This window comes from Copadichromis virginalis, linkage group LG16 (assembly GCF_057382275.1).
Source record: "Copadichromis virginalis isolate Kocher_CV1m ecotype Utaka linkage group LG16, C_Virginalis_male_GT1.1, whole genome shotgun sequence".
Classification (NCBI taxonomy): domain Eukaryota; kingdom Metazoa; phylum Chordata; class Actinopteri; order Cichliformes; family Cichlidae; genus Copadichromis; species Copadichromis virginalis.
In genome coordinates, this window is record NC_140633.1 from 21,002,416 (window position 1) to 21,146,594 (window position 144,179).

At 41.4% G+C, this 144,179-nt stretch overlaps 3 protein-coding genes across 4 annotated transcripts; all 3 read right to left on the reverse strand.

Annotated features, from left to right (window-relative positions):
• Positions 1–13,597: 13,597 nt before the first annotated feature.
• Positions 13,598–105,978, reverse strand: myo16 (myosin XVI). 2 transcript variants are annotated; one of them, XR_014915459.1, is made up of 36 exons: positions 105,534–105,978; positions 99,145–99,414; positions 90,424–90,494; positions 88,374–88,517; positions 81,878–81,986; positions 79,731–79,855; positions 79,514–79,639; positions 75,992–76,067; positions 73,574–73,724; positions 73,308–73,458; positions 72,714–72,824; positions 70,084–70,149; positions 68,916–69,043; positions 66,443–66,548; positions 65,223–65,340; positions 64,615–64,762; positions 64,250–64,367; positions 61,002–61,119; positions 60,242–60,313; positions 58,864–59,005; positions 58,192–58,264; positions 52,812–52,964; positions 52,191–52,391; positions 50,661–50,736; positions 48,189–48,385; positions 47,143–47,223; positions 45,988–46,193; positions 32,432–32,534; positions 31,608–31,704; positions 31,239–31,512; positions 29,342–29,724; positions 28,013–29,242; positions 25,816–25,968; positions 24,779–24,864; positions 19,901–20,010; positions 16,939–17,003 (listed from the first exon to the last, which is right to left on the reverse strand). XR_014915459.1 is itself a non-coding variant. In XM_085433738.1 (35 exons), exons 1-35 carry the CDS (start codon positions 105,559–105,561, stop codon positions 16,857–16,859), a joined length of 5,838 nt encoding a protein of 1,945 aa, XP_085289864.1. In that variant the 5' UTR covers positions 105,562–105,978; the 3' UTR covers positions 13,598–16,856. The 2 variants fall into 2 exon arrangements, 1 of the variants encoding a protein (XP_085289864.1); XM_085433738.1 differs by lacking the exon at positions 19,901–20,010 and having other exon boundaries at positions 13,598–17,003.
• Positions 105,979–128,905: 22,927 nt separating this feature from the next.
• On the reverse strand, positions 128,906–132,082 carry tnfsf13b (TNF superfamily member 13b). Its single transcript, XM_085433740.1, has 6 exons — positions 131,400–132,082; positions 131,158–131,263; positions 130,559–130,615; positions 130,164–130,288; positions 129,735–129,885; positions 128,906–129,527 (listed from the first exon to the last, which is right to left on the reverse strand). Exons 1-6 carry the CDS (start codon positions 131,631–131,633, stop codon positions 129,415–129,417), a joined length of 786 nt encoding a protein of 261 aa, XP_085289866.1. The 5' UTR covers positions 131,634–132,082; the 3' UTR covers positions 128,906–129,414.
• Positions 132,083–132,315: 233 nt separating this feature from the next.
• abhd13 (abhydrolase domain containing 13) lies at positions 132,316–136,161 on the reverse strand. The gene has a single exon (XM_085433739.1). The coding sequence runs from the start codon at positions 136,159–136,161 to the stop codon at positions 135,106–135,108; it is 1,056 nt and encodes a 351-aa protein (XP_085289865.1). The 3' UTR covers positions 132,316–135,105.
• Between the last annotated feature and the right edge of the window lie 8,018 nt (positions 136,162–144,179).

A 144,179-nucleotide genomic window follows, 5' to 3' on the forward strand; every position in this document is an offset into this window, starting at 1 on the left:
AACATCGTGAATGCTTTCAAGGAAAGCCTGTGTTGACAGCTGGATGTAGGCCTCACATTTCAGTGCTGCTGCTCGAGCTGATTTCCACTCAGTACTTTGAAAGTGCATTATATATAACTGTACATTAAGGTAGAGAAAATCTAATAGGACCAAAGTTTAGACTAGCAGCCCAATAACAGGCAGGCAGTTATGCAAGTGCTGGCATGGCTGAAGCACAAAGCATCACAACAGCTGTAATGAAAACCAGAAACAGACAGAGAGAGAGAGAGTGAGAGAGAGTGAGGGAGTCAGCCAGTAAAAAGAAGCAAGCCTTCCATCACTACTCCAACCACAGGGAAGAGATTTCACTATCCCCTGGTTTACTCTTAACAGTAATGCGCTGTTTGTCTCCAAGTAGTTTTTCCCCCCACTTCTGCATTTCTTTAAGTCCCTATTTCAATCTGTTTCTCCCTGCATGTCTCTCTTGTCTCCCCCTTCTTCCTTGAGCATGATAGGTTGATAGGTTTTTCTCCCTTTGAGCGCTTGCAGAGCAACAACACATTCCTGTCCACATTCCAGCCTCAGGAAAAACAGTGTCCGGAACATAATAAAAGACCAAGCACGTCATTTGTTTTCAAACCCACTTGCACTCATTGGAACAAAACTGTGCTTAGGGCAGGATTGGGCAAATGTGTTTGTGCAAAACAGGCAGTGAAAGGGATGTGTTTGCGATTACAAGAAGCTGTCTGCGTGCGCGTTGTCTGTTTTCCTCTGTGGTAATGAGAATACGATGAGCTTATCCCTCCACTGACAATATATCACACAGATTTTTTTTCATCTAAACATTGGTACTTCATTTGTACTAAATGAAGTACCAATGTTTAGATGAAAAAAAATCGTGGCAGGTTTAAAGTCAATTTGCACTTTATCGGTTTTTGACTTCCATCATCCAACTTTAATTTCGTAATGCACCTTGAGTCACGTGTAAAGCCCCAGGTACACTATGACCTTGTATGGTCTACCTGTACTTTCAGTTATTAGCTGTACAAGCATGCGCACTGGACACCACACAAAGACGAACAGACACACACACACTCAGATATTTGGCTTTACACACAGTAATTACCATTGGGAAGCTGATAACAGGAATACTGGACATTTCGGCGCTGTGTGCACTTTTTGTGTTTGTTGCAGAGATGACCTTTCATATCTGCATGGGCATACACACTAAAACCTTGATAATTATCCATGCAAATAACAGTCTCTGACAGTGGTAGCAGGTTCAAGGTTAGGGCAGTTTTAATGTTTTGGCATACTGGCTGTAGTGTGTCCTTGATCAAAGAGCCTCTTGACCTAAAACAATATTGTGTTCACTTCCTCCAGTCTACTTCATTTTCCACAACCCTCTCAAAACTCTCCATTTCTGGCCAATCCATATCACCGCTGACCTTAACCTGCCTTCTATGTGTGCTGCCCCACCACTGCCAGTCCTATCAGCTCTTCAGGAAGCTAATAATCTCCCTCCTGTATCTTACACGTAATGTGGTGTCCAGCAGCAGTGCACACGTGTGAATAGTGCATGTGTCAATGCACATGTGTGTGCGTGACTGCGCGTGTGTGTGCAAGCCCAGTGCACACAATGATTATTCAGCCATAACGGAAGTCATAAAGACTTCCGCTGATTGCTATCAGGTCAGACAGAGGGAGTGGAGAGATCATACAGCCACAGGGTATATACGCAAAACTAGACCAGTGCTGCACAGACACCGAAACAAAGCTGAAGTCTGAGCGGTTAGGAGACTCCACGTGCCATTCATATTATTTGTAAATGTCCCAAGATGACAGTTATAAAATGCTAATAAAAAAACATGGCGTGATAGCTAGGTGGCTACATAATGGTATCATTAGTACACTGGCTTTAAGGTTTTTGTTGTTGTTAAAATACAACAGGTTAGTTGTATTTCCAGTTCGCACAAGCTTACATGGTAAAGTGGCTAAATTGCTATAAATAATTGAAAATAGATAAATAAATAAAATTAGCACAAAAAGTAAGGACATTTTTGTTTGGGTGAGTATTTCTTTGTTGTAACAATGCCAATAAATCTTTATACTGATGAAAAGTCTTTTTATTTATACTTAAATGGGGCCACATTTGTAAGGAAAATGCATTTGTTGGTTCAGTAGCAGAGTTGAACATGAGCTGCGCCCATCAAAACTTGTCAAATCTTCTCTGCTAATGCCAAACATTAACCCTGCTACAGATTTCAAAGCACGCTTAGCAGTCTTGTCCATTTGCAAATGACCTCAGAGAGATGTCGCACATAAGAAACATCAAAAGGCCAGAGTTTAACAACCCACTAATAAACCAGCAGTTCTTACAACCTGCTTTTATATGACCGCCATATTACACTACTGTGCTATTAGGACTTAAGGGACCAATAACTTGTCATTAATGTCCACAGTTTATCCTGTCTATTGACCTGGACCTCTATCATAAAAAAGGGGGAAGAGAAATCAGCCCCACCCATTTTCTCCACCTTTCAAAGCCAACTCGACTACCAAAACATAACCACGATGTTTCCTGAGGTGTCTCACAGACTCGCAAAGAGACCACATCCGATTAGAGGACATCAGAAAGCTAATTGTTGCTAGGCAGCATCACTTCTTTATTGTTATCGATAACGCCTCTTCCTTGGTTGCAAAAACTATCACTTATATGACTTAATAGTGAACAAGAATAAAAAGATGAAAGGAAAGAAATGAGTATTTGTGCTTTTTGTTTCATTCTGAGTCTGTTTCCTTCAACCATTGACCTTCTGGTTTTCTTGTAATGGTCTCGATGTCGCAATCCACACCTGGACAGGCGCCAAGCATGTCTGCAGACACCTGTGTCAGAGCTAGTGGGAAAAACAAGAGTGAAAAGAAGATCCCACCCCTACCCCACCCCCACTTACTCATGCTCACTCTTTCTCCCTCTCTGTTTATCAGGGTTTCTACCTCAACTTGAATGGGTCATGTGACTTCCTTCCTGTTGTTTTGACCCTGAGGTCATTCTCCCTAAGGGTCTGTGCCTCCCCCCGACTCCCCACCCCCACCTCTTACAACAGATGCCCCACCCCCGACCAGCACCACTCCTCTTGTGTATTAAACACAACCTGAAAACCCCAGCCTCTCTCTCCCTCTCTCTCCAGGACACACACACAAAACACAGGTATGAAATGGGGTAGGCTGAGGCAAGAGGCGGGCCCCTGCTGAATCTGATTGAACTTTAGTAGAACTTGATGACCGCGCTCTCCTCAAGCTGATCTTTCTGCCTGTGGATTGCAGCAGACTGTGGGGTGCTGGTCGTCTTGTTATGGCTAACTTCAAAAAAAGAGGACAGGTCCAGACACTGACTGAGCAATAGAGACTTCTATGAACATCAGTCACTCTCTTCCTTTTCACAAACTGAAGTTTATCATCAATTATCTGCCACTAAATGCAGGTCTTTGATGTCAGCATCAGTTGTCCAGTCCACCCATTATTTTTAGATGGTTTAGAAGTCATCAGAATGTAAAGTGCCCCCCAAATCCCGCTGGATGTTTGGTATGTGATCTCCTGAGTTATCAAAGGTCCTGCTATCTCATAGTATTCCCACAGCAGCAGCAGGCTTCTGTTCCTGTCTAAACACCATTCACAACACTTTGCAGATTCAGAGCAAGCGTCAGAGGGGCCACGGTGGATCAAGTATGCTGTCACAGTTGCAGATAAGACTGTGTGTTATCCAAAAAATTCTAAACAGGAGAGCATCCACTCATGGAATTTCCTATTGCATCTGGTGCCCTGTGGAGCTGTAACCTAACTTTGTTTTTCAGGTAAACTTTATTATTATTATTATTTTAAACAGAACGGGTAAAGGCAATAGATATTGTTAATTTTTTTACACATTACACTTTAAATATGCAGCAGGAGAGAAATTCACATCTGACAGCAGTCACTACTGACCACTTAAACCAGCACAGAGATGTTGTAATCATCTTTGGATCAAGGCATCACAGTGGGGAATGATTCCTGTTGGAAAGTCTCAGCTGACCAATCAGCATCCTTTGGAAAAAATCTAGAAATGTACAGCCAAAATCAAGTTCCCTTTAAGAAAAACAAAAAGTCTGCCAAAGAGTGTAGTAATGCAGAGAAGACAGAAATGCAGGGCACCAAGGCAGAAACAAGGTAAAGCAAAAATAGCAAGCCATTAACTGACTGATTTAAAAAGCCTCAAAAAAATAAGCAAATGCCACATAAATGGTAATGAAATATACCAACAGGAGATAGTCTGACAAGGACAAAGTGGGAGACAATTTATACACTGAGACAGGACTATTAATACACTGGGAAATTAAAGGACACGGGTGTTAACAATCAGGGAATCAGAGGAAGTAAAACAAACATAGGATATCAAAGAAAATTACGTTTAAAGTAAAACAAAAAGTTATCAAAAAACAAACACTAGACACACAGGCAGGACTCACACTCAAACGAGGGAACGGCACTAACAGAAAGATGAGGCAGAGGCAGGAGCAGACAGTGAAACACAGAACTACTGCCAATCAAAATTAAGACAAGCCACATACATTATGTAGCGATAAAACCATCACTAGAATGAGAATTATTATATGTGATACTATATAGCCTATTTGTGGAAAGTGAAGTAGGTGTAATGATAATTTTAGATGTTTGTATCCATTTGCTTTATTCTTTTGGGTCTTTTTCACAAGTAAGGATAATTGAGGAACAATGGGGACACTCACTTCAGCTATGTTCAGCACATGACTGTAACTGTAAAATGGTTTATATGTGTAACTGCCATCATATATAAACTTCTGTGTGCACGTCATTAGTGTCAGAGGCTGCAAGAACAGATCTCTCTGCACAATAAAAGCATGCTTAGCAAAGTTTATTCTTATTCCCAGATTTGTCTCTTGCTCCTGTTCACCTACAGGAGCATGGAGGTGAACTACAGGAGTTCACCTCCATAATCTCTCGATGAAAAGCATATCTTCACTTATCAAAAATGGTCCTGTCAAGAGCGGAGCAGTATTTCCCCTGACAGGGGAAAACTCTGTCTTGTTCTGTGTCTGCATGTGTTAAGGGCGAATGCTTCTATTTATGTAGTTCAGCCGACTGAGAGAAAGGCATCCTCTCTGTGCAGCTTTGACAGCTCTGGAGAGCACGGGGTGTTAAGCAGTCCAAATTAAACCCGCCTTCAGCTGCATAACGTTCTGTTCCCAGCCTGGGTACGATGAGCCCCAGGCACAGTGTCAGACGCAAGTTTGAGTTCTTCTCAACACCTCATCTGACCAGAGCAAGGTGACCTACTACTGTCATGTCAGCCAGTTGTGGAACAAGGAGAGATGGGAAAACTTTCTCTCTGTGAATGCAAAGGGTGTGTGTCTTATCACTTTTGATAGCAAAGCAGAGGGAGAGAACGAGTAATGTCAGAGACAGATGAGCTCTTTTATAAATGTGTTAAACTGTACAGTTCAGACCATAAGTATTTGGACAGACACACAGCTTATTCCAGTTTGTTCTTTTAGCTCATTCATTAAAACCCCAATATCTCATTTTTAATACATTAACATTAATAGAACATATGTCACATACTTAAAATGATGCTATGCTGAGCCTAAAAAGCAAAAATTAGGTAATTTTTTTATATGCAGCCCTTTGGACTATATCTATAAAAGCAGTAATTTTCAGGTTATGAACTATGTTATGCAATCCTGGAATAGTTTTATGCAACAAGACTGGATTTAGAAGGTCAGCTAAGAAATGCAACTTCCAGATTTGCCAAGGACCTTAGATAAGGAGGCACTTAAACCGTGTCCTGCTTGTGACATTTCATCTTGTGTCAAAGTTGCTTAATATTTCAATAACCTTTTTTTATTGGATTTGACTAGAAAGCCCATTAATGTCCGTTTCAGTCACAAACACATTAAAGTTATGGCTCTTTTTCCATTTCCTTCACGTGGCTTTAAAAGAAGTTCCCAGATGTGATCCTACATGGCTTACAGTTTCTTTAAGGAAACACAGGGGATTCTTTCATTTCAGTTGCTCTATACATGTAAAAAAAAAACCCAACAACAACAAAAAACAGAGATGCGTGCCTGTATTAGAAAAACTGTAACAAAAATGCATCTCCAACTCGTCCAACAAAACCTGAACAAATACATAAAACATATGCACACTGCATGTCACTACAGCCAATAAAGTAGAAAGGAAAGACTCCTGTCTTCATTAAGGTTTCTCGATGGTGTGCAGATTCGGTGAACTCAAAAGTGCTGCTGAAAACACTGAAGCAGTAACTAAGATGATGGAAAACCTAGCAACCCAGAGAGTGCTGTGATTATTATGCAGGCAGAACTCAATACACAATATACAAAGCAAGATAACACTTTCGAAAGGCAGACTCACACTTAGAGAACACCATGTGTACAAACATTTCTTCATTTGGGTACACAAACGGGTGTGTGTTTCTTTAATTAACCTCGCTGTTAGTGAGGTATGCGCCTTGTTAAACCCTTCTGTGTTATCAGCCAAATATCTGGCACTGTCTAGAAAAGAAAAAAGACATAGTAATGCTAATTTCCTTGCAAGTGAGCATGCACTACCAACTGTGATGTCTAACAGTTATTTTACTGTGCGTGTTTGAAAGTTTCACACATTATTTAAGCCGTCATCAGTGCAAATATTTCGGGAACTAAACCTCTTAAAGTAATGGAACTTAGTAATGGAACAGTAAGTATTAACTATTTGTGTGTGTGTGAACACATACACATGCATCTAATATAAAACAGCAAAACACAGCAAATCCCACATAAGTATTTAATCCCAATGCCTTTTTTTCCCCACCAATACCCTAGAGAGCAGGCATCACAATGTGACACAAATCAGATGACAGAGGATTTTGTCCAGCTTGTGTGTATGTGAGTGTCTCTGTGTGGTGTCCCCCACCTGCTTCTCACAGAGAACTCTTGTGCCATGCCTTCTGTATACTAATACACAGATCTAACAGAGAAACAGAGTGTTCTCATTAGAATATTTGGATCGTATGGGGAGGGGGTGAGACCTATCAAAGGGGAGGACTCGAACTGGGTTGGTGCCAGAAATCCCATCTGAGATGCAGAGTGAATGGATGGACGACTGAATGGTTAAAAAGAAAAATAAGCCTTATTTAGTTGCAGTTTAGTTTGCTTGCTGTAATGTATGCAAACATGTCTTGTGTGTGTTTAAATCTGGATGATTGCATTTGCAGATGTGTACTCAAGGTTGTTATCTACTAAATAGATTTGGCTGTTTTAAATTAACACTGTTATGTCATTTTTCATTCTTGTATTATTTAACAAAAGCAGAAATCTTCAAGTATAATGAGCAGTAGTGTGCAAAAGCCTCAAGTCACCCCTCATTTCTCTGTATTTTTCCCCCAGGCGCCAGACTTTGGTGAGCTTTTTTTTAAAGTGGTCTTGAGCAACAGTTTTACTTTGTACACTGGCTAATTTTTCATTATTTTTTGGTCCAGTGTTTGCACTTGACCATTTTTAGAGGAATGTTTTCTGTTTGTTTGTTCACTTAATGCTGAACTATGAATCACATCTTTATATAACTTTGGTATAAACAGGTTATCGCAATTTTTTTTTTAAATTTGTTTCCATTTTGTTAGTTGAAGCTATGAAAAATATTACAAATAATACAGTTTAACATGTCTGTGAAGGTTCTCAGTCATCCAGGTCATCGTAGTCAAAGGAGCTTGCAAAGAAAAGCGTCTGGACTTCATTAAGTTACTTGAAGACGTTTCACCTCTCATCCGAGAGGCTTCTTCAGTTCTAAGGTCAAATGGTGGACAGTCCCAGATATAAACCTAGTGGGAGTGTCCCCCACAGAGGGACAAAAGGACCCCTGATGATCCTCTAATCGCCTGAGCCAAGGTGTGAAACTGGGTGTGGGTCCCAATCAGCCAGAGTTTCGGGTGAGTTCATTGTGAAACCTGGCCCCACCTTATCATGCGAATTCCTGAGATCAGATGGCCCAGGATGTGAGTGGGCGTTAAGGCGTCTGGGAAGGGAGTGAAAGAAGCCATCTATGTCCACTGTGAGCGACCATCTTTGAACAGAGGCGGTGGTTTACGACACCAACTCTCTGCCATCTATAATCCAGTTTTGAGATCCCTTCCCAGGCGATGACAACGGGAAGGAGTGTGTTTGGAGGCATGATATTGCTCCTGAATTTCCGATACATAATCTCAACATATAAACACACATATTGGAGGTATTGCACACATGCAATACCTCCATGTACTGATGTGCACACATTCTTGTAATGTTTGCTTCTGTGCTTGCCATCTCCTTGTCTTCAGTTTTCTTGACAGATAATAAATGCAGATGACCTACAGGTGACTCAAAAGCAAATTAGGATGGACCGAGCTGCCCGTCATTGCACCACTCTGCATTTCTCCTTTCACCCTTAAAGACAAGCCAGCCATGCTAATTAAATCACTTTTACCTATTAAGTAGGGCAATTACGAGATTTAATTAGTTGGCAAATGGTTGATTAGATAGTTAACTAATAGTTGATTAAAAAGCGCTACAGCACTGTGTGGTTCTGATTGTCATTTGCATTTCGGGGGTGGTTAGTCAAGGGAGGCTGTAACTCAAGATCTTTTTAGGTAAATATGATCAAAAAGAAAATTTCAGGGTATTTCCTGCCCACATTTGTCATTGTGTCTCCCTCAGATGTTAAATATAAATGATGTGGGTTTTTCTCTTATCTGTCATTTTGCTGGTGACAGCAGAGACAAATGAAGGATGAAAGCTTGGCCACCACACAAAGGCGAGGTCCACGGAACAAATCGGAGAAGATGGTTTCTCTCTCGTTGGCTTAGCCTATTACATGTACCTAAGATTTTCATGCATAAATATCTCTTCTGAATTCAACAATGCATGTTTAGTCTTACCTCTATGTGTATGTATCCACTGATTAAATAGGCAGTCTCACAAAACCCCTTTTGGGTACACATGTGAGCTGGAGTTACAAGTGCATTTCCTTTGTTTCCACTCCACATAGTCATATAGACTATCTCATCAAGTGGTATGAGTTTACTTGTGGAAGTGGGTTTTTAATGTAAATTTAACATATAACAAACAGAGGCAAAGAAAGGGCCTTAGAAAAGTGACCTGAGGGAGACTGAAACAAGCATGGATAATCAATCTCTCCTTCCCATTGTGCATGCTACATACGGTAGTCCCCTATTTCCCACCACTCCCACACACTCTGTTGAGCAACCACTCAGTGCTTCCTGGGAACAATAACAATCTGGCATGAGATGATGCAAACATTTTATGCAAATACTGATTGCAAGCATCATTTATTTGTGTTGACTAATGGACAGGGTCCAGAATACTGTGAATGGGAACTTTGTTTTTGAGTTCAGCCAAGCACATACAAAACACAACTCTTGATATGCTCAAAAACAAACACAGCAAAGATCTAAAGTTTATTTATTCAGTCTTAGCGTTGCTTGGCTTGTACTTTTTTGTGGACATTTCCAGGACCTGCAAGTGAACAACAAGATGGAGTCACAGATAAGTTCCAAAAAGTTATCCGTTCGTTGCGTTTTGCTTTACATTCTGTCACGTGTTAGGATGTAAACGCTGTTTCTGGTGTTTAGTTGTTAAACTTGTGTCTCTGACGGAGAGGCAGTCAGCATCCTCATCGCATGATTGATATGTAACATGGACGAGACATGGAACCACATCAGATGACTTGTATTGGCCTTTAACACATTTTTTGCATATGAACATATGAAAAAGTGGTACGATCCAGTACATCCTGGCAGTGTGACAGTGAACCAGGATGTATTAGGACCAGGAACCTGTAACTAAAGTTGATTTTATCCATTATTATCTATTTATAGAGGACACTCTTTTGTATGAGCAGCTGTTTCACAAGCTCAAGTAACTCGGTGCAAAATCTAATACAGCATTTGCCTCATAAGATTTTCACTTGCTTTGCTGAACTTCGGTATTTCGTCAGGCAGACATTTTCCACTTTTGTCCGCATTTAACTGTATTTCTCTCACATACAGCTTGCATACAAACTAGCCAGTTTGGATATTGTACTTTTACCAAATTTTCCTAGATCCAAAGCTTGTTCTTTGATTCCTGTTGAGCAGTGGGATTTAGTAGAGGGTCAGTTGTCAAAATTAAATGTATTTTCTGTCGCTACTATACTTGAAAGTGTCAGATGGTTACCCTGGCCTCACCTCAGTCAGGTTCTTCGCTTGCTGTTGTTTTTAACAAGCCACAGAACTCAGACAAATACTACTATTGGGCATAGATGGATACAAATTGATCTTCAGGGTATCCTTTGGGGAATAATGAAGAGCAAAGTGAATAAGACAAAACAAAGGATAAATAAAGGCAAACTTGACCACATAGGGACCTAAATGGGAAACAAAGAAAAGGAGGCTTCTTTGATTCAGTGCTAGCTGGTGTACTGTCGAAGGGCTGTTCAGTCTAAATTGCCTCTGGGTCATTTATCCCCTCCTCCCATGTGATGGTGGATCTTTTCAACCCTGAAAAAATGACGGAATGGCCCTCGTGCCACTTATGGTGGAAGAGATAAATTAGAGAAGAGACCTCAGATGCTGGGGAGTAAGATTTAGATTGATGGTCAAACAGTGGATGAGAATACCTCCATTGCCCCTGTGTTAACTCTTAAAGTGGATTTTTTTATGAAAAGAAAGGAAGACAAAAAAAGTTGTTTTGCACATTATTGCTGAAATAGTCACAGAACATTAAAAGCTGAGGTTTCATGCATTCTTATTTTGTTATATTACAGAGCGTGTGAAATGAATAATAATGATTTTATTTATTAAAGGATAATTACAGCAAATGTTCTATAGTGAGTGTGCTTATAGCGTACCTCTTTTACTCATCATTTTAAAGCTTCTTTAGCAATATTAGCATCATAGAACTGTCTTGTGTTTTCTTTCAAAAGCAGAAGTTGGAGTGGTAATTACTATGTTACTAAATTATCAGCTAAGGGTACCTAGCTTGGTTAAAGCAAGCTGCACTAAAATACTGTATGGGGATAATACATACTTTCTAATTATTACTAAGTAACAGACTAATAAAAAACTGGAACACAACTTATCCAAAGTGAGGCACAAACTTCTTGGATGGCTTTACAACACAGCAAGATACAAAAAAAATCAGTCAGATAATCTATTAAAATGTTCCAAAAGACACCAACAGCACATATACAGTTCAGAACTTGAGTTTCAGGCATTTTTGCATTGGCTGTGTTTTTTTAACTTCTGAGGTTTTTCCTTGGAAGGTACTCAAGGAAGAAAAACAAATGCCTTAGGCAGAAACAGACTCACTGGAACTTGTCATCAAATGCTACTTGACCTCACATGTACAACGAGTCACTTCTAAGTGACTTATTTATGATTCACTTGTTATTAGAAATGCCTTTTCACTCTTCAGCATGTTTTGCACCCATATAATCAGTTAAAATGGTTCAGCCTGAATCATCCAAACACAAACTGTTTCCCAAACCTTCCAAATCTGATTGTAATTCAAAGTTGATATTTTATCCCCCACAAAGTGGCATCTACAAACATTTTCCGGTTTTTCTACAGGATCCTGCAGTGTGCAAGCAAAAGTTTGTTGAACTGCTAATATTTTTGGAGGAATATTCTAGCACGCATACATTATGCAAGTTTTATTAGGATAAATATTTACAGTTACCATTATCCTTGCGTGCATTAGAAGCAACTAAATGAGCAAATACAAATGAATGTGTGTTTTTCTAAGAGGTTAAGACTGTTCAGTATTCTGCTATTCTGATAAAGAAACACTTGATAAGATCTTCTGCATGACTAAAGAGCTTTGTGAGATTTGTAGGGCTACCATGTAAATATATGTTAAAATATATGTTAAATATAAAACCTCAAACCAATATCTAAAATTGTTTGTATTTGCGTTTGTATGTTTATACGATTGCTACAGAATGAACGAAAACCCCAATGCAGTTCTATTAACAACCAATAATCCAACTATAATAATCCAAAGTTATGCCAGTTTGTTTAACTGGGCAATATAAATTTAATGTGACTTGATGATGACGTTTCTAACTCCAGAGTACACAGTTGACACACCTGGCAGTGCGTGTGTTAGTGCCCTTTGATAGAAGCCGTCTACAGTGATACACACTAAGGCATCAACTTCAAACGCTGGCTCCCCCCCTCTGAGGTGAAGCTTTCCAGTGACGCTTGAGGCAAACACTTTTTTTGGTAGATTGGAAAACAAACAGACAACTGAATCCTGCTTGTCTTGACCTGATTACTAACTGAAAAACCACAGGTTAGTAAATAGCTAGAAGCACACCCTCTCATCATGGGAAATGTCACTTCAACCAAGCATTATGCTCAACACTGCATGTATTGCGCTCCTCTTGTCATAATGTGTGCTTCATGGAAATATTAAGACACATACACACATGCGCACACATAAAAAAAGCCCCACCAAAGTACATCACTGGAAACACTGGACAAATATTGGACTTTAATTACTAATCACTGTATTACGTTGTACTTATACTTCTTTACGGATTCATTGCTTTTATTTGCTTACTTAAGCAGCTACATTGCAGCATTGTGGTCATACATAAAAATGTTTAACTCACTAGAAAGTTTATAAAGTATCAGAACCATCTCAACTATGTTTCTGGTGCCTTTTGGAGCATTTTTACTGTCATCATTTGACAAATAATATGGCTTGCTATGGAATCCAAAAAGTCAAAGTAATTTTATTGGTGTGGTACTTGTCACCAGCTAGTGTCTGTGACACCCAGGACAGGAATTGGCAGGGGAGTGCGAGGGGATGGGAGGTTTCCAGCACAAAAAAACAATAAAATGAGAAATGACTATCACTTTTAATATCTGGTGATCCCTTGAGAGCAGAGAGGACATGTCAGGGGTCTGGGATGATCTGTATCCCATTCTGTTCACATTTTTCATTATGTCACCCCACCACTACTACTTTTTGAACTTGAAAACTACCCCTATTTAAATAAAAGAGAAATCAACAGGAATCATAGTCAAACGTGACTAAATTCCATAGAAAGTTGAATGCTGTAGCTTTTTATTTGAAATTGCAGTTATGCAGAGCATCTTGCAAGTGATGGAGTAATGGGCTGACAAGAGAGGAACTGTCTGGAGGCTTGCAGATGTGGGTTAAAAAAAAAAACAGGTTACACTTTGTAGCAAGCGGAAAAATCTTTTGTCAAAACAGACTTTTTATTTTTAGAAATATGCTTTATCTGAACTTTTATTTATTCTTTCCTGAAACTGATTTTGTGCCGATGCTCAAGTGACACGGCCGGCCAAATAATGCAAGTAGAAGGGGGATTTAAATCTGGCATCTTAAAACAGTTGTATTGCTGCATTTGATTGTGAGTGTTTGAAAAAAGGTCAATGCTAAAACTGAGGGTTCACAATTAGGTTTTACAAACAATGGGTAATGTCACAGTGGCTACTTAAATATAGACACACACACACACACACACACACACACACACAGACTCGCATTGACACAATTGTGCTTTATTGCTGTACAAGTACAGTACTTAAAAAATTGGGAACATAATAATTCTGAAATATCACAATCATTTTTTTCTTTCCACAAACACATATGTATGCAGATTAAAATATACTGTATGTCATGTACAAAAGAAAGATTACAATAAAAAAAAAAACAACAACAACAACAACAATATGAAAGGCAGTGCTGAAATATCATGTCTCTCTGGACAACTATAAGTGGACTGGAGACAATAGATGGCCATTGTACACTGGCAGTAGCACCAGAGAGGTGATCTCAGAGCAGAGGATTTATAGATTCCTGGCTAACGAATATGACTGGCAGTATTTTGGCTGCCGGAGCTTACTTCAGAGTGAGCGAATTCATCAAGATTTGTATGTGATGAAGTGGACATATTAGCAGATGGGTTTATGTGGATATGGATGGATGATGTGTTTAGCCGAGACAGTGGGGGACAGTGGAGTGATACACAGTGCAGAGGGAAGCAGTTCTTCACATTAGACAGCCTTTATCTTTTCTGCACGAGCATGTTATACGGGGAGGACACCCAACATGTGGTCATGCAAGGTAAAAACCACTGATATGCTTTAAAATACAATTTAAAAATGTCCTCATTTCATGACTTCCATAAACATAAGTATACACAAAACTGCACACGACCAACCATAACTCTGATTATACTGAAGGATAAATACCAAAGCTAGAAATTCTTTCAATGGCATTAGCAAGGTTGACGAGCTTAGTCTTGGTTCCTGTCTTTTGTTTGATCGCAGATGAAACACACAACTACTTGTGTGAAAATGTTTGATATATTTCTCCATTGCAGTGCTCATGCAGCCCCAAATCACAGTGCACAAGGTGTGATATATGGGGCAAATCAATACCTTATACTTGCTTGAAAAAAAATGAATTGCATACACAACTTCTGAAGACAATAATCACATTAAGCAGTTAGGTACACTGTTTTGATTCAGGCGCATGTTCCGGTAATAAGATACAAAGAGATTCAAAGATGTGCACAGGATGGTGGAATAAAAATTTTGCATTTGTACATTCAGCCAGTCAGACCAAAACACAACTGGGCAAGTTCGCCTTCAACGGGCTCTTGAATATTTGTGCACCTTCGCACGCCGACAACAACCGAAATCGATCCTGCGATGGCGCTGCTAATTTGCAATTCTGAACCAATTTAAATGCCTTGTGGGTGATCAGTGGGAATGAGAAATCTATTAGAGCTATTGATACTTGGAGGCTCTAACAATTCAGACTGGATCTTTAAAGATCGAACACCTTGTCTAGACACACCCAGCCCATTACAGAGGTCAACACAACACCACATAAACATTGTGCAATAAAACATCCATATACATTTAGAACATCTGCATTGCATCAGGGAGCAGAACAATGGGGTCGAAGGGGAATAAACAAATCATTAAATAGAGTATAAACGAATTTTCATAACCGTAGACAGTCGTTCTAAAAAAAAGAAAAAAAAGAAAAGATATTCACATCTTAAAATAGACCTCTTTCTCTCAGCATTGCATCTAACCCGAGACATTCTTCAATCTCAGTTTCACCATACACAGTATTATATACTCATCCTTGTCTTTCATCTTCAAGGTCAACCGCCGTGCTTTTCTTCTATAGTAAAAGCTAAAACATATGACACCATTCACTATTTACACTGTGGCTACCATGGAAACACCCGTAAAGCCGGTTTGATCCACTGGAGGAGGTGGGGTGGGTCAAGTAGGGGAAAGGGCAAGGGGGTCTGTTTGTTTTGGGTCAAGTACGGGAAAGGAAAAGAAGATGAGGACAGGACAGAGAAGGTAAAAAATAGGCGCCTGCGAGGACACAACAACGAAGTAGGGATCTGTACAATAATCAGGTTCATCTGTGCGTGAGGTCTCCTGAAAAACGCATTAACCTGTTCAGATGCTGATGAGACACGTTAAGAGTGTGAACAGTTTTATACCCATTTTAAACACTTTTTAATGTTTTTAGTCCACACAGGATCACCAGTGAACTGCAACAACAGCTATGATTTGGTCATTTGTCAGTCTGTACATACAGTATACAAGCATAAGGAGACTACCGTACGCATCAGTTTTAATAACTATACTTGTTAGTTTAGATATAGCTTTCACACATTGTATCACTTTGGCACAGAGTTTCATGTTCAGAACATGAACTAAATACCTATCGGCTAAAGCTTTTTTTTTTCTTTTCTTTTTTTAAAATCTCAGCTTTACCTTTATACATAAAGCCAAAGTATGCTCATTAGTTGGATCCCCGTCTCCTAGTAAAGGTAAGTGCAGTAGTTTAGGATTGGCCAGAGGGCTTTCTCACAGGCTGGTGGTAACAAGGGGGAAGAGAAGTGCACCTTGGGATAATACTGAGGTTACCCTGACCCCGGGCCCCTTGCTGCCAGGGCTGCAGTAGCACTTAGAGCCCACACATGAGACGCTAAATGAGAGCTGTGTACCTGAAAAAGGTCCCATGTCTAAGCCAGTAAAGTGTTGTTCAAAACTGAAGGTCTCCAGAGGCGTTGGTTGACTTGTAAACTTTCTGAGACTTTCTGAGGTGTGCACATATGAGAAAGCATCACATGGGAACATCACAGCACGTCAAGTATAATCAGCACCGGGTTTTAGAGTGGAGCTCATTTTAATGCAGCAGCTCATCTTATGAGGCCATACGATCCAAATCAGATGGCCATTCGGCATCTAAACCCCAGGTCAACTACTTTGCTTGTAAGCCTCCTATTGATCAGCGTCAGTCATTTCATCTTAGAAGAGCTGAAAATAAATAGACAAGTCAGTGTTTTTCTCTTTTTGATCATATATGTCATCACAGACTATCCCGCATCTATTCTTTTTCTGCTTTGCAGTCATTTTTCATGGATATCAGTTAGTATCAGTTAGCTGTCACATGGTGCTGAGTTTCTATCACATAAGTAAGGGAATCCCCCACAGTTGAGTGCAAAGGGAAAAAGTAGGACCTTCACCCCACGGACTAGGCTCATTCTTGGAGCTTCAGCTTAGTCAATGGGGACAGAGGTTAACAGATCAAAAACAAACAAAAAAAAGGGAAACGAATAAAATTGAAAAGCTCGTGGAAGTGTGGCTGAAGAAAGAGGGAGGAACTTCATAGCCAACGTATGTGACTTTATCAGAAAACCTCCATCATGGAGGGGCCTTCCTGTTGGTCCAGAGCAGTGTGGGGGGCAGGGGTAGGGACTTAGGTGGGCGTGGGGGGCAGGGGTGGGGACTTAGGTGGGCGGCGCTTCCAGTCACTCCGCCCCTCACACTGCAATCGCCGCCATCGCAGAAGCTCTCCAAGGGCGGCGCTCTCATCCCCGTTGGACAGACGTAGCCGCTGGAACACCTGGGGCACAGAAGGAAGAATACAAGGTTAGGAAAGGAGGCTAGGGTTTGCTGAGGAGATGCAGCACACTGAAAAATCCAAAAGATTAACGACAGGAAGTCCAATTGACAAGCCATGATCGGAGCGGAGGGGTGGGATGATAAACAGTGACTGCACAAGCATCATAAAAATAATAACATTAACAGGGCAAAAAAAACAACAACAACAGCCTGGTCATCCAAACCTGATTAGAAACTGGGAGGTAGGGGTGTTATGCTGGCAGCTGGTGGCCTAAGAAAAAAGAGCTCAAAGGTGAACGCTTTTAAGACAAAGATCCAAATATCCCACTGTTGTTTTGTTAATTTTAATAAATACTATGAAAACACTCTCTCTCTCTCTCTGTGATTTCAACTTTCCTTACCACCACTGCTGCACCCTAAACCTACTGCTTGCTACTGACGATGTAAAGCTTCAAAAACACCTTTAAGTGCTCCCACGGGCCCTATGAAACAACTATTAACAAAGTTGTTTCTCTTCACACCTATCAGTTTTTCCACTCTGCTGAAGTACGAGCAGTGAGCTAAATCAGCTCAGTAGTACCTATAATGTAACATTTTCCAAGTCAACTGCCAAACATGTCATGTGTTTAGTGAGGGAGTCATAGGCTATGCCACACACACACACAGACCGGGGAAAAAACATTGCACCGATTGGATACTCTGACAAACATACCTGCACATACCTACTATACATGCACACCCAAACGCTCAAACATACATTGAGATAGATTGCCTGCACTAGCACAATACTCAACAAGCTAATCCATAATTTACACCTCCCTGCCAGGCTATTCTTTGCACTGGCGCCAGCGAGGAACACCGGCTACTGGAACAGAAAATAAGTAGGAACACTGTGTCCCTCTGCAATGCATGACTGTACTGTTCATGGACACACACATACACAGAGACACACACACAGTAAACATCAGATACAGTTTTTTTCAAATTAATAACTGTGAAACATTTACGGTTTCTGGCCTTGATGTCTGAAATGTAAAACAGTTTAATGCTTGTCTTCAAAATGTCATCATGACATCGAGGCGAGATGACAAAGTTAAGTTTAGAAAATAAAATCGCTTTTTGACATTTCAAAGCTGTCTGATGGCGACTTTACTCCAGATAACAGCACTCTGAAATCTAAACCACACCCTTCTGTGTTGGGGGAAGTGGTGGGGGGATGGGTTTAGATCCATACCAACATGTGAATGGATTGTTATGGTAATAGCATGGTAATGTGGGATAGTAGTCATTCCAAACTGTCACTCACAGGAAGGATATCCCGAGGCCACAAAATATTCCAATAAGCTCAGAGCTTTTCCACATAAAACGCACACATTCCCAGGTGTAAACAGCTACTGCATGCACGCTACTGTGTATACACCCTCAGATACAGAAAACTAAAACACCGCGTTCTCTGATTGTTTGTACCCACAGCACTAGATATGACTTAGGATTTCACAGAATATAAATTGCATTTTTTATTATCTGACAAACAATAACACATGAAATTCCAAAAGAGTTTCTTTTATGTGTTAGTCAAAGCAGATAGAAAAAAAGAGAAAGGTCACTAAACAGCTAATATTTCTATAACTGGGTGGCCAAGGACAGGTCGATCAAAGAGAATAAAACAAGTAGAATAAAAGAAACTGCAGACAGGATGATATGTTGCTATCTCGGGATGACTTATGTGTGATGTTTTCCTTTGATATTCCCCTGAATAGTTCCTGTGGAGTCATGTAAGGATCTCTGTCTAGTCCGATACATTTTAAGAATAGGTGTCACATGTCACATGTTCCCGAGTAGCACATGTGACCACTCCTATTTCAAATGCCCTGCCAAGTCATTGTCTGAAGGGATAAACAAAAATATCAATCTTTGTACCATTCAATCATTTAGCAGTCTGTCAAGTCTTTATATAATTAGTCTAGACTGCTGCTCGCTATTCACGGCGAAGACCCAAACAAACCAGTCCATTCATTCTTAAATGAGCTGCCCATTCATCTTCCTTCATCCTTTCCTTTTTATTTATCCCAGTAGTTCTGAGAAACCTACATAAAAACGGTCTAGCACAGAGTTATTCCCACCTCACGATCGTGTATAAACTCACAGTGATGAAGGTGATCAAGAAAGCAAAACACTGGTGAACAGCGATGATGCAGTGATGCCAGAGAGAGTCTGAGGAAGGGTTAAAAGGGAATCGAGTGATGGATTCAGCAACGTAAAAATCCCAGCAGATGAAGAGCAATAAAAACTGCAGCTCGAGCTTGAGACTCTCAGGAAAAACACTGTATAGTGACTTTTTGTGCTGAGGAGGACAGCAACAAAAAGGAACAAGTGCAATTGCCTAAGGATTTCTCCACATGTGTGGGTATTCAGATCTATTTAACCTGTGAGCTGCAGTTTCCTTCCAGAAATGAGGGATAAAAAAAGAAGAGCGTAAATGTCATCGACTCAGGATTCCTCTGACTCCTGAGAGCCGAGATGATGTCCTGCAACAGCAGTGGTTTTCAAAAATGCTTCTCCAGTGACCCATATTTTCAGAAGATTTGATTTTTTATGACAACTGCCAGAAATTCTGATTAGAATTTTTACATCTTATTTTCAGCCATGAGTTCAGACTTCACATCCTGTGTAATATTAAACTAGAATTAATTTCAGGTAACCGCAGCCACCGATTTCCATAAAAGCTAAAACAATAAATTCCCTTCTTACTCCATAAACACATTTTTGCCATTTTAATTTTGACTCAGACAAACCTTCTGGAAGTTTTATGAATCATTACTGATTTGACTGCACACTGGATTGATGAAAAACACTGCGATTAAGGGCAGAGAGGGGCACGGCATGACGTACACTCACCACATCCCTACATGTGCACGAGGGCTCACAGCGAGCCCACCCCCTGTGCCCCCCTCGCTGTTTTAGAGGGCAGCCCCCGCACCGAATGGAGAAAAGTTGAGATGACCCCTCTGGAAAATATAGGAGGCAGTGAGAATAACAGCCAAGCTCATTAGATTCATAGAAAGAGAAAGAAAACAGGCATTTATGTACAAGACAACAGCCTAGTCCAAAGTAGATGGTTACATGTGCTTCACACTTTAAAATGCTGTAAGAAAGGAGCACTAAGCAATCACAAACAGGCTTCAGATACTCAATGCACAAGGTGAACTCATCCAATTCTGAATGGAGCGATAAAATATTTCATCAACCTGAGGATTGTCAAGTGGGTACACAGCGTGCCTTTACATCTCTAGTGAAGTTTACCTACGAATAGCGTGCGCTGAACTCTTCTGAGAGTGGAACAGAACGTCCTTTGCTTCTTTGTGCATTAAACACAGAACAACTCAAAAGAAAGAAGCCAAAAAGAAGCCAGTGTTAAGTTTTTGTGTGATATTGGATTTAAACCCTACTCTCTCAAGTGCAAAGTTTCTTTCTTCCTGTGCGGCTCTTCCTGCAAAAAGCAAAAGAAAAGCATCTGGAATTCTTTAAGTTCTTGAAGACATTTCATCTCTCATCCAAGAAGCTTCTTCAGTTCTAAGAGAGATAAACGCAACATAGAAGAGCCACCTTGACAGCACAAGACTCAGATGTACACCTGCATCTAAAGGACAAAGGTCACTCTTTCAAGGATGCCAGTGTTCACATTTTGGACAAAGACAGATGGTTTGAAAGAGGAATGAAAGCCATCTATGTCCACTGTGAATGATCATATTTGAACAGAGGCGGTGGCTTACGACACCAACTGTCTGCCATCTACAATCCAGTTTTGAGATCCCAACCCAGGAGCATTAACGCCCACTCACACCTTGGGTCAGTTGATCACAATAAGTCACATAATGTTCTGAGGCCATGTCCACACTAATACGTTTTTATTTGAAAAAGCATCTTTTTCTCTCCGCTTTGGCTTTCCGCTCACACTGAAACGGCGTTTTTGGTCAAGGAAAATTGAGCTTTTTGAAAACGCTCTCCAAAGCGGATACATTTGAAAACGGCGTTTTTGCGGCGCAGTGGAGACTGCATAAACTGAGACTTTTTAAAACGATGACGCATTTTAGTCATATGATGCAGTCATGTGACCAGTTAAACTGAGATGGCGGAGCGCATTATGCAGCAATTGTTTTGTTTGCTCTCAATTTTGACAGCCCTTTTAAAGATCAATATCAGTCTGTACATGGTCCAGATAGCTTTTCTTCAAATTCTTTAATTCTCACTCGCTTTTGCAACTTTGTACTTTTGTGTTACTCGCAGCAACAACTCCACCTCATTGTTAGTCCATTAAAAAAACTCGGTGCTTTTCCTCAACATTTTGCTGCAAAATTTCAAAGAGCCGGAAATGAGCAGGTCGAATCGTCTTACATTTCATGCATGCGCAATACAGGAATGTAAGCATTTTCAGTCATTCCAGTGTGGATTTTCAAATTTAGAAGAATTAGTCGACTTAGCATCATAATGGGTTCACCCAAAACCTTGGCTGATTGTGACGCACACTCGTTTTCACATCTTGGCTCGTGTGATTAGTGACCCTCGTAGGGACACTCCCTATAGGGCTTAAATCTGGGTCCCACCAATTGCTCTTAGAACTGAAGAAGCTTCTCAGATGGCACTTTTCTTTCCAAGCTTCTTAGGCTACGTTCACACTGCAGGTCTTAATGCTCAATTCCAATTTTTTGATCAAATCAGATTTTTTGTCTGCTTCTTCACACTACAAATAAAATGTGACAGCAAACGTGCTCTAGTGTGAACCCTCAAGGCGGCCAACATGCGCAAAAAGAAGACGTCACACACAACGCGCTCTGTTTAGACCCAGACCAAACAGTCTTGTTTGACTGATGGCCGTTAATATAAAGACTTGTTTCGGATTTTACGTTTCCCAATTTTGCTTTAAGTTATTTTGTTATTTACATATGGCCTAATAATGATCCTTATTGCTGTTTCAGAGAGGAGCGGTGCTTCAAAGGATAGTTGCAGATTTCTGTCAGAATCTGCAGATTATACAGTACAAATAAAATAGTCACGTTTCTCCAACGCTGTCTTCCCAACAGTTTCACTGGATGGCCAGGAATCGTTCACGATGTCTTCTCGGGTGCTGATAATTGGCGTCTGTCTTGTGTCAGTGACGTAAAAGACGGATTTAATGCGACCTGACCGTTCAAACAACTGTCGCTTTCTGAAACATCAGCTATGCATCGGATTCAGTACCACATACGAAAGTGACCCAGATCGGATTTGAAAATATCAGATTTGTGCCGTTCACACTGTCACACCATGATCGGATATGGGTCGCATAGGGTCAAAAAAGTCGGATTTGATGCGCTTTCGCCTGCAGTGTGAATGTAGCCTTAGACTACGATGACCTGGATGACTGAGAACCTTCACAGACATAACGAAAACTATAGGTATAGGTGTTGCTTGTTTTGGACTGATTTGATTTGTTGCCCTTTTTTTCTCTCATCTGCTATGTCACTTTTTTTCTGGAAGTTTAAATTGGTTTTATTTGTTATTTTGATAAGTTGCTTTATTTATTCAGTTGAGTTCTTTCCTGCTAACTTTGGTACAGGCCCCAAACTATGATGTGGGGGTTTTTTTTAAACATGTAAAATAAAACCAATTTTTCATCTGTGCTCCACCTGTGTGCATCATCTTAAAAGTTAAAATTAGACTTTCTATGACACACATTCATCAGTCAGTGGTAAGGCTCAGTTTTCAAAAGGTTCGTCTACAACCATACGGTAGTTAATGAGCTCAACATAATGAGATTCAGAGTATGTGCATTCATGTAAGCATATGAGTGCAAAAAACTAAACAAATATAAACCAAAAATATTTTATCCTGTAATTATACACCTGTCCTTGGAAGCACAAAAAGCTCACATCACAAGTGATGCATGCCACTGAAAGAGGCCACTTCCCTGTCCACTTAAAATGTCAACAAACCCAAACAGAAACCTTATACAGGGAGTGCAGAATTATTAGGCAAGTTGTATTTTTGAGGAATAATGTTATTATTGAACAACAACCATGTTCTCAATGAACCCAAAAAACTCATTAATATCAAAGCTGAATGTTTTTGGAAGTAGTTTTTAGTTTGTTTTTAGTTTTAGCTATTTTAGGGGGATATCTGTGTGTGCAGGTGACTATTACTGTGCATAATTATTAGGCAACTTAACAAAAAACAAATATATACCCATTTCAATTATTGATTTTTACCAGTGAAACCAATATAACATCTCCACATTCACAAATATACATTTCTGACATTCAAAAACAAAACAAAAACAAATCAGCGACCAATATAGCCACCTTTCTTTGCAAGGACACTCAAAAGCCTGCCATCCATGGATTCTGTCAGTGTTTTGATCTGTTCACCATCAACATTGCGTGCAGCAGCAACCACAGCCTCCCAGACACTGTTCAGAGAGGTGTACTGTTTTCCCTCCTTGTAAATCTCACATTTGATGATGGACCACAGGTTCTCAATGGGGTTCAGATCAGGTGAACAAGGTGGCCATGTCATTAGTTTTTCTTCTTTTATACCCTTTCTTGCCAGCCACGCTGTGGAGTACTTGGACGCGTGTGATGGAGCATTGTCCTGCATGAAAATCATGTTTTTCTTGAAGGATGCAGACTTCTTCCTGTACCACTGCTTGAAGAAGGTGTCTTCCAGAAACTGGCAGTAGGACTGGGAGTTGAGCTTGACTCCATCCTCAACCCGAAAAGGCCCCACAAGCTCATCTTTAATGATACCAGCCCAAACCAGTACTCCACCTCCACCTTGCTGGCGTCTGAGTCGGACTGGAGCTCTCTGCCCTTTACCAATCCAGCCACGGGCCCATCCATCTGGCCCATCAAGACTCACTCTCATTTCATCAGTCCATAAAACCTTAGAAAAACCAGTCTTGAGATATTTCTTGGCCCAGTCTTGACGTTTCAGCTTGTGTGTCTTGTTCAGTGGTGGTCGTCTTTCAGCCTTTCTTACCTTGGCCATGTCTCTGAGTATTGCACACCTTGTGCTTTTGGGCACTCCAGTGATGTTGCAGCTCTGAAATATGGCCAAACTGGTGGCAAGTGGCATCTTGGCAGCTGCACGCTTGACTTTTCTCAGTTCATGGGCAGTTATTTTGCGCCTTGGTTTTTCCACACGCTTCTTGCGACCCTGTTGACTATCTTGAATGAAACGCTTGATTGTTCGATGATCACGCTTCAGAAGCTTTGCAATTTTGAGACTGCTGCATCCCTCTGCAAGATATCTCACTATTTGTGACTTTTCTGAGCCTGTCAAGTCCTTCTTTTGACCCATTTTGCCAAAGGAAAGGACGTTGCCTAATAATTATGCACACCTGATATAGGGTGTTGATGTCATTAGACCACACCCCTTCTCATTACAGAGATGCACATCACCTAATATGCTTCATTGGTAGTAGGCTTTCGAGCCTATACAGCTTGGAGTAAGACAACATGCATGAAGAGGATGATGTGGACAAAATACTCATTTGCCTAATAATTCTGCACTCCCTGTATAGTCGTGCTCTAACTGTGTGTGTGTGTTTAACTGTATACATATATGCATCCCATGACAAGTTTTAAACACACCAAGGTCAGATGCACTTCCGTGTGTTACGTAAAGTGTTGGGGAGTAAGGTTGCAAAGAAAAAACTGCACCTGTTGCCATCTGTACATAGCTTCTGATGAAGGCACCAAAAGTGTGTCTGTGTGTTTAAGTGCCTGTCTTTGTGGTTACCTGAGTATGATGACTATCCATGTGTCTGTGCAAAGAGGGGGTGCTGGAGGAGTTTGACTTGCTGTGACTCTCATCCTCCAGCGACCCTGAACACAAAAAAAGAAGCGTTTCACAAACCACGGATATCTGTCTTCTCAAGTCTTTCCACACACAGGCAGGTAGAGTCTGAAGGACACACCGTTTTTCAAACACAAGCAATCTTAGAGAGGGCTAAGAAACTGTTTTCATGCAAAGAAAAATGTTAAGGCAAGAGTATGGTTTGGTTGCAAAACTCTCTGGGTATTTAAGAATAAAGTAACCACTCTCTGGTTCCAGTAAATCCTTCTCAGTTTCTCAGGTCACCTGATTATACCATTTAATTTCCCTCTCGTTATTTGTAACTCTAACTCCACTTACCAATCTTCCCAGCCTGCAACTACTTTTATTTCAGTCCACTCCACAATGAATTGAAGTGATTGTGCGGATCTGGCATTACAATGGCTAAAAGGAGAGTTTGCAGCTAAGACTGGCCTGGTGTATGACTTTGTCACTCCACAGGTAGAGCCGGTGGAACTGTATTTCTTATTTACAACCACATGGCATTTTAACTACTTTTTACTAACTGTAAACTATAAGTAGACTGACACCCATTAATCTCTAGATGCATAGTTACGTACCAACATGACAGTGGTGAAGCTGGCAGGGTCTTAATATATGATAACAGAGGTTGTAAAAACAAAACAAAAAAACTCAGTGTGTCTTTGCTTATCACCTGAAATGTCATGAAGGTGCCATGTCAGTTTTCCTTAATGTCACACTTGAAATTTGTCAAAAACACATTGTAACCTTGACATTCATAAAATATGGAGAACTTATTTGATTCAATCCAGGCACTGTATGTGCACAGCTTTGGATTTCAATTTTTGCCATGCTTAAAAACCACTAGCAAGTCCGCGCCAAGCTTTACCAAAGTAACCTTGAAGAATATAGCGGGTCATTGCTATTTAAAAATATCTTCCTAAGATTGTGAGTGTGAATGTGCAACATTGGGCTGTTACCGTTTGAGATCTGGTTCCCGTTCTCTACAGGGGCAGAGCTTTGTGAGTGGGGAGAGTGGTTGTTGGCGTTCTTGTCTTGTAGCTGGAGAGATGGTGAGGTGGGGGCAGAGCCACAGTCTTCCCTCCCTGGCAGATTGATATTAGAATTGAATCCTGGTGGGAATATAACAAGAGGAAATGCAACTGCATATCGGTGCATGTTACAAACGGTAATATCCATCATGCATAATATCATCAGAATACCCTCTCTTTATATATTTCATAATATCTGTCTGCCTTTCTCCCTTCTGCTGCTCCTTGGGGCTCAAATGCTACACACTGCATGAGTAAGTAACTGTGGGTGCATATGTGTGTGGCAGTGTGAATGAGAATTCATCAGCTGCTGTCCCACACAGAGAATATTTGCCTCCCGGTCCATCCATGGTCACAAGATGCCTAAATATAAAGTTACCAAACTGTACTATCCCATGGGATAGGTGAGTTTTTACAAGGGACACAAGGCCATGCAGTGAGACAGAGCCCATGCGCGTGTTCATGCTTATGAAAGATGAGTCATTCAGGCACAAAGACCATAATAAAAGCTAAATGAAATTGGAAATTTTGGATGGTGCTGCTGAGGTATGATGTGTCTCATGACTCTGATTTCCTAAAGCCTGCCAAGACCCCCTGCCCTCTTTCCCTTGCATTCCTGTGGTTTTCTCATTCCCTGAAGATGAGGAAAGGCGGGTGGAGAAAAGAGCGTCAGCTGCTCTGCACTTCATGTCCGGGATAGCAACTGCAACCCCTGGGCAGTCCCACAGCGTCAGGTATCACATTCAGTTATTTAACAGCCGATAGGGAACGGAAGTAGAGCGTTCTGTTAAGCCCACTGGCATCTCTCTACGCATGGATCTAAGAGGGCCGCCTTGCTTTGCCCACTCAAAATACACCAGTGCTTGGTTCCCTGTCACACACACCGTTTCCATGACGCCAGCACTTTTCCCGTACAGTTGCAGGTGCTGACGAGGGGTCAGACGCAAGATGTCATGTGATTCAAATGCGTAAGCATGTTCACTTGCCCTCATACCGTCTCTTATAAGGAGTTCAACTTTTTGCCCACTGAACTTATTGTATTTATAGAACTATGAGACAACAGCTTTGATCACAGCTCAGCTAGCTTCACAATCAGCCTCTAGCATGGTGTCTAGCTGATGCTTTCACCTGAATTCTCGAATATGCAAATAATAGTCCAGGACGTGCTGTTCAATGCTGCGAGGCAGTCTCGCTCCCTTCAGTAGAACCTGAGCGAGCTGTTAAATATTTCATAGCTATCCTCTTGGTTCTCCTGCTCATGTATTATTAACCCAGCCACAACTAATACACTTTGAGGAAACAGAGCCTCAGACAGTAGGGTGCGACAGTTTCTCAAGGTGGAATATCAGTGATAAGTTTACTTTTCACGCTCTCTCTGTCTGGGTTTGAAACCTTTGACCTAAGGGACCGGAGTTCATTTCATTCACTATGTGTGACAAATACTGTTTGTTCTTCTTTTGTAAAGGTCAGCTTTTTCATCACTACACACAGTTTCTATGTACTTTACATACGTGCAGAGCTATAGCACACAATAACAAAGCTAAAACATAATTACAGTGCAGTGTGATGCTAAGTGATTTACACAAGCTGGCTCATTACCTAACATATTAGAAGGCAGCTGCAGCAGCCAAAGGGCACTACACAGGAGGCTGTAACAAATGGGTTGCCTCAAGTAGGCCAAAGGGGGTTGCTGGTTACAACATCTGATCTAATGTAAGGGGTTTCCAAATGTAGGTCTGGATAACAGCGCATCTTACCTCTCTACTACTCGAAAACAAAACAAAATCTGTGACAGATTTATTGACAAAAGATATTGTTATTACCTATTTAAGCACGTAAAACTACTCCTGCTGTACAGAAGGTAATCAGATGGCATGCAATAAATCATCTGACCTAGGTCAGGATGGGATTTTGATCATAACCTCACAACTGTGGGCAGACAACAGCAAGAAACACACGTGCATTCAATGAATGAATGGGAAACTCTTTACAAAATGCAAAAAGGTTCGTATATTGGTGGTTTGGGAAGCAAATTAATACATATGCAATAATTAAAGGAAAAAGGGGGAAGTGCATGTACTTCATAATGTGTATGTACACGAGGAGTGTGTGTCTACTGACAGACCTCCATCTCTCATCTTGCGGCCAGACTTCCTCAGTAGGCTACGTCCAGAGCTGAACAGGGTGCTGAGTTCATCCAGGGGGCTGGTCAGGGGCCTGCCGTTGGCTGGGTTGAATAGCAGTGGAGACGAGGAGCACGAGTGAGCTCTTCGAGGCTCAGGACGAGACACCTTCACAGGGGAATAGGGAGGAGGCTTCCCCAGCGGCTCCCCGCCTGTTCTTTGTGAGGACGTTTTGGAGGAATCTGAGCTCCCGGTGACAGATGCTGCTCGTGTCAGAGCCAGGAAGTTGGCCTCAGGTGGGAAGGGGAAGTGTGAAGGAGGTCTATAGGGTGGAGGTGGGGCACTAGGAGGAGGAGGTGGAGGAGTGAGTGGAGGTGTGGACTTCTTCTCTGGCATTAGAACAGTGAGGCTTGGGGAGGAATCAGCCCTCTGGCGGGCGTACTGTGGGGACAGGGGGCTGTCTGGCCCAGTGGCATAATTGAGGTTTGTCTCAAACACCGGCAGCTTTTTTACTTCTAGGGGGGTTAGGGGTGACTCATCAGAAGCAGGAGAACAGGTGACAGGGGAGGGCGGAAATACAAGGAGTGGAGGGCGGTGGGGAAGCAAGTTGGGAAAAGGTGCAGGAATGTCACAGCTGCCATCTTTTCCATGCTGGCTTTTGGGAGCTCCACTGTTTGATGTGCTATGTGAGTGAGCAATGTCCAAAGCAGCAGTCACCCCCAATGCCAGTCGTTTAGTCTCTGCACTCTGAGGAGGGGATGTCCCCAATCCTAATAAGTTGAGTCCTAGAGCCTCCAATTTGGCTGGTTTGGTGACAGAGGCAGCAGCTCCACCATCTTCAGAAGGGTAATACTTCATCTCCTCGTAGACAGCTTCCGAGTCGGCTTGCTCTGGGCTATCAGGCGGCTCCTGGAGGCTTCGTGCCCGCTGCTGGGATCCCAACATCTCTATGTAAATGTCTTCTTCATCTTGGCCCTTGAACAGACTTAGTGCAACCCCTTGTGGAGCATCTATGGAGGCTGCTCTCTGCATCAAGCCTCCAAATCCCCCGCCACGTGAAAGCAGGGCCAACTTTACATCAGCTGGGCGTAGCTGATGGAGCTGGGGTGCTACAGCATTAATCTCCTCATATGAGCCAGTCAGCTTAGTGTTGGGGCTGCGCTTGGGTTTCGGGGGTGGTACCTTTCTCATAGTTGTGTAGTCATCACTATGGGGACGGGGTTTGGACAAGGCTAAGGAAGAAACAAAACAAAGAAAGCTAAATCAATATGTAACAGCAATGAGGCACCGCCATCTGTTATATCTTTGACAGTCCAGTAGAAATTATTTACCTGCTGGGTCTGTGGGGGATAGCTGGGATTTAGGAGGGCTTCCAGCTGGTGAAGCGTAGCCCTCTGGAGTGGAGCACTCTTTGGCGGCCATCGTCAGGCCTGCACTAACTGCTTCATAAGATGCACTCAGACGAGTATTGGGGTCCCTCTTTGGTTTAGGAGGAGGTTGCTTACGAGGAGAGGAAAGACCTCCCCCGCCTGCTCCGTCCTCATTGATATGGACAACTTGCTGCAAGGCTGGTTTGATGGGTGGATTGGCAGACGAATGGACCATGTTCTCAATGGCGAGCGGGGTGGGTACCGAGCTGGAGCGAAAGTGGCGAATGACTCGACTTCCGCCGTTGGCAGGGCCTTCATGCACTTTCGTGCTTTTCTCTGCCACTCTACAAATGGAAATAAGGAACAATGAATTTATGTTTAAAAGGCGACGAGTGAGTTTACTTTATAATTAATCAAACTCAATATACGCTTGCCTCAAATGTTACTTCAGAGGTTTAAGATAAATTGGGCAAAAGGAGGAAACAACCAAAGAGATTAAACCTAATGTCCTTGCTGTAATTTGATATCATCCAGTTTGATATTTCCTTGGCTAATCTGGGTGAGCCATCTGTTAGTTTCCTGATTGCAGGCAGGCATGCGGTCGGGGGTGAGAGGTGGGGGGTGAGCATTTGTGGAGGTACTCAGGAGAGGCATTTTGAAAATCTGCAGTGAGATTACAGTAGGGGAATCTGGGGGAATGTGTAGATGTAAGTACATTTTTATCTCCTCTACAGGACAAAGGTGAAACCTGTTATCAGCTGTTACATGCTCAAGGACACAGAGTTTATAGAAAACATGTGTCTTATATTATTTGTGATCTCTGGTCTCCTTTCACGTTTAAAAAGCACATTGAAATGTGCTTTTTTTAGGCATGTGTGACAACAACTCAAACCTAAATAAATGTAGAACAATTTGCTATTTTGTCAAAATGTTTTGTCCTGTCAGGATTTTAGCCACCAGTATTTATCAAAATGAAATAAAAGTATTTTTCCTCCAACAACAGCAGTAATCAATAGAAATGATATAGCACTGCTTTCTCTGCAGGCAAAAAAGAACTTATAGAAATAATGCACATATTTATGAAGCATACTGCAGAAAGCATAAGAATATAGTACCTGTACGTACTTACGACTTTAATAGTGCTGAAATACCAATCACACTTGAGTTATTATGAAGGCCCTTCATTTAGCGCCACCTCTAAAAAGCTTTTTATTGCTTTTTTACACTTTTTCCAAGAGAGTTATTTAATTTCCTCCAAGTGTAATATACTGGTATATTAGAATGAGGTGAGGTGGAGATAAGGATTGTATTCCATAGGAGCAACACAATACGAAAACAATCTGATAGCGCGAGTCATTATCTGACTATCCATCATGAACCTCACAATTAAAAGTCTGCAGCACACAGGTATACAGTGACATCATTAATCAGAAAGCACATGCTGTGCTGGCATGGCCACACACAAGCACGCAGATGAATAAACACACACAATTATGAAGGCAAATGATTCCTTCACACAGTCATAAATCCTGTAAATGACTACGATTGTTTTTCTCCGGGCTAAATGACGCTACAGTTACTACGAGGTCAGTGCCTCATAATATGAATCACATTATAGTGAGTAATGAAAGCTCTGTCTTAGTGAGAATATGGTCTTGATTGATCGCAGTGACTATAAAATGTCAGAAAATGGCTAAAGGTTACGAAGATGTGCACTGAGAAAATGAAAAAAGAAATATCCATATTTTAAATTAGTTCTAACCAGGAGAATAGCGGAACTCTATCCTTGATCAAGCAAAATATTTGCTTTCTGATCTAAATAAAAGGGCGTACGCTGTATTAGTGTCTGCTCATTTACCTCCTGATTGGCTGATCTTCCTCCTTCCCCACCGGCTCTGGTCTTTCGCCAAGGGGTGGACTACTGCCAAGGGTGTTGAGCAGGCTATTGCCATGGCAGCGCAGGCGGTCGTTTTCTCTTGCAATGTCGGAGGCATTTTGGATAACCAGCTGGTCGTAGGTTCGCAGTCCCATGTCTTCTGCCCCCTGCAGGAAGTGCTGCACACCGCACTCCTCTTTGTGTTGTAACGATAACCTGCGATTGACCCGCTGCCTGGCTAGCCAGCCGCGAACAACTGAGACATTGGGTGGAGATGAAGACACAGTCATCACAGGTGTCATGGCTCGAAAAGAAGATGGTGGTAGACGATATTGTTGTATTGAGTATTACCTTTCTGACAGGTGATGATCTTTTTATGTAGCTGGTGGCAGCGGTCGTTGAGCTGGTCTGCCTGCCAGTATCTCAGAAACACTTTACTGCTGCCCATCTACACAGACAACGAAACAAGAAATCTAATAAAACATACACATATATATCTATTTTTTTTTTCATCAGCTAAAAGGAGCACTTAGAGGACCCTGTGAAGCTGTTTTCTTTTGGAAATCTCAGAAGAGTGTGACCTGCTAGTTGAGCGATGGGAGACCGGTGATGTAGCAGTAATTTATGATAATCAGTGGGTGTGGAGTGTGGATAGGGTGTGGGTTTGCATGCTGATAATGCATTCACTTCCTGGACATAGAGAGCTTTTGAGAGGTGACAGAGGTCACGCTATACCAGGTGCAAGGAATTGTGAGGGTGACATACTTGCACAGATAGCCCCTATTCATTCCAGCACAAGCAACTTGTAGGAGTAATGTGCGTGTGTTTGTGTGAGCGTGTGTTTGTGTGTGAGTGACTGAGTGAGTGAGTAAGGCAGGGTTTTATCAAAAGTATCTGCGGGCTATTGTGGAGGAGTGTGTATGCATGTGTGACCTGTGGGGTCACACGCTCAGACACAACAGCAGTCTAGCAGACAGGAGAGAGGGGGGTTGGAGGGGTCCGTGCTGCTGTGTGCGTGCGTGTGTGTGTGTGTGTCGAATTCTGATGAGGTGGGACAGCTGGAACAAGTTGTCAGGATTCCATGGGATCTTTGAAACAGAGGGTCAGGGATTAAGTCATTTGGCAAATTTTTCATTATTGATGGAGACAGAAAAGGACACTGGACACAAACACACCTGCCATCCCTGGAGTTTTGATTGTTGCAGAACTGAGCGACATTTTTCCTCCGGAGACAGTTTCTTCTTGTCTCCCAGTGTTGGGACAACAAGGTCTTTATATCTGTAACACGACAAAGAAAAACACAAAACATCAGAGCTCCAGGGATAAACACGCTGAACCTAAAAACCCAGACAAGACATGGAGGCAGCCTATTTTGGAAACAATGGGTTCAAGGGTCATTAGGGTCATTCAGAAGACAAGCCAAACAGCATCTGTTCCTATTGGCAGTGTCCGTGGCAACCGTTGTTATGAATGGTCAGCTGGATGGAGTCAGTGGTTTGTTTATGCACTGGGTGGTGTGGAGAGAAGCAGAAAGTAAGAAAAGTGAATATAACTGTTAATGTGTAATAAGAGTAGACGTTTTTATATATTCTGAATTCTGAATACACACAGAAGAAAGAATGATTATGAATTATGGAGGAAATAAACTGACCACATAGAAAAATGTGACTGAACTGAAAACACAACATCCCTAAAGACAACCGTATGCTTTGTTGGTGTGAATATAAGTGTACAACAAATGTACTCAATAAGGTATGAAGATTTTTCTTGCTGTGATTGGTTCAGCTTAAACCTATAGTAAAGCCTTCAGCTTAATGGGAATTCAGTTTGACTTTTCCTTATTCCCTGCAGAGAAACTTAGGCTTGCAGTCTGCACTCTCATTGAGGAAAGACTGTTTTGTACAATAGGAAGTGCTTCCAGCTCTTTAACTGAAAAAAAAAATACAGAATTAAAAATTAAAGAAGCAATTTTTCCTGTGAATTAAGTATTTATCTATATATACACAGCTGATTGTTATACACTGGGGGACCGCACCGGTCCACACCCGATGCCATACCAATGTGAATGAGCTGTAAATATTCTAACTGCGCTGTTTATCTTCGACAGCTTACAGCATTACCATCTGTGACGGACAACTGGTTCACAAAGCTCATCCCAATATTTATAAAACTACGGGACAAGGTGCACGTGTCATTAACAGAATATATAACTGAAAGTATGTCATGTCATGAGGTGCATACAGTAAATACAATAGGCTTATTCTGTGCAGAAATTCTGACTTGACTAACATTACTGTGCAAAAGTCTTGAGTCATTTCTTTCCAAGGAGTCAGACTTTCCTCAAATTTTTTAACTGTTCTCGAGCAAGTACTCACGGTTGTTATCTATGTAACAGATTTTGCTCAAATACAGTATATTTAATTCAGGTGTTTTTTAAACTTTCTTACAAATTAACACCATTATGTGATTTTTCATTGTTGTATTGTTCAACAAAAACACAGTTTTTTCACGAGTATAAAATACACTATAAAATACTTCCTATGTTTTAAAGTTCTTTAGATCTCCAGGCTTTTTAGGGGTCTTTCAAAGTTTTCCTTTGACATTGACTCATTTTTACCAGATTTTTAGTCTAGCAGTTGACCATTTTCAAAGGAATATTTTGTTTGTTTGTTTTTTAAGCCCATTAACACTGGCCTATGAATCATCCAAACATAAAAAGGAATCTAACTCGAGGGGTTAACTAATTTTGTGTCAACATATAAAAGACAGCTATCTTCAGGCACTTTGTTACTACAACCTGTTGTAAAAGCACATATTTGTTCCCTTTTCTTTAGTTCAATCTGTGAAAAATGCCCCCAAAAAACATACTTTGACAAACATGAAATAGTATTTTGGCACAAACAAGGTGATTCCAGAAAAGCTATTAGCCCGTATTGAGGAAATTGAACAAGTGGAGGAAAAAAATCCTAAAAAAAAAAAAAACTATCTGCAGCAGATGAACAGTATCGTAAAATCATGAAGAAATAGGATAAAATAAATCCAGCAAAGGCCCGATACAGGACCAGACAGCTGTACGTGAGCCTTCAGTTTATCCATCTACTGTTCACTGAAGCCTCATCAGAAATAGTCTCAGCTGAAGGGTCGCTGTTAAAAAGCCAGTTCTAAGGAAGGAAAGCAGGGAGAAAAGGCTAAGGTTTGCCAAATTACACAAGAACTGGACTCGAAATCAGTGTAAAACAGATCCTATGGAGTTATGGGTTCAAGTCATTATTAGAGATGGACCGATCCGATATTTAGTATCGGTATCGGTCCGATATTGACGTAAATTACTGGATCGGATATCGGAGAGAAATAAAAAATGTAATCCGATCCGTTAAATATCAAAAAAGCACCTCACAAAACTTGCGACATGGCGTAACTGTGTGTATTTGGAGCCTCGCTACCAAACCGGCATTTCATCTCCGAGGAAGTGATCCCAGAGAGAAGTAAAGCAAGTGTGTAAGTTCATCTCTGAATGTTTGTAAAGCATTCCCACGTTAAGCTTAACAACCGATATATGGAGCGACTGCCTCTTTTTGCTGCTACTTCAATCATGAAACTGATTAATGATCAGCTGATCGGCTTTTCTGTCGCTAGTCTGTCTCCCTTGTTTGTTTTTGGCCCACTTCGCGCCAGAAAGAGGAAACCAGCGGCTGAACAACAGCAGCACGTTTAAGCTTGATAAGCTGTTGTTAGAATTTATTTAATATTACTTTCTACACCAGGAGATTTTTCTACGTAGCTGACAGCTGGTAACTGTGCAGGGGCGGAGCTAGCAAAGTTATGCAGGGGGGCCGATAGGGCATGAACAGGGAAAAGGGGGGGGCACAAAGACATACTTTTCTTTCTTATTCTCATTTAAAATGTTGAGCTTTTAATAAATAATTATCTGAATCTTACACCCAAAGTTTTAATCTTATGTAAAATATATAGAAGTCCATTACTGTATATAGTAACTATTAAGTCTAATATACCCTAGTAAGCTATAGTACTTTTTCCTTTGGGAAGGTACCATCTGTGCAGTCTGCAGTTCTGTTGAAGAAAGATGTTGAATCTATTTAATTATTCTTGAAAAATAATTTATTTCTGTGCATTTTTTCCCCCCACACTGCATCAAATTAAAGTTGATTACGTCGATTAAGCATCATGAGGTGGAGGGTGGGGGGTGGTTCCCTATTTTTTTTGCTGGGAGTTTGCAACCCTATTAGTTAGATTGCTTAATATTTCTGCTAAGTGCTCTTTAAAATACCAGAATAGGAAGAATTGAGTAGGTTTAAGTTTATTAGATTGATCAGTATTGCTGAACTATGAAATATTTTGGGTGCAGTGTATTTTTTTTTTTTTAACATACAGGTATAACAGAATAGCTTTAGTGTTGTTGTTTATTTAAACTTGAGTATGAACTTGCAATATATATAAAAAAACAGTTTTATTGATTAAAAAACACTATATCGGATTCATATCGGTATCGGCAGATATCCAAATTTATGATATCGGTATCGGACATAATAAAGTGGTATCGTGCCATCTCTAGTCATTATCAATATGTATGGAGGAGGTCAGGACAGAGGTACAATAGTGACTGTATCAACACTGCTTAAAGATATGGCTATAGGCTTTTGCACAGCACCCAAGCAGCAATAACACAGTCACTTATACAATATAAAGTATATATTGTAATATACCTTATAATATATATTTTAATATATTATATTAATATAATAATATATAACAGTGAGTCAGTAATCTAATAGTGTATGAAGTAAGGCATGACAGTCACAGAAACACAGTATAAGAATGCTAAAAAAAATCAATATTTGGCAGGAAAAAAGTGTCCATGTACACTACAATTATCATTACATCTTATAATTAAACTTTATATTTTACATAATACGTCTAATAAATATTCCAATGTACATTTTGGAATCATGTTTTATGCAAAATACTTTAAATTTTTAGGGGCCAAAGAGCTAAAGATTAATATGCTGAATTTGTCACTGGTTTCTATCTTTATTTTTTCCATAAATGCTGTAAGTAAAGCTTCCTTTACACACTATTTCAGACACTGGTTTTTGAACATTTGTTTTTATTAAAAATCTGTTATCAGTACACTAGTCTGTCTTTTCTGTTCTCAATGGGAAACATTACTAGCTGATGATGCCACTCTGCTGACGAGACATATATAACAAGCAGATGGCTGGAAACATAAACCACTTGCGCTGTCAATAGCGAGTATGCGAGTGTATATGGATATGGGATGTGTTTGATTTACAGAAGAGGGCTATGTCTGAACTCTCCCTAACCCTCTCTCTGTATGGTAATACCAGTTCTGCAGACAGCACACACTGTCCCTGTGGGCCCATAAAATACAAAGGAACTCTGTAAATCCATGACCTCTCCAACGAGGATATGAAAACCGTCGATGGTCCCTGCTTTAACAAGACCTAAGGGGGCTTCATGTGGAGTCAAAGAAGTGAAATAACCCTTTTAAAAAAGCTTAAATGGAGGGTTACACTGCGCTAACGTGGTTCACTGTGACCAGAGGGCTGTCACTGACCTCGTTGACTGAGCATCACAAAGGTGGTAATGACAGTGCATTTGTAATTTAAACTCTTACTTCCTTTCTGAAGCTGCTCCTTAGACATATTTCATGGTGGCAACATTTAGTCAATAATATCTGCCGACATTACTTTCTATGTACTACCAAGAAATTTGTATTTTTATCTATCAGTGGAAGGTAATGAAGATGTACTTGGAAAAAAATCATATTTAAAAATGACTTTTATTCTTGTGAACTGCATTTGTACCTCGCTCTGTAAATACTTATAAATCTTTCACATCCAATTTTGGATAAATGATAAGAACAACACACATCGAGGGCTGGGGTTGGAAGAAACAAGGTTCAAATGGTCCTATTTGACCTCACACATTTGCAGAAAATAAACCTGGCCACAAAACACATATGGTATCATAAAAGACAAATAAAAGCAACAGTAAAACAGATTTCATCGTAAATCACCCTGGTTACCAGGACACTAATGTAATTTGCTTCAGGCTGCCACTTTGACTTAGTCGAGTGGCCTGCGAGGCTTCAGTGTGTATTTCTGTGTAGGCATGGCTCTGTTTGTATTCATGAGACTACAGCAAAGTCAAGGATAATGAGTAATTTAATGGGCTGCCATTCTGATTAGTCTAGAGCCTGGGATTATTTCTGAAGGAGAGACACATTGCAGGGAAAAGATGGAATAAAAAAAAAGAAATGGTACGAAACTGGAATGACTGTGTGGACATGACAAAAGTAGGTAGTGATGATGAGGGAAAAATACAAACAGTGGTTCAGAAGAGAGAGTAAGTGAGGAAAGAATGAGACATCAAGTGAGAAAGAGCTCTGGAAAACAGCAGTGCAATCCACCCCCAAATCAGCAGTCCAAGCAGTGATCATAGGTTGGCACTGTGTGCGCTGGACCCAGTGGAGCTGAGAGAGATGAATGGCAAATGGCCTGGATTGACTGGTGTTTTGTGAGTGGCAACCACTTAAATCAGGTATTGCTTTGATTTACAAAAACACACACACATCAGAACACACACCATTTACTGTATGAACAACAACAACAAAAAAAAAAACTGCCACACAGGCATTCAACAGTTTTTGTCTTTTGCTTTTAATGCCAGAGACGACTCACAAAAGCTGGAATCGTAACTCTGAAAACACAAAGAGATCTACAGTAAACTATCTTAAAGCTTAAACAAATCGAAGGACAATTTAAATCCATCCCTCCTTCACATCAGTGCTAAGCCAACTGCAACTTATATTCTTAATATTCTTTGGCAAAGTTCCCAAAATCTGGAAGGGTGCACTGGTGCGCCCACTGCATAGAGGTGGTGACCCAAGTGACTCAAGTAAGTGACGCCCTGTCTTAAAATGGTCTAATTCTGAGTTTCTAATGGAAAGTGTATCTGGAAAAAACAAAACATTTTATAGTCAGAAAAGTCATGTGTTAAATACAAAGCACAACAACAGCTGCAGTATGTGTACTACAATGTTATTGTAGCATGTAGTAATGCTATTGAAGCCCTTGATAATCATTAGTAATGCATTTTTCATATCTACCAAAAGCATTTAATTCAGTAGATCACATCATTTTATTAGAAAAACAATTCTCAGTCAGTTTAGATGAACAGTCCCTTAAATGCTTTCATTGTTGTCTTTCTGACAGATCTCAGGAGACTCCAGTGGTTTTCAGTTCAAGTCCACTTGCCATCTGGACAGGTGTCCCACAAAGATCTATTCTTAAACCCCTTTAATTTACCCTCCGCCACCCAAAACTGTAATGTACATTTTTATGCAGATGATACTATTTTATATGCTGCTTGGCATTCCATTCATTGCCATTACAAATCTACATTTTGCTTTTTTTTTTTATAATTTCAGAAATGTCCTATTGTGGAGGTAAGCATCAACGACACAGCTCTCAGTTCTCACTCCTTCTTTATTCGTCTCCAACATCAACTGCTCATATCGCGCCAGAAAACACAGGAACACACTTCCTATACACTGGGTGTGAGTGGAGCCCTCTAGTGGTCCACCACACATGCCCCCCCCCGAACACCCAGCAGAACTAGTCCAGGACCCGGGGCTTAAGCAAACGGCCGGAGCGGCTGAACTGGGGGGGTGGGGAACTGACAGAGGGCAACCCAGCCCGGGAGCGAGGCTGGCACTGGCGGTCAGAAAAAGCTGAAGACGACTCGGACTCCGTTGATTTTGGGTCGCTCCTGGGGGAAAAAACAGAATCCATCAGCCCGGTGGCAGGTGGGCGGCCGCGGCGAGGGGCCTGGGCCGGGACCACCTGATCCTCTTGCATAACATGTGCAGGCTTAAGTCTGTCAACAGAGACAACTTCCTGCTGACCGCCAAAGTCCAAAACGAAATGTTTGTTGCCTGGTTTAAGAACCCTGTATGGCCCGTCATATGGTGGACGCAGCGGAGTCCTATGGGCATCGTGCCTGACGAAAACGAAACGAACAGAGTCCAATGAACTCGGAACAAAGGTGTCAGGCAGGCAGTGGTGCACAGGACCAGGAACAGGAAATGAGTTTCTTGGGGGGCGAAAAGGCAACAAAGAGGTATCGAAACATGGGGGAGGGCTCTCAGGTAAGAATTCCCCGGGGACCCGGAGAGGCTGGCCGAGGACCAGTTCAGCCGGGGAAACCCCGAGGTCTTCTTTAACCGCGCTACGCAAACCCAGCAAAACCCACGGAAGACGGTCGACCCAGTCGCCACTTGTCAAGGAAGCACGGAGCGCGGCCTTAAGTGACCGGTGAAACCGTTCGCACATCCCATTAGCTTGCGGGTGGTATGCTGTGGTGCGGTGGACCTTGACTCCCAGGCCGTCAGCCATAGCAGACCAAAGCTCGGAAACAAACTGGGGGCCCCTGTCCGAGGTAATGTCAGCAGGGGGGCCGAAACGTGAAACCCACGTTGACAAAAATGCCCTGGCCACCGTCGCCGCTGTCGTGGACGCCAGGGGTACCGCCTCCGGCCACCTGGTTGTGCGGTCCACCACAGTCAAAAGGTGCGTGAAACCCTGTGACTGCGGCAAGGGACCAACCAGGTCCACATGAACGTGATCGAAACGCCTACCCGGGACACGGAAAGGTTCGAGGGGTGCCTGTGTGTGCCGGTGGATTTTCGAGCGTTGGCATGGGATACAAACTGCCGCCCATTCTTTCACCGTCTTGCGAAGGCCCGGCCAAACAAACCTGGCGCTGACCAGCTTGACCGAGGCCCGGACGCCGGGATGAGAGAGGGCATGCACCGAGTCAAAAACACGACGACGGCACGAAAGGGGAACCACCGGGCGGGGGCGGCCGGTGGAAACGTCGCAAAGAAGGTGCGGACCGCCGTCCCACACCGGGGTGTCCTCCAGCACGAGGCCCGTTTTTGTTGACTGAAGGGCAAGGACGTCCGGGTCAGCACGTTGCTCGGCGGCCATGGCAGCGTAGTCGATGCCGACATACACCGGAGAAACCAACACACGTGAGAGACAGTCAGCGACGTGATTGGACTTACCAGCCACATGCTGAATGTCTGTGGTAAACTCAGAAATGGCCGCCAACTGGCGCTGCTGGCGTGCGCTCCATGGGTCAGAGACCTTGGACATCGGAAACGTCAAAGGTTTGTGGTCAACGTACGCAGTAAAGTTGCGACCCTCGAGGAAAAAACGAAAATGCCGTGTCGCGAGGTGCAGGGCCAGCAACTCCCTGTCAAAAACACTGTACTTGCGTTCAGCATCCCGGAGCGTACGACTGAAAAAGGCAAGCGGTTGCCAGAGACCTGAAACCCGCTGTTCCAACACTCCGCCCACTGCCACGTCCGAGGCGTCGGTGGTCAACGCGATCTCCGCCGACGGAAGCGGGTGGGCCAGCAGGGCGGCGTCAGCCAGCGCAGACTTGGCTGCGGAAAACGCACGGACGCGTTCAGGCAGCCAGTCAACCGGATCTTTGGCTGTTTTACCTTTTAAGGCAGCATAGAGCGGCTGTAGCAGGTGGGCAGCTCTAGGGAGAAAGCGGTTGTAAAAATTTATCATCCCCAAGAACTCCTGCAACGCTTTAACCGACGTGGGACGCGGGAAAGCCGAAACGGCCTGGACTCTGTCGGGCAACGGAACCACACCTTCAGCGGAAATGCGGTGCCCAAGGAAATCCAGAACAGGCAACCCAAACTGGCACTTGGAAGGGTTGATGATCAGGCCGTGCGCTTCCAAACGCTGGAAAACCTGGCGCAGATGGGACTCGTGCTGGCTCGCTGAGCAGCTGGCCACCAATATATCGTCCAGATAAACAAAAACGAACGGCAGCCCACGCAAAACGGAGTCCATCAGCCGCTGAAAGGTCTGGGCGGCACCTTTCAGGCCAAACGGCATGCGCAAAAACTCGAACAAGCCGAAGGGGGTAATGACAGCGGTTTTAGGAACGTCTTCGGGGCGCACGGGAACCTGGTGATACCCCCACACCAAGTCAATTTTAGAAAAAATCGACGTTCCGGCGAGATTGGCAGAAAAATCCTGAATGTGGGGGATGGGGTAACGGTCATTCTCCGTGGCATTATTTAAACGGCGGAAATCTCCGCATGGCCGCCACCGACCGTCCGATTTGGGCACCATGTGAAGCGGAGAGGCCCATGCACTGTTCGAACGCTGTACAATGCCAAGGCGCTCCATGGCTGCAAACTCTTCCCGAGCAACGGACAGTATCGCGGGGTCGAGGCGGCGCGCGCGCGCGAACACCGGGGGCCCGACCGTGGGAATATAATGCTCAACCCCATGCTTCGTTACCGTGCTAGAGAAATTAGGGACAGACAGCGATGGAAACTCTAAAAGCAAACGCTGAAAAGCATCCCCGGAGGTCACTACATTAGCCCGAATCAGGGGCTCGGCGGCCCGAGTAAAACAGGGTAGCGAAGAAAACGAGAGAGCATCGATTAAACGTCTGTTAGCGACATCGACAAGTAGTCCATGAGCACACAGGAAATCAGCACCCAAAATAGGTACAGAGATAGCAGCAACAACAAAGTTCCACTGGAAATCCCGGCCATGAAAACAAACAGTCACCAACCTTTCCCCAAACGTTTTGATGGGAGAGCCGTTAGCTGCAATGAGCTGCGGCCCACAGTTCGCTGCTAGTCCGTCGGCAGTGGTAGGGGGAAGGAGGCTCTTCTGGGAGCCGGAGTCCACGAGAAAACGTCTCCCGGAGCGCGAGTCCTCTATGAAGAGCAGCCTTTCTGTATTGCCAGCGGTCGCGGCTGCTACGGCGCGCTGGCGGGTCCGTTTCCCTGGGCCGTGAAAGCGCAAGGCGGCAGGCAGCGACGCGCTCTGTCGCCAAAACGCTGATGGTAGAAACAGATGCTCTTTCCGCGGTGCCGGCGTGTAGCAATCCCTGCCGTCAGCAAGGGGGCGGATGCTCCGGGGGAGGCAGGTGGAGGCGTGGAAGGTGCCGCCGGCGTGTCCGTAGCCAGGGCGTGAACGTCGAAAGTGCGGCTAGCCAGGAGAATACGATCCGCTTCTTCAGCCAGGGAGCGATAATCCTTCGCAGGCAGAAGCGGAGAGTTCGCGAGGACAGCTCTCACGGCGGCCGGTAGTTGGCGGAGGAAGAGGTGCACGAAGAGGAAACCACCGTCATCCGGCCCGAGCAACGATAGCATGTTCTCCATGAGCTCGAGCGTGGTACCGCCACCCAAGCCTGACAGGTTGAGGAGCTTTTCGGCTCGTTCGGCGTCGGAGAGGGCATAGCGCCGAAGAAGCAGCTCTTTGAGGGCGGCGTATTTCCCTTGGGCGGGTGGGTCCCGGAGGAGCGCCATCGCGCGACGGGTGGCCAGCGGGTCGAGCGAGGCCACCACATGGTGATACTTCGTGTCGTCAGCCGAGATGCCGCGAAGGGCGAACTGAGCCTCCACGTGTACGAACCATGACGGGGGGTCATGGAGCCAAAAGTCCAGCAGTTTCAGCGCCACAGCTAACGTAGCTGCAACAGGAGGCGGAGGTCCGGCGGCCGCTGATGCATCCATAGCGGAGTGTGCGTTATCTACGGCCCGTTGCATGCTCGAGTCAGGGGTCACCAATGTGGAGGTAAGCATCAACGACACAGCTCTCAGTTCTCACTCCTTCTTTATTCGTCTCCAACATCAACTGCTCATATTGCGCCACAAAACACAGGAACACACTTCCTATACACTGGGTGTGAGTGGAGCCCTCTAGTGGTCCACCACACTATCATACATGAACTTGATTTAAATTCTGATAAAACTAGGAACTCTGTGGAACACCTATCAAAAAATTAAGGATAAATATTTTATTTACACACAACAAGATCGACAGAACCCTAAGAGCCTTCATCTGAAAGTTAATGGGGATGTGGCGAACAACACTAGAGGCCAACTTTAAGCCAAATGAACAACCATCAAGTGCAGGATTTACCAAGGAGATGCTCTGTCCCCACTGCTGTTCTGCTACAAGACTGGCTATGGATACTGACTACAGAATTGAGGAATCATTTGGCGCCTCCTCTACATGGAGTAGAGTAAACGAAACATTGATTCACTGATCCAAACCACTAGAATCTACAGTAATGACGTTGCAATGTCATTTGAACTGGAGAAGTGTAGTCAGATGGTGAATAAAAAGGGAAGGTAGTCAGAACCGAGGGAACTGCAATACCAGAAGGCAACATTGCAGACAGTGAGGAAAGTTACAAGTATCTGGGAATCCCACAGGCAAATGGGAATCATGAAGATGTTGTTAGGAAAGCTGCAAATACCAAATAACTGCAGAAATTAAGCTAAATGGGAAGAACAAGATCTGGAGAATCAACACCTATGTACTGCCAGTTGTCAGATACCCTGTTGAGATCAGGTGGCCAAGGGAGAAGATAGAAGCCACTAACATCAAGACAAGGAAGCCTTACCATGCGTGGAGGGTTTCATTCCAAGGCCAGCACCCTGAGACTGTCCACTAAGCGTGGTAGAGGACTAGTGAGTGTCAAATCCACTATCCAGAAAAAAACAGCAAAGATCCATGAGTACATCAGGAAGATGGCCACAAAAGATAGTGTGCTTAGTGAATACCTCAGGTAGCAGAAACCCGATAAAGAAGAGGAGCAAGAAGAGTTACCATAATGGAAGGACAGGGCCCTGCACAGCATGAACCACTTGCTGATAGAAATGGCTGATATCAAGAAATCTCGCCAATGGCTGGACAAAACTGGACTGAAAGATAGCAGAAAGGCACTAATCATGGCAGCAGAGGAGCAAGCTCCAAGCCCAAGATCCATGGAGGCTGGGGTCTACCATACCAGGCAAGACCCCACCCGGATGCAGGCTGTTATGCAGGTACAGGCTGTTATATGCTGGGCTGTGCCTGAGACAATCCAGAGAGAGATAGCGCAACAGGAAACAATAAAACCAATGTTGTTTGAAATTCCCAAGGTCAAAATACAAGATCATTGTAAAATTCTGAAGCCTCATGTTTCTGTGTATCATACAAAACCAACAAACCTATTTCCTGATTTCATTAAAACACTTTGAGGGAATATATTTATCTAAGTGTTCCTATCACTATTTGAAAACTGTGATGGATTCATGTGTACAGTAAAATCTACAAACGTCAATCATGTGGACAATATGTGATGTCTGACTCACTGCTTTCATTTTTCTTGTTTCAAAATCCATTTAGCGGTTAAGTGTTTTTTCTAGTCCACAAGAAAACCACTAAACCCACCAACCAAACTGAGCTGAATGTAGTGAAAGTGCAAAAGTGCATGTTTGTTTTTTCTTTCTAACTGCTCAGTGTGCGGTGTGCAGATAATTGAAGAACTTGCAACATGTGTAACAAAAAACTGGCATAGCTGAATTTGTTAAGTAATGTGTTAAGATTACAGCATTACAGAGAAATTGAATGTGATTACAGTAGTGAGTTACTTTGAATAGAAAACCAAACATTAAGAGGCACAGCCATTCCTTTTCTTTAACTTCTCATAATTATGTTTTGACAACTTCAAGAATGTTGCTTCAAACTCATTAGCAGTGAAAATACTGAACAGGTTTTTGATTCATCCACTCTTTCAATTGAGGTTAAGGAAGTGAGGAGCTGGTTTGCACAAGTTTGTATGTATGAATATGTGTAGATGTGTGTGTGTAGGTGGTGGGTAGGAGGATTGTGTGTGTGTCCGGGGGGGGGTGATGTTTACAGCAAAGTAGTGGAAACTTTTGAGGGGGGTCATGTGACCAGCTTTGTCGTCTCTCATTATCTGCCAAGAATGTTCATGTTAATCCCTTTATCCTCAAAAAGAGAGAGAGAGAAGCTAAGAGAACAGAGGATGAGAGAGAGAGAGAGGGAAAGGGGGTGGGGAGGTGGTTGGACTTAGAGGTAAATCCTCTCAGTATTTTACTGGTTCTCAGAATCAGAAGACAGGAAAAACTGAGACAATTAACTGAAGCTGAGGAAGTGAGACATAGAAATGGAGGAGAAACGGAATGTCAAAATCACATTGTTTTCTCTGTTTCTCAAAAAAAGAACAATGAGTAACACATGAAGGCAAAGCGTTTTTTTAAAAAAGGGGTAGTAGCAGATAGTAAGGGAAGTCAGGTGATGTGGAGTAACTGTCAAAAATAACCGTCAAGTGCAGGACAAAATGACCTTACGTACAATTGGTTAATGCCTGTGTGTCACGCTGACATGGGAAATGTCTGTGGTACTCATTAGCAGCAATGGTCTCCCATTATACCTAAAAAAAGACATTCTGGGTCACGCTGCACTCGTAACAATAAGAGTCGCAGTGACTTTTCAATTCAAATATGTCGGTCTGCCTGTGAACTCGCAGTACTGTAGGGTATATGCCCATGCATTCATTAGCAGTCATTTGCTCTGAATCTTTAAGTCTACTTTCACCTGCTGGATGTGTAACAGATAAAGGGAAGTTTCGCAGTGACCTGCTGGGAATGGTTCGGTATAACTGAGATGAGTCAGAGAGACAAAGAAGCAGTGCAATATGTCAAATTTAAGACCTTTCCCTAAAAGTAGCATCTGAGAGCTAAGAAAGATGTGGTCATAAAGTGGATCAGCATACGGAGACAAAACAGTAAATTAAGAGGAGAAGTTTCGATAGTTACAGCACTCTTATCCGCTGCTATAACACTGACCTGCTGAGGAAGCCTGGAAAGGACAGGCGCACGGGGTAACCATAACGGATCATGCGCACCATCTCAAGCACCCCGATGTACTGCAGCTGGGTAGACACATGGAAGCTGTCAAAATTGTCTGGCTGACAACTAGAGTTGGGTCGCACACACTCCACGAAGTGGGGAGTGCAGGCCTGCAGTTTGCTAACCAACTCTGACAGTGTGTTCTGGAAGAGAAAGAAAACACAGAGGAGATGCATTCAATTGCACATTTTTAGCGAGTCGATCACAATAGCCTCGTGGCTGTTTTTACATGTAAAGTAATTTAGAGAGGAAGGAAGGATTGTCTGACTTCATTTGATGTTTGACGTGTGTGCTGTACAAACTGGAGCAAAATTACAATGTGTTTGTGACAAAGTGGTGTGATTTTGGGGTGTGTTTTTGCCTCTGGAGAAAACAAAAGCACAAAGAGCTCTTTGCTCTGTCTACGGGTGTGTGAGGGAGAACGCGAGAAAGAGCTTTTCTTCAATCCCTGAATTCAAAGATGCTCCATTCAAGGTCACATAGACCCATAAACACTTACATCTGTGTTTTTGCCATTCGTCAAACTAACGTCAGTCTATGCACTGCATACCCTTAGGTTTCAGTGCTCAATACCTCACCCCTCATCTTTGGATGCCACTAGCAGCATTCACATAACTGTCTTCCCTCCAAACATGCGTATGCACACACTCAAATACGTGCCCACAGAACACAGTGGTTTTTGTTCATTGTTCATTCATTCATGTGGAGGGCTTCATGTTTGGCTTGGTACAGCATCATTCTTCAGCCCACTCTCTCCTTCCCTGCCATTCCCAGAGGGACTCGTTGACCACAAGTCCACAAGTCCGATTGTGCAATACACTGGTTTCATTCAAACCAAAGGTACTGCTTCTCTCAACCACATTTTAGGCTTCTTGCGTCACCACCAAGAAGCCGCTCTCCCCTGCTCTCCTCTAACTGAAAATTTGTGCTTCTTTATATAGTTGTGAAATCACAGCACCCAATTCTAAACTTAGTTTTGCATTGTTGCAAATGCACAGTAATTCACAAGATTGACATAAATTCCTTTGCTTATTCCTGTAAAATTTCATTCGCTTGCAACTGGAAGAATTATGTAACGGGACGAGATCATACCCTTAGCTGGACTGCCACTGTGGTGGGTCCACAACGCTCTAGTCGCTGGAGGAAGGAGCTGGAGCCCTTTTTCTTCAAGATCTGGAAGCAGGAAGCGATAATACAGGAACTTATTAGACAGATGAACCTCTTGAAGGGGCCATTGATGAATACGGAACATTATCATCACATATCATCAAATTTGTGCAGCCTTAATAAAACCATGTTGATATCTTTGATAATTGGTGTGGTTCTTGCAATCAGATTAAATATGTAGCATATTTAGAATTCAGACACAGTTATGATTTGTCATATGTAAGAAGAGGTTCAGTGCTTCACTGTTATATTTACAGGCTTATACACCGAGCAGCAAAACAATATTGCCTAGTGTTACCGTATAAGGCTGCTGGGACAGATCAGTGAGGTTAAAGGGGCCTTGTATAAGCCTTTGCTCTAGATGGCTAATGAGCCACAGAAACAGCAGACAGGGCCTCCTGAAGGTTATACAACCAGCAATCACATATGTGCACCACTACACTGTACTTTCAAAACATTGAAACAAATAAAATAAAGAGGGAAAAACAGCTGAACGAAGAGACTTGGGACACTATCGTTTTCAGGTGTGCTTTTTCGTGTTTTGAGAAAAATGTATAAGCACACTAATGCCCCCAGTTCATGTGCACGTGCATACATTCTTGCGGAGCTTTTATCTCTTGCAGGGCTGCACAAACAAATCTAATTCCCAGATGTTTATATATAGCAGTGTGGTGGGAAGAAGCCTAAATTAGCCTTTTCTTTTTTTGTTCCTGAAAAATACCACCCCAGTTTTTCCATCGATTGATTTTAGTGGTCACTTTACAGCAGAGCTTTCTGGGTAAACATGTCACCAAGTCCTATTTTCTAATATGCAGTTGAAATGGGAGTGGCCATGTAATATTTTAGTTTACTTAAATCTAGTGGTCACGCACTAAAAATACTATAAAGGTGAATTGATGTCAGTGTATTGGCTCAAGTGTAGGGTGTAGCCACAGTAGTGGACTCATCCTACTGTGTGCAAGGTACCGTACCTTAGTAAGATCATGGTACCTCCGGGGCTGTTGGGGGATTGAGCTGGCACTGACAAGGGAGACTGATGGTATCCTGTGGAGCAACAAGGCAGCTTTAGGCCCCCTCAGCCCTATGCAGCTCCGGGCTGCTGGCACCAAGGAACCAGTCTGAGTCAGCTTGGACTGGAAGAGCTGCTGCAGCAACACACTCTCACTGGCTACCGGGCACAAAGCACATACATGCAGAGAGGGAGGAAAACATAAGGGTAAGAGAAGCAATAGCATTGGTTGAAAAAGTGGGTGGAAGCGAATATGGAGAGGTGAGAAAGAAAGAAAGATAGAAAAATGAACAAGGACAGAGAGAAATATCAGTGGAGGAGTGTAAGCAGGGAGGACGCATAAAATCAATCTGCATGTAAACAACAATCAGTTAGGCAACAAGAGGGGGTGGACCATGTCACTCTATAACACGTGGAGCGGTTCGCAACAACAATGAGCTCATTCAGAAAGCCAAACAACATGTGTGTGAACGTGGGTGTGTGGCTCTAATCTGAAAGGCTGAGAAAGACACAGAAAAAAAGGAAAGAGAGAGCGAAGGAGAGGTGGTAAAGGATGGTGGCAGTTAAGCAAATAAAAAACAAGACTTCTTTCAGGACTTAAATACTAAAAGCTCCGAGCTAATTGCCTTTTTATTCATGGCAATCACTTCGATCATCTGAATAATCCATGTAGCTTTGTCTCGATCAATAATCTATTTTGAAAGAAAAATCTGGAAACAGTTTTTTGTTCTTAACTAAAGGTTTTTTTCACTCATTTTAAAGAAAAATATAAATCAGAGCAGTTGGTGACACAAAACAGACACCAGGATTGCTTTTTTTTTTGTTTCATTTTTGGTATAAAATGAAAGACAATGACACAATTACTAACCAATGACGATGATTATATTCAAATGTATCATTTTTTATAAACAGCTCAAACGCTATATTAAAAAAAATATGCAGGGGTGTTTAGTTTTATCACATTTATGGACACATCATCAAGGGTTGGGTAGATTAACAGGAGCTGTCTAGATAGACTTCATTCACTTGGCAGTTTGCACTTAAATTCATTCTTTTCTTTCTGAAAGTAAACCATAACTCTAGTGCTGCTGTAAAGTATAAAGATTGTTAACCACTTTGACTTTTATACTTTGAAAAACTAATTAAAATAACTTTTTTAAATGTTAACAGCGTAACTAGCCATTTATAGCCTATTACATTTCATGAGTAACCTTTTTCAACACTGCTGTGCTCCTGTTTTCCAAACCGTGGTATAGTGCATGTAAAATTACAAGAACAAGAGCTGTTGCCCCCACTAAGAGGGGCTAAACCCTTAAGTGAGTGCTTCTGTGAAGAGCAAACAAAGGTTAAGTGAATAGCTAGCCAGAAACATGAAACAGTATACTGCAAAATGTCTGAGCATCCTGCAGAATTATAAACAAGGGAAGATAATAATAAAGAGTCTTTGTGTGCAAACACTCGCATGGACACAGACCCTAAATTAGCTTAATCAACCTACCATCTTTGTAATGAAATCTCATAAGACATATCTGCGAAATGGAACGGTTCGAACATTAAACATGTATCCAAATTATGTAACTTTTTTTTAAATACCCAATTCAATTTTAAGAACAAAATTATATGTAAAAAGTCATAATTTCCACCTTTAAAATGCTGTTACAAACATTATCTTATTCTTTCAGTTGGTGTTTTGTTTGAAAAATGGAGATAAGCTACATGGATTCAGAATACTGAACTACACTACGAACATTTTGGGCACACTGTTTTGGTTTTGAGTCAAAGAGCAATAAGAACAACAAACATAAAGAGCTCTCTACAGCAACAGTGAGAAAAACAAGGAATAAATCTTGCATTTTTTTCAGGTAAACTGATTATAAAAACATTCAGGGCATTATTTTTAGATCATCTTCACCCTATATCCACAGCCTACAATTTCATGTAATAATGCACATAGCAGACACTTTGGTCCTTTTAACTTCAAGCCCTAAACAAGAAGTGACGAGGGGATGCCACCTAAAAGAAAAAAACCACATTGTTTATGTCTCGGTGTGGATGAAAGGCAGCGATGCATCGACCTGTCAGACGGAGGGATAACAGCCAAGTCTGAGAGACGAGCTAGCCTTTAGAAGATTAGCCTCATCATGGAAATTATAGCAATTAGGCTTCTGGACACGAGGCTAGCCTGGCAGTCACACAGCGAGTCCCTGTGTCCTGCTAACCACAACACCTCACATCTGGCACTTTCTATAGACAATATACACACAGACGGTGCTGTCTGCTGCACAGGGGATGAAACGCACATATAAAAACACAACCACATTTGGACAACGAGTGGTTTTGTGTGCTGTTTGTTTACACAAGAGTGCGTCTTTGTAATGAAGCGCGTGCTGACACCACAATGTGCACGCATGTCTGTTATTCATTGGGTACTTACACTTAATCGTAAACAGGAGATTCTGAGGAAGAGAGTCCTTGTTTTTTGTGAGCGATCCCGTGAGGTTGTATGAAATCTGGCAGAAAAAAAACAAATAAATACAAATCAAGAAATATATACTAGTATAAAAAAAATATTCCATTATATTTATTCTATCAGTTCATATCTCGCAAATGTGCTATGAACCACAGATACAGATGCAATACAAACAGGCCCAGTAACTGGCTGGTCCTTTAGTGGTCGCCATAGTGGATCATCTGCCTCAATATCGCCCTTTCTCTAGCATTCTCCTTCTGTCGGGCCAATCCTCCTTTATTGCATCCATGAACCTTCTGTGTGGTCCAATATAACCACCTGCAAATGTCCAAACCATCTCAGCCTTGCCTCAATAAGTTCTATCGATGTACTCATTTCTAAGATTCACCGTTTCCAGCTTGGCCTCCTGTCTTTTTTTCAGTGCCACCATCTCCATGATGAGAACTGAGCTGGTCTTGCTACCAACCTAACCTTTTACTCTTGTTGCCATCTTTATGTCACAAATCTGACACTCATCTCAATCAACTCCATCCTACCTGCGCTATCTTCATTAGCTCTCTTGTGCACTGGCTGTTGCTTTGGATGGTTGACCCCAGGTATTTAAACTCCTCACTACCTCTCTCCTTGCTTGCTCACTGTCACACCTGCTTCATTAACACATGTGTTCTGCTTTGCTTCTATTGACTTCCATTCCTCTTCTCTCCAGAGCATACTTTCACCTTTAGTCTCTCTTCCATCTGCTCCCAACTCTCATCACAGATCACAATGTTGTCTGCAAACATCGCAGTCCACACTCCCGCGTGACCTCATCTGTCAGCCTGTCCATCACCATCACAAACAACACGGGGCTCAGTGCCGACCCCTGGTGTAATCCCACCCCCATCTTAAACCCATCTGTCACTACTACTGCACACCATACCACTTTACCGCTGTCCTCATACATGTCCTGCACCTCCCTCACATACTTCTTGTGCCACTCCAGACTTTCTCATGCAGTACTATAGTTTCTCACTTGGCACTCTTTCACATGCTTTCACTAGATTCACAAATTTATTCTGCATACGTCTCCATCAACACTCTCAAAGCAAACATCACATTTATAGTTTTCTTTCTTGGCATGAAGCCATACTGCTGCTCACTGATCATCATCTCTCGTCTTCACCTAGCTTCAGCAACTCTTTCCTATGTCTTGGTATGAGTCATCACCTCTTTCCCTCTGTAAATTCTGCACATCACCCTTATGCTTGAAAACTGACACCAGTACATTTCTCTTCTCACACACATCTTCCTCAGGCATCCTCTCACTCTCAATCTCCTCACACTGTATAAAACAATGTGCTCAAAAAGACATCCTAGACATCGCCACACCTCCACAAGTATGTCATCTGGACTAACTGCGTTTCTAACATTCATGCTCTTTATAGCTGGCCTCACTTCATCCTCATTAATCCTTTGCAAAATCTACTGAAATAAAATTGCCATACACACACAGACCTGTCCTGCATAGTGGCTGACAATAAAGGCTGGGCCTTGGTCTTTCGGTGGGGGGTTCCCATTGCCATCCTTGGTAGTGAGAGACAGCCCATGAATTTGGTTGGAGTCCAACTGGGCAGAGAGCCTCTTGTACAAGGTCTGCTCTAATGGCCGCAGGCTCTGGCTCTCCTCATCTAACACGCACAACAGCCCCTGGGGCTTCTAGAGGAGGAACAAACAGATGTTCACATTATCATTTATTTAGGAGATATTTACAAGCACTAAGCAATAACAGTAATCCATATTTTGTGACACTTCCAGAGAGCCACATTTTTTTTTTTCGTGTGACATGAAGGAGATTCAGTGATATTATTTGATTTAGAGATTTCTCGCACCAATTACAACAGAGGCAGACAGTTGGCTTAGAGGGGCATTAGCAGTTATGTTTATATAGACTTTTTGAACATGTTATGTTTTTGCCTTTTGTCTCAATTAAAACGTCAAGACTTTAACTGTGTACATTAGAAAACTGAATAATTGTGATTCCAAAAGTTAGGTTGGGAAAGTGTGGTTGGGATTGTTGCATTACATAATGTCAGATCAAACTGGACTGGACTGGTCCAAACTAGAAGCATACAGTACCTGAAAAAAGAAGTCCAGAATGGCTGGGTGGTTTCTGGGAGAGCGTGCGTTCTCCATGGCGATGCCCTCCTGCAGACACTCAGCCTGCTCCTGCTGGAATAGCACCTCAGAGACGTACTGCCTCAGCCGCTCATTGGTCATGTTCACACACAGCTGGAATGCACAGAGCGCACACACACCAGCATGTAAACACTCTTCAGCACGCATGGCTGACGTTCATCAGAGAGATGCTGCTGAATGCTTATGTTTAAAGAACAAAAATGTTCACAATGCTGGACACAATCGGCTGTCGGGGGCATAAATGAGCTGACTTCTCTTGTAACAGTGGACCAGTAAACTATTACAAATGTCTGACACCTTGGTGTAGACTAGGGTTTAATGCCAGGAAATGGGATTCCTGGGAAATCCTAGCAAGATTATTTCCCCAGTTCCTGGGAAATGTAAAGACAGAGAAAAAATTAACTTGAGTGCTGTTTATTAAAAAATGTAGCCTGTTAATGAATACAAAGCATTTGGGGTCAATAGCACATGTTCCAACTTCTGAGTTGACACTGTGGGATTGCATTTCCACGGTAACACATTTTGTATGGTGTGGCCTTGTTTATGCACACATCCAGAAGAAGGAAAAAAGTGAGTGCAAAATGAACAAATGTGACTAAAATAAATGATGCCTGTTGTTGCAAGTTCATTTTTGCTTTAATCGGGGAAACTCAGAATCTATTTTAATTATGATTGGTCCATCTGATTTATATATTATAGTTATATTTTGGTAACACCACTATACATTAATTGTCTATTTTGCCTTAATAATAAGCAGAAAAACACGTAGAAAATGTCATTGTGAACACATGCATGCCCGATTCTCCGTGGTGTATTAGAGCTGCTTTAAATGATCAGAGTTTAGCTGAAGTTATTAAAAAGAAACATGTTTAATTCCCAGGATTCCTGGGAAAACTGAAGATGAATTTTCCCAGGAATCCCAGAAAATAAAAACACTTTGCAGTTTATTGTAAACACATGACAAAAAAGATTGAAAGAGATTGTGAAACATCTATAAACATCTATAAAACATGTGTAACACTAATTATATGCAGGTCTTGGTTGACCTTACTGAGCACGATTATGATGCGACTGTATTCCTGAACAATGCAACTGTCATATCGAACAGAAGCACTGCAGATGCAAATCATCTGTGCCCTATTGATGGCTACTGTTAATAGGAGCACTAGAGTAACCAGAGACATATCCATAGCATTGTAAATTCAATAACAAATGCAGTTAAAGTCCGAGCAGCACTCACTGCCACAGCCGCAATTTCAATAAGTACAGACCACTCAAAGGCACTCAGGGCCAGCTACATACTGTCATTGCTTGCCCTTTTAATAGGAGTAATGAGAAGCAGGATAGAGTGGTCAACCTGCAGTGCAAAGTGTCACATCAACTCTCCTTTCTATAGTTTCTCTGGGTTGGCAGTGTACTATAACTGGACTAGTCCAAGGCAGAAACTGCTCCAATACAGCAGAAGTAAAATATCACAATAATTATAGGATATTAGGATAAAATCTGATTTGCTGAATGCATGGTAATCATTAACTAACAGGCGTAATATATTTTTCATAGTGCAGGCGGTCCCATCTTCAGTCTATTCTTTTACTCCAAGCTAGTTTAGTCCATTAACAGCTTAGCCCCAGCAGGTGGTTGATTGAGTTAGCTCATTAGCAAAGTGTTGAGCAGGTACAACACATCCCTGCAAACACAGTTCTAATTAACAAGTTCTAATGACCCCGATCCTTGTGCGCATGTGGAGCGTGCTCGGGTACGCTGCTGCATATGCGTGCACATGTGTGTACAAACATGTCAGAGCTTGTTTGTCACTGAAGTGCCACGTCTACTGTACGAGGTCATTGTGTTTATCCGGAAGTTGCCCCTCCTCTTCCCTCTTCTGTGGGTTTAGTGTCTGATGAAAGAAAGCATGCAGTGCCAGACACAGTAGTTTTTCCTCTCGCTTTTTTTTTTTTTTTTTTAGATTTTCTTATCCTGTTACTTTCTTTTCTCTTCTGGCACTTTCTATGACTTAAATAGAAAAGGTGAAATAATCTCTCACCTCCATTTGGACTGGAAAAAAATCCAGATGGGCTAGGCCACTGTTATCTTAGTGACAGACACACACACTCATACAAAGCAAATACAAACAGACACTCTCTTAATGAAAGCTGTGAAAAACTAGTAGCTCCACAGGGAGGAAGTGTGAGCTTTCAGTAGCAGGAATAAGCACTTAGCCTCTTGAGCACTATAAATTACACTTTGAGGCTCCGGATACACACACACACACACACACACACACACACACACACACACACACACACACACACACACAGAAACTTGTCTTGTCTGTCTGATCCCTGCTGATCTTACAACTGAGTAGTCTATTAACAGTGCATGCCTGATGAGAACATGGCAGATTTACAGCCTATAGCAGGTGAGCTGTATACAGCGGCACATGTTGCACTTCACAATCTATAGAACCAAAGATGGCAGACATGCTGAGCAGCCTGTGGATGCAAATGTATGTATATATACAAACATGTATTCCAAAACTTCCTTGCCACAGCAGGTAGCTCCATGTGTTTCATTTGGCTGAATTTTAAACCGGAGAGTTCGTCCGTTAGTCGAACCTCGGATACAGGAGGAACAATGCAGTTTTCGTCCTGGTCGCGGAACACTGGACCAGCTCTTTATCCTCTCCAGGATACTTGAGGGTGCATGGGAGTTTGCCCAACCAGTCTACATATGTTTTGTGGACTTGGAGAAGGCATTCGACCGTGTCCCTCGGGGTGTCCTGTGGGAGGTGTTGCGGGAATATGGGGTGTCTGGCCCATTGCTACGGGCCATTCGATCCCTATACAACCGTTGCAAGAGCTTGGTTCGCATTGCCGGCAATAAGTCGGACTCGTTCCCGGTGGGTGATGGGCTCCGCCAGGGCTGCCCTTTGTCTCCGGTTCTGTTCATAATTTTTATGGACAGGATTTCTAGGCGCAGCCAAGTGGCGGAGGGCTTTCGCTTTGGTGGCCTCAGAATCTCATCTCTGATTTTTGCAGATGATGTGGTTCTGTTGGCTTCATCGGGTGAGGGCCTCCAGCTCGCACTGGAGCGGTTCGCAGCCGAGTGTGAAGCAGCGGGAATGAGGATCAGCACCTCCAAATCTGAGGCCATGGTTCTCAGCCGGAAAAGGGTGGCGTGCCCACTCCGGGTCGGGGATGAGTTCCTGCCCCAAGTGGAGGAGTTCAAGTATCTCGGGGTCTTGTTCGCGAGTGATGGGAGAAGGGAGCCGGAGATCGACAGACGGATTGGGGCTGCAGCTGCAGTAATGCGGACGCTCCACCGGTCCGTCGTGGTGAAGAGGGAGCTGAGTGTAAAAGCGAAGCTCTCAATTTACCGGCCGATCTACATCCCTACCCTCACCTATGGCCACGAGCTGTGGGTAGTGACCGAAAGAACGAGATCGCGGATACAAGCGGCAGAAATGAGCTTCCTCCTGTTAGGGAAAATATTCTAAAACACTTCTTCAGTAAAGACTCAGAGAAGAGAAACACACAGAGTTCTTGCTAGCAAGGGCAGCTCCCTACTGAGAGACTCGCACTAAGAAACTGCCCCGGTCTTTATTTATACTTCAGTGTGTGTGTGTGTGTGTGTGTGTTACTGCTGATCAAAGGGTCATGAGAGCACAAAAGGTACATCCTTGGTCAGGAAAGGGGGTAGTCTCCCCCACCCTAGATAACATGGTGAGGAAGTCCAGCAGTTCATCTATATGTAAAGAAGCACTTAAACTAAAACAAATGTAACTACGTTAATCCTGCCATAAAACAATAAAACAAGGTATGAGCTCTCATGCTCCCAGACGTGGGGGTGCATTCCTGGGATGCACCCCAAGCCTGCAGCCTGTTAGAGATCACACACAATTAATTATATGCCTCTAAGTATACATGGTTGAATATTTTCTAATACAAATAACTACATGCAGTATTCTACCATATGCAAACTTATATCACTAAAAGATTATACTGACTACTAAATACAATTTTCCATTGACACCTCCGAAGGGTGGCTGGCCTCTCCCTTAGAGATAGGGTGAGAAGTTCGGCCATCCGGGAGGGGCTCAGAGTAGAGCAGCTGCTGCTCCACATCGAAAGGAGCCAGCTGAGGTGGTTCGGGCATCTGACAAGGATGCCCCCTGGGCGCCTCCTGGGTGAGGTGTTCCAGGCATGTCCCACCGGGAGGAGGCCCCAGGGCAGACCCAGGACACGCTGGAGAGATTATATCTCTCGGCTGGCCTGGGAACGCCTTGGTATTCCCCCGGATAAGCTGGAGGAGGTGGCTGGGGAGAGGGAGGTCTGGGCCTCTTTGCTTAGGCTGCTGCCCCCGCGAGCCGGCCCCGGACAAAGCGGATGAAAATGGATGGATGGATGGATGGATGGATGGATGGATGAATTTTAAACCAGATATGTTTCCTGACACAGTCTCAAAGGGCATTTCTGAAGCAACCTTATGTTAACTACTATACTATAGGAACCACAATACATCAGATACATAGAAACATTAAAAATAAATAATATAGTGATGTCTCAAACATGAGATGCAGGACTTTAAAAACCCGGTTTTTAAAAAAGGAGTAGTTTATGTGCCAGTTTCAGGTACACCACTGTTACACACTAAGCAAATCTGCTTGTCTTCATAGATAGACTTCTTAATATTAAATATAAACTTTACTCATGAACCAAAACTAAAAGTCATGCACTTATTATTTACTAATGTTTCTGGTAGTGAGCAATAATTACACTGCCTGTTACTAATGTAGCCATATCTGGGTGCAAAAATGAAAAATAAATGGGATCAACTATTCTGGACTAAGATCAACTTGATTCAATAGCCTGTACTGGCAAGTAATGTAATGCCAAATATATAAAGTTGTATTTTATTAAAAACAGGTTTTGTATTCCTCATACACACACACACACCCACATGGTGGTTTGAGGCTGCCTATTACACTAACATGTTGCACAGAGACAGACACTGTGTCAGCCGTTGGTTCATTGGAGGACAGATGAAAATCACGCCACAGTCAGCCACAGACCTCACCACATTCATTACAATTACAGACAAAAATGCCTGGGCTAAAACAGATAAGAACTCCAAATATTTAAAAAATTTGATTAGGATCACATACAGTACCATTCAGAGATATTTCAATAGCAGAGAACGGCCACAGGGGAGGCATTTGGCTCAATTAGGCGGAATAATCACACAGCGTAAAGGGACGAGGAACATAATAGCAATGTTTTGGTTTTTTGGCTGAATTTTAAAACAGAAAGCACTGTCCCACCTGCTCAAATCCATTCTTCTGAAATTCTTCAAACCCAAATATGTCCAAGATCCCAATCTCCCAAGCAGGATCACTGGAACAAAGAAATGAATGTTACTTATTAAATAGCCACTTTTATTTTTCCTGAGTCAACATGAGAAAAGTGTTGCTTATGTCACTAATGAGACATTTGATTCTATTGTGTGTGCGCGTGTGTGTGCAATAAAATCTGAAAGGGGTGTGCCACGAATGTGTGGTTGACAAATGTATTACATTCTGTGGCTGGTGTGTAAACAAGGCAGCTCACAAACACATTCCAGAAGATCTAGTGCAGGTTATCAGAGTGTGATAAGGCTTCACAACATCAACAACACCAAGGATCCTATGTCCTTCACCTGGGTGTGTGTGAACATAAGTTGTTTTTTGTGTGTATCTGAGGCCTCCATTAAAAAAAAAAAAGCCTTGGATGTGTCCTCCATCTCTAACCTGTTGTTCAATACACAGATTTTAGTCCACAAGTTTATTTAAATGTTTATCTCTGCTCTAAACTAAAGGATTACTTTACAGTATTAGTGTTAGTCACTCCAGTTTACACAAATGAGTGATTGCTTTTGGAAATCTGTCATTTCAAAGGTTTTTATTGTGGTGTGTCGCGGAAACACATCTAGACACAGACACCACACACCACTATACCTGATGGTGTCATCTTGTCCCTGAAGGTAGTCGTTGATATTGTTGACCAGATAACTGAAGAGGCGCCCGTAGATGGCTTTGGCAAGCTGGTCCCTGTACTGCTCTGACATCTCTACTGTGTGGCGCCGAGTGATCACATCACCTGCACAAAGGCACAAAATACAGTTTCCGGTATTCGACAGATGGGGTTTTTACACTTTTCTTTCTTTAAAAGGTTAAATCTCCTTAGGGCTATGAATACTACTAGTGGTGCAACGGATCACGGTTGATTCGTAATCCAAACCGATCCCACTCACGGTTCGGCACGCACGTGATCCGAAGATTCGAAAAAAAAGGAAAAAAAGTATGCGTATGGTGGCGTGGTGGGTCTGTCAAGAGATAGTTATGGCCAGTGCTAGCGGTCCAAGTGGAGGAGCAGAGGAGCTTGCGGTATTTAAGCAGCCCTTTGCTGCCCAATCCGACCAGGCTAAAACTATTACAAAAGCTGTTGGGGTGTTTAGCTGCAGACGGGAGGCCGTATCCCGCTGTGCAAAACAAGGGGTTTAAACTATGATGCTTGAGCCACGCTATGATATCTTGTTGCGCGTCCAGTTTAGTGGCAAGATCGTTCCAAGCACGTATGAGCAGGAAAAGATTTAAGTTATGGCTGAACTGTCCCAGGCATCTTCTGTTGCCCTAACTACTACAAATGGGTGGAGCTCCAGGGCAATGGAAAGCTATGTGACCGTGACCGCTCATTATATCGCAGCAGAGTGCGATATAATGAGCGGTGTATTATTGTAGGGTCTACCTTACAATATAAAGCGCCTTGAGGCGACTGTTGTTGTGATTTGGCGCTTTACAAATAAAATTGAATTGAATTGAGTGGTAGATACAAAGCCCTTTACTGCCCTATATTGTACCATAATTTTTTTTAAATCTTTTTTCTTTTTTTACTGATCCGAAAATTGATCCGATCCCTGACTTAAAACCATGATCCGATCCGAACCGTGAGATTTTTGATCACCACTAAATACTACTTATCTCTCTATGCTCTCTCTCTTGAGGGCTCCAAAGACAGTCCCAGGATAGAAGAGATATACAGATTTTTGACATATTAACAGAAAACCCTTCAAATTTGACGCCTACATAAGGGATATTCTGTAAGGGGTATTTCCCAAGCATGGTCTGGGTCCATTTATCCCTTTGGGGGAAGGACCATTGTAAAGCCATAGTAAAATTATTCTGGGTGATTATTTGATTGTGCGCTGAAGCATCATGATGAATATGGTCTCTTCAAGGATGACAATGCCCCTTATCCATATGGTACCACGGCTCACTGAAAGGTTGGATGAAAATAATGCAAATGGTGAACACGAAAAGGCTGATAAAGCAATACCTTTGAAATACTGAACATCAGAGGTGAGGGCGGTGCTTAAGTCACTGGAGGATACCTGCAATAATCCAGCAACTGTTGCAAGGAAGAAAAAGAGAGAGGGAGCAAGGAAGAGGCAGAGTAAATGACAGTGACAGGTTAAAAAAGCATCAAAATAACGCCATTAAATGTTAACCGAGCATCAGAAAGATAGGGACGATAACATCCCAGAGCCCACTGCTCTGATGATGATATCACACTGACAGCATAACAGCCTGAACTCTGCTAAAGCTCATTCCCGTTTAACTGATCGATGAAGCTGGCAGCAATTAGTCATCATTGGATTTCTGAGCAGAACCCATCAACAAGCAGCAAAAACAGGTGACAGCAACCCTTCGCTGACATCACTAGTCGTAACAATACATCTCCAAGGTAACAATGTCTCCTTCCCGATCAGGTGCTGATGTGATTTGTTTACATCAAACATGTGCTAGCTGCATAATGAGCGAATTAGACTGAGAGACAGGAAAATAAGGCTGTCCCTGATGACGGAAAAGTCTGTACATGTACATGTTGTTTTCAGTGTGGATACCAAACAGGTAACTGCCTGGCCTTCAGCTATTGCTGGCAAGCTGCCAAGAAGACTACTCTAAGGGAGGATGAGGGAGGCGCTCTGACAGCAAGGTAAATAGAATGAGTTAGTGAGATCCACCCCTCCTCCATTGCCTAGTTCCACTTCCTCTAAGGGTGGAAATGTGGCCCTGGTGGTGGCATAAGCACTGACCTCTCTCCAGCAGCTGCAGGTCGGAAGGGAAGGCTGTGTCAGCATCTGTCAGTGCTGTGAAACGCAGGTCCCCGATATGGAGCACAGCAGAGAGCAGCGTAAATACTGAGTCAACCTCCTAGCAGCGAAAGAGAGAGAGAGACAGGAGAAAGTTGAGAGAATATGATATTAACTATAATCTTTAACTACTAATTAAAAATGGAACTATATGAAACGGTTATCAAATCCAACCTTTTTCATAGGGACATGAGTCTTTATTCGATGTCAACTTCATGATCCTAGTGATCCTTCTAACAAGCCCATGGAGCCAAAGCCTTATTAAGTTCAGTCCTCTTTGCCCCAGACCTCCAATTAATCTCACTTCTATAATTCAGTGGCCAGGTTCGCTCATTATCTTGATCCCTGGCGGTGAAGATAGTGTGGAATAAACATGCTAGTTTTTTATTTTATTTTAATGTATGCATAAATCAACAGCTTAAAAACGCTGCCCTTAAATTAAGCGCACATCCTGTTATATCTGTGCTGTGTGTCCTCTAGCTTCAGCCCCACTTCAAACAGTTTCATGCAGCACACCACACTCATTTTAAAACACAAACAATCTCTTTTCAGATCAGCATATCATCACCAGTTAAAAAGTAATCTCTATCCTTAACGAAGCGCCTGAAAATGTGTATCACATGACCATTTATACATGTAGGCAGTTGGCGTATGATCAAATATAGAATTTGACTGGATAGCGATCTGGCAGCATAGAAAAAAAGGGTAGCAATGTCTGTCATTTTCCCTGAAGTAAGCGTTTATAATCAAGGTTGACGGCTGTGTGACAAATGAGCGAACAACACAAACTGTCAATGCACGATTGTTTCCAAAAGTTTCAACGTCTACCTGTCCAGCCTGAGGGCAATACCAACGTATTTTAGATTTAAAGCATCCACCTCTTGCTACAGTTATGAGTCACTCTCTGAATCACTCTCTGACTTTGAAAAATGCTGCTGATTGTCTGGACTGACTGGAGCAGCATGGAGATTTTGGAAATGATGCAGACACCTACATTCACTTCCAGTGTTCAGTCATTTCAGCATGCAAATCAAAGTAGAATACATTGCGTTAATTCACATGCACATGATGATAAACGGCAAGTAAAAGATGGTTATTTTACTGATGTATGATTATGGTTATGGTTAGGGTTACTGCTGGTCTCACAGCATATGGTTGTCTAACAAATATCGCTCACTTTGTGCTACACGTATGCCGATATGACAATGTATGTTGATGTGACAGAACACCGTATTGAATCACGTCACAAAACGTAAGCCAAGAAGCACTTTAATTCTGTCTGTCTCACGTGAGCGCTCCTTTAAAACTGCTCAGCTGCTACTCATGTGTTCACACGATCGTCCTCCAAAGAAATATCTGGTTTTACTTTCTCTTCTTCTTCATTAGAGTCTTATATAAGCAAGCAACGTGTGACTCCTGTTTATGCCAACAGATACTGAGTGTGCATGTATAGTCATGTATAGATATGTGTTTACAGGCATGTTAGTACACAGAGAGGTTGTTCCTGAAGCACTTGCCTTAATGGAAACCACTTTCATTTTAAAATGTTTTTATTTTAATTTAATTTAAACATATTAGAACATGTGTGGTTGTGGTTTGAAATGGAATCCTGGAGTTTTGAAATAATTTTGCTTTTTTTAATGTTTATTTTCTTTTAGCAGCAATGATAGAGCTGAGAGTATGGGTAATATTTGGGAGATATAAAAAGACTGGCCTATACGCTGTTTTCATTATCGTTGTCTCTTTTTTGCTAACACGCAAAATGCAAATAAACAGCACAAATATCAGGAAATTCAACAGTTATGATTCACAGGTCCTCCTAACTCGATTCACCCGCTTCTCTTCTCACCCTCTCTTCCTCTGTGCCCTTGAGTAGAGGACGCTTAATGGAATACCCCATTAAACCATGCACTGAATCTCTGAGAGGGGGATGTCTGAGTTTGAGGATGTGTGCTTGTGTACATGCGAATATGTCTGCGAGTGTACTCTTTCCAGGCAGGATATTGGAGCTGATATCTCTGAGATAAACAAGCATTAGTCTCTGTCGGACACTCTATACATGGAGAGACCCTTCCGCTTAGGGAGCAGAAGAAAGAGCAGGGGAGAGAAAAGGCGCTGCGGGGAGCGTTAATGACAGTTGACCTTTGGTTCTGGACTAGGAGCCATCCCCTGATGAGAGCTTAGACAGAGACCAATGGGGGGTCTATCACTTCCCCCCTACTACCCCACCCCTTCTTCTGTCCCTTGGTCCTTCGCTTATCCAGAGGACAGTAATGCCCTCTGATAATACCACTATCTATTGCTCTATCCCTCTGTCCCTTATGCCTTGTCTGTGACTGCTACTGGATTAAAAGGTGAGATGATGGTCACTCAGTGCTGATAGATGCTGACTGGAATCTAAGTATAGAACCTGATAATGGAGTGGGAGCACAGCTGGTGGTGGACAGGACGGACTGTACCAGTGATCACTGCACGCACACTGTAAGCATAAATCAATGTCTCCTCGACTATTCAATTCTATTCAATCCAGCTTTATTTATATAGCGCCAAAACACAACAACAGTCATCTCAAGGTGCTTGATACTGAGAGGCAGAGACCCCACAATAGAAAACCCCAATGACCCTCTATTAACAGGCAGTTTGCAAAGGTGGAAAGGAAAAACTTGATTTTTATAAGAAGAAACCTCTGTCAGATACAGGCTCAGGGAGGGGCAGCCATCTGCTATGACAGAATGGGGTATGCTTTCTGTAGACAGATGCTTCATGAAAATTTTCAAGAAATTTAACTGTGAATACACAAATTCTTGGTGCCCTCTTTATCCCTCAATTCATTATTTCATGCAATCAAGAGAAGCTACCTGTATCTTTGTCATTATTTAACAGGAATAACAGGATATCTGTTTGAAACATTTCACCTTACAGATGAACCAAAGCCAGACGGTTAATTCTACTCGCAAAGTATGATAAACCGGAAGGTTCAGCCTACAGTTTTAGGTCCGCCTAAAGCCCTTGGAGTTCCATCGCCTGGTTTCAGGCAGCTGCAATCTCAGAAAAGAAAATCTGATGTAATATCTCATCAGTGACCTGTGTGACTTGTGACTTCAAGGCCTGTGACACGACAACGTTTATTTCTCCCTGCTGTCAGTAACCTTTGGCTCAACACCGTGCTGTGCAGCTGTGCAAATCAATACCTGCTTGTTGAAGCTGAGGGCTCGCAGGGCTTGTTTGACTGCCGCAAGATGTTCTCTACTCTGGGTAGAGGCTGTAGCTACTGGAGGGTTCTCCCCTGGAAGTCTTCCGCTAATATACCTGCAGTACGGATGGAAAAACACAACCTATAGTGAAGGATACTCATAAAATAAAGCTATTTTTTAATAAGTGACACATATTATCTTTATGGACAGGACACCATATATGCGTGTATTATATCAAGGCTTGTGTGAACTGTAGCTTGTGAGATCTAAATTTTCAGCAGCAACATAACCGACAGTCATTTTTAAAACGTATTAAATCATTTAGTAATATAGAACATATAAAGCCCATGACAGCCGCATACCTATGAGCCAAGACGTTGTTGAGGTAAAGTGCACTCTTCTCCTCAGCTGAAAGGCCCTCAGCCATCAAATAGAAGATTTTGAAGCTGTGTTGTTGAGCAGGCAGGTGGACTAGACGGGACTTCTCCAGCATATAGGTGTATACATGGGCTTAAACATTAAAATGTGATCATAATTCAGTAACAGGGGAGTCCAAATCACGTTTTAACAATGGCAGTTGTGAAAAATGTAAATCTGTGGCCACTACTGAAAGACCAGTCGACAGGTATCAAATAAACTGGAGTAAAAGAAAAAAAAAAGGTGATTCACATAAAAAGAAACAGACATATAGGATTTTGCTGCCCTCTGCTGGTGTGCAACTGATCTTGAAGAAAGTGGATTTAATAGTAGAGTATCTTAATCACAAATACAGTGGCTGAGAATGTGAAATTTACTCTGTTATTCTGACAATAATTTTAATATTCAAGAATAAAATGTGTGGAACAAAAATGGTAAATATTTTATTTTGTGTGAATCGAATCAGAACAGAGACATTCTGATTGAAGTTTTTTGTTTTGATCCGTGCAACAGAGTCACATCCAGCGCTATGGTTGCGTGAAATGCAGGTTACCTCTGAGTGGTGTCCTCCTCTTATCACAGTATTGGATCGTCAGCAGCTTGATAAAGCGGCTTGAGTTGCTGTTCCTCTGGGTCTTAGCGTGGCCAAAGGCTTCCAGTACACAGTTGACCTGCATTTCCCATCAATCATATGACATTATGGTCTCTCAGAATTCCTTTATTATCTATATATTTCTATTACTTAAAGCATCTCTCATACATGCCTTGCAAAAATGGAGCCCTGCTTCCACTTTCTACCACTAGATGTCAGTGTACATCCATTATTTGAGCACTCAAAACAGCATGCTACCAGAATTATAAGAGCAAGCTGACCCAGATATTAACTGCATAACGATGACTTCATCCAAACCCAGGCTACATGTTGTTACACATAGTTACATGACTGACAAACTAACTGGAAGACGGAGTGAGTGCAGCGCAGGTGCCTCACGTTTTAAACGCTTTCAACAAATCTGAACCACAGCAACTGGAAACACAACAAGAATCTGAATCCTTCACGAGGTGAAGGCTTTCGCCTTTCAGGACACTTAATTCCTGAACTTGCTAAGAAGCTTTTATGTTTCAGTAAAAAAAAAAAAAACTTCAGTCCATATATGTTTTATGTCTATCTGTCTTATCTCTTCTTTGGCGTTCTTAGCTGTAGCCTCTCCAGATTCACAAGAACATATCCTATTAAGGGCATGTGATCATTAGTGCTCTACAGTCTTTTTTTTTTAACAATCCCTCTTCAGGCTGTAAGTGTTTATGATGCCATCAAACAGTTTATTAATGCGCAAATGGTTTATCTGACAAATGAAGAGCTAACAAGCAGAGAAGAAAAGACTACAGTACTGTGGTATGCTAATCCATACATTTATTATTTCCCCTGCCACAGCGACAGAGGAACAGTAGGATATATTCACACAGTTATGAGCACTGCTTCGCTGTGTGCTATGTTATTTTGGAGGAGTTTTTTTAATCACAGGGACTGCAGGAAAAAGAAGTAATAAGCACAGTGAGACATAAGCATCAGGAAAACGCACAAACATTAAGTTTGTCAGTGGATTAGTATTGCAGCATTTTGCCGTTGCGAATAACAAATGATACATGAGTGCTTAGTCACACATGCAGCACATGGTCCTTAGTTATGACAGGCTGCAGGACACCCAACCCACTGACTGACTGAAGTGTAAAATAAAAGAACAGCTTGTAGACAGATAAGTCCTAACTTACATGTTTCATTCTGGGCTCCAGCATAAAGCCTTTGGTGCTGGAGCGGGCTGTCAGGTGTCTCACTATGTGCTTGCACGCCTCTGTTTTTCCAGAGCCACTCTCGCCACTATGGAAACAAAGGGAGAGACAAAAGATGCAGATTTAAAGTAATTTATATCTCTGGTGGTACATAAATTGTTTCACATGCCTTTGCCCTTACTGTTTCAAGTTCTAATGCTGCAGCATTTTATACTGCTTCAGCCTCAACTCTTCAATCTTCAGTACAATGAACATGTATTGCTGTGCTTACAAATCTAGCCATCAGTCTACAGAGCCGTGAAAAAGAATTTCCCCCCTTCCTGATTTCTTTGCACATTTGTTGCACTTAAATAATAATCTGAGTGAATGCAGGTTTTAAATTTTGATTTCATTTATTAAGGGGAAAACAAGTTATCCAATTATCCCCTACACATAGTTACTGGTTTTACCACCCTTGGCAGAAAAAACTGCAATCAAGCATCTGTAATAACTATGAGTGAGTCTTTGACATCCTTGTGGATTAATATTATTACTGTTTTTCAGGGCACAAGCTGATGGCTGGACATACTCCTTCAGGGCTTTCTAGCAGAGAGCAGACTTTGTGGTTCCATCATTTACAGCAGGTCATCCAGTTCATGAAGCAGCAAAGCATCCCCAGATCATCACACTACCACCACCATGTTTGGATGATGTTCTTTTTATTAAATGCTGCTACTTTCTTACTTTCATGTCTTCCGTCCACAGAATATTTTCCAAAAATGTGAAAATATGTGAGACGAGCCTCCCATGAACTCTCCCATGGATGCCATTTTTGCCCAGTCTCTTTCTTATTGTTCATTCATGAACTCTTGACTGAGACAAGTGAGGCCTGCAGTTCTTTAGATATTGTTCTTGTTCTTTTGTGACCTCCTGGATGAGTCGTTGATGCACTCTTAGAATAATTTTGTTAGGCTGTCTACTCCTGGGAAGGTTCGCTGCTGTTTGAGCTTCTCTCCATTTGTAAATAATGGCTCTCACCGTGTTTCACTGGAGTCCCAAAGCCTTAGAAATAGCTTTGCAACTCTTTCCAGACTGATAGATGTCAATGACTGCTTCTCATCTGTCCTTGAGTTTCTTTAGATTGTGTCATTATGTGTTATTTTTTGACATCTTTTAGCCTTCTTCACTTTAGCATTTATTTAAGTGATTTCTTGATTCAAAAAGTCTGGCAGTAATTCTGGTCGAGTGACACGGGTGTATTTAAATGGGATTTTCTTTCTTTTCTTTTTTTACAACAAATGAAAACAGAAAGAGTAATGGGAGCAACTTAAACTTTGTGATACACTGCTGTATATGTGCCTTGGAAGACTAAGTGTGACTTATTAGTCATCAAATTTCTACCTATTGACGTCATCCCTTTAGGGATTCCCTCCCATTAAATTCATAATCTGTTCTTTCAATAACGTTGCTCCACTGAGTGCCCCTTTTCGCACCACTAAGGCCACAACTTATCTGGCAGTGAGGTCCTGTTTTTAATTTTCTGTTGAGTGGATATTAAGTCTGGCATAAGGTACCTCTACAGTACATGCACTGACACTCTCCGACATGCAGAGAGTTGCGACCCACATAGTAACACCAAGCAGATGGCTCGAGAAGGTCAGAAGCTTGTACTAATGACCGCAGTGTGCTGTATTACAGTTTGTCTATGTGTACGTGCGTCGCTTTATTTCCTACTAACAACCCTGCTGAGTGTTAAGTCCAACGGTCTTTTCGCTTGTCTTTTCATTTACCAGTTTTTATTAGATTTCAAGGGCATTTTGTTAGAACACTTGCCTCGGGGGATCTTGGAGACTGATTGCCAATAAATGTGTATAAGTGTGTCTGTGCTTCGGAGCGTGTGCGTGCATGTGTGTACTTCAAGAAACGAGAAGAACCACAGTGAAACAGAAAGCTTGAACAAAAGCAAAACAAGAGGAGAAATGATAAAGGAAAGGACTGAGGGGACAAAGGATGCGTGTACATGTGAACAGTGCAAAGTTTCCACGGCTCCGTGTGTGTGTGGGGGTGTGCATGTTAGTGAGATGGATAGCCTATGGCGAGGGTGCATTAAGTCTCTGCCAGATTGGTTACAACTCAGCGGGAATGTCACTGGAGAGTCGGAACAGGATTTAATTGCAATCAGGGAGCTGCCTGAGTCCAGTCGAGGACAAAGAACAAGACGCCGCATTGCTCCCAGTAAACATACATCGTAGTGTGAACACTGAACAAGCCTACAGCTCAGCTCAGGCTGAGAGCTATTAACCTCTCAGGGAGTGCTAAACAGGTGCGTGGCAGAGGGGTGCATACAACCAGGTGGCCGCCTTAACTTTCACTCACTATTATTCCCGCAGTCATTCAACTTTAGGGACTTTTTATGTTACATTATCCTGAAGCAGACCATTCAGTGACTGTACAAATGAATGAGCAGCAGGTGTACCTCAAGATGAAACACTGCGGGCGTTTCTCCTGCTGCATCATGTGATAAGCTCTCTCTGCTGAGGAGAAGATGTGAGGCGGCAGAGAAGAGCAAAGGCGACCCGTGGAGCTCAGGTACAACTGACTGACCTGAGGAAGAGAAGATGTTACATAAAACGGACACAAACATGGCCTAGCTAAGAGATAAGGATTCAGTTTCACCAAAACAGAGAAACCATACTGGGTATCACCTTCTGTGTGTCACTGTAATTGTGTATCAACTTCACAAAGAAGCGGTCTTTTACCATCCTGTTTAAGTCATTAGAATCTGTAGTTTTACACTACAATAATATTTATCAAAACCAAAATGAAAAATTGAAAAAAAATCCAAGAGGGATAAATAAGAAAACTTGTCTCTGAGAGTATCTGTCCTATTAAACTGTGAGTCGACTGTAATGTCACAATGTGTGCCCTGTGCCAGTGTTAGTGGCTGTGGCAAAGGGGGATGGTTTTTGGACCACCAGACCAGAGGAGGTGACAGACGGCCAGCAGATCACACATGTTGTGACATATGTCCTTCTTACACTAGCTCCTCCCTGCCCCCTCACATCCTCTCAGCTGGGTATAGATGCCTGGAGTGAATCCAGACAGAGGCAGGAATGGGACAGCCAGAGAGGGGCTTGGCTTCATTCTGTCAGGGTAGCAGAAGATCCATGAAACCCCTCCTGGGATCCACATGGGCAAGCCTCTACCTGCCAAAAAGTGAGCTATTTCAAAATGAGCTAAGTCCTATTTAAAATAAACCAAAACCCTCTTTATTATGATTGGGCTCACATGTTAATAAAGAACTAAAGACCCGTTACTGACAGGCTTCTCTACTGGTTTATCGTAAATATGCTATTTTTTTAAGGTGAGAGGTAGCGTGTATGTATGTGCCTGAGTGCTTCTGTCTTCCGTGGCTGATGCAGAGTCAGCCTTACGCAGGGTAACTGACAGGAAGACTGCATTATTTATCAACTACAAGGTCCATTTCATCTGCTTATTCCCTGCTTATTGTACCGCATACATGCCCCATTTATCATAAACTTCCATAAGCATAGTATGTAGTTTGTCAAATATAAAGTCATGAATTTCAAGCGTGAGGCCAAATATGTGCACATACCTGTAAGTTCACTCAAATGCATTCTTACCAAAGTGGAATAGATGGGCAGCTCCTTGTTTGGATTGACCAGCAGAAGGATGTGGCCAATGTAAGTCTAGAAAAGAGCAGAAAATACACCTAAGTCATCTTCACTAAAGCAACAAGTTCATTCAGTGTTATAAAATATATCTCTGATGGACCATTTTGACACAAATAGGCTGACACCGCTTAAAATTACTCTCAACCTGCCTAAAGCCAACACTGACCTAGAAATAAAAGTGCTGTCCCACTCTGTCCTTACCAGCTACATTAACTGTGTGGGCATTTTCCATTGCTATAAGGTAATGTTAATGTCGTGGAAGAGAAAGGTCAAGCAGGGACCTCCAGCAATAACCCCCGTAATGACCTTTCTCTAATAAAGACAACAAATCTGTTCTCTCACAGGCAAACCCTGAAGCTATCTAGATAAAAAAAAACACCAGCTCCAAATTTCTGACCCCTTCCACTAAACTGCTAACCCTCTGTTCCAGACAAAGAGTCCTGGAGGCTGTTTGAAAGCTAAGACTCTGTTGTTCCCTAATAGAGTACGGGCTAACATTGTGTAACATGCTGCTCTGACCTAAGAACATGGCTTCAGTTTAATGACTTGAACACATTCCCAATTCTTGAAGACACAGAGCAAAATTTACAATATGTTCTTCATGTGTTTTTTCATTAAGTGTTTAAAACTTTCCATAGTTTTTTTTTTACCATCTAACTCTGTTGTTTAATCTCATGACATGCTTGTCAATAATCAGAGTCTTCTGTTCTGTATTTCTTCAGTTCCTTGCCACTCTCATCGGGGGTTTAGCGGTGGAATGGCAGAAGGCAGTGACAGCTCATCAAAGCCCCATCTCTGACCACCCTGCTAGGCACATATGGAGCCCTCGGTGCCTTTGTTCTTGCCTTCATCATATCTCGGCTGGTTTCACCTTCTTTCTAAAAACTCAAACTACTTCGCACATAATATCAAGTGCATACGGACGAAATATAATGAACGGGAATAAAACGTCTCTTATTTTTCTCATCAACGTCTTGTTGCAAACTTTATGTTTAAAGCCAGTCAAGCTAGCGTTTGCTTCCTTGAGGGGTTTAAGAATATCTTAGCTGCATATAAAAAGAAACACAATGAATGACTGTTTCTTGTGCAACTCTACAATATTAACATAGGTATGCTCCCATATTATTGTGATAGTTGCACATTTCAGTGTCTTCATTTAAATCTAGGGCACCTCCTGTACCCAGCTTTCAATATTCTGAATTCCAATCGTTTCTCTTTTCTTCATCCACCGCTTGCACTCCCTTTCACTGTCATCTCCTCATCCTCGTCTCCCGCTGTGACTAACCCTAATGTCTGTGGCCCATCTGGGTTTCGATAATAACAGACTATCACTGCCTCTTCACAGAGAAGAGAGCGCACCGATAGCGCCACATTGATCTGGTTCCAGTCTTTATAGAGCTCCATCCCTGTGGAGCTGGAGTGGAGTTTTAAAGGAAAGGGCTATAAAACAGAGATACAAAATGGACCAATTGTTGGAGATGAAGGCATTTTACTTCTAATTTTTTTCTCCCAATCGATCTAAATGGTATCGATTTCGCAGTTGTCATGTGTCTCAGTATTTGTGTTGGAACGGGATACGACACTTACTGTGCAAAAGTCTTGAACAACTCCTCATTTCTTTATATTTTGCTTCGAAGGAGCCAGATATTCTTGTAATGTCTTCAAGTGATCTTGAACAATAGTTCTCTGAAGGTTTTTCAGAGTTTTTCTTTTGACATTAGCCAGCTTTTTCCACTTGTTTTCATTCCATTTTCAGATTAATATCTATATTACGAAGTGTCAGTCCTAAAAAACAATCTACAACCGATGCAAAGTGTCTGAAAGTCTGAACCTATTTCCCATTTTCAATGCAAAATATAAAGAAATGAGAGGTGGCTCAAGAACCGTGTTTATTATTTAAAGATAAAATCCAGCAATGTTTTAGATCATTTAAACTCTACTGATCATTCCCCACTTTTAAGCATTTAAAACAGAAGTTTAAGTGCATTTGTAGGTCCGAGTTTACAAACTGTGAATTCAAATGAATTTACCAGTCCTGTATACTGGTGTCACAGCATTAAGATGGTATAGTTGGTTTTCCTTTGTTTTATGCAGTGAGCACAGTGAATCAAAACCGTTCACTTCAAGTTTTAGCAGTTTTTGACTGTTAGACATTGACTGTAGAAAATTACAGAAAATATCGTTATGCTTTGACTATACAGCAATATTTGTTGGTTTTGTTCTTCTCTGAATTTGTAAAAATGAATACAGAATATAAAAAACATAATATAATCTACATTATAGTGCTCAGAATCTGTGATGCACTGTGCATGGTGTTTATATGTGTTTACTGTACATGCATATATGCTTAAGGGAAGGTGACTGTAGAGCCCACGGGTATAAAAAATGAGTGATGTGATCCAAACACCTAGAAAATTACCAGGGTATAAAACACACTCAACAAATAAACAACTAGATGTCATTGTTAAGCCCATGAGAACATGTGTTTGTCAGTGCTCTCTGTGTGCTCTGGGCTCTAATGAATGTTTAATGTTGAGTGGAATTCATTCTTAAGTAGCACAAGGACAGACGAGTCTTACGTAGATTTGGTCGTTGCCAAAACGTTTCTGCATCTCGTAGAGAAGGCTGCTGTCAGTCAGCTCACTGAGGGACGCCAGATCGTCATTGGGTGCCGGAGGCATCAGTTTCACCTGAAGAAAATACACTTAGTTTAATGCAAACTCTCACAGTGTTCTCAGAAAGGATGAAAGGGCTGAAAAGATAACTTGAGGATTTACAATGGCCATGGGTCTCAAATGCTTAATTTTGGAGCTATCTATTCTTAAAATGGTGTGAATAGACAACAGAGAGGATGGATAATGTTTGAAATGTATTTATTTGTGACTGTTTTATTTGAAATTTGAAAAGAAAAACATAATGTGACACATGCAACGTCATGATGTCAAATTTCAGAGTTTTGTAAACAACATGCAAGTAAACCCTGTGTTTCATATAACTATGTACAAGTCTGTATGCTTTATTTGTTTATATTTTTCTTCTCCTTGAGGACAAATAAACTGTCTTTATGGAACTTTCTTTCTTCTGTCTTGCGTAAACCCCTCTGGACTTTTTGGGATTTTCTGTGTACTTACTGTCTTACTCAGATTTTTGCAGCATGTAACATGACAAGGTACCTGCTCCAGTTTGCTGGCTCCAGAGCCAAAGGGGCTATCTAGGCCATTATCCTGAGAGGGTTGTCGCCTCAGTGCTCCAGCTGCCTCTCTGAACATGGCACATTTCTCCAGCAGACTGTCCCGCTTAGCGATTGGGATACCCAGGGGGTTCCTGTATAGGGTGGCATAGAAGATGGTTAGGCAATAAGGTGAACTAGAGCAAAAGAGAAAAAAAAAAGGTTTATAATATGTGACAATTTTTGTGATTTTGAAAAATGTGAACCCACAAGTTCTTGACAGGGGTGTTGAGGTCATGTGAACCACTATCATAGCGCTGGTCAGTGGAGGGCAGAGGAGCAGAGGGGTCCTTCAGCCTCTGTTGCCAGCTCTCTTCTGCATTCAGCAGCATATCTGCTATGGGCTCTGACACTGCAATATCTAATGACATGATATAAAATATGAGATAAATTATTTGGGAATCTGAAATTCACAGAGGCATGTTTAATTCGATAGAGATACAAATTTTAAAATGTCAGATTTGTACGATCTAGTTCTATCATCTAAAGATACTGAGAGTGTAATGATGTTGTTCAAAAGACTGTAAGGGTCACACCACTCCACAGGTACACCTTTTTGTTCTCTTCCCAAGCTTAAACCTCCTTTAAAATTTGTGCGAATGAGTGGTCACTGGTGGAGAATACACTCTGTGGATCAATGCAACCGTGCTTCAGATGAAGGAGTTAAGATCGGTTTTTTGTAATGAGGTCTAAGAGGGCACGAGGGATTGGAATGGCTTGAAGCTGTCTTTTTATTTCTGTGTAGGCACTCATCTCTTGTTCTGACTTTCTTTCGTCATTTGGAGGGGTGTGGGGCTCTGGACTCTGAGTCTCAGTCTCTAAGGGCTTGTCTCACTTCTTTTCTAAGACTGCATGCTAGAAGGGGTATCGACTAAGACCCAAGTGAGGCAGTCAGAGTAGTGATTACACGATGGGAGTAAGTGGTAAGAGGCAGAAATGACATTTTATCCCACAATTTAGCGGTTAGGAGGTAAATCCAAAGTCCACATACAAAAAACATATCATCACTACGACACAACGAACTATTAAGATTTCTAAACACTCTCACAGGATAGTATCCCAGTGGTTCTTTGCTCTTCAACAGCATTAGGAACATTGATCTGGATCATTAGCTAGTAATGGCTTCAACTCTAAAATGACAGGTTTTTTAATGTAAGGCCTCAATCTCACAGGCCCAAAGGCTGGTTAGTCATCTCCTGACAAAAATTCTTATTCCCCAACCAGTTGGCAAGTGGTTGCTAGTAGTGGCTGACTCTCACTGGGTGAAATCGGAAATATGGGTCCTGCATCCAACACCTCATTGTGATTGCTTGGTAACATGCTTGCATGGAAACATTCACTATTTACTCTTTGAAATAGTGGGAGGGAAACCAGAAATGGAGAAAATCCATCTTCAAAATAAAAGTTGAACCTCACAGCTATAACCAACACATTTATAAAAGTACAACTTTTACTTTGAAGGTGAATGTTGTCCGTTTCCAGTTTGCACCCCACTTTTCACACGGAAAGCCAACATCTTCCATGCGCACTACTGGCGACTGAGTCAAACCACTGTTCGATGGTTGCCAACAGGCCTGTTTGACTGAGGCCTACGCACTGACAGCGAGCGGTTTATTCAGCACGGTTAGATTTGGATTCCAGGACACAACTTCAAGAGCAAACGTCAAAACTGGGTGGCTGTAGCTCAGGTGGCAGAGCAGGTCAGCCACTAATCAGAAGGTTGGTGGTTCGATCCCAGGCTGCATCCTGGCTGCATGCCAAATATCCTTGGGCAAGATACTAACCCCATGTTTGCCTACTGGTGGTGGTTAGAGGGCCCGGTGGCGCCAGTGTCCGGCAGCCTCACCTCACCTCACCAGGGCAGCTGTGGCTACAATGTAGCTTGCCATCGCCAGTGTGTGAATGTGTGTGTGAATGGGTGAATGACTGAATGTAGTGTAAAGCGCTTTGGGGTCCTATGGACTAGAAAAGCGCTATACAAATGCAGGCCATTTACCATTCCTTCGTAGGAAAGATCAGATGTAACATGACAACAAAATTCATCAGATTTTGGTGAGCTAGACGACCATAGCAAATGAGTCGCATTGTTTTCAAGCTCATCATTAAACCACTGCATGACGCCTCTTCCCCTGTGGATGGAGAATTGTCACCCAGGAAATGTTCACTTCTATAGTAGTGAACCAAATGTGCTCAACGGTTAATTGTCTCTGTTGATTCTATTATTACTGCAGCATGCTAACACCCAATTATTCTTTTAGTGCTGAAAAGACAAAAAACAAACAAACAAAACATGCTTTCGGTAATAATATGCTACCTCTATGCCCATTAGCAAATGATTTCCACCGGTGGTATATAATTACTGCTACCAACCAAATTTAATCAGGACAAAAATGTGTTTGTGTTTAGCACAGGGTGTTATTGTTTTCTTTTTGTGCATGCCTCTTTGTTTTATATCATCACAGTGACTGTTAATGCTTTTGAATGGGCTGAGTTGAATAAGACAAAATTTATGCCCCTACTTCTTTTCGCATCATTACCTCCCACTCTCTCAAATGTGTTTGCCCATTCCCGCTGCCACGTCTGTGTGTGTTTCTAGGCACACGTGTATATTTGTGTGAAATACGTTACCGTAGGGCTTGTCTTGGTTGCAGTTCAGCAGAGTCGGGTTCGCGCCATGCCTTAGGAGCTGGCTAACAATGCTTGTCTGTAAGAGATGGGACAAACACAACCATTTTCCATTAAAACCTACAAAAACATGTCATTGCAGGTCTGTACATCCTCCTGTACAAGGTCACGGGAGATGAGGCGGTTATACCTACATTTATAGTTACCGTGAAGAGAAGAGTGGGTATGCAAAAATGTAGTACGGTTTACCGAGACAAACCGTACTAGCAACTCGCAGATGTTACACACGGCATATGTCACACATCACAAGTCTACACAAGTGTTGCCTCTGACCGAAGAGCTCCTTTAATAATGAGCCCATCTCCCATTACATGTCACAGTGAAAGAACCCCATAGCTGTCTACTATCATTTCTGCACAGAGCGACTGTCTCTTTCACCACCCGTCTTTGCTCACAAAGTGTGATGCACAGCTTGATATGGATAAAGTATTTTGGATTAGTATACAGCAGGTATTTTTAGTGGGACTCAAATTACTGGAAAGAAGGATTTTCACTACAACATGGGAGAGATGCAATGAGTTTAAGGACAGCTCCATTTAACTCTAACATAACAAGCGCTGTTAAAAGAGAGCACTTTACATTTTTATGCAGCAATAACTGTAATAATGTTCTAACTAAAGGTTACCATCCAGCAAAACTACCAATAAACAGAAAGTGTCCTTCAGTGAGAACAAAATATTTAAATGTTCCAATTCCAAAAAATCTTGGGATGCTGTGTAAAATACAAATAAAAACTGAATGATTTATAAGACTCATAAACCCACAGATAGATAATAGAGGCTTAGAATAATATCAAATGTTTAAAGTGAGAAAATGTAAAGCCTTTAAATGAGCTTTGGCCCAGAGAAGACATCAGTGTTTCTGAATCACGCTCACATTTGGTTTCTTCTTCGCAATGATAGGGCTTTAACCTGCATTTGTGGATAGCACTTTGAACAGTGTTCACAGACTGTTCCTGAAGCCCTGAGATTACCATTACAGAATCGTGCCTGTTTTTAATGCTGTGCAGTCTGAGGGGCTGAAGATCACGGGCATCCAATACTGATTTACAGCCTTGTTCCTTGCACCCAGAGCTTTCTCCAAATCCTCTAAATCCTCTGATGATATTATGTACTGTAGATTATGAGATATTCATGAGACAATTATGAGTCTCTACAATTTTACATTGAGGAACATTACTCTGAAATTGTTCCACAATTTGAAGACACATTTTTTATTGATCTGTGAATGTCTTCCCATTTTGCTCTTCTGTACATTTTGCACAGTGTTGAAACTTTTAGACCTCTACTTTGTAAAGAAAAGAAAAGAAATCAATAACAAGGCCCTCCATAGATTTTACACATCAAGGTTAGTTTTGTGAGCTTATAAATGCAGTTGTGTTTTGTTTCCTGCAGGGCCAGAGGAGGTTTCCAAGTCTGGGGATTGTCCTGGGAACAACAATGTGAAAAGAGTCTGACAAATGACACAATCAAATTGCGATTTACCAAAGGTCAGGATATCTTGGTCTCTGGAGTGCTGATGTTTATCATTTTATTCAATACTACTGCCCAACTTCATGCATCTCCAATACCAAATGTACCAACATACTTTTCTGTAAGTCACAGTTCACATTTCAGATTCTTTGAAGTACTGCATAGCAACAAGGCATCATCAACGTACATGGGGGAGTGACTCAGCACATTCTGTAGACTTGCTCTGACCCATGTCAACAGCTGTTCAGCAATCAGTTTACAGCGTCTCTACTGTACACAAATGCCGTCAGCGACACTCGCGCTCTATAAATACTGACAGCTCGTCAGCAGCACCACGAGATCTGAACTCCTGAGTGGGTCAAAGATTAAAGGAGCACTACGAAATGGCTATCAGTACACGGCGGTTCAGCAGGGACAAGGCAAACTCAGTGGTGATGTAGATTCCCACAGACAGAGTAGTTTTGGGGAAAAGCCCACATGTCCCTTTAATATTTGTCACACAATGCAAAACCTGACATTAACATTAAAGTCCTTCAGAAAAATGAACCTGTTATATAAAATCATGATGCTGCTATATTTCCACAGCCTTCACGTGTAACTTCATTATAAAACTGAATAAATTAATCCAAATCCCTGCAGCGCCGCATTTTAATACCCTGTCACTTAGTTGCAAAATCCAACACAAAAGTATTTAAAAATGTCTCCCTCGAGAGAACACAAGTTGAAAAGCCCTGAGTCAAATCAGGGAAGCCAAGAGCCAGGGTCTAACTTATCACAAGACCGAGAGAGGTAAGCTTAATTAGCTACAGTAATAAGGTCATACATCTTCTTAAAGGGTCAGTCTAGTGTGAATACCACACTCCACATGGGGTTTTTAGGTCTAATGCACCGGTCGGTGTTACAGTTTCCAGCGAGTCTTTACAAAGAAATCGTCTGCTTGGGACTCGTGTCAGAAGAACTTCTTACTAGCAGAACTAACGATTTACTTAGCTGGATACTTGCACACATTTGCAGCCATAAAGTCTCGTCCCAGCCACACTAACCAGTATAAGAAGAAGACACCAGAAGGTAAATGTTAAGCAGGCTCTGGGAGTAGTTTGTATGCAGGAAAGAAAGCACTGGCACCAGTAAAGAGCTGATGGGATATTACGCACTGCGAGGGAAACCTAATCGATTTTCCAATCCTCCACACTGACACTCTTAAGTCAAATATACTTACATATTACATAGAACACTTACAAACACACACAGCATGGCTTTTGTAAAAACAAAGACATGGAAGAAGGTTAAAATTCAATTTAAAAAGAGAATTATGTGGAGTTATACATTTAAGCTTACTGAATAGCTATAATCTGATCATGAAGCAACTACAGAGAGGAATTCAGTAAGAGGGGAGAGAGAAAACTAAATCAGAAGATCCCTGTGAATGAAACTGGGAAAGGCTAAAAGGCACAGAGATAAAGAAAAATATTTTTAAAACACACAGGAAAAAAACATAGCGTGAGAACAGATAAACCAAAGACAGAACGACTCAACACACCAAATGAATAAAATCTCTTTGTCAGCAGCCAAGCACACAGCCCAGAATGTAATTAAATAACTAGTTGGGTCAGCAAGATCTGAATGTGATCAGTCTCCTCTCTTCAAAGCTGGAACCCTCCCAAACCAGCAGATCCTATTCCCTTCCTGTTCCACCATCTCATCTGGAAATCAATCTCCTCTCTTCTGAGAGAAGCCATTAAACTGCTAATCTAGAGTGCTGTATGCATTTGTTGTAACAAATTCATACACAGAGTCCTCCTGTGTGCCTGTTTCTGATCGACTGAACGAAGAAGAACAGCTTATCAGAGTGTGTATAAGGTAACGGGAGGCGCGCTTCTCTCTGGAATAATCTATCACAAATTTTTCTCATCTTTTCATTACTGAGTTTAACTTAGGGGACTATTTAATCAACGTCCATAACATGCTGGCTTTCTGTGCAGCTGTGGGTTACCTGTCCATATTTAGCAGCCAGGTGGAGAGGGGTCCAAAAGTTGTTGTCAGCAGGATGAGGATCTGCACCGCTCTGCAGTAGCACAGACACCACTTCTCTGTAACCACTCGCACATGCAATGTGGAGCTTCAGAGAGAGAGAGAGCAGCAAAGAGAAATTGTAAGTTTAAGTGCAACAGAAAGCTTTTACATCCTAACACATGTGTGCTTTTACATACCAGAGTAATTCCTTCTTCATTGGGCTGATTGAGGCTTCCCCCTGAGGCTACAAGCTGTCTAACATCAGAGAGCATGGTGCTGGGTCGCTGAATCTTCATGGCATGCATGGATGACACATCCACACCTAAAAAAAACACCACCATAACTGAGAAACTTGTGTTACAGTAAGTCTTTAGTTGGCATGCTTAAAGGAATAGTTCCAAATAATCTGACTCATTATCTTGCAAAGAATTGAACGGGAATGTTGATAAAACTCATATTTCAGTGGATAACGCTGGAACCAGGAAATGGTTAACTCAGCATTGCATGAAGGTTGAAGCAGCTAACGCAACAAAGGGGAAAAGCCTACATCTCACTGACAAATGCACTGTAAGCTAGTTTCCCAGACATGCCTTGCCCTAGACTAAGAGAACTATTCAATAAAGCTCTTGGCTGACAAAGGGTTTGAGTCTACAGCTAAGCTTGTCTGGAAAGAGCCATTACTTGTTTTACTTATTCTGTGCAAAAATGTTAACATAAAAGAAACAGTTTTGATGTAGTTTGATCCCAGACAATTTTTGACCTTTTAACTGCAGCAATAAATCAAAGCCAGATACATATTCTTTTAAACTTACTAGACTAAACTGCTTAAAACAAAGTGGTTTACTGACTTTTGCAGTCTAAAGGAATGAGCTACTTGGTTGTAGCTCATTCCTACACTCCTGCAGAGCTAAACTGTTTACGGGACTAAATCTGAGATTCACGCGTTGTTTTATATTAGCAGTTGTGAACGACATCATATAAGGAGAGAGCTGGCCCTGCGCTCAACAATGAAAATTAAAATACCGACACTTGCTCCACCCTGTGACCTCTGTAACAGGGCCATCAAAGACAAACAGAGGTTTACAAGCGCATCTATCCCAAACAATGAAGATCTATGTATCTTTTCATAATTAAATACACACTGCACACCTTACTTTGGTTGCTGTAATAATGTAGATTGATTGTCAGTCAATCTATATTTCAGTGCGATAAGCTTGAGGGCACTAACTAATAGGACTTTTCCAAACAGCCGTGATTAAATCAGGTAATCAATAGTACTGTGTTTCCAAACAAATTAGAGCCTCTGGGTGTGGAGGCCTTTAAGACATACTGATAGTAAAAAAAAATCCACAGCTTGCCAGAAACTGTGGGAATCCAGTGGTGGATTAAACCGTCAGTGACTTAACGAGAACAGTGAGAATGAGCTAGACGATTTTTAAAGAAACCGATGGCATGGCGGAGTACAAAAAATATCCTGATGCAGACACACACGGAAAGTCTGTCGTTCTCCTATAACCACGCAAACTTGATGGGGTGAGAGCGCATGCAGCCAGGTTGCTATAGCAACAGAGGCTGAGCGAGGCTGTGTGAGAAAAAGTATGTTTTATGGTGGCAAAACCAAATGCGATTGGGCGGTGTGGTGTGGTGGATGGGTGGTGGCGGGTTGGGTTGATGGGGGAGGGTCAGAGGTGCTGCAGGTTGGCGCGGTGGGGGGGGGGGGGGATCACCACAGGGGCTGACAGACAGAAGCAGACTCAAAAGACTCAGAGGCTGGATGTGCGCCCATGTGCAGGGTGCTCTGAGCTCGATGAGTTCGCCGTCTCCACTCACAAGCTTGCATTTGTCATGTTATTCAGCGCAGCCTCATGTGTGGCAGATGGGTGAGGGAAAATCCTCAATCATTGTCATCATCTGTTTCTATCCAGCTTTGTCAGCATGATTCCCGTTCTTCATTCTCTGCATGTCTCTCGATATTTTTTTCTATATATTTTCTTCTCCTTCTGCCCTCATGCGTCTCTGCCTATACCGCTTTCCTCTCCCTGCGCCTCTGTCTCTTTAATTTCCTACTTTGCTGTTAACCTTCACCTTTTTTAAGAGACTAGTGCCCCATTCACGATATACCACAATTATGCCTGTGGGTGTGCCTCACCTTCATGCACAAGTACACACACAGAGCAACTCATGTTTAGCTGCAGGTATAACATAACATCCAAATACGTCCCAAGCAAGACAAATGTAGTCATTAGGATTTTTTTTTCCTCTTTGAAAAAAGGGTGTGACATAACAGAAGTGAGCCATTGGATTTGTTTGGGAAGAGTTAACACACATTAAATACCAACTTTACCGTTTTCCTCCAAGTGTTTTCGGAGGATGTAGCTGGTCTCCGTCCCCTCAATGGCGTAGTCCAGAGGAATGTTTCCATTGATGTCCTGAAGCAAAATGTTCACTCCAGCCTTCCAAACGCAGGACAGAAAAAAGACAAGAAAAATAATTTACGAGCAAACTCTGTTTAAGCATGTACCCTGAGCCATTCATCAGACTTGAAGAGATGATAAATTGGGAGTAATTATCTTGGCTTCCCAGAGGGATATACCTGAGCAGCGCCATGGAGATGCTAACAGACAATACACTGAATTAAAGCCATTATTAAATCACTGCCTGGGGGGGCAGTAAAAAGTGGGTGCATTGGTTAACACTGCCTGGGATCACACAGGTCAGTGTGTGTGTGTGACAAGATTAATATGTGTTCATTCAACAGGGATGCTGTCAGAGCATAAGATAACACAAGAGGCCTCCCTCTGGAACCTTTAATGATTGCCTGATGACAGTCGTCAACAATCAGTGTTCACTCTATGGTTTATTGTTTCTCTTGAAAGGAAATTCCCCACCAAAAATGCACCTCTTAACCTGTAAACCACAAAGGTGTGCAAGCTGAGCAATATGTACTCTAGTTACAGTGACGCTGACAGGGCCTTCCCGCTGTCTTCTTTTCTTTTTTTTTTTAGTAATTGCCAGTTGTCAGCATCCAACCATAAAATGCTTCCTGCTGTTTGACTAAAACATAAAAAAGCAAGTCAATGTAGCTCTCAGAGAAGGACGAGATCTGACAATAGGGATGAGAGACTAACTGACGGTCCTTGTTTAATATTTATAGTTAATAGATTTCTAACGACCTGTTTGGAGTGTGGCAAAGAGATTTATGGTCTAGTCCTCAGGCAGGCAGCGATGGAGGGGCTGGGGAAAGAAAAGAAAACTGAAAATGCAAAGAGGGAGCAAGCTTACTGAACTGCACGAAAGCTGTTAACCTTAGTGCTCTGAAAACCAATCAGCAAAATCATGAGAAAAAACAAACTTCGAAATAAACTTTATCTGTCCAGTTGTCTTACAAATAACAGACGTATTTTATTAAAAGAAATAAATAAAATGAAAAGGGAACATTTCTGATTCAGGGACACTGAATTCAGTTTTGACTGATCTGAAATGTGTTCCAGTGAGATCCACAGCTTCATTGTGCATCCATCTGTGCTGTCCAGTGGGAGCTCTTTTTGCTCACTTATGAGGGTGAGCTGGGGGTTAACAAAGAGAATTAATTAACATTAACTATCAGCTGGTGCTTCATGACTATTCATGAAAAAAAAAAAAGCCTTATCACAATGTGAAACACAGCTTGAGAAGAGCAAGATATGAGATGATGACGAGTAAGTCAGAGTGGGAGTGCGCATTAAGGGGGCACAATTATCCCCCCTCTGCCAAACCCACACAGCAACTACACAAACACACACTCCACCCTCACTCCCTCAAACACTTATGGTGCTTTGCACCCAGTGGTAATCTGCAAAACGTCCTAATAAACCTGAAAGGAGTTCTCATGGTGCCTCTCTTAGCATGCATGTGAGTATTACACAGTGGGAGGAGAAGTGTGCTAATCCACACGTTTACCATCAAGATTCAGTAGCGGTAAATAGATGTGCAGCAGAATGAAGTTATTACCTGACAGACAGATACATTATGTCCTCTCTAAACATCCACACCTATACACCTCTACAAAAAGCATCCAGAAAAAACATTTAAACATATAGAATAAGAGAATAGAACAGCCCTTTACTGTCACTGTACATGTACAACAAAATTGTGGAAATATGTTGCTGCCCATTCTGAGAAGGTTAAAACTGCACAAGCAGGACATAATCCTGCACCTGATACTGTTATAAGACAGGGCTTTTCATCCGAGAGTGAAACAATCACAAGAAGGAAATCAGCAGAGAAACTCATTGTATGAATGTAAAAATGCTGGTTTAGCTGTACAAGTTCTAACAATAACAACCAACTGTCATTTAGGAACAAAAAAAGGTATTATGGCACACAGACCTCAGCCAACAGACACAGATTATGAAGCAGGAGCACTAGGCACCACCAATCCAGTGACAAAATCACACATGATAATTGCTGACAGATATAAATGGGTTTGTGTTGTCTGGCAGTCAAGCGTAGTGCAAAGGGGTTATAAAGTTGAGTTGTGAGCCCCACACAAGCCAGCACCATTATGATGGATCCACCAAAGACATCCCAGAGATGGAAATCTGTTAATGCCAAACTCCCTGTGGTTCATAATGGCAGTTGTTAAACACAGTGACTGCTAAAAATCAATAACAACTAGTAAATGTGTGTTGAAAGCTGTCCCTGGGGTAGTTACTGCTGAGCTGGACACCTTCGGTGTGAAAAGCTAACCAGCACTGACAGCTCGCATACGATGAGGCATCAGTCCAACGTATGTCTGACAGACCAGTAAGCTTCTGTCTTAATCAATACAGCTGTCTACAGCTGTTCTTCTGACAATTTATGTAGCCTAGACAAAAAAAATGCTACTTTTACTGAAATCGATTGTAGTCGGATCATAGCCATAGCCCCAACCACAGCTCAGAACAGCAGTGCAATCTACACATAGAATCATTTAGACCTTCAACCTACTCTTCTGTTCCCATGTTTTACTTTTGTGACAATTTTGCTTGCTTTTACAAAAAGAGCAGATGTTGCAGGAAAATAAGGAGTCATGATTTCATAAAGATTTTAAGTAATGTGCAGCACAGAAAATCTTTTCATTCTACTGAAAAACAAAAATGAATATAAAAAAAAAAATTGTCAAAAGTATAGGTTGAATGAAAAAGCGAGGGGGATGAAAATCTACCCGATGAATGCAAATATGAATGTCCCAAAATAAAGAGTACGTAATACATTTCCTGCTAATATTACGAGCAGTTTTCTGGGACCTAGCTTATAATGCACTAAACGACTAAGCAACAGTTGCCTGATGAACCACTGTGATGTTTGGGGGTTGCACTGCATTATTAGCAGAGAGGCAGAGAGAGTGATTTCAACTGATGTCAAGTGAAGTTCAGTGCAGCCAGAGGCTTGCTGTTAAACGTCTGACTTCAAAGGACTCGGAGTTCACAAGTTCTAAATTCATTATTTACAAGCATGGAAAGTGGGTTAATTCAACGACTGTACCCGTGCTGGATTTTGAGCAGTAAGACAGGAAATTACATTTTGCAAGAGAAACTGCTTCCAGTCGATCACGTGATTCCATTCCTCTCCTAGCACAAGACTGAAAGCTACACAGCAAAATCTCCAGTGTTAAATTAACACTGGAGATTTTGCTGTGTAGCATTTCACAGAAAATGAGAAAATAAAAGGAAAAAAAAACAGAAGTGGTTTTGTTTCAAAAGGTAGAAACTTTGACAGGAACCAAAACAGAGCCTCCAGACTAAAGACAAGAGGAACAATCTGACTTTCACAGAAATTCCAACATTTCCAGTGACACTGGGGGTGTGTTAGTGTATGTTGCATGTCTGTGAAGGCACCAATCGTGCTTTCACAGATGCTGCCATCTCGACGACACCTGTGTCAGGACAGGCCTGTCTAAATGTATACCAGTCACATGGCTTCATAGTTAAAGAGCTTGGGTTCTAAAAGGACCTGCCTGCAGTCAACTCCTGTTACTTGCTGAAAACATTTGGTTGGGATGGAACAAAAAGTGCAAAAAAGAAGCCTCTAAACTGCTGAGCAACTGAAATATGAATTTTAGCCTCTGTCCTATTTACAATTAAACAAAGGGTTTTAAAGATCTGCAAATATTTGAATCTTTATTCCCATTTTATACATTTTGGGAAATATAGCTGTAGCATTTTCCACTCTGAACTGCGAGTTAATCCTACTAGGGTGTCAATAACAAACATTTACCAGAACTGGAGTGTCAATGGTTTCTGGAAGGGGTTTGGAAATGGGCTGGGAATGACAGAGCTTAGAAATGGCTCGCTCTCCTGCTGTTTGGAGGGAGGAGATAAGAGAATTAACATTACTGCCAATCCGGATGCAGAAAAGGAATTCACTCATATTTCTAATCATTCCCCCCATCCCTCTACTTTTCCACATGACAAGCTTGGTAACATCTCTGTCAGCAAAAAAAGCACTCTGTTGCTCTGAGAAGGAACTGGAAATCAAGGACAGGGAAACAGAGGACAAAAGGAGGGAAATAGCAAAAGAGATGATGGAGTGGAGACAATAGATTAGTATATACTAGCAACATTATTCCTTCTTGTGCCAATCAAAGATAAGGGTGCCAGTCGAGCTCCTCGAGTGAGGCCATTGTTAAATAAAGCCGTTACATTCACAGGGAAGAGCTTGCAATTAGAGCTCTGACGAGGGAACAGCCTGACAACAGAGCAGAAAGACTGGAAATTGGCAAGAGTCTGCGGTGAAGGAGTTGGGTGTCAAAATGAATAAACAGAAGAAAAGGGATATTGGATCTCTATCGGAAATACTGTTGGACTAAAGCTATTTTTGCCATGGTAGACTGAAAGAGCTTGGGTTCTCCTTTCAGAAATTATACTCCCTTGCTGTTCATAGCAGAAAAAAGAAACTCGAGCGTTTGTCTTACTATGAAGTGAAAAATTCACCCCAAGGAAATTTGCACCATTTTGAAAACTCAAATGTTGGAAAGTGTTTTCTTCCTTTCACCCAAATGTTGTCACGAGCATGCGCAGGGACACACTCACAGAAAGCACAAGCAAAGCCAAATACAGTACTGTGCAAAAGTCTTGAGCTAGCCCTCATTTCTTCTTTGGGTTCCAGTGGTCCTGAGCATTTCTCCAGGTTTTCTGAAGGTCTTTCAAGGTTTTTCTTTGGACATTGGCTGCTTTTTCACTCAATTTCAGCCCAATCCTTGTACCATTTTCAGAGGAATGTTTTTTTTCTGGCTTATTACACCACTTAACACTACTAAGCATAAAAAGCAACCTAACTCATGTGTCTACACATAACAGACAGCTTACCAAAGAACTCATTTTAAATATTATTATTATTATATACTTTATTACTAGAAACCTGTTGCAAAAACAACATCGTTTATTCCTGTTTCTTTAACTGAATCTACAAAAAATTTCAAATATAACAAAATTTGAAGAGCATAAAATAGTATTTTTTAACCAGTGATAAATTAAAAAAAATCAGAGGACAAGTTGAGGACAAAATAGGTTGCAGGTCTAAAAACCAGTCTGCAGCAGATGAACAGTGTCTGAATGCACTTAAGAATTCCAGAAAAGACCTGACAAAGAAATTTACAAGAACAAAATACACATAACACCAAATAATAATGCTCAAGCTAAAATCACACAAAGTCAATGTTTGTTTAATTTACTGTGATCCCTTGTGTCTTAATATTTCAATAAATTTCTGCACCCATTTTCCGAGCAAAATATAAAGAAATGAGGGACGGCTCAAGTCTTTACTGTACTTTGTGTTGGTAAGCTGTAAAAATGTCTGAACTTCTCATAGTTTTTAATTTCTAACAAATGTTCTTCCTTTTTCTTCCCTCTTCCCCTGTTCTCTTCCAACAGAGCAGAGTTATGCGTCAATATGGCCCAATTTATGAGGAACTAGTTCTTTCCTGATAGCGAACGGGAAAAGTACAGAATCAATCTCTGTCTCTCTCTCTTTCTCTCCCATGGCATTGCCCATCATGAAAGCCCCCGAAAACACAAGTCACTGCATTAAAGTGCATTTGAGATACATACAGGACACCCTCCCTAAGCAAACTAGGCACCCCACATGCTTGTAGGGATATTAAATGCACGCAAATACACAAACACTATTAATTATCTGTATTCTTTTTTCCTGGGAAATACTTCAAACGTATACATTCCTCCCAGGAAAATCTCTTCCCTTTCCCACAGACAGGAAACACCAATCACTCAGGACCCAATCAGCAGAACCAGAATCCACTGGATTCTACACAGTTCTACACCACATGCAACCCTCTCTGCGTCTAATCAACACCAGCGCAGCAAACTCAGCCCACTCAGTGACTGGGCTTCATGTGCATGCCCTCCCTTACAGCTGGCACTGCTCTCATTATGGACCTAATCAGTACAACCAGGGCTCTTGTCAAGACATTCTCCACAGAATAGTCTCTCTTTGATATGATGCAAATGCCGAATTCCAAATATCCTAATTTTCGGAGATTCAACTGGATTTGTGAAAGAATAAAAAGCTCTGTTTCAGATCCTCAGCCACACAAAACCCCTCATCAATGGAAGATGCTCCACTTGGACAGAAAATTCTTGATGACTAATGTGAGCCAGTAGTTCAAAGCTACTTCTAAATGAAGCGTGAGTACCAACCAGGTCCAACACACTAATCTAATTTGTAGCTGACACACTTGGAATTGCAAAGATCAACCAGAAAATTACAACTACAGCCAAAACGTGTGTCCTTGAATGTCTCTGTATGTTTTCTTTTTTCCTTCCAATATACTGCATGGTCATGTTTTAATGTGTGTTTCTCACCACCAGCAGCAGCAGCACCATATCAGCATGGTCACACACACAGGCTACATGTAGGGCTGTCCACAGGTCTTCGTCCTGCAGGTTGACGCTCAAGCCTCGTTCAATCAGAAGTTCTGCTGCAAAGACATTGTCATGGCGGGCACACTGCAGAATGCAAAAAGAAGGAAATTACAGTACAGGGAGTGCAGAATTATTAGGCAAATGAGTATTTTGTCCACATCATCCTCTTCATGCATGTTGTCTTACTCCAAGCTGTATAGGCTCGAAAGCCTACTACCAATTAAGCATATTAGGTGATGTGCATCTCTGTAATGAGAAGGGGTGTGGTCTAATGACATCAACACCCTATATCAGGTGTGCATAATTATTAGGCAACGTCCTTTCCTTTGGCAAAATGGGTCAAAAGAAGGACTTGACAGGCTCAGAAAAGTCAAAAATAGTGAGATATCTTGCAGAGGGATGCAGCAGTCTCAAAATTACAAAGCTTCTGAAGCGTGATCATCGAACAATCAAGCGTTTCATTCAGAATAGTCAACAGGGTCGCAAGAAGCGTGTGGAAAAACCAAGGCGCAAAATAACTGCCCATGAACTGAGAAAAGTCAAGCGTGCAGCTGCCAAGATGCCACCAGTTTGGCCATATTTCAGAGCTGCAACATCACTGGAGTGCCCAAAAGCACAAGGTGTGCAATACTCAGAGACATGGCCAAGGTAAGAAAGGCTGAAAGACGACCACCACTGAACAAGACACACAAGCTGAAACGTCAAGACTGGGCCAAGAAACATCTCAAGACTGGTTTTTCTAAGGTTTTATGGACCGATGAAATGAGAGTGAGTCTTGATGGGCCAGATGGATGGGCCCGTGGCTGGATTGGTAAAGGGCAGAGAGCTCCAGTCCGACTCAGACGCCAGCAAGGTGGAGGTGGAGTACTGGTTTGGGCTGGTATCATCAAAGATGAGCTTGTGGGGCCTTTTCGGGTTGAGGATGGAGTCAAGCTCAACTCCCAGTCCTACTGCCAGTTTCTGGAAGACACCTTCTTCAAGCAGTGGTACAGGAAGAAGTCTGCATCCTTCAAGAAAAACATGATTTTCATGCAGGACAATGCTCCATCACACGCGTCCAAGTACTCCACAGCGTGGCTGGCAAGAAAGGGTATAAAAGAAGAAAAACTAATGACATGGCCTCCTTGTTCACCTGATCTGAACCCCATTGAGAACCTGTGGTCCATCATCAAATGTGAGATTTACAAGGAGGGAAAACAGTACACCTCTCTGAACAGTGTCTGGGAGGCTGTGGTTGCTGCTGCACGCAATGTTGATGGTGAACAGATCAAAACACCGACAGAATCCATGGATGGCAGGCTTTTGAGTGTCCTTGCAAAGAAAGGTGGCTATATTGGTCGCTGATTTGTTTTTGTTTTGTTTTTGAATGTCAGAAATGTATATTTGTGAATGTGGAGATGTTATATTGGTTTCACTGGTAAAAATCAATAATTGAAATGGGTATATATTTGTTTTTTGTTAAGTTGCCTAATAATTATGCACAGTAATAGTCACCTGCACACAATGATATACCCCTAAAATAGCTAAAACTAAAAACAAACTAAAAACTACTTCCAAAAACATTCAGCTTTGATATTAATGAGTTTTTGGGTTCATTGAGAACATGGTTGTTGTTCAATAATAACATTATTCCTCAAAAATACAACTTGCCTAATAATTCTGCACTCCCTGTATTGTTAGATTTATTGGAACCACAGGAGTGGTTCAGTGCACATACACTAATAAGTTGTAAATATGGAAAAATGTCCAGCAGTAGTAAATAAAATTTTGCCACTGTCACGGAGGAATGTAATACATTTTTGCAAAAATAAAGGCATGGACAACGGTTATAAGTATAAACATGTTACATTTATATGAGTGACAATATCATTCTGTGAGGACACATAACAATGTCCTGATTTTTTAAATCTGTGCATTAGAAATGCAGGAATTCCAGGGAAGATGAATGTGAGTGTAAAAAATGCCACTTCCTGTTAGGGACATATCTTACCAAGTGTAGCAAGGATCCCCCAGAGGAAATGGGAGTGTTGGGGTCAACACCTTCTTTCAGGAGGCGCAACACTGCAACACACCAAACATCCATATGTTAGCACCTGCTGTTTGCGAGGACAGGCAGCGTGCTTAAGGCAAGCACAGTAGACACATACGCAAACACAGGCATCACTATCAAAACCGATGTGTGTCGAGTGAGTGTCCTCTGACTGTCCTTGTTACGTCAGTGCGGATCAGTGTTAAGTTGTGCGTGCATGTTTGGTAACCCCTGTTTTCTGACCTGCTGCTGGGGCAACAGCGAGCCACGCAACCCAATAACACACTGACACAGATCGACTAAAGGAAACATAAACCATTACAAACAAGCTGACACAGTCAGACATAAACAGATAAGCAGACATGGTTAACACAGATAAGCAGGGTCCTAAGATTTTGCTATAAATTTGATGTGTTTTTAAAGAAATAAATGTGAACGTAGCAGCACACAGTGACAGAGCGAGAGCGACAGGACACTGGGGTGTGCGACAGATGAATAGAGACTGATAGTCAAAAAGAAAGGCAGGTGGAGCGCTGTAGTTTGGACACATGTGAATTCAGTGACACTGACAGCACTAGAAGGCTGCTGACTGAACCGAGGAAGACCTTATACCAACACTGTCACACAATCCCACCACATATGCCACATACACAAACGCATACAGTCTGTTGCATTAGCACATACATGAACATCCACACAGAGCCATGGCAAAATATTACACTTTAAAGTTTTTGCTAAAATCTAAAGGAAAGGATCTGTTAAACATTACTGTCTTAAAATTTACTAGCATTGCAAATGGATTCACCTGCGATAAATATGTGTATTTTATAAACACAGATAACTGTTTGAAGTGTGCATCGTGCATTTACACACCATCCACAACTACAGTATATGTTAACGAACTAAAACACCACATCAGAAATCAGGGAACAATTAACAATGAGCTGGTTGGCAATAAAAATTCAGAATTATCTTCAGATATTAAGCAAAGTAAAATAAAATCTCAATAATTTAAACATTTATCAATCTAACGTAATATGATGTATGGTTTGGACATGGCAGACCTGAAAACAAGATTAGAAATGAGTATATGAGAGTGACAACTTAGGCTGAGCAGTTTGAAGACAAAGTTAAAGGCTGAGATCATTTGGGACACATACAGAGCAGGGATAGTGGATATATTGAGAAAAGCATTTTGCCCATGGAGTCGTCAGAAAGGAGGAAAAGACGACTGCAGGAAAGGTTGATGGATGTAACGCAGGAGGACATGCAGGGGGTTGGTGTGCAGAGGGTTCATGTGTTGGTATAAGAAAGGGGAAAGGGTGAGATGGAAGAAGAGGATATTCACTAATCACTTGGTTGGCCTATCATTGTAGAGGCACATGCACACATATCAAGCAAGCCAGACATTATACAAAGAATGTTTTTCCATTCTTCTCATGGCTGCAGTGCTTAATAGCATTTAAGTGGTGGATGAGTAATAAACAGACCAGTGCTGGATCCAATCAGCATAATTATCTCCTCAAGTCTCCATATGCTGTGGAGACACAAGACTGTAAAACATCAATTAAAGTACATCTAAAGCTGAATTAGTTACGGGGGAATTGATAATGTTCCTGCTTTCTTGTCTATTAAACAATATATCACAACTCATCAGTGAACTCAGAAGGGCAGTTTTTAAGAATGTAAAGCATCTTGTGATTCACAAATGGTAAAAGTTGGTATATTGAAGGTTGGTATATTTTCCTGGTTAGGATAAACTCGGGTTTTAAAATGACCCAACTGATGGAGTTAGTTAGTAAGGAGCTTTCATTCAACCTGCCTGGATTTTATGGCCCACAGCTGCAGACAGGTCAAGGGTCAAGTGGTTCATAATGTCATCAAGTAGCAAATGGGGAAAAAATGTTTGTCTGACAATATGGCCATCGGGAATCGATAGTACTGTTGCACGCGTGTCCATCTGTTGTGTGCATTAGTAGTAAAGCTGCCAGCTATGCTAAATATCACTAATATTGAAGGCTTTCATTTAAAAATGCTTTGTGTGTCTTATGATCCCAAACATATTTTGTATTATACCTTTATGTAGCTTAGATTAAGATAACAGTTATTATTTATTATTGTAATTTGCACTGCTTTCTTACAATGTCAGTCTTACTTTCGCTGTTTTTTTTTAACTAACTTCATTTGTACATTTTTTTTGCTTTTGATCATTGCTGTATTTATCTCCATAGCATAAGGCTCTTACCAGGTGCCTTTGGCACTTTAACTTAACTGGTGTTTATTGCAGACTGTACTATTTTTATACTTTATACTTTATAATGCTGCTGTAACACAACAATTTCCCTTGTAGGATCAATAAAGTATCTATCTATCTATCTATGAACACTGAAACAAGTTTTGCTTCCTGTAGGCAATATTCCTGTCAAGTCAAACTAGGGGCATCCAATTATCCCTGTCTAACGTACGTCAAATAATGGAAGACAATAGCAAACAAAATCCCAAGACTTTGTTCTCAGCATAAACATGGTATAATCCAAAGTTCAGATAAAGTTTATACAGAACTTCAGAAGCCTGATTTAGACAGCTCAGGTAGGTGTCACCCAAAGTTTGAGTCTTTTTAGTGCAACATTCCCTCTTTGTGTCACTAAGTCTTTACAATAACTAAGTGCAGAAACAGTAGGCAGGGGAAAGTCAAATTTAATACCATGAGCTTCCAAAAAAACCTGAATGTATTGAATTTTATCCCCTGTTTGTTCCTATGGAATCATCTTTACAAAGGATTTGTCAAAGTCCTGCATACACAGAAGTAACGATTAACACAAGCAAAGTTTATTGAAGAAAGATGAAACAGTGTGAATCCATAGTTTAAATCATGGCTTGACAGACTAAATTAGTTCTCGATAACTCTATAATCCCAATAAGGTAATGGGATTTCAACTACAAAAGGAGAAAGCCATTTGTCAAGTCAATAGCAAAAGGGATGCATGACACTGTTTGTCTTAAAGCTACTAACGACGAGCTGTTTTACATTATGAGGTGATGCCACATTATCACGTAACTAAAATGCAAAAGGAACCCTGGAGTTGTGGCAGCTATATATTTATCTCACAGCACAGCCACAACATTAACTGTCTTTATATATTTATTAATTTTTATATGTGAGTCGGTGTATGTAAGTGTGCCACCCTTCAATCAGGCAGTGAAATGAAGAGTGCGCAAAAACTAAAGTCAACTATCTTTTCTGGACAACCACAAAACAGCTGTTCAAGACGTATGTGCAGTTTCCATGGCAACCACATAGGACCTGATAGAAAAAGAGTAAGCACGACGGAGAGAGAAGAGAAAGATGAGAGAGAAATCTAAATTAGCTACAGATTGACAGGTGGACATGAATAGAGCATTATGACCTTGATAACTACTCAGATTCTTAAAAGCCAAACCTGTGACATCTTATTGGCCTTCTTCTTCTTCCATGGAAAAAATACTTCACAGTTACATCCCTACAGTAAGATATTATAAATACAGCTACATCCAATACATAAAACTGTACATGAAGTTAATCAGTAACTCTCCTGAAAATCCATGCTTTCATTTAGATATTAACTCATGCTTGTGTTCAGCACCTTCAGGACCTTTTGCCTACACAGTATATTGCAAAGTATGTGCAGTTCACTGTTAAAAAAGCAGTTCTCCACTCAGGAAAATTAGATTTACATATTGTTGAACTGGAACTGCTTGAAATAGATACAATGCCTCACGCTGACTGTTGTGCAGATACAGTGCAAGGTTGGATGTACTTTTCTCATGGCTCTCTTTTCAATTCTGTGGCTCTTCTTTCTCTTGCTGTACCCTGACATTCTATGAATCTGATCAAATCTCTGTAATGTGCGCTCCATAATGTGCCACTTACATCAGCATTGCCAATTTTCTTCGTATGGCAACCAGACACATTCTTCTCATGTAAACTATCATTCCTTGGCAGCCCTATATGAGATTACGTTCAAATCCCTTACTCTTATAAATGCGTCTGTCTCTTGGGTCCTTATCACAGAGTCATGATCACAAACGGGGGGCCGTCTCACCTCACTGCCCCATGTTTTTGAAATGAGTTTTTCATTCCTCCTTTGTTTCATTCATGATGGAAAAACACAAGTGTAGAGTTTTCAAATAGATAATGAGTCTTGTAAGAGGGAACAGGGAACCACTGCCTACTTATCCCCAGAAAAGGCCATGTAATGGAATTCAGCTTCTGTAACCATGTAATAAATGCCACCAAAGGGGGGCAATGCACGCTCACAGTATTTGAAGTATTTAATAGACAAAACCCCTCCATAAATGTTGACTTGCAACTTTGTTTAAGTTGCGTCCTCCAGTGAAAGAAACACATTACTCTAAAAGACAACTCTCAGACAAATGGTGCTGGTGCATATTTTATCTCGCTTTCTTTTTTCTACAATGAAGCACTGGAATTCTCCTCGTAAAATCATGCCTGCAAAAAGAAAAAAAAGAAAAACTGAAATTGCTTATTTGTGACAGGAAAGGGAAAGTGGGACCGCAAATTGAATGTGAATGCATTTTAATCCGGTTTTACAGCCGGCCATTTTAGGGGAAACTGTCATTATGTGTACTTCTCTTCCTTTGTGTAATTTTAATTAAAATACTCAAACGTAGAAAAAAAACATCTAAATTAAATTCCATCTTCAAACCGAGCACAACTGTAAGAAATGACTTCATAACATTCACATCCTTTGCTCATTTTACCTGTCTGGACACTCATGACTCATCAAATGAAGTATACATTTAATATTAGAAGGTCGGAGAAGTATGAATTCCAGTGTAAAGTTTCATTGCAATATGACAAAAGTTGTCATTAAAGCACATTTATGAAGGATGGCAAAAAAAGGGCTTCTTTTTCTATCAGCTCTGTGGGCCTAGGCCTTGTTCTGTCAAAAACATGACAGATGTCTGACACCCTTTTAATCCCAGTGTGGTGCACTGAGGGAGATATCAAGTGATGTTCCCTACCATCCCTAACATATTTACTTATTTTTCTTCCCCTTTGGTTAAGTTTCACCACCTAGGGGAGAGTATATATAGATGGAAGGCTAACAGAACAGAGCTAAGTGTCTGAAACTTCCCATAAGACTACACTACACATCACAGTGACTTCAACTGTGGTCCAGCACATCCGCCACACAGTATCTAATGATAACAGATGGATATAGTTATGATTATGGATATAACAGAGAATTCCTTTGAGTTAAAATGTATTTCGTGGGCAGTGTCAAGTGGATTCCTTAAACTTTGTATTGAAGCTTTTGCTTCACTGATATAAACACATGGTGTTTAGTACTTTAGGTGTGATATGTTTCTAAGGAGTGCTCCAAAACACTCCACATGACTGGAAGCTTTTATTACCTCCACTTTCCCGACTTCCTCACTGTGGAGAAGTGATTGCACTATGAGTCCCTGTGCTGTGCCTGCAGGATGGATCTATACACATTGATCAATAATGAAAGATGGCCATTCAGACACACTTCACACAGTAATTACACTTCCATATAGTGCACACTGAACAGACACGCAGCACAGGCACAGGGGAAACACGCTCGCCCACTGGTGCAGAGACCGATCCAAATAACAATATTTCTGACTTGAGTTGGAGTCCCCACTGAGGGGACTGTGAATGCATACGGTTGCATAATACAGGTAATCTTTACTGCCAGCAGGAGAAAAGTAGGTTTGACCCGAGGTCTGCGGCAGCTAAAAAGGCCAGGATACAAGAGACACTAAAGGATCATGAGGCTATGAATGTCTTAAATGACAAGCCATTAAACAGTACTGGTCTAAAGAATGGATGTTCTAAAGCAGGGCTGCAGGCTTCACACATACACATGCATGCAAAACAACAATAATCATTAGAAAACAGCAAATTGTTCTAACACAACAAAGTACTGGTGATTTTCTGTGTAAGATCTGATATATGAATGGGGTGCACAGTGCAAAACTGGAGCTCATGAGATTTCGGTTTTTAAAGAAAGTGCTTCAAAGAAAGATGCGGATACAGTCCACAGGTGTCTTAAGATGAGTTTTGGAATTGTACCAATCAAAAAGAGGTACCAAAAACCTCTCAAGATTTGATAACCAAAGTTGGAGAAACCAGCACAAAATGTCATTAAATAGCATTTTTGGAGAGTTAAGACATGGTAAATATTAATAGTAGGTTCCATGGTTACGAGAGCAACAGCTTCACATTCTGATGATTGGTTTTAAAAAAAAAGAAGCAGTTTCACCAAATGTCAAAACACAAGCGAGCCAGATGTTTGCATATGACAGATAAACCCGTGAACGAAGATGACGTGCAGTATTCTCAGATCTACAGCTAGAGCTGTGTGTCCGTGCTATATCTAACCTTAACCCTGCGATATCCTTCGTAATCCAAAAGCATCTTTGCTGCTGTTATTTAGCTTCATCCATTTTCCAATGTTCCCTTTTCTCAGTGTGTTTGCCCTTCCCTCTTCTCTCTCCCTCATCTTACTTCCTGTACAAGACGAATGATAAGAAAAACAAAATCCTTTTGTGACTGCGTGTGTGTAGACTGTGTGTGCATCTCTTATTATCTGGCTGTCGTGTCAGCAGACAAAGTTTCAGCACCTCGTGCCTCGATTTTTTTAATTTTATTTTTTAGTTAAGGCTGAGTCTTATTTGTTAATCTCTCTTTTTGTGTCTTTTTCAGTCACAGCTTCTTAAAGAGCCACCTAAACATCTTTAATTATTTTTCAATAATCATCACCGTCTGAAGCAGACGGCGCTGACAAATTAAGTTGAGATATTTAAATGTATTCAAGATAACAGACATTTTAAAAATACAAGTGTATCTTTAACAAGTATATCACTTGAGCTTACTCTAGAAGGGATCCATGAAATGATAGCTTAATCGTAATGCTGAAAGCATAACATAATTAAAATATTGGCTCTTTTTGGAAGTCATACAGTATATGATCTACTGCTTAAATAGTGACTGTGTTTAAACCCCAACAACAGCTTTTTGGAAATCAGCCAGGCATGATACACATAGCCATAGTTCCAGTATAGAGCATGAAACTGATGTGCGGCACACAGAGTTCATAGCTATTGCTAATTTCTAACCCTAAGTTTAAGTTTGCCAGTGCCAAATATGTTCCCACATTACTCTGGGACAGTCCTGGCCAGAAGCAAATCCTATCTCTCTTTACAAAAAAGGCTAACACGAGCAGAGATAGTGAGAAAAACGTATCACTTCGAGCACCAGCACCACTGAAGAATACTAAAGAAGAGGCATTGTCAGGATATACAGTACTGAGTGCTGATGGATCCAACTTCCAAGTGTAAACTCTAAGTGGTTTGGACAGATCCTTACGCAGAGGCACTGACCCAAAAGAACCAGACAAGCTAGCATAAAAAGAACAGCTGATGAATCTTTAAGGCAGTATTTTTCTTCAAAGATAAAGATATGAAGTGTTCCCTTATCTACAGACGCCTCTGCATGAATCTACTATTTTGTTTCATTTGGAGCCAGTTCTTGTTTTGAGCACCAAATGGTCACAAAGCCCTCACATAGCAAGACAAACGGTGGCCTGGTACCACTTGAGCATCATGGTGGGGCTTAGGTGATTAGGCAGAGGAGTATGCGATCCATGCCAAGCCAGTGAACCCTGTTTTCAGGTTGGCTTTAGCAGTGGCACACCAGCTGCTCCCACATACCCCAGCTGAATCTTACTGGCAGCCAGGGAGCAGAGATTAACACAGTGACCTGCAAAGTCTGCCGGAAGGACTGACGGAGATATGCTCAGACAGATGTGTCGGTGACTGGCAAGTGACTGTCATAGACAAAAAGAAAAATGGTAAGGTTGGACAAAAAGATGTGCCTTTTGGAGTAAAATGTGAATACCCTTTAAATTTCAAGAGGCTTGTTTTGTGACAGAATGATGTCAGCATCAGAAGTTAGTGTGTTTTTATTGTCTGAGGAAAGCTTGCAGACTCCTTTTTCTCTGGCTGGTAACAGATAAATAAACACACACACAGACAGGAACAAAGAAACATTCTCAGACACAGAAACCGACACAGGAGGGCAGACAACGGCGCTTTTCGCCGACATCAGTAAAATCACAGTCATTCTGAAGCCACAAGAAAGTCTGTGAAGCGTCTGGACTTCTTTAAGTTGCTTGAAGACGTTTCACCTCTCATCCGAGAAGCTTCTTCAGTTCTAAGGTCAAATGGTGGAGAGTCCCAGATATAAACCTAGTGGGAGTGACCCCCCACAGAGGGACAAAAGGACCCCCTGATGATCCTCTAATCGCCTGAGCCAAGGTGGGAAACTGGGCGTGGGTCCCAATCAGCCGGAGTTTCGGGTGTGTTCATTGTGAAGAACACAAGAAAGTGTTTTTAACCATTTTTAAATGCTTTAATGGACTATTAACTATCAGCCAATCAAACAGCCGTATCACATGTTCTTTCTTTATCTGTTGAAGAACATTCTTATGTCATCTCGCTCTGTCAGTGTCACTGAACAGCATATGTAGGTGGGATTGTTTTCAACACTTTGCTCTCAAAATCAGGTATTGCCATCTCTGCTACCCTCTTGTCACCCTCGTGTTAACCAGAAGCAGACACGCCCACTCGCAGAAAAATCCGAACACACACCTTCTTTGTCGTTATGATGAATGATGGCATCCTGTATAATATCGGCAGGCCTGAAGCGAACGTGGTGCTTCTTGCGGTGCGTGGGCAGGGCTCGAACCTTGACTCCACCTTGCTGGCGCTGAAGGCTCTTTTCTCTCTCATAGTACGCCCTTATTTGTTCACAGCGCATCCTCCTGACCAGCCTTTGGCGCTGGCCAATGGGAAGAGACTCCAGCAGACACTGGTCTATCTCCATGTTCTGGCGAAAGACGTTACATAGCTGGAAGCAACCTAGAGACAAAGAGAGAAAGCCAGAAACAGCAAAATAACATTAGTAATGTTTTATCTCAAAAAAATTATGTTGCGTCATTTGTCTTTTTTTTTACATAAGATTTGTTTTTATTCAAGTTTTGAATGCAAGCTGTCCATGCTTCAGTGAGGAGGACAACCTGGTGAATGAGTGAAAACACTATCCCGCTAAACATGTCCTATTGGTGCTGGTGTGGGCCCACTGTGGAGGGCCCCAGACACCCCACACAAAAGTGCCCACATGGGCCCCACATTGGTAAGTCTGCCATGATAGTTTACACAGTAAATAAGAAAATGCTCTCTGATTAAAAACAGAAACAAATTTACCTAAAGATGCAGCCGTACATGTCATTTACTTTAAGTCTTGTTCCTGACAAGCAGAGATTTGCGTGGATACCCAGATTTATTATTAGGGCTGTGGTCTCAGGCTCGACTTGTTGATTTTTTTGGATGATATGCAAACGAGCCTTGGTCAGAAAATAGCCGGTGTTACTCAGATAAGGAGACAACACTTTATCAAAAGCAGTCGAGGATTTATCACCCACACGGCTTCACAGCTTTGTACTTGGCCAGCTCGATATAGACTGCTAGGTCAAACGTATGCAATGTTTACATTTGTTCAGCTTTAGCAAAGAGTGTACGCTGACTCAATCATATCATGTCAAAGAAGCACTCTGTGTGGGTGCGTTTTCGGCCAAAATGTCAAGTATAAACCTTTTCACAGTTCATCGCTGAAAAGTATGAACATATCATAAGTGTGCAGCAGAACTGTCATTTTTCAACTGTCATATTTTCACCTTGATTTGTTCTAGTAATCTTTTTTTTTTCCTTTTTTTGACACGTTCATCCGGCCACAGCTGTACAAACTCCAGTGTCTATCAGTAGCAGCTGCTACACAGACCAAGCTGTCTCCCTCATTGGAAGGGAAAGTGATATCACAGGGGGAATAGCAGAATTTGTTATTGCTTTATTGCTTGTTTCCTCAGCAGCTCTTATGCTGAATCACCAGCTGATGTAGTTCTATTTTTGGATAACACATGAATATGGGCAGGTGCTCAGTGATCGGATCTGGCCTGTGATCTTGTTTTCAGTCTAACATAATGAGCTTAAAGAGATGTAACGCGATAGCATTGGGTCATAGTGGAGGATATCTTCATGTAATAACTGTAAATACTCACAGCAACAAAACAGTGTCAGCTGAGTTCTTCAGCTTTGTTCACCAAGATAGTGAACCAAAGAAAATTGTGCCCTACATTAAATATGTGTATTTTGGTCTTAGCTTACTTTGCTACTCAATCATTTTGGAAAAATCATCAACACCCCAGCGAGAGGAAAGTTAAACCACAAACACACCCTTTAAAAAGTAATGAGGGTGAATGGAGATTCAAAACATTTCACTTCCAAACATCACAGATGTTCTCTTATGAATTTTACTTGTTCAGAATAAATTTGAAGAAAGTTATTATCCAGAATGCCTTACATTTAAAAAAAAAAAGTAGTTAGCACACTGAGATCTTATTTATTTATTCATTTATTAAACATGTCTCAGATAATAAGAAGCATCCATGTCCTCAGGTGTGTTGAAGCGGTAATGTGTTCTCTAAATATCAGCTTTTTATAGCAATTTTATTTATAAAGCACATTTTATTATGTAAACTTAATGTGCTTAACAAAGAAGAGAAAAACATAAAAAAGATCTGTGAAGCTTTGCCTTAAGGCACAAAAGCAAAAATAAAATGTAAGAAACAAATCAAGAGCTGCTTTTTATGCTTATTTATAATTCACTGAGGACAATAATTCTAGAAAATATGCTGCACTCCATACACCAAACAATTAGTGCAGAGCAAGTGTGATTATTTTGTTTAGTACAGCTCTAAACTTTGCACATAAAAGAATAAATTCTTTGCTGATTTTAAATTTAAAAAAGTATTCTGAAATTGCTGAACAATTTTCCCACTCGCTCTTTCACAAAGTGGTAAAAGCCTCCCAATCGTTACTTCTGAAACTATCAGCCTCTCTGGGATGCGCTTTCTTTTTATAGCCAATCATTTTACTAATTAGTCTAATTTCTTTTATTTATTTTCATTACACGACCTTTCCAATCTTCCTGCCCTGACCTTTGCGGGCATTTAATGACTACATGATTTTCTCAGGTAATTTTCAGTTAGTTAACAGTTTTAATAATTTGGGAATGATGGCATCTTGATTTACGCTGTTAAAAACATTTTTTTAAACCAAGCTGCATCCTTTTTTGTTTGTGTCAGCATTTTGCCCAGTTGTGTGCAGGCAGTCGTTTAGCATCCCAGCTGTGAAGGATATTTGCTCATTGTTTAGCCCTGGGGTGGGTTGTGTGAGACACCACAATATTTTATGTGTTGTTTTTTTTCTGTCCTAACAGAGTGTATCAATTCTTCTGACTGTGCATAATCTATCTGCCTCTCAGTGGAACGTAGCCAAACAGATCTCATCACAAGGCAGCTGCGAAACTTATTCTGGTCTGCTTGGGTGATGTAAAGTAGTGGGACTCTACAGCAGGAGGGCCAAGCCTCGGAAGACCAAAAGAGCTCATGTAGAAATATAAAAAATCAAAAGATGCTAACACTTTTAGGAATAATAATTTGTTACAAAGTAAGTTAAAGTGCAAACAGAAGACGAACTGTCATGACAGCACTGATAATATGACAAATTCAGGTCATAGTCAGCCCAGAGGACAAGCAAAACATGAAGACAAGATAGTCTTTGCACAGACAATGACTCACTAACTTATGTCTCTTTGGGCATGTTATATCCCACTCCTTACATTTCTCAAACTGCTCTTCTTTTATTGTGCTTGTTTTTTTTTCTTCTTTGCCCACTTTTGATTTAGTTCTCTCTTACTTTGAGTATTTTTGTCTGTTCACTGATGTAGCACTCTTTTTCTCCGTCATCTGTCTGCTTCTCTTTTAGGGTGACTGAGCACACATCAGTGTTTTCAGCAGGTGAAAAATACTGTTAGCAGGGCACTTTTAAAGCACTGCATGCTTTCCAACACCTTCTGTTTCTTTGTCACAACTTTATCAGGTCTTAAATATCTTATTTTTCCAGAGCTCCAGACTGTGACTGGTCACACTTTACCGTCAGAGGAAATAACAGTATCAGACACACATTATTGTTTTATTTCTGTCCCAGGGTGTTTTCTGTCTGTTTCTTACTTTGTATCTGTGATGTTAGTTTTCCATTGTTTTTACACATTAGAGAGTGTTGCAAGTTATCTCATATAAGTGTAATATGCATAAGAGCTATGCACATTTGTTCCCCAGTCCAGCACTTGCACTACCACCTGAGAATCTTGGCACTAGAGCCAACTTTCTGAGACTGTAAACTGGGGCTTTTCTTTCAACAGTGAAAAGCAACCTAACAATAAAAGAAGTCCTTAACTGTCGAGGCATAAGTACATTGCTGTTACTTTTTAGAGTATACCAGAAGCTGTCATTTGAAGGGGCTGGGGTGTGTTTGGATTTTTATCAGGCAGAAACAAAGACGTCCTAGCAGACAAAAAGATGCTTCTGTGTGCTTTTTTTGTTTGTTTTTGTTTGATATACATCTACACATTCATTTGAACACCTGCACCCCCCCCCCCCCCCACACACACACACACTTCCTTCACAATACATCAGTGCCATCTGCTCTGGACAGACATGTAAAAAAAGCGTTCTTTTGTATTCAAGTTCCAGACGGGAGTGGTGGGTGGGGGTCATTATTATACTGCTCATGCCAGGTGCTTCAACTGTATTTTATTTTGGGAACTTGGCTAACGGTTGAAACACAGAAACACACTCAACCTACTGCTTTTTCTAATAATATACGACAATGTGTCTCCACAGTCTTGCATTCTCAGTCCCACAGTTGTTGCCTTATTTTTCTCCTGTTCTTATATGCACACGTGACAAATTAAAGGAAAAACCATCATAAATTGTTTTAATAAGGTGTTGGGTTACCACATGCCTACAGAGGAGCTTAATTGCAACATGACATTAATTCAGTGAGTCTCTATATCTCTTCCGTGGGGAATTAAACATCACTCTGCCAAAGGATATCCCCTCACATGATGGTCGTTCATCTAAAGTCTCACATAGATCTTCAATTTGGCTGAGAGGTATTGGCTGTGAAGACAGTATGTGATTCATATTAACTTTATACTTATTTCTCCAATCAGTGATCCTTCATGATCTACGGAAGGGGGGGCATTATAATTTTGAGAGAGACCACTACCATCAGGAAAGGAATGCTTCATGATAGGTTAAAAGGGATCAATTTGAGCAATCTTGCATTAATTTATAGTGACTCTGCCCAGGAAAGATACACGTGAATCTTAACAGTGTCATCAAAATACCTCCTACGACATATCAGAGGATGACCTTGCTGTAGGCGTTCAAGGATTAAGGGTTTTTTCCTTTAATTTGACTGGTGTGTATTGTGTCATCGTATCTATTTCATTCACTGCAGAGTTGAAGATCAAAAAGAAGAAGAAAAAGATGAAACAGACCATCAAGACCAGACACGTGTAGTGCATCACACCTGCACATACACATGCGCACACCTCAGAATACTTTTCAGTATTCCTACTGCTTGTTCCTTGGTTGTATCCTCTTTGTCCACACTCTTTGTCACCCCAATACATCATCTATTAAGCATACATTCAAGGTTACAGTCACACAAATCCATAAACTCCCAGTCCATGACAGACAACAAATAAGATGACATATTAGGGCTGACAGCCCACACATGAACTGTAGGTGTACAAAGCATGTAAGATAGATGGGTATAAAAATAGGCTAAATACGAGGAGAGTATATCACTAGAAACTGAACATTTTTGTTCAGCTTCTAGTAAGGTGCACTTCACTTTCCACATAAAATTTCGTGCACATCACATCACCTTTTAATAACCTGCAATTTATTTTCAAATATTAGGACATAACGTCTGCACTAAGTGGTCAAAATAACAAGATACACTGACTCTTGCTACTATGTGATGAATGGTTGTGGACAAATACATCAGACCAGGAAAGGACTAATCGGAAATGGGTCTGAATGAATCTGGGATATGGATTAAGTGGATATGCAGAGAGAGAGAGAGAGAGAGAGAGGGAAAGAAAGCGCGAGCTTTCTTCTTCTGCCATCCCATCTCCAAGCTATCAGTTATTGATTAAATGTAGAGCATCCCATGCAGGCTCCAGCAGGCTTTGGCTAATAACACAAACACCATTGCAGGAGGTTGTAAATTGCAAAATACCACACATACACATATACAGTTAAATGCACACAAACTCACATTTATGGTGTCTATAAGCTGCAGACACCATAAATATGCAGGATATGTAGGAGAGGGGATGTGGATGATTAAGAGGTGAGGTGGGTTCTTAGAGTGAAGGAGAGACTTTGACAGCCTGCATCACCTCTATCATAGCACTCAATTATCTTTCCTCCTATATTCTCCCTTTTTCCGGTCTTCATTGCTGTTGCCTCTCAAATATTTGCATCTATCACTCAAAATTTGGCCACATTCCTTATGTCACTCCTTCCATCCATTTCCCAATAATGCCATCCCCTCCCTCTCTCCCGTGCTCCTCTAAACCACCATCAGTTTTCTCTCCATCTGTCTTTCTCTCCTTGAAACCACTTTCTCTCTGTGAGTCTGTTAGTGTGATGTGAATATGCCAGACACTCGTGGGAGCTGCATCTTTGTGGCTTTACTTCATCTTCCTTTCCTTCGTTTTGCTGCTACCTGCCGCATTCACTGGTCAACTTCACTCATCTGCAGCAGCTCTCTGCAGCAAGCTCACACACCCACTTACTGCACGAACACACACACACACACACACACACACACACGCACACACACACACACACACACACACGGGGGGGGGGGCACAAATACCCATTTGAAGTTTAGACCACACCGCTGCTGCATCTGCAGCAAATGACCAGAATTCTTAAGCATGTGAACTCATACAGTATGGCAGCTTGAACATACAGTAAGTGCTAATGCAACAGACACACACCCATGGCTGACAAGTCTACTTGCATGCATAAATATAGAACTGCTGAATGGCTACTTACAACATTTGATGAAATGGTAGTGAGACATTTTCTGAGCAAGTCAGACAGTCCAGCAGTCAGGTAGGAAGGCAGGCAGGCAGAAAGGTATGCGGGGGAGTCAGTGAGTGAGGAAAGCAGGCAGATAGTAGGCAGCTACAGGTTCCAGAAAAACTAACTAAAGCAGAGCTCATAACCGGCACGATACATTATTAATCTGGCTCACTGCATGCTATCCAAACTCTGTTCCCCTGTCTGCATTATTCACCACCACCAGTAGCAGCTCCGGTTGCAGCTCATGCAGCATCTACATGCATACAGTTCATCTCTCGCTTTCTCACACACACTCTCACACACACACACACACACACACACACAGACATGCACTCTCTCGGTCACCCCTTCGGCAACACGGAGCTGCGGCTGGTTCTAGCTCTTCTCGCCTACAGCCGGATAACCACTGCACAACGTCTTCCCAGCCATAGCCAACACACGTGCTCCACTGGCGTCACTGACTGGCAGCCGGCTCAGCCCACCTCCTGTTCAACACACCCCCAATGACGCAATGCTCTTCGCCTCCTTACACACCCCCCTCCTGGTTTTCTTCACACACACACATATGCAGTGACTCATACAGATGCACGCTTCTTTGGACTATCCTCTACCTTCTCAGCCCAAAAAAAAAAAAAAGGCGGCAAGAAAGGATCCATTGAGCTATATTATAGATATAACGCAGAGAGAGCGAGACAGACAGATTGTGAGGAGGGCTGTTTGATTAAACTGAAGAATTGCAGACACAGCAGGGGGAGCAAGAGAAAGAAAAATAAGCAAGAGGCAAAAAGAGAGGGGAGTGTTAAATTTGATAGGACAGCTAAAGACATAGAGAGAAAGAGAGGCGAAGCTGCTGCAGTGCGGCTTTTGGTGTGGTGACAGGTTAAGTGTTCATCAGCGGTCTTAAACTAGCCTCAAATTTACTACCGATAAAGATAGTTTATAGAACGTTGGAGCTTGAGCGCAGTACGTTTAGACGCCACTATAATGCACTTATCATGCAGCAACAAACCACAGGGCATGGTGCAATATGAACTATGTGTGTCTGTAGGGCGATCTCTATGATTTTGTCCTTTAAGGCTGATTTGCATTTACTAAGCTTTGTGTTAAAAAGGGATTTGTGCAGGATGGGAATGTGAGAAAGAAGGAGGAAGAAGAGACACAGCGAGAACAAGAACAGAGAGAAGCTGAAACACACTTAAAAAAAATGGATGATAGTAGTAGAGGTTAACAGGGTGTGCAGTGTGTGAATCAATCTGGATTGCGACGCACGTTTTAGAAATCTGTGGCGTGGCGCTTACACATCTACAGCCTGAATAGCATGCTGATTTTCCCGTGTGAGATTTTGAGGCACAATCGCTGTCAAATATGAGCGAGCAGAGATGGGATTAAAGCACGTGAGAAGCAGGTGAGGTTCACTCCGCGTTGGTGGCGAACAGTGAGGAGTAACAGAGCAAACTTGAAAGAGACTGGGGGAAAAGAAAAGACACACTGGGAGTTAGATTTGTGTGTATGTGTGTCAGACTGGATACTCGAGTAATTCCTGTCATAGGAAATCAGGTCAAAGCAACTGCTCGCTGCATCGTATGCAAAGTACAGCTTGAGCAACTACTACAACAACTACCGGAGTAAAATCAGGTGCCTGTGTTCAAGTGTGTGCAAAGACTGCACTATGCAGAGTAATTCAATCGTACTGCTACATGTGTTTGCACACAAACACAGAGACAACAGACAAATTCACATCTTTACTGCACTTGCAAGCCAAGTAGTAAAGTGTTTTTGGGATAACACAATGACTATCCCATTATCACTTTTGAAATGGAGATCGCACAACAGTACATTCTGACAGGGGAATGTCATGCGTTCCCATCTAAATGTCTTTAAGCATTAATGGCGCATGTTATCTGCGCCTGCAGTAATAGAGACTTAAGATGCCATATCAGAAAGCGGTGGCTTGCTGGAAAACTGGAACATGAGGTACTGTAAAACAGAGTTTCAAAGTGAGACATCACCCTAGAAGGGAAGTCTGTGGCAACAGAGACAGGACAATAAATTGTTGACACGTAATGATAATTTCTATCTCTCTGCAGCCACAAGTAAGCAGCGAGATAGAGTGAAGAAAAGAGATAAAAACAACAGATGTAAGGACTCCATTGTATATAACAGCCATCTAAATCTCTGTCAAAGGAAAGCACGGCTGCAGTCACTTGTGTAACTATCCACAATCTGTTTTCTTGGCACTATCTATGTCTTTATTGTTTCAAAGTCACTCACAGTGTAGCACATGCTGTTTCTGGTAGAGACTGAGGCTCTCTTCTTCTTCTGTGCAGCACTGACAGGTTTTCACTAAGGCAGCGTTTGATGCACAGATCATAAATTTCATTCACTTTGACACAGCGGTCACTCTGCCATCATCACCCTCAGCTGTCAATCAATGCTGCAACTGTGTTACCACCATGAATTTTGTGCTTGACATCCTAGAGAGTGAGTACATTTGTTCTTAAGTGTGATCTCTTCAACTGAGTTCAGTGGTGACGGATCCAAGGTGCAGGAAAGGTTCCTGATAAAGGCAAAGCCAAAGGCACTTGGCACTTGAGGTATTATATATTAAAGGAGACTGTGAATTCAGTATTTCTCATTTCCATTTGATAGATTTATTTGTGTAAATCCGTTCCAGCTACTTACAATCCCATATATTGTATCATGCTATTGACACAAGGTGCTCAAGTAAACATACACCAAACATAATTTGCTATTTCGTGTATTTTTTTAAATGATCTGTTTAACACCTTGCAATCATATTTTTTTGTTCTGTTTTGTTGATTTTTTTCACTGCACAAAGTGTTATTATCATTTTGCTAATCTGTCCTGTTTTTCTTACATTGGTATCATTTTTAATTTATGGTAATTGTGCTACTGACAGTACTTTCTTCATTCAGGATTCAATTTAAAATCCTCTATATTAGGTTTGGTCATAATTGTTCATGACAATTGGTCGAGCCCATTGCCGACTTGTGCTGTGAGGGCATGAAAAATAATTAACTTGTAGAGCACAATTGATGAATACTGGAGCAAGATTCTTCCTTTAGGTTGTGGAGAACGACAGTGGAGACACTGATTGAGACTATTATGGATTGAGCTAAGAAGCTAGCTCAATCCATAATAGACAAGCTAGCTGCTAACTTGGTGCGCATCACCATTAGCTTAATGATATTTGTTAACCCCATCTGTTTGTTCATTCAGAAGCTTCAAGGTGTTCTTCATCTAGTTCCTAGAGACTGGTTGGTGACCTCCTGGCAACCACTGGTCCCTAGGGAAAAACAATTATTCCCCACTAGTTGTGAGTGGTTGCTATACTCCCCACTGCTTTGCTTGCTAACAGACTGCTGTAGTCACCCATAGTTTTAACGGAAGATCTGTCTACAACCACCACAGAGAGGTAGCGAAACCTGAGAAAGTGTGTCACAAACTGGAATCTGAGAATTTCTACCTTCAAATTTAGAGCTGCTTACTGCTAAAGCCAGCATGTTTCAATAGGTGCAACCTTTCCTTTGAAAGTGAAAAGGCTCTTTTTCCGGTAACCGTTTTTTTTCAAGTTTCACTTCTACTCAGTTAGAAAGTGTTTGTGGACAAGTTGGCCTCTTCCCAGCAAATTACAGGTGACTCGAGCATTCTGCTAGTGGCCAAAGCAATCACAAAGAAGTTTTTGGTGCAGGACCCTCTCTGTGACTGATTTTACTCAGCATCAACCAGCAACTTCCAGTAACTTCTGGCCAGCCAATCTGGGAGTACACATTTTTCACACTTTTCTCTTCAGCGACCAAATGTTGTCAGGGTTTACCATCTGGTGCCTCAGTCTATCACGTTTGTGTGGTCTAATACAAAAATAATCCCAAGTATGTGAGTTTATTATCAAGCTCATTCATGCATGTGCATGCATGCGGGAGTGGGTGGCACTGCACATGTATCAAAAAACTGCAACTGTCTGTTGTTGATGGTGGCCAGTAGACAATTTTTAACATACTGCCCAAGCTTTCTATATTTTTCTCTCTGTATTCTGTGTGTACTCTTACAATCTGCTGTCAGAATTATATTTTTTATGCAGGTTTTATGGTAAGATTAGTATTAGTATCAATATTGGTGTTGACAGAGTACATGCCAATTTACACTCAAATGTAATCAAAAAGGTCAACGTATATTCATTGGCAATGCAAACAGCTACACTAATACAACTGACAAATTACTGAACTAATAACTAAACTAATATTTCCTAAGCCACACACATTATGTGTTAAATCTTTTTGAATCACCTTCTAAACTGAATAATTGTGCAATCTGATCATTACACAGTAGCAGCTCAAGCCAGGTTTAAATTAAATGGCAGACTATCTAATATTCTTAATACCAGTTAATAACATAGCATCAATGTTAGTTAATTCTAAGGTGGATTGCTGCCTGCAGGGGGAAGATTTAAGCATTTCTCTGCACAATGCTGCAGATCACAGAGAAACTACCTATAAATACAGAAAAGAGGTCAAACAGCATTATCCTCTCTCATTTGTCCTGTTACTAGTCTTACTAAAGCACCACTTTGTTTCATTGGATAGTTTGTTACTATGCATCAGTGACATAAAAGGTTGCATCAATTATTTCAAGGACATTGCGGCCTGTCACAGTGCATTAGTGGAAAACAAATTGAATATACAATGATGAACAGAGGTCGAACAGATGAAGGTAAAATGGTATCAGTCCCAGTACCAGTCAGCTATGCCAGGGTGACTCAATAACAGACAGGTGTTAACAAGCTATGCTGAGCCTGTGAGCTTCAGCAGCTCCCAGGCACTGACCTAACAGTCACAACTGCAGAATTGCATGTTCTTATAAATCAGATTTATGGGCTTCAGACATGGCAGGCAATTTCATCTTTGACCCATTCATTTTTAAACTAACAAGCACAAACAAAATAATGCCTGTTGTGTTCAGTTGCTGGATCACACTATGCTGAATCTTGTTTTCTGAATTGTTTTGCTGGAGTATTTTATGAACACACAGGTATACGATGCAAAATAACAAACCTTTTGATTTTCACCTGCTAGTGACTAATCAGCTGGTTTTGTATAGAAGAGCAACTTATTTTTTGCCAGAAAGAAAAGAAATCATAGATGAAACAGTTTTGAAAATGGAAACATTTTTTGTAAAAAAATAAAAATAAAAAGCAAAAAGCAATTTTTTTCTTCAAAGGAAGGCACATAAAAATGCTTTGCTTTGCTGTCAACACCAAAATTCAGGCATTTTCTGAGTGATTACATGAATCAGCCATTAAATAAAATGTTTATAGTAATGTTCAAACCCGTATGACGACTTGTTTGTTTCAAAGATCTGAAACGGTCACCCACCAGTGTGACAAGACCTGCAATCTGCTTTGGAGCTCCCTGCCAATCACGTGTGTCATCCCCATTAATTTATTATTCAGCTACAGTTGTATCGTGACTGTAGGCAGTTATAAAGACAAACACGATCTGTTTGGGAGATCAGTCAGCTCGATACGCCCTCAAATATGATAAAAAGCTCCCCACTCTGAAAGTGTAATTCTCTCGCCAAAGAAACTGACAATCAAGACAAAAGAAAATTCTGATTAAGTGGTTGATGAAGATTCATGCAGCTATTTTTTATTTTGACGTTGAGGCATAGGTTGGCTGGACTAAAGTGGCAGCCATGTAAACAGGATTGTTTGTAATTTCACAGTTTAAGAGTCAACAAATGACAAAAGACTGCAGTAATCACTTCAGCATCATCTAGTCCGTTGATTGCTGAAAGACTGATACAGTTCATTATCACTGCTGGCCAGAAGAAGAAAGAAAGAACGAGAGAGAAACATGAGAAAGGCGAGGGAAAAAACTGTCAGAGTGAGGAGGACTTGAAAGACAAATTACATAAATTAGTACATGACAAAGGCAGAGACAGATGAGAGCTATAACAATTAATAACTTATGAGTTAGATTCTCTCCTCTCGTGCAGGCTTCGCTTTCTGCCTGTAATTATGAGTCTCTCTCTAAATCCCTCCCTTTCCCTCCTCTCCCCCACTACGCAATCCCTAAAACTGGAAGAGAGTCCAGTTCTCGCTCTGACTTTGTTTATCCTCCCAGCGCCAAGCAGCTGGCACAACAAACAAACGCGGGAACACAAAGCTTCGGCAAGAGACAATCAATAACCAGACAAATAAAAGAAAAGTACAAGCAAACATGTGAACAGCTCCAAGTCAAGCAGCACTTAGTGAAGAAACAGCATCCTACTCTCACCTGCTCTCAATCTTTCCCAGCTGAATGAGTGACTGGCGTCTTACACACAACACTGTGTGAGTGACTCACAGTGACTCACGCGCAGTTGGCTTCATCTACTAATCTACATCACCATTCAGCTTTATGTTATCATGCTACACACAGCTGTTTAAATTGAAGTACTAATGTTCCATAAGATGCCTGCTGTGTATCTGAGCGAATGTGCACAAACACACACACTGTGCACACTCTACTGCGCATGCACAACAACGCTTGACCAGCTGTTGTTTGGCAATGATACAGAGCGGGTAGGGCTACACACACAAACCTCCAGGATATATATTAACGCACTGGCCGACGCTACATCACGTGCATCATGCGACTACTTTAAGTAAACAAACACATTTTACAAAACAGACTTTTACTGAAAAAGTGACAGGCTGTCACTTTGAGATGCGATCAGATTGAAGGAAAGGAGTCCATTTCTAAAAAGACCGCACCTTTTGTTCACTCCAGTTGAAGTCTTTTATAATTATATCATAATTTCATGTTACGTAACTGACTTTAAACTGACAGCAGGAGTGTAGAAGTAAAAAAAGGAGATGGAAAAAGACAGCTGTGATTCCAATGAAATACAGGGAATAATAACATGGATACTATTGTGTTGCAGGCACAATAGGAAAATAGATTGTAAATAGGACAGCAACCTTCTTGTATATAAGGAAAATCAATGGTTGCCTGATTGCATCAAACGTTTTTGGTATTGGTGACCGATTACAGGTAGTTGCGTTGACCAGCTGGTCACCCAGAGGCTGAACATGCGACATACACAAACTCTGAGCGATTACACAGGTCAGCTGGTGGAAGGCGACCTGTTTTGCCTGTATTGCATACAGATTGCATGTAACTCATCTCTAACTGATAGCACAATGATACCATAGCTTGTTGTCGTTTTATTGCAGCTGACTGTGAGCGTCCACAGATCTTTGAAGCAACCATTTCAGAGGCAGCAAGTTCATGGCTCACAGCTTCAAAAAGTTGGGTCTTACTGCATTCTCCAACCACTGTTTCCCCTAGTGTGATTGCACTATTAACAACCACAGCATAATTATAGTCCGGAAGCTTCACCAGTTTAATGCAAATCTAATCAAGTTGCTTCTTGAACCATTTCCATGTTTGTTAACAAATTTTGCATTTCACTCTACTCTTGCAAAACAGCTTAAATGGAAGCTGTAAGTCTACCATAAAAGTAATGAGAAGAAATCTGTGCAGCTATATTTGTGTGTTGTGCTTCTAACACACCCATTCACACACAAGTTAGAGTAGCCAACTGAGATGGATTAAATACAGTAGTATTCAAATCTTTGTAAATCTTGAGAAGAACACAAAAGGCCTGTTCACTGCAGGAGCTTTTACAGAAGCTCCTGCAGTGAACAGGCCTTTTGTGTGGAACATACAAATGTGTGGAACAGAGATTATATGACAAAGAGAGAGACAGAGTGAGTCAGTTTATAAGAGAACTGTCCAAGTCACTATGTAAATATGTCAGTATGATCACATAAATATGCTGCAGCAATCATGATGCTCCACAAAAACTCGTTATTTGTCTCTGTTAACCGATCAGCCGACACAACACAATAGCGTTACATACTGTAATTCTGTCAGTAAAGACGATAAAGAAAAAGTACTGGTTGATTCACTTTTTGTCATTAAGGATAAACAAAAAAGACACACACACAAAAAATTACATTTTGATCAAGAAATTGTCTGTTTTCATTGCACAAACAGCTCCGCTGCACTACACAGAATCCTGTGAAAGAACCAAATCCCACCAACTTTGCTGCTTTTGCCGCTATCCAAGTAAAATGAATGCAAGAAGAAGCATCATATATCTAATAAATCAATCATATTTTAAATGATGACATGATAACTTATTATTATTTCTAATATTATTATGGAGACATGCCACCACCATCCTGATAAGCTAATACTGCATTACCAAGTTTGTAGGTGTAATTTTATTTTAAGCTCACTGTGTAGGTTCCAGGATTACTGTCAGCAGTCAGTCATCTGCAGCTTCCCACAACATAAACTAACAATATGTCAGAGTTATCCAGTAATCTGATTTCTCTCCAAAGCTAAACCCAACGAGGAACTATAGACTGCAGGCTACACAATAAATATGCTTATATCACCCAGGTACAGTATAGGCACAACTCTTCATGTTGCTAAGCAACCACCATACTCTTACTTCTTTGTAGTAGTCATAAACAGAGAAGACCCAAAGTTAGGAGCAAGGTATTGAAAAAAACCTAAAGACACTGTGTAAGTGACACAAGAAAACATGCAGTAACAGAGTGGGATGGCCTAGATCTGACTTCAGATTATCTGCTCACAACACTGAAACAAAAGCACTATCTTAGGTACTGTTTTGCTACCGGGCAGTTTTGTGTTCAGAGCGAGTGATTGGACATCCTTCATGGGCAAGCATTCTGTCTCAGGTGATGCTTTCCAGAATGCCGGCAGCCTCACACTCACTCAGGTGAACTTTTAAAATGACCTAAAAGAGACTGACAGCACAACTGTATACTGTCTGCAGTGGAGCACCTTAACATCCATACTAGCTACTCCCATCCGGTGAGCCTATAGACTGTATATAAATGAGGTCCATCTAGTCACCATGATGTCACCCATTCATTTGAGCCCAACATTTTAGATCCTCACAATCTTGATTGATTCTGTCTTCTTTTTCCAGTTAGCAGAGATGCCACCTGCTGGCCTTTAGAAAGTATGAAGGTTTAAGCTGTATCCTCAGTACCTTGACTTTTTAGATGCACAAGCTACATCCATCATTTACCTACAGTGTGTGTCTTAACAACTCTTTATGTAAAAGCGTAGATGGTGTTAATGCACATGCTAAAGAAAATAAAAAATAAATGGAAAACAATAAAGGTTCATATTCTATAAGAGGCTAAAAAACACTGTCTCGCTGTGTTTGTAAAAACATCAAAGGAATTTGGCATGAAGGCAAAGGCAGACTGCAACACTGTAAAAGACGATGTGGCTTTCACACATGCGATTCTCTTTTTTCTCTTTATGAAAACATGTTTTTGAAGCGTATGGATTTCCATGTTTTGATTTAGAGAAGTGTTTGTTTTGTTTGCTTTGCTCTTTTGTTCTGTGGTTGCTCAGTTGTTTCTTTTGTTAAAAATAGATTTTGAATAAATGGGCTGAAGGGTCCATCTCGCACTTTCAGATGTCCTACAGAATGACACAAAATACACAAAATAAACTGCACAGACCTGAACCGAGGAAACTTTTTGGTTTCGTAAAAAACATTAAACTTATCCGACACATTCAAACCACACCGTGACTGCGTTAATAACCACGATCCTTTTGGTCACTATAACTGTGATTTGAAATGTTTATATCATTTCATCTTTAACACATAGAAACACAGTGTGACCCACATCTACGGTATAGTTGTCTGCATATCCCAGTGACAGTTTTATCAGTTTCACATTAAACTGTCTGAAAGAGCCTCATGTATATTCATCCTCTCTTTATTCATAATTGATGCCCTGAGCCTAACAACAGTGCTGATGCCGAACAGGCATATTGTCTGGGGAATTCAGCCTTTCCTGCTGTTTTTATAACTAAGTACAGTATTCTTCCTTTTGCTTCTAAACTATTACATTCAGTGGCTGAATTATACAATACTATCTGTTAAGGATCATTGCTAATGCACTGTACCTCTTTGCATATTCTCTCCAGACAAGAATAGACAGCACACACGTAACAGCTGAAAAGATGTGAAACAAACCATCTGGACTACACATATTACAACAAAATTGTGGACCAGTGTGCGTGGATAATGGATTATGCTTTCAAAATCACTTAATGTTGATCCTTTGATCACTAATGTAATCTGTTATATGTCACCATTCTGGATGCTGACCAACAGGAAGAGAAACTGAGCAAGGACTTTGATTGACTTTACTGTGACCTCCAGCCCCTGCCCTTCAACTCTGTCTGTTTGTCTCTCAGGGGTCAATACAGGTCAACTTCCTCATTAATCACAAAGCCAGCTTTGCCAACGGACTCGCAGCACATTGGTGCACTGCTAAGAAAGACCACCCATAAATTAAGAGTCAAGTTCACTCTCCATTGGTGGAAAAGCTCCACAGCTCCGCCGCTGAGGTGCTTTCTGAACAGAAACCAGGTTTGGCTTCTGAACATCTCGTTCACGCTGCTAAAAACAGAGGCAACAAAGAAGTGACCTTAAGGAACTAAATGAAAATGACATAACAGCTGAAAGCATCAGCAACAAGATGACAACAGATGCAGTCTCAACAGCTTTAAAGTGTGAAAATCTGTAATCAAATAGATCTCATGACAGCACGGAAATCTTACGCTACACTGAAATCTTTCTTGCACAATCAGCTGTTCATTCCCAGCCATAATAACACACTAAACTAAGTGTCTCGTGGTATATTTAGACCCACGACAACTGCATGGCACACCATATGCATTTCCTTTCATTCCCAAAGACACACATGACACCCATGCTCCTTAACGCATGCATGCGTGTTCTCATTCTGTGCTGTAGTACCTGAATACTGTTATCAAAACAAAAATCACACTCACCATCAGGCTCATGAACAAGTGTTAGAAGGAGAGAAAAAGCAGAGTCTCACCAGTGAGAGCTCGTCCACAGGAGACACCACGGCACGCAGGCGAGAGAAATGTGTCCGCCTGACGAAAACCCTACGAGAGCAGCCTGCCCGTGCTCCAAATCAATTTCACACTCTCTCACCTCCCCGCCACTGTGATGTCATTCATTCATCCTCTTCCCCTTCCCCGTAGCCATGGTAACTATGCCGCTTGGAGCTGATCATTCTTTTACATCTGTCTTTCTATCTCCCTCTGTGTCCCTCCCCCTCTCCAGACCTCGCTGAGCCCAGCCCACTCACTCCATCTGAGGGGTGCAGTTACACCCCTAGCCTCACAATCATCCACCCCTTCTTTCTATTCCCCACTATGCTGCTCTGACAAATGAGGAGGAGGGACAAGGAGAGGGGAGGCGCCTGGATTTGCTTCATGTAGTGTGCCCTGATGAGTTTGTGGCCAAACAGGGATAGTTTGCCAAGGAGACCCATAAAGACAGAAACCGGCTACAAAGCCAACTGCCAGACAAAGGAGACAAAACAGAACGACATGAGCTGTGTTTTTGGAGCCAGACACACCGAAAAAATATAATGGAGGTTAAATGCTCACACACAGGTGTGTCTGAAACCCCTTAATGTGCTCACACACATAAACCCAAACACTTAGTCCTGTAATGTGGTGGTGATGAATAGGGCTATCACCATCATTACTACAGAGCTGCACTGGCAATAATCCCCACAGTGACCTTGGATTTTCCCCTTGTTAACATTTGTTTTTTTCTCAAAGCATCTTTTCACAATTTCCACATGTCCATTACAGCCTTATTTTAGCCATTTCACTGTTAGGTTCTACTCACCTACCCACCATGCTGCTGATTTAATATTCTAAATCTATCTTCCTTCATCTCCAAGCACACATGCTTTAATTCTCACCTGCAGAACTGGGAGAGCCACTGAAAGGTATGTAACAACAACACATATAAGAAGGAAGGAGTTAAAAGTCAGAGACAGTAATGGTTAAAAAAAATCATACATCTACAGTCACTGGAAAGGCTGTAATCATGAGAAAGACAAAGCAGACAGCAACATGGGGGAAAGTAATTATAATACCAAGAAAAATAGAAAAGCTTAAAGTAGATACAGAGAGAGGAGGCTACCTCTGAAAGGGGAGATCTCCTCTTTGTTGCATATCTTCACACATCAGCTGTTTTTAATTAGCTTCCTGTGCTTTCCTCCTGGATAATCTCTCCATCTGTTAGCATCAGTCCTAGTCTGTCACTCTTAATCTCTGAGTCGCTGCTCATATAATTAATGGGGGTCTTACCCAAACACCAATACAGTACCTACTGTTTGAGCTTATTAAAGTAATTATTGTCATAATTAACCTAAATTACAAATTGACTGATCCATTACCCTGAGAGGTGGCACAATAAGAATTTGTATTTTACACATACATATGCAGAAAGCATACTATAAGCCTACATTAAGTGAGGGCAAGACATTAAAATGAAGGTTTACATATTGCACAACAACTCATTGCTGTTGATCCAATTTAATATTTCCTCAAACTGGCTAAGTAAGGCTAGAAAGCTAGCTGTCTTTTTAGAGCAATATTGTCGATCATCCCAAGACTTTGTTAATAACAGTACAGAAGTTTTAGCACAAAGACAAAAAAACTGCTGTTTAACTTCATTATCACCCAGTTACATCCCATCACTCCTAATTTAATGGTAAAGAATGAATTTAGCTATGTTGACAAAGTTAGCACCTAGCTACAAGTGATGCCATGGTATTATAAATGTTCCAGTTGCCTTACCTTAACAGAAATTAAAAAATTGTAGTCATGACCACACTTGTTTTCACTTATAAATGTAATTGTTCTGAGGTTGTGATGCTGAAAGCCCAAGAAGCTGCAAATTAAGTATTTTGGGTAAACAACATCTCAGGAAGTTTTAGAAAAATAGCAAACCTCCAATATTGTGGTTGTTCATGCAATTAGCTAGTTAGCACTATTTCCAATGAACATTTGAAAAATCTTGAATCTAAAGTCTAAAGTAAGCAACCAATGACTAAAGCAATATAAAGATTTTTTTATGCTAATGGCATAAAAAGGCATAGCAATTTTTCTCCATCGTAGTAGTTTTAACAATGGTGTTATTATTAGCTTATGCTACATATGTCTGTAATGTAATGTAGCTTGAAAGTCTTAAATGCTGATTTGAAATTAGACCATATGACTTATCTGAAGAAAGATTTAAACAAATCCTATTTTTAATTATCCCTAATTTTAGTAATACATAAAGCGTGACTACATGATTTTAGTTTGTTTTCCAATTACTATAAAGGTCAACACCTTTGAATGCAAGTGCTGTGTGACAGATAGACTTTTCTTGCAGGGATTTGAATCCATTTCTTTTTTCATAATGAACTGCTTAAACAGGGACAAGAAAAATGAGCTGATTTAATTAATTTACTTAATTAATAGTTATCATGTGTTTCATGTGACAAGATTAGACACCCTCACAAAGTCGCAAAATGTTCCTCTAATCAGTCTCTCTGAAATGTTTTCTTTTTAATATTCCACTGTCTCAGTGATCACAAAATGTTATCACTTCCCTATACCAGCCTGTGCTGTTCAGTCTAAGGCTACATAGGCAATGATATGAACTTCTAACACTTAGCTTGTACTTAAAATCCTTTATTGCACTACCTATTATCACCTCCTGCCACAGATCGTGTGCGACTATGGCTTTAATTAAATTACACACTCTGTAGTCTGGTGTAAGGTCAACTGGAAAATGTAAGAGAGAGTAAGGGAGTTATAACATGGAGACAAAGTAAAAACAAAGAAGGCAGGTGGGAACGATTTAGAGGTTGTTACATTTTGGATTGGTAGTTATACAAAGGGATGCAATTACAAGATCAATAAAATAAAAAATAAAAAAACACACTTTTAAAACACACACGCACTAACACAAACACTCTGGGAGTATGTGCATGATCCCGAAGCAATTTCTTCCACATTATGGTATGAGACATTGCTTTACAGAGACGTTTTCCTTCATTTCAGACCTCTTATCTGTACCTGCAGAAATGAACAGATATTATGATAACACTAACTGGGATCTTTTATCACCCTTTCCTCCACACTTTCTTTTTACCAAACACATTATCCTTCACCTCAAATCCTCTCTCCTTCATTTCACTCTAGCTTTGCTGTAAGTGATCCTTTTTCTCAAGAATTTAGGTCACACACTCTGCTTTTTGCCTCACTTCTTTTGCCTCACTTCTGTCGATAATCCTCGATCTTTCATTCTGTGGACAACAGTCTAACGAGGATCTTCAGGAGATCAGCGTGATGGAAGTAGGAGTGTATTGTAGCATTGTCAAATGGGGCATCATGCCTCATTAGCTAATGCCTTAATTTGATTAAGGTTAAATGTGAGTGATGACATGTTTGAAATCAGACACACAAACATCACAGCTAGACATTATCTTTCATCTCAGCAAAAACTCCCCCCATGGCTCCTTGAATAGATCAAAGCGGCGTTTTTAAAGGGAATACTTAACCAATCCTGTTCAAATCATTAGCATGGCTCTGCTGATGCACTCACACTCAGCGCTCTAATATCAGCCACTGTAGCTACAGGCAAAAGAACCTGGTAGGTGGACAATTATTTATGTGCAACGGCAGAGGGTCCACTTGTCCATATGATGGCAGAAATGGAGTAGCCACATTTTACGCACCTGCCTTCAAACAATTTTCAGACAGGCGAGCGAAACAGCTACTTCATGAGCTGTTCTCGCAGCCTCTCTTTCCATCCTACTTGTTTCTTCCTGCTGAGAAATGCATTCATCATCCTCCCTCTGCACCATCCAAGCCATGTTACACAATCGAGCGATCTCAGCTCCCATTCCTAAATTACCTTCATAACATTAAAGTATCTGCAGGCTACTTATGTGTTGTTCTTTTCTCTCTGTGGGGGGGGGGGGGGGGGGGGGAATCCAGCAGTGTTAACTGTGGTTTTCACATAAGATAAAGCTATCCTACCCTCATCACTCGATCAGCTGATGAAAGGTAATTCATAAATACATGTAGCAAAAGCAAGTCCTGGCAAGCCCAGACATCGACCCTGACACTGATGTCCCTTTATGACACAGTGTCCAATTATAGGAAGTGAAACAAAGTCTGCAAGGCCACCAGTCACATACCAGCAGCATGTGTTACTGTGAGGAAGTCTTCTATATAAAGTGAGATCACATAGAGGACAGCCTCCATCTCCTTAGGGCTTAGTCAACCTTTGTGTCAGCTGCTGCACCTGTTTAGCATTGAACCCATGCAGACTGCTTTGATGATATTGTTTCATCAGATGGGGGAAAATCTCAGACAAAAGGTTTGGATCCAATCCAAAGCTTGCTGCAGGAATTCCTCTCCTAAAAACACGCTTTTGCTGCTGCTGATGCCACGAGTGCTTTTCACCACCTGTCATTAACTTTAGCTGCTGTTTGAAGCAGCTGTCCAATCCTATGGGTTTTACTCATAAGAATAGCAGTTTTCAGACGGTTTCATCCCATTCTCAAGCTTATTTTCCAATTCAGGCTCATGATCTATAAGATGAAGAATAAAGCACTTTTCGCCAAAAATTTTGCTTCCAATTCTTTAGGAAATTTGTGCCGAGTACCAAAAAAATGAAAAATGTGATTTCTGATTGGATTTATTAGCTGCTATTATTATAGCACACCCGAATACAACCAAGGTTTCATAGCTGGAGTAAAGCTTTGGCAAGGGAGAGGGCAATAACTCTATTTCTTTTTTTTAACTGTCATTAATCTGAAAATACAGGAATTTGGTGAATTTACTGTTGTTCAAACAAAAGAAACAAACAAATAATGAAATAATTATCATAGATCAGGAATCTTTTCAATCCTGATAATGTTAGTAAACAGTCCTTTTCTTTACAGCACACTCCTAATATTGCACATTTCCATCTCAACTCATAATTCAAATAAATAGCACAGTTGCTCTGGATTACAGCTGGCAGCAGTCCAATTTAATCCATGGCATTCCCAGATGAACCCCCTCTACCCCCTCTTTTGCCTGCCCAGTCAGCCTTCTTTCCTCTGACCTCAGGCGCATGAAATTCATCTATCTATTCGATGTCTGTGAAGATATTTTTTTGTTTGTTTGTTTGTTTTTCAAAAGGAGGCTTGGAGGCTTTCTGTCAGAGTAACGCCAAGGAATTTCAGTGAGCGTGATAACCGTGCAGTTCCAAACTATGAAGATATCAGCTGGTGGACAGGCACAAAAAATATAGACAAAGATGTTTAATCATCCCATCTCACAGTTGGAGGTGTTGAAAGACAGAGTTTCACTCATCCATCCTTCCATCCATCTATCCATCCATCCCTTCTCACTTATCCAGTTCAAGGGTCAAATTTGTGCCGGAGCCTACGCCAGCTGTTACAGGACAAGAGGCCAAGCAGACCCTAAACAGATAACCAGTCTGTTGCAGGGCTAACATGGAAAGACAAACAACCATTCAAGCTCCCATTCAGGCTTTGGTCAACCTAACCCCATGCATGTCTTTGGACTGTGGGAGGAAGTTGGGACATGGAGAGAATCCGTGCAGACTCAGAGGGAACAGTTGTTGTCAGTTCCACACAAAAAGGCCCCACCTCCTTGGTGGAGTCAAACTCAGGGCCTTCGTGCTGTGAGGAAATAGTGAGACTCTCTAGTTCTGAATTCATTTATTAGATGGAGGAAAAAGATATCTAAGTGGTGGCATCATCTTTTACCTTTACCTTTCTCCATTTTATATAACGTTGACTTTCAGAACCAGACACTCTCTCCTAGAGCTCTCTTGAAAGGTGGTTCGCCCCTTAATCATACAAAAAAGGTGTCATTTAAATCTTGTCAAAGCCATGGGGCTTCAGCATTGCAACACAGCTGGTGGGCTACTTTACATGAGTGAAACAGTTGGTGGTTTGTATATTCTTTGAGCACCACTGGAGTTCTGATAGCAGCAAATCCATCAAAAACCTCGCTTGCAGCAAAAGGTCTTTGCTCAGCCACCACCCTCTCCTGCTCTTCATCATCATCCTCCTCGAGCTCATAAATCAACCTGTAATTATCAGGGAGGGTGGTGACTAAGTCTTGAGACCATGTGGCTCAACAGCTGACCACAGGACAGGCAACTGGGCGCCCTTGTGCGGATTACACAGCATTTAGTAATGCTCCACAGAGAAAAGAAAAGAAGCAGCAAAAAAAGAGAGTCTGGAATATAACTGCTGGAAAAATGGTACTGTTAAAGTAACGTGGTGGAGACAGTCTTCTGAGTTTAAAGAGAATGATACCTCTGATACTGCCAGACAGAGAGGCCCACAGTCTGGCTGAGCAACAGGACAGATGGGAATAGCACACAGACACAGATACAGCTTGTTGAAAGGGACGCTGTGACTAAAACAAGTGGACCTCCTTGTACATCACGAGTGATTTTCTTACACTGTGTTTATTAGTAACAGCTCTGAATCATATCATCCCAAGGGTTTAACACCAACAAGTTTAACCCGCATGCACTCAGTCTTTTCTCTCTCTCTCTCTCTCTCTCTCTCTCTCTCTCTCTCTCTCTCTCTCTCTCTCTCTCTCTCTCACAAACACACACACACACACACACACACACACTGGGGTGTGTAGACTCTCAGTCTGAATAAGACCATCTGTGAGCTCCAGAGAAACAAAAGCAGTTTTTTTATTCTACACAGCCAGAGTCATCATCTTGTCGGATACTGAGCTATCTTATGTCACACCAAGAAAAGGCTTTACACTCCATAAAATCTATTCACCACCCATTGTCACCCCTATTTTTCCTGGCTGTCCAGTCCTCTATAGTCCTCTTTTCTTTCCTGATTTTTTTCCTCACTTTCTGTAAATATTTACACAGAGGCTCTGATTGTACACATCACACAACCACATAGAGCTTAGGTGAAAGTCGCCCAAGGTCATCTGAAACTGGGGCAATCCCCAGTTGACATTCAGTACCCTAAAGGTTTTTTGGAGGGCTGCGTGTTTGTGTTTGCAGCTGACAAGCCAACAAACCTGTTTCCCTTTTTCTGCTCTGCCAGTTAGCACACATGGAACATCTCCAGGCAAACAACAGCATACAAGAGGGACAAAAAAAAAATGAATAGAAACAAAGGCCGATCTACAGACAGCAAACAAAGGCAATACCTACAAGCAAAAAGAAACTCAAAATATGTATAAACATCTAAGTCAAATCAAACTATAGCAGGCATTTTACCCTTTGTAGATTACTTGTACGCTTAGGAAATTCCATTTATGCAAAGGGCAAATTATTCACAATCATAGTTTTGATTCATCCAAATATTTGCCGGTGACCCAACAGTATGCCATCGGGCCTTATGTGACCGACCGGGACAGAGGAGCTCTGAAGTCACTAAACAACACAACACACGAAAAGCAATAGACATTTAGCGCTGTACCTCAGTGTAGCTTCTCCCTGTGGTTCTGTGCAGATAGCAAATAAAATCCAGAGACAATTTGGTCTCAGCTGCAGAGATCTGAAACACTCAGCGAGAGAAAGCCAGAGAGAACTCAACTCCCATCTCTCTCTACATCTACACCAATAGGCTAAAATCCTCCACTCACATCCCATCTGAGTGAGAGAGGGGGAGAGAGAGTTAAAAGGAGAGCGGGTGGATGGGGGGGGGGGGGGAGTGCTTGCTTGGGTGAATATAGGGGAAAAACTGAAAGGGAGAGTGAGCATAAGTCAGGGAGAGAGAGTGAAAGGGAGAGATTTATGAGTTTGGTTTTGTGTAAGAGAGGGAAAACAGAAAGAGAGGAAGACAGGAGTTTAAATCTCTAATTACAACTGCTTATCACAAGCCCATGAGCAGATGGTAGGAATGGGTGACAGTGGACTTTGTACACACCACTCCGTTACGCCCGTCTTTTGCTTGTGCATGTGTATGTATGTGTGTGTGTTTGCATGCCAAAAAGGAACGTAAGCACATATGCCTAACAATGAGGACAGCTCGTAAATAGTATGTGCCTTCTCACCTAACGTCGCCTTTTTCTCACAGGGTATCAGTGCCTGTTGCTCTTCCTCATCAGCACGAGAATGAGTACTAGAATGAATCTCCACACGCATCGGATGGATTTCATGAAATACATACTTGTGTTCTATTTTTCTATCATCAGGTCAAAATTTCAGTATTTCTCCAGGACTTTGGTTAATAAACAAGAACAAACAATGCTGAGCGGTCTGCGGTGCAAATTAGAAAATGATCTCACGCTGAATCACTAACCAAGATGGTGAAAATATTTAACATTGTGCCTGCTACTGAAAATCAATCACAACAAAATAAAAGTACTTGCAACTACTGGCAGACTCAAAAACATGTAAACAGTATAATACCAAGAATTGGTGAAATAAAGCCAAGCCCCCAGAAGCCACGAGAAAGTGAGGGAACAAAAAAAGTGTAAAAATAAATAAATAAATGACTAATTGTAAAGTCAGTTATTCTCTTATATCAACTGTTGAACTGATGGTGTATTCAGGTAAAATTAGCAAATATTTTTTATTTACAGTATATACAAATTATTCCTTTTTGTCCAATAGCTTCTAAGTGTGTGTGTGTGTGTGTGTGTGTGTGTGTGTGTGTGTGTGTGTGTGTGTGTGTGTGTGTGTGTGTGTGTGTGTGTGTGTTAAACAAATGTTGCGGGCTGTGTGTCATCCAAAGCCCGGGCTTGGAGCGGTGAAGAAGATGGAGAAAGAAGGAAAGAGAGAGGGGGAAGCAGCAGAGTTGTGGCAAGCCATAATCTTTCTCCCCCTTTCTCATCATCCATCTGATGTGCTTTGCTCTCTTCTGCAATAAGCTCATGTCCCTGAGAAAAATGCCTGGAAAAATAAAAGATTCAATAGGAAGAGCTTGAACGGAGACAACTTTCAAATCTGCTCAAACTTGCCTTGTACCCATGCAGATTGCTGTTTTGTGATGGTTTGATTTTTCGGCAGGAATATATGAATTATAGATCAGCTTATATTTGCAGATCTCATGTGGACAGGGGAGAGAGGGAGAGCATTTTTAAACCCAATCACATGTTTGCAATGTTAAAAACAGATAAACCTCTTATTCGGCTTGGTCAGTCACGTTTTTCAAATCAGAAACAATTGACATCTAACTGAATCCAAAAAACCCCCAAACTATATTGAATGGCGAGCACAGAGCACGGTGTTTAGGATGTAGAGTAACGGATGGTGCAATCCTGTTTGTTGATAAACCAAATCCTCACTTAGAAGAGAAATCCATGCACTGCCTCTGCCAGTTCAGCTGGAGGGCTCTGGATCAGCCTGATTACTCTGGGCTGACAGCAGCAGATCGAAGTAATCTCCAAATTCTACATAAGTATGTACACGAAACAAACATATAGCACATTTAGCTGCTGTGAGCTAATATGAGCAGTGCACATTTCATTAGTATTTGTGGGAGGGCAACAGATCTACATATGTACACAGTGAGAGTCAATGCTCTGCAAAAGTGAATGTCTGTCTGCAAACTCTGATGCCTGTGCAAGCATGTTAGTGAAACGAGGCATGCTCGGTTTTATAATCAGGATTCAGGGATCACCTTTACTCCCTGTCATCTGTCTCACCTGTCCCAAAGGTACCAAACAGGGAGAGAGAGAGAAGGAAAGCAAGGGAAGTACAGATGGGAACAAAGAGATAGTGAAACCCACAAGGGATAGAATTGGAGAAATGAGAAAATAAATGAATTGAAACTGAAGACTTCTTGGAATTTACCCACTGTTAGTATAACAGCGCTCCTTTAAGTAATCTTACTTCTCTGTCAGAGTAGATAATGTGCCTTGTGTAGCTGTTGAATAAAGCAGAACAGGTAAAAAGGTCATTTGTAGAGCTGTTTTTCATCTTTATTTCTTTAAGACGCTCTTTAAAATATGATTTTACAGACGTTTCGGAATATCTGCTTTGTGCATCTTTGATATTTTAAACACTGTATACACGCACCGTGAGTGCACGGGTGTGTGAACTACACACAGTGCCAGCATGAGCGCACAGCAGGTCTCATTTCCTCATTCTCCGGTCAGACACTGGTTTCTCTTTTGAAAGCGGAGCCCAAAATGACATCAGTTTCCGCCAAGACACAATTCGTCACCATGGCACCGCACGAAGACATTTTTGACCCAGAGGGAGGAGCATCATGCTTGACACATTTATAGCAGAGGTCTTTGCTCCACTCTTCCCTCTTCTCTAACCCCCCCCCCCCCCCCCCCCCTCTTTTTCTCAATTGATGTTTGCCCAGCCGCCCGCTCTGTTTACCGCATCATCAAAGAGCTTCTCTGACTTCAATGGCTCCGGTTCTCTGACCTGACCCACTCTCCTTGTGCATTTCAACTTCAAGGTCTCTCTTCCATGTACTCTTGCACTGATACATATTTGGGATCTTTGAGTGAATTTAACATCCAGCTTCTCAAGACTTCTATTTTAGACTTCTTCCCTCCCCCACTTTTGATTTCAGTGCTTGTCAAACGGGCTCCAAGGGCAGAATGCCTGTTGAAGAAGTGACCACCCACTGGGCTTTGTCTTACTCTTTGCCACGACTGACAGATGGCCAGTTTACATAGAAAGAATATCGCAGATAAAGAGAAATCCAAAATACTAAAAAAAATCAACCTCTACAGTTTGAAGATTCATATTTCATTTTAACTGCCATTATGTCAGGAGGTTTTAAAACAAGGTAGAAGATGCAGGCCCTTTATTTGAGGCAGCTCTGGCTGAGGAGGTAGAGCGGGTCGGGTCGATTGTTCAGTCCCTGGCTACTCTAGTCTGCATGTCAACACATTAGCATTCACACATTCACATTCAAATGCATCTGTGTGAGTATTTGTGTAATGCTGGACAAGGTGCTTACGTATGTATGACTGAATGAGGCTTGTCGTAAAAAGCACTATATGAATACCTGTCCATTTACCATTTATGGTATTGGCAAAACACATAAAATAAACATGAATAATAATTTAGTCATTAAAAATATTAACTGTATTTAATAAATAGCAAAGTATTAAAGAGAAGTATGAAGATGAGAAAATAAAATGTCCTGCAGTGGCTACATCTACGGTGCTTCCCAGGTGGCAGCAGGTGAAAAAGCTGTGGTTGGGTTCAGTATTGCTGATGCTCTGCAGACCGGTGCAAATGATGTCCTTGGCGGTTTTAATCACCCTCTGACCACACTTCCAGACTCAGGCCTTTCACCTCCCTTAGTAAATTTATTATCACCAGAATTATAACGTTCCAAGTTAGCTGGTTACATTAATCTGAGTCATTTCTCAGATTTATTCACCGCAGGGAGAGGTGTATGGTTACCAGGGTTCCCTGGTAACCATACATCCTGAAACCCAGGAAGCTGAACTGTTTGCCTGCTCCGCTCAGCAACCAATGTAAACAGTGGTGTGTGTCTTGTCTAAAATCAACAGTTTAAATAGTTTACTTAAACTGGGCTTACCATTAAATAGTTGTGGAACAAAAACATTTTTTTGACTGTCACTGTTTTCATATGGGTTTCCTGGCAGCCAGATAGAAGCCAGATTTTCCTGTTAATGAATTGTGTTTTGAATACAAGGAAATTGTGGGAAATACTTGAGCTATATGTTATAATTTTATATCATATCATGTCATGGCAAAATCATGTTAAGTTGTGTGGCGTTTTGCTTAACATTTTCCTTTCCCGTGTACAAATCTGTGTTTTCCTGATATGTTATATTGCACGAAAAACTCATGTAAGAGAAAACCTTTTTTGTGACTAATTGTTTATTTTTTACCTTTGATATGACAATTATAATACAAAACCACTGACAGTCAGTAAAGATTAAAACTAAACAATCCCTCTGATCCTATACAGTGTGTAAAGTACTGATAATACTGCATGATTTATGGCATAAAAAATTCACATAATGTACTGTAATTAAAACTGCGAATGCATTAATATTGTCCAGAATATATAAGAACACACTCTCGGGTATAACGTTCACTCCATCTCTAGCTTATACAAAATCTAGACTGAAGAATACACTGAAAAAGTGTCACTATTTTCTCCTGGGCTTTCATGCATTCGTGCATGGCAAATTCATTGATCACTTCCTTTGAAAATGAAGACATCATCTGCCTAGAGTTTTGCCTCAGGCTAAAAATAGGGTATTGCTGCTCCTGATCAACCTTATTTCTCTCTTTGCTTTTGTTCTGACACACACACACACACACACACACACACACACACACACACACACACACACACACACACACACACATACACAACTCTTTCCTTCTTGTGGTTATTGATGGAACATCAGCCTCCACTCAGAATGTCTTGTGAAAGAATTGTCACTTTATTGCATCTGAATATTCATATCAAGTGAGTCATGCTGGCTTATGTCTTTATATCTGGACTAATAAAGCATATAAGAAGAACCATCTGAGTTATGCAGTAATGTGGCTGCTGCTAAATGAAAGATTATGTGATTAATATTTGGTCCTTGCCACGTGTGCGACTATCTGAAGAAAGCTTACTTGATTCTAACAGTTTCTTACAATGTATATATGTATGGCACAAATGAATATAATGCATGAACATAATAAAAAGGACAGACCTTAACCCTTAACCCTCTGTCTCTCTTGTGTCTGCTCAGGCTTAACAAGCTAGAAGTTGCACAGTACATCATTCAGCCAGTGGTGAAATGGCTGCTTCCTGTGTTTTTGTCACAACACCAAGTCAGTCAAGGTCACCAAGAAATGTAGCATGTTGCTGCCATTCCCCCATCTCTGGCACTTCATGGCTTTAACGTCTCCCCTTGGGTCCGATGTGAGGTGGCACAGTTTAAGCCAGTTTGAGAGCACCCAGAAAGGTGGAATCTCCACTCAGGGACACGTCTGCTGTGGCCCGGGGGATCAGAAGCTCCAAGTAGTCCCCAGCCTCCAGTTTCACAATACCTGAGGGATGTAAATGTCTGCATCAGACCTTGAATTGGTATTTTCCATTATTACGCACTCCTTAAACTGAAGCACCAACATGCATACACAAACACACAAACAAATGCTTGACAGCTTGACAAAAGAGGAAGTGGGTTGATTAACCTCCACAAGAACTGTTGTTTAAAGGAAGAACATATCTGGGCAAATACAATAGCACAGATTCACCTCCTGTGTAGCAGGTGTTGAACGATTGGACAGGGTTCATGTTTTGGATGCAGCGGAACAGGGACACATACTGAGGCTCGTTTCCAACAACATTTGCCTTCCACCGGAACACCACGTGACCCATTGCAAAGGTGTTGTCCCTGTAGAAGACCTGTGCACATCAGAACCACCAGGTTAAAACCACGGGGTGTGGTGGGGGCATTGGTGCTACAGCACCGCCTAATTTATTATGCACGCATAATTTATATATTCTCTTCTTTATCTGACCTTTGTTCAAGGTCTCTCAACCAGCTGCATGTTTAGATTGAGCACACCCTTTTTTCTGCACCGTTTGTAAGGGGGGAAAATAATATCTGATGATTTGGAAACGGACTGGCAGCACCCCCCTGTGGCAAAATCATGGAATGACAATTTCAAAAAAGGACATACCTGACTGTACACATAATAGAAGCCCTCCTCTCGGACTAAAATGCGGTCACCTTCGGCCTCCAGGGCAGTGCCTCTCTTTAACCCAGGCTGCCAAGGGATGCCTGTGTACGTATCTCTTAAAATTTCTAAACCAAAACATAACATCATTATGGAAAATGCCCCACAGCACATAAAGATACATCTTTTGTAACAGTCACCATATTTGTGAGTCACTTAGTTACTGTAGACCTCATACAGCTTAAGTCTAAATTCTGACTTTGTAACAATGGCTCTGATTAGTTTGCAAAGACCAAAAGATCTCAATATGAAACAAGAGGTAAATACAAACCAGAGGTAAGTTAAATAAACAGACAAATCAAAACAAAATGTCACAGTTATGGTCTAACATCTTGTACCTTTCACGTAGTTTTTTCTGCTGTCGTTTGCCAGCATCTGCAGGAAAGACTGAGAAACTGCGAGCAAACACAAGAGGAAACTATTTTTAAAAGTTGTTTCTTTTCTGTCTCAACAAAGCTTGTTCCTTAACCGTTACTCTTGTTCGTTCTTATCCATCATTTTTTTCTCTCCCATTTTTGGGCAAAAGTGCATCATCGGTGCCCAACAGCTCAATAAATTTGGCCTTATACTATGCACATTAATCAACTAACAGCAATATCTGACCACATGAGATTTTTTGGGATTGTTAAGAAAACGTGGTCATTGGTATGTTAAAGTAAACAGTGTGTCTGGGGAACTTAGTGTGGCGGGATTTAACACCCTCCACCCCCCTGCCCACCAAAAAAAAAGAAAGAAAGAAACCTCTATGCACAATTAAACACGGGTTAACAATGGTACAGAAAATTATACACTACGCATAGTACCAGTAATAAAAGTGTGTGTTATTTTTCTTTTTTCTAATCAGGCAACAGAGTTGAAAAAACAAAACGTACATTTTTGCAAATATCTCATGCGTGAACAATAACTGTAAGTCTCAAGTGCACCCTCTATGTCTTACTTAACACTTCTGCTCCAGACACCGTTCTCCTTCGTCGTCTTTGGATGAAGGCAGGTGGACACTCGGGCTGACGAGCAACATCTTTGATGTTGTTTGGAATCTCCACCTGCACAGACATGATATAGCTCTTAGAAAAACAGTAACTGCAATTAAAATACAATATTTTGCACATCTTCGTAACCTTGTGCAGGTGGGGTGCTTGCTGTCGTTCCCATGTGGGGGGTGGACTAGTGTTCTCTCACCTGCAATCTGTCTGCGCTGGGTTGTCCCTCTTCTCTCCCACAAGAGACATCTGATTGAAGTTGCTCTATTTCAGCTCTGAGGGCTACCAGCTGGTACAGAGACAAAGCTGAAAGAAAAGATGAGCTGAGAGCGGCCAGCATCAACAGGAAAACTGGCCAGGACAGCATTCTTTCACTATCCCCTTGTCCAGAGCCAGGCTTAAGACCTGCCAAAACTGCCATTGCAGGACCCATACAATCTCCAGAGCGAGCTCACACTTGCCACATGACCAGTTTCACGCCTGAACTATCCTCTCCCTCTCTTCTTACTGTATTTGGAATGGCGGATGTTTGCTTTTGTTATCAAATGTTCTCTAGTATCTCCAGTAGTACCGTAACTCCCGTCTGCAAGCAAGATTGATTTCCTTAACTCTCACTTTTGTCCTTAAGAAGCCAGATCCAGTGCAGTCTGAGGGACTACGCAGGATAAATACTTTACAAAAAAAATGGTAAAGAGCTTCCCCTCTATTGTTCCGCTAAGCTAACCACACTCAGCTTCCTGCCTGACCAGAAGCCTTGACAAATCTCTCTCTCACTCCTCGGTTTTCACATCACAAAACACACGTCTTCTTCCACACAATAAAAATTGACACGCGAGTGGGCACAAGAGTGGAACCTGGCAGCAAAATGGAAAACAGCCAAGGTGCGAAACAGGTAAAGTGATTTAAGACTGAGAAGTGAAAATAATACCGTATAATGCCACCGTTATTTCAGAATTAGATGCACACTAAAATAAGGAAGTGAATAAATTCATCTGTGAACAGCAACACAAGATGGCAAAACATACAAAACTGTTATTCTCAGAAGTGTGAAGTTACTTGTTTTAGCACCCTGAATAACAAAGCACACACACACGCAGACACACACAAACTCCAACTCAAACCACAAAAAAGATTTTAATGTATCAATTTATTGCATGTTACAGTACAGAAAATAGAAAGTGAAAATGTGTGCTTACAAAAGAAGTTGTCGACATTGTTTAAAAATCGTAAAGAAACAACTGGAAAATGGAAAAAATTGCTCAAACTGACCGTCCTGTACTCAGAAGTCAAAAGATGACTCATTCAGATGTTTGTCTGTAGTAATAAATCATCAGTTTTTCTTCAGAGCATACAGAAGCGGAGCGGTTGTGGCAGATATACACAAAGTATGTCGAGACTGTGCATGTTCATTTCCACACAAATTTGCCAAGACTCGATGTTATTACATGCCAGCTTTAAAATGCAACGTACCAATTCTGAGTTATGGCAACATTTTCGCCAGCATTTCTTCCGAATAGATTCACATAAAGAAAAAAAAAAAAAAGTCCCACAGTGCACTGTCGCATCTGATCGGCCAATGATTTTCTATAAAAACTTAAAAGACATTCAATTTTATTTGTTTTCATCCACAGGGTGTTAGACTGTAAAAGCACATTTGGCTAGGATGAAGACTCAATATCCCATTTATTATTAAATTTGCTTCCTACCAGGCTACAAAATGGTAAATCAAGTGAATGACAACAAGTTCCGCAATCTTCTCTCGAATGATGGGATGGTGCAATTCTAAGTCACAGCAGAAGTGTAAAACAAAGCTAGTGGAGCCAAAAGAGTGTATACTCACATGGTTGTATGCACAATGTGCATTAACTCAGCATATGGATTTGATATAATACAAAAATGTCCCAAAATGTTCAGTGCCGCCAGTAAAATAAGTCAAAGAAAAAGGAAGAAAAGACCAGCAATATACGATTTCTATAAAGCATGTTCACTTAAGACCACCATTTACATTCATAGTAGGATTTCGATCATTTGTCAAGTTACAGTGATGCACAAATTTGGTCTTCTGGCATTGTCAGATTTTGTTTAGCATACGTCTCAAACAGTATTAAATATGGCTAAGGAGATCTGTTGAGCTTGTTCAAATGGCTTTGATACCACTGCACTGCCGCGTGCTGCATTTAGAAAGCAAGAGCTGATAATAGCGTTTTAATTGTCGAGCTCCGCTCCATCCCATGGAAGACATGCAGGAAAGGTTAATTAGCTCATTAAAAGCCCTCCAAGTGAGTAAAGCCGTTTTGCAAATAAGCATGGGGTGACAGAATCTTCCAATTAACAATTACAATGCTGATGATAAAAGCTAAGAAAAAAGCTTACACCTCATTCCTAAATACACCTCTTCTTTAAAAAACAGTTTCTGTGTTTTGGTTTGTTTTTTGCTCCCTAAAATGATTTCAATTCAGTATTCAAATGGCCAAATGCTGTACAGTAAATTTTTAGGAACTATCTTTCTTGGTAATCATTCGTCATGTCTGTAATGCCTCCCAGAAATCTCACATGGTGTAACTAAAGGGTGAGAGGTATAGGGCAAGTTCACATTCCTCAGTCTTTGTTAAAAAATAATTCTTAGAATTTCATTAATCTTCAAAAGTTAATTTCTGCCCTCAAAATCCCCCTATTAAAATTTGCTGGACTGCAGTTTCTTGTTGATTTGCAGTATTAACTTTGGGAAATTACACACTAAATTTCTCTTGCTTAGACTACTGAGGACTCATAATATCTGCAAATCTTCTGAATACTTTTTTGCACAAAATGAGAACTATGTAATTTTTCCCTATTGTGTTCCAGCGGTCAGCAGGGGCAAGACCATTACACCAACCGATGACTCCTTCGGTGCACAGATATATAACACACTAATGTAACTTGCTGTAAAAGGTTCTTACCATAAACTATAGAAGCCAATGTTGCATAATAACCCCTAAAGTCCAATTAAAAAACAAAGACCTTTTCTTGTGTGCGCATTGCATTTTAACCAGGGAGAACAGCGTGTAGATTATCTTAATCACAATGAAACAGAAGCAGCTAGACAGGAAATAAGAGGTCCATAAGTTATTTTTGACAGGCAGAAGTATCAAACATGTCATTTCATCTTCCTGACCACTTCATCTCAGCAAACACTTGTGGCTGAATATAATTATTCAACAGGAAGCTTTCTGCTACTTTTAAAAGTAAAGTTCAAAGGGTGTATGTGTATAGACAGTAATCACAACAATATCCTTCTATGCCAATCTGTTGCACATACATCAGATTAACGCTTAAAGAGGGAGAGGAAAAAAGTACACTGCTCAAAGTATTGCTCAGAAGATGTTAGCTCATATAATTAAACACTTGGGTAAGTTTAAAAAGAAAAGTGCAATTTAGAAAATTAAATATATTTACACTGAAGGCCTAGACTGCATTATCAGGCCTAGCTCAGTTTATCAGATGAACTGAAATTTTAACTGCAGTAACAATCAGTTTTCACTGAAACACCATAGGCCCCTATATGGACGCAGTAACAAGAGAAGCTGTTTCACTGACTTTAATTCATTCGAGCAGACTTACTAGAGCAAAGTCTTCTGTGTTGTGACATGTATGATCTGGCTTCATTCGTTAAAAAATGTCAAAAATACATGCATACATATCTGCAAACAAACTCAGGAGGACATTCTTACCCTCTCTTAGAACCTTGAAACAGTGAAAATATTTTGACATGTTAAATTTACAGAAAGGTAAAAAGAGTGAAATAAAATAAAACCCCACACAAAAGGATTAAAAAAATGTACATTCTTCCAAATAATCAGTGAAGCTTTCCCAATCAGTCCACTCAAGCCCATGAACAGTCAGTCCCTGACTTTTTTTTTTCTTTTTTAGATAATGGTGACGCTAGCTGAAGGCTGAGCGCTCTCCTCGTGGGCATGGCTCTTCAGCAGGTCTTTAATGAACTGCTCCAAAGCAGCAAAATAGCCCTGACACTGCCACGTGTCGTTGTGCGTGCCCTCTGGAAAGATAGCCAGGCGCTTAGTCCGTGCAGGAGACAGCTCGTACAGTTGTTTCATCATAACTGGTGGGATGAGCTGATCAGACAGACCAGACACAAACAGCGAAGGCATGCGGCACAGCGCCACCTGTCTATAGGACAGGAACTTATTCCTATAGCACCACAAGGGGAGCAGGCGCATGGGCAAGAAGGAGAAGAGCGTTGCTGCCATATGGGGGATGCTGAGGAAGGTGTTTTCAACAATAATGGCTGCTACTCTATGAGGGTTGACTGATGCCAATCGAACAGCCACGGCACCTCCTAGTGAGCGACCAAAGAGTACCACCTTTGTTTTGTCTAGATCAGGGCGGGTCATGACATAGTCCAACGTGGCCTCGGCATCAAGGTAGAGCCCATCCTCGCTGGGCTCACCCTCACTTTTTCCATAACCACGGTAGTCCACCAGCACCACGTTAGCTTTCAGATTGACCAACATTAACAGGGCGTTTGGCACCCTGTGACCAATATTACCTGCATTACCATGGAAATAAAGGATCGTAGGGGGAGCAGAAGAAGTGGGGCAGCTTTGATTTCCAGCAGTGACTCCAGGAGATGTGTCCCCTCCTGTGTAACGAAGCAGGATGAGGTTGAGCTTGACACCGTCCTTAGTACGAATATACACATTCTCATGTGGGATTCCTGTTGGCATGGGAACATAAAGGCGAGAGGAGGAAGGCTGGTCAGGAAAATAGAGAAGAACATCCTGAAATTTGTAGAGGATGCCTGCCACAGATGCTAAGATGAGAGCGAGGAGAAAAAATCCTCCATATAGATGGAAGGTGAGGATAAGGGCCAAAAGGGAGACACGACAGGCACCCCAGGACCAGGACACCAGAGTGAGGGTGCAACGCTCCATTGCCCCCCACAACCTCCACGGCTTCTCCATGGCTACACAAGAGCTGAATCACAGGCCACACACTCTGCAACAAACCAATAAAAACCAAACAAAAACATTAATGAAACAACCAAAAAACACAGGGAACCAAAGATGATTTGGCAGGTAATTGCATCAAATACAGAAGTTCTTGCATCAAATACAGAAGTTCTTGTATCAGTATATAATCATGCACAATATCCATAACAGTTATCAGCCTACTTCATAAAAAAATACTGATGCAAAACTGAACATACTGCTCATGTACCAATACTGGGAAGTAATGAAGACTATGTTATCCCACCTAATAAAAGAATTAAACACCAGTTAGTGTTCATTAAATTATTGCAGGCATTCATGAAGCTTTGTTCAAAAACCTATTCTGTACAAAAAAAATTTTGAAATCAGACAATCAATTAAATTAAGCATTAAAAGAAGGGTTACAAATAAAAAAGGACACGTGTCCCTACAACAGCAACCATATATTCCGATATTTTAATCAACATTGTGTGTCTCATGCACAAGGCTAAAATATGTATGAACTACAGTCTTGAGCTTTAGAAATAATGAAGCACAAAACATGATGAAAATACATTTTATCACAATTTTATTTCACTATCATAAGTCAAAGCTCGTGCCATTTGGTTAGTTGACATGGAAGGACCCCTATGTATTCTGTCTAAAAACATTCATATACTTAAACCAGGACTGTATCGTTTTTATAATAACAGTAATAGTAAAACATCACTGGATAATGTGTTTGACTGCAGTGGGTCTGTTTTCCGCCTCCTGCTATATCAGCAACCTATAGGAGGAATCGGGTGTGCTCAGCCAACCGAAAGGTGATGGGAACCAAACCCTGGTGAATATACTGGCTTATCAGGTGGCGGTAAGATGTGTGCACTGCTGAGGTTAGTACGGGAAATTAAGGTAATGTATGCTGAAAAGATGAAGATGGAAATCTTACGAAGGGAAAAAAATATCTCGACCCCACCCACAAGGAAAAGCGTTGACAGCTGCTGTCAGCCTGGTGAAAAGCTCATACGACTGGTGTTAGCAGGGCTTTGGCAGTTGGTATCTAATTTAACTGATCGTCGATCGTTAAGAGCAGCCAGTCATCACTCAGTATTTTTTTGGCCTGTCAAAAGAAGCTGTCAAATCAGTCACGACTGACACACCATGCTTTGAATTTGCTGGCTATACAAACGAGTTTAACCCCATTAAATGACCACTCACTGCAGCCGAGTTAGATGAGTAACTGAAATGCTAACTACTAAGCTGTCCTTACCTTGCTAGTGCTGTTAGCAGTCTTATATGTAGCTTTTTAAGTTAGCCACCTAGCTAACTCGTCAATGTTAGCTACGGAGCCATCTACTTACCCTTCTCTCATTTTCAGCGTCTCAGCTCCACGAAATTTTAGTAAAACACTAACGCACAGGCAACACAGCCACTGTCATTCAACTCTGTATCTACTAACAAGATTATAGTTACAGCAGCAAGGTGAGTGACAGGCTGTCAGCGACAACACCGGTGACACTAGCTGCACAGCTGGTTAGCATTACTGGTGTAACCTTTTTCAGTTCCGTGTAGAGCTTAGAATAAGAAAATGGGTTCCTGTAAAGCTGCAGTCCTCACACATCAAAATAAACTGCGTTTCAGCGTGACAAAGCACTAAAGTATTTCAAGTGCTAATTTAAGCATCGATCAGGTGATACTTAAAGCGTGTAATGTATGGCACGCCGCCGTAGTAAGGACGTGCAGAATATTAAATACGATGTATTGGCCGAGCTCACGCCTCTGCGTGTGCTATTTAATTTTCACCCACCAGGTGTTGCTATTAGATAGAATACAGCATCCCAGGGCCTAAAAGCAAACTTCAATGACCGATGCAGCGTTGTTACTTGTTTACTTTATTTACATTTTTAATTTTAGTTTTTATTATTATTATTATTATTATTATTATTATTATTATTATTATTATTACTACTACTACTAATAGTAATAAAAACGAAGTCAGAAGTGACAGAGAATAAAGTCATGTATGAGAATAGTGAAATAGTTGTAAGGTATGTGGTAGGAGTTAGAGTTGAGTTCAGGGTGAGGGGTGGGACAACAGAGCCTGTTCTTGTTTGCCATGGTATTTACAGGTCGACAGATGAGGACAGGCAGGAGTCTCTGTGGACTATGATGTTTGCTGATGACACTGTGATCAGTAATGAGAGTAGGAAACGTCTGGAAGATTACTTGGAGAAGTGGAGGTATCCTTTGAAGAGAAGATTAATGAAAGTCAGTAGAATCAAGTCAGAATACTTGTGTGTGAATAAGAGGAGATCGCGTAATAGTGATGTTGCAGGGACTAGTGAGGGTGAACAATTTCAGATGCCTGGGTTCAACCATCCAAAGCAACATACAGTGCACAAGAGCAGTGAAGAAGAGAATCTAGGCAGGGTAGAGCTGACCGAGACCATTGCTTGGGGTGATTTGTGTCAGAAGAATAACAGCAAGAGTCAGAGGGAAGGTTTACAAGATGGTAGTGAGGCCTGCTATGATATATAATTTGAAGAAAGGAGACGGAGATGCTAAGGTTTTCCTTGTTAGCAGTTAGGGATAGATGAGATGGAGGCAGATGATCCACTGTGATGACCACTAAAGGGAGCAGACAGAAAGAAAAGAAGAAGAAAGAAAAACGATTACTATTGACTGACTCGTTAGATTGAAATAAAATAACCTCATATTCACAAAATGGCAGAGTATTGTGACTTGCTTTTCATTAATGACACAAAACTATTGCAGGAAATTATAATTTCTATGCATATTTTAGACCGTGATATAGGCTATCCACTAACAAGTTACATTCTTTTAAAACATGATCTCAAAGTTACAGATTGTTTTAATCTATTCAGTTCCCAAGAATGAGTCTCTTATAACTTGAAAATGTATGAGAGCCTACTGCTGTGATCTCAACAGCAGACTATAAAGAACAGTTTTTATGTGTTGGTGGAGTCAAAACTGACACATCTCAAAGCTTCGAAAAATGGGTCACTTGTAGGTGTGAGAAACATAACACTGCTGTGGCTGCTGAAGGGACTGTCCTTGAAAAAAAATCCCTCAAAGAAAGAACAGCTCAACCTTGCTGCCTTAAGCTGCTTTTTTAGTTAAAGCCAACAAAACAACAAAAGTTCAAATAACTGAGAATTTGACTTGGACCTTGGTGATGTTGCATGTCATACGTGCTTGTGACTTTCAAATTTCATGGTGATCTATAAAACTAATTAAAAATACAAACACAGTGGAAGTTGTGCTGCAAAGGGGTTTCTAATTTTAATAGTATATGTTAATATTTCCATTCTGAGTTGCCCATTGGTATTGATTCGTTGGTGATACTCAGTGTGACCTTGGAGGAGACAGATTATGTGCAGACCAGCACAGCTGTAGGCTGTTCACCTCTCTCCTTGGGGTTTGCTGATTTGATTCCGTGTTGTTCGAGTCAGCAGCGGCTTCATAAGCTATGTAAATCTTCTCATAAAAGAATACACCAAAAATACAGCCAGCACATGAAAGCTCATTGTCGATTACAGTGTATTAATTATTGCTGGAGTAAGAGGTGCTGACACAAGTATTTGCTGAAACTTTAAAGTCGCACTGTGGAGGCTGTTGAGGAGAAAATGGTTGTGAAGTAGTGTCCACATGCTGTGTAACTGCCCATGACCTGTTCTGCAAGTCAGCAGTTTCTTTGAATTTATGGATGGATTAGTTGGTTTGTTGCTGTAGTGTTATTTATGTCATAACAATGAGCAACATATAAAAATTAAAAACATTTGTGTTTAGTATTTTTTTATTTCATTTTTTCCTTAGTAAAATGCTGTGCTCATTTTTAAATAAGGATTTACAAAGGAAAGTGCTCTTTGAACTGAATCGTCCAGACTTACAAATGAGAAACTGTTTTTTTCCCCAGCTTGAACAGATTGACTTTAAGATTATGACCATGTTCAAACTCCATTCATTATTCAGACTGAATAATAAAAAGGGAAATCTACTACACCAGAATCTAACTAGTGTAGTAGCCATGTCATTGGCATTGACCCTACCTGCTAGAGGTGCTTATTGTATCTATGCAGCAGAATGCATAGTGGATGAGTGCACACACATACACAAATGCACGCACACACGCACGTACACACCTACACCTTGTCTCTTTAGGTGATGGTGAGTGCTGCTTTCAGCCTGTAAGAGACTGACAGCTGGCAGCTTCACTCCCTCTTACCTATGACTCAATTACCTTTGACATGTCAGTCAAAACATCTACTACACAAACACTCGCTCACTCTCTCTTACTTTGCAGCTCTCGTATCCCATGACTCAATTACTTGAAATATAGCACTCTAAACAGCTGGAGGGCCCAAGCTCAATAACTCGCAGTCAGAGCTGTAAGAAGGACGAAGCAAAACTGTGGCGACCCAGCTGGGAATATCATATCATCAAGCCAAGGGGACATGCTTATCATTCACCTTACACCATGCACCATGTGGCCTTCTAGAGCCAGAACCATAGAATAAATTTCTACAAGGGGCCCGTGGTTCCCATTGATAAAATAAAAAACAATAACACAACTTCCACAGCAGATGTCAAGCCATTTAAGCGCAGGGATATTTAGTCAGTCAGCAACTTTTTTTTCCACCGGACACTAGGTTTTTAACTTTTTTCATATAAGAGTTGCCATCATTGTCTTTGTGCCATGCTGCGTTTGGACATAGTTTGGCTTGTTCCATACTAACATGCAACACCTCTTTGGTTTGTTGATTTCTCAGCATGCCATGCATAGAATGACAGATGGTTGTGTCCATGACTACAATGTAAAAGTGTCACCTTGGAGACAGAGTATTCCTTTGAGTCAGAGAGGACAGCTACATAATACCAAGTCTTTATTTTACACACAAAACATGCACACACACACACACACACACACACACACACACACACACACACACACACACACACACACACACACACACACACACTTGTGCGCCCAATTCTTGTTTTCTTTTGAAGTCATTAAGTCATTCCTCCCTGGAAAAACAACAGTTCAAAGAAATCATTAAAAGCCCCAAATTACTGTGACACATGAGTGTATGCAAACTTCTGTTCACATCTGTATATAATTAAGAACACACGAGGTACTGTAGTGCTTATTGTTTTACTGTCAGGCACTAAACAAGATTCAATGACACTGTACATTATACAGTTTTATGCTACAGTGACATGAAATAGAGCAGGCTGCTTGGCATTGTGGGCATGCAGCAAAGAGTGCCCTATACACTATGCCTGCCAGAAGTAAATTGGGTGGAAATTGCAGTATGTCTCAGACAGCAATTAGGAGGCCTCCTGTGGCAAGGATGTAGACTTTTAATAAAGGCTACATTTCCCTCATTTCCCATGCAAATAAACCTTCTGTCATACCTATGATGATATCAATCATTCTAATTAACCTGCTGATATAAGTTTGTGTTTGTGTGTGTGTGTGTGTGTGTGTGTGTGTGTGTGTGTGTGTGCTTAAGTACAGGCAGTGGTGATGAGCTGAGTTTAAAACAGCAGCATGTAGTGAAGTAATAAAGGAGTAACCACAATATTGTGGGTAATTACATGGTAATGGGGCATGATTTACTAATTAGTGTGGCTTTAAGTGTGATCGGTGGGGTTTTGTGCAATGAATTTCACACTTTTTATTCCTCACTCTCTGACTATGACAAGTGAGGCATGAAGTGGTCACCATTTTTACAAAAAAAGGGAAAGTAGCCACAATTTCCCCTAAAAAAGCCCCCTATCAAGATCTTTAGAGTGAGAATGATGTTATCTAAGCCATCATCCCTCTTCTGGTCTTTGCCTAACCTCCTCTGATGGTAGAAAAAGATAATTAGCACATTTGGCCATTGTGCCAAAAATAAAAATGAAAAAATGACGTTGAGAGAACACGTTCTTCAGCTCTCAAGACACTTGAAAATCCTCTTCAGCTGTAACATTACTTGCGACAGTTTCTAAATCAAGCTGCCTTAAAAGTAATTCAACGCATACAAGTATGTTGTTTCACATTTATTAGAGCGAAATGAAAACCGCACCTTTTGTAATTTACTGTGTTTTTAAAAAAAAAATTGAACTTAAAGTTATTGCGGCATTAAATAATACTTTAAATTTTTTTGATCTGCTGTCTTGATGAGACCAAATAAGAAGATTGATGCCACTTTAATGGCTGTTTATTTAGCAGGAAACTGAAGTCAGGAGGCCTGGATGCAATTTAACTAATTTAGCAAAAGCAGGAAGGGGCAAAAGCTGGCTTGGCTGTATCCAAGTTCAAAAATATGTCTACAAGCACTATAACTAAGATCTTTGTGGCTTAGTGAGCTCTAAAGTACTAGTCCCTGAGCAAAATTATAGGGTTGAAGTTGCCCCTTGCTTCAAGTCAAAAGTTGTGAGAATGCTCTTGACCTTCTTGGTTAAGTCTTAGTAAGAAAGCAATCTTAGTTCATTAAACTAAAAATAAATAAATAAACAATTCCTTTAAGGTAATAACTACAGTCATTAAAAAGAGAGCATTTCAATCAGGGGGAGGTCTGCACTTGGACTCGGGCACAAACTTGATTCTTTTCTTTTTCAGCCATTCTGTTGTTGAATCGCTGCTGTGCTTGGGATCATTGTCTTGTTGGATGACCCAGATTTGATCAGATGGCTTCACGTTTGACTCAAGAATACTTTGGTATACAGGCGAGTTTGATTCATTGACTGCAAAGTGCCAATGTCCCGTGTAAAACAAGCACAAATCATCACTCCTCAGTGGCGTGTCTAGAAAATTTTTGTTGGGGGGGCCAGGTAGGGGCACAGATTTGGAGAAGGGTGGCAGATTTAATTGGCAGATAATGTTTAAAAAAAAAAATTCTACCAACCCTTAACCATAATTCAATAATCCTATAAACCTAATAACCAAATGCACTTTTAACTCTTATTAGAATGAGATTTTAACCACTACGGTGCAAAGTTTTTAGATACTGCGTTGATAAAGTACAAGAGATACAATCAGTGCCGATTACTGACACTCGGACTGGTGGCTGCTTCGGGTCTCTCCTCCTGCCTCCCCTTCCCTCATCCACCTGTTGCCTCTGTGGAAGCCCCGTCATAGCCACCACCAAACAACGGAGTTATTTCTACACATCGACCTGCATCTGGCCAATCCACCACCTCTCATTGTTCATGCCATTACAAAAAAAATAAAAAATAAGTCACTGGGGATATGCCCGGTATGCCCGATGGCCAGTCCAGCTATGTTAACCTGCAACCAAATCTGCAGCTCCATACAGCAATGTTACGACTTAGATTATATCTTATAACTCATAACTCTTATGTTAGCTGCCCTCAGTAGCATACTATCTGAAATATTCCACAGCTGCAATAATTCTTTAAGTGTTATTTTTTTCCTTGGTATTCTAATTTCACCGAAGTTTACTAAACTCAACAAACTTAATATTACTTACCGGGACATTTATTCTGTCCTCATTTTCTTTCACCGAAAAATTGTTTCCTGCAGTGCCATCTTTCGTGCTTGGCTCTCCTACCTTTGCTAACGTGATGCGCATAGCGCAGAAGCCGATGCTGCGTTCACTTACACTCGGATATCTGAGCGTCACCGTGAAAACATAATCGGATATTTGATTGAATTTTATTGTTTTGCCTTTGGGGTGGCACCTGGGGTGGCCAGTCTGGTTTGGGGGGTGGCCTGTGCCCCCCCAGGCCACCCCGCTGGACACGCCATTGTCACTCCTCCACCACCATGCTGAGAGTTGGCATGGGGTGTTTGTCCTGATATGCTGTCTAGGAACTTGGAAAGAAAAGGGTCTGGACTTCTTTAGGTTGCTTGAAGACATTTCACCTCTCATCTGAGAAGCTTCTTCAGTTCTAGGGTCAAATGGTGGAGAGTCGGCGTGGGAGTATCCCCCCAAAGATGGACAAAAGGACCCCATGATGATCCTCTACCTAATCACATG

Bases quoted from the DNA above. Each gene is read 5' to 3' on its own strand.
- myo16 (XM_085433738.1), bottom strand. From the start codon at position 105,561: ATGTCTCACTACCATTTCATCAAATGTT. The intron at 88,518-90,423 runs GTAAGATATGTC...TGCATTCTGCAG, and splicing joins GGGGATCCTTGCTACACTTG to TGTGCCCGCCATGACAATGT. The intron at 17,004-24,778 runs GTAACCACAAAG...TCTGTGCCCCAG, and splicing joins TGGATAGTCATCATACTCAG to GTGTTCCAGCGGCTACGTCT.
- tnfsf13b (XM_085433740.1), bottom strand. From the start codon at position 131,633: ATGGGTCCTGCAATGGCAGTTTTGGCAGGTCTTAAGCCTGGCTCTGGA. The intron at 130,616-131,157 runs GTAAGACATAGA...GTTTGCTCGCAG, and splicing joins GTCTGGAGCAGAAGTGTTAA to TTTCTCAGTCTTTCCTGCAG. The intron at 129,886-130,163 runs GTATGTCCTTTT...TGATGTGCACAG, and splicing joins TCTATTATGTGTACAGTCAG to GTCTTCTACAGGGACAACAC.
- abhd13 (XM_085433739.1), bottom strand. From the start codon at position 136,161: ATGGAGAAGCCGTGGAGGTTGTGGGGGGCAATGGAGCGTTGCACCCTC.